General features: G+C 37.4%; 2 protein-coding genes, 2 long non-coding RNA genes and 2 pseudogenes across 6 annotated transcripts in view; 5 read left to right on the top strand and 1 right to left on the bottom strand.

Moving 5' to 3' along the window:
* The first annotated feature begins 64,391 nt into the window (after positions 1-64,391).
* LOC147503132 (uncharacterized) lies at positions 64,392-65,224 on the top strand. Its single transcript, XR_015220638.1, has 3 exons — positions 64,392-64,450; positions 64,614-64,682; positions 65,207-65,224. It is a non-coding gene; the product is annotated as an uncharacterized LOC147503132 (long non-coding RNA).
* Positions 65,225-95,282: 30,058 nt separating this feature from the next.
* LOC147503131 (protein FAR-RED IMPAIRED RESPONSE 1-like) lies at positions 95,283-96,035 on the top strand. Its single transcript, XM_086604720.1, has one exon. It carries the CDS (start codon positions 95,283-95,285, stop codon positions 96,033-96,035), a length of 753 nt encoding a protein of 250 aa, XP_086460846.1.
* An 86-nt stretch (positions 96,036-96,121) lies between these two features.
* Positions 96,122-98,488, top strand: LOC147503130 (protein FAR1-RELATED SEQUENCE 5-like; annotated as a pseudogene).
* A 1,720-nt stretch (positions 98,489-100,208) lies between these two features.
* LOC147503128 (pentatricopeptide repeat-containing protein At2g15690, mitochondrial pseudogene) lies at positions 100,209-116,943 on the bottom strand (annotated as a pseudogene). The gene is made up of 3 exons (XR_015221913.1): positions 116,166-116,943; positions 114,832-114,969; positions 100,209-102,026 (listed from the first exon to the last, which is right to left on the bottom strand). The product of XR_015221913.1 is annotated as a pentatricopeptide repeat-containing protein At2g15690, mitochondrial pseudogene (transcript).
* LOC147503129 (uncharacterized) lies at positions 108,241-108,702 on the top strand. The gene has a single exon (XM_086604719.1). It carries the CDS (start codon positions 108,241-108,243, stop codon positions 108,700-108,702), a length of 462 nt encoding a protein of 153 aa, XP_086460845.1.
* Positions 116,944-139,784: 22,841 nt separating the features above from the next.
* LOC147503127 (uncharacterized) overlaps positions 139,785-144,179 on the top strand; it is a 16,769-nt gene continuing 12,374 nt past the window's right edge. The window contains exons 1-6 of one of the 2 annotated variants that reach the window (XR_015220123.1): positions 139,785-139,978; positions 140,274-140,413; positions 140,497-140,571; positions 140,698-140,778; positions 141,272-141,338; positions 141,430-141,927. This is a non-coding gene — a long non-coding RNA (uncharacterized LOC147503127). Of the gene's footprint in view, positions 139,979-140,273; positions 140,414-140,496; positions 140,572-140,697; positions 140,779-141,271; positions 141,339-141,429; positions 141,928-144,179 lie in introns of those variants that run through there. The other variant, XR_015220122.1, reaches the window with a different exon arrangement.

Raw genomic sequence — 144,179 nt, 5'->3', positions numbered from 1 at the left:
GCCCTCCCTATGGAGTGTGTGGCTGTAAGTACCGAATCATAAGTCCACGGTTAACATAATTCACGTTCTCCACTTTTGCATGTTTTCTCGATTTTTGAGTCATGTTCCTCTAAGGGGTGAATTATGTATTTAATGTTTTTTGTTTTTCTTATAATAAACTAATAAATAAATAAATAAATAAATAAAATAAATAATAATAAAAAATTCTTAATCATAGAAATAGCAATCCAACAAGTCTTGGGAATCTGACTTTAAACGACCCGCGTTAGAACATTACCAAAAAAAAAAAAAAAAATGCACGGTTTCCTTCTTTTTAGTCAATCCCGCCGGTTATCAAGGTAAACAAACCTTAAACACCAAAATAAAATAAAATAAAAAAAATAGAGAGAGAGAAGAAAACCTAACTACACCCACACCAAGATAATCAAATCCAACTAAAATCTTATTTAAACCATTACCACCACCAACCTAACTCCGAAAAACCGCCACCAATTCAAGTAACCACCGCCACCACCGTTGTTTTAGTTGTTTTTCTTCAAACTCGCCTCCCCACAGTCTACAAAACCATTAGTTGTCTCGAAACTTCAATGGCACTACACGACGAAGAATTTTGCGAGCACGCTTTTGCTTCCGACATAACTTCGCGCCATTTTACGGCGGAGATGATTAGGAGGCATTGAACAGACTGTGGTATTTTCGATCTGAGGAGTTCTATCACTATGATTTGGTAGAACAATTTTATAAGAAGCTTAGAATTGGAGGGGATAGGATTTTCATAAAGGTAGCAGGAACGAGGAGGGAAGTAACGAGGCGGTTGTTGTTGGTGAACAGTTAGGAATTACGCTTTGAAAGCAACACAGTATCGACAATTCGGGAATCGATTATCTTTGGAGTTCCGCTTTGATGAAGGATACCGTCGTGGAGGGTGAATACAATCCGACATCTCATTCGTCCGCCAATCAACCATGAGAACCAATCAACTGGGTAGCAGCTCGGTGGATTGGTAGGAACGCCCTCGGGGAAAGACAAAGTCGCTGATATCGTTACGCCCGCAATGTTTGCCGACGTTCTGGATTTTGCAAACATTTAAAGTATAATTTCTGCATCCTCGATTTAATGTTTAATGTGATTCGAGGGTGGGGAAGAGTTTGGCCTCTTCCCGTGATTGATCACTAAGATCATGCTCTCCTTTAGAGTTTGTCGCAAGATCTGCTCCTATTAAGATCAAATTGCATTCTAATGCAAGTATCTATTCGGATTGCATCCAAGAGACTTGGCCGTTGTCTGAAGAAAAAATGGTTGAGTCGGAGGATGAAAGGGAGGATATGACATGTCGGATGACGATGCATTAGATAAATGTAGTTCTAATTTAGAACGATGCAAGTATTGCAAACCGCCTTGCGTTAGCGTTTATGGTATTTGTGAAGATATCCGAGATAGACAGATTGTAGTTTGAAAGAAGCAAACAAACCTTCAGACGAGACTTGAAATGCTCGAAGGGGTTCAGGACGATATCTTGTCTAACATGGAGACTATCCACCAGCATCAACAAGCCCGGTATCGATTACTCGATTGAGATGGAAGCCACGCTTGTTCGAATAGAGATGCTACGACGCGATGCCACCCGTGGAGGACTCTGTTTCAGCCCGAGTCCGAGTGCATTGAGCGTCGTCGCCGGGCGACAGATGGTTCAAGCCATTCTCCATGCCGGGACCAATCTCCATCTCCCGGACCCATCTTCATCACATGGCTAGGTGTTCACCATCGGTTGTGTTATTTGTTATTTCATGGTTTTGATTGTTTTATTAGTTGGATTTTAATTAAGTAGTTAAATTTAAATATTAATGTGTTTGTTTAATGTTGTTTGGATTTAAATTTTATTTTTAATATAATTGGTTAATTTCGAAAGTCTTGCTTGTTTTATCATTAATCCCACCTTCCGACTTGTTTGGGGTGGTAATATTTATACCGAGCATAATTCGTTATATATGATCATCCGCGGTAAAGTAGTCTTGAAGGAAAGGTTGATAATTTGGCGATGCATCGGCATATCTATGATTTGTGTGGTGGTAGCATGAAATGTAGGAGAGTTTAGAAGTTACTATTCTAAATCCATTATGAAAGATACCAGGATTTTTAGAAAATTACGAAAATGGTTTGTTTCCGTTTTCGAGTTTTGAATTTTTCTATTTCCGGAAATTGCCTTAAACCAATTTGGGAACTTGCCGATTCGTTTTGGAAGCTCAAAACCTATTTAAACTCCCTTCATTCTACACTAACAAACCACACTACACCCCACCATCATCCCGCACCTTTCACTCCAAGCTTTTCCTTCTTTTTCCTCCAAATTTCTGTTTCAGCACTTACGAGCGCGCCTACGCCTCGTCAGAGCACGCCTGCACCCTGTACAATTTCACAAAGTTTAGTCAGAGCGTGACCCGCGCCCAAACACTGTAATAGCAAAAACCCACGAGCGCGACCGCGCCCTATACGAGCGCACCCGCGCCCTGCCTTCTGTCAACGCGGAAAATTCCAATTTTCAGAGGGTCATTCCAGGATTTTTTTTGGAACTGTTCAAAGAGTAGTTGAGATGACATCCCCTATAGTCATACCTGAACAGTCTTTCGAAGACGTGTTGGGCACCGAGACCTATGGACATTGGTTCCGGCCACGGGATCCCGCAGATTAGGATGGCGCCATCTCATGGTAAGTGATGACGATTCATATTCACCACGACTTCATCGCTTATTTCTCGATTAACGTTAAATTCTATTGTAATCGGGATGGAGAACAAGAATTCTCCGTCAGAAGTCGATGACACGACACATCAATTCAATAAAAATGTGGTCGCTTTAGTTTCGTGGATTACCAATACCTGATCCCCGTTCACACATGGGCATATATGACCGATAATGCATATCTTTATGATTATACATATTTCCATGAGTATTATGGGGGAGGGGTATTTCGAGTAATGGACCACGGGCGATATAGCATTGCCCTTGGTAGCCTTTTCCTAAACGTAGGCACCACCATGTTATTCATCCCGATGAATATTTTGGGGAATAATACCAGTTCATTTCGCAAAAGCGATCGCTGGTGACATTTTCCTCGCTTTAGCTGAGGGACGTCGCCGATATGACATTCCCCGAGTTTTAGTCACTAGTCTTAAGAGAGCCCAAACCATGAGGCATAAGTATCTTCTTATGCCTGTGTTGGTAAGCCGCATGCGTAGTTGTTTACCTGTATTCTATGCACAATTCACAGATTGGAAAAGGGTTGAAGTCATGAGACCCACCAATTGGGTGGTTCGCTCATTGCGAATAATGACTTGGCCGGGATGGCAGGTGCAGCCTCATTTGGTCGCCTCGTACATCCCATCAGACATAATAACACTTAACAGGTTATCATTAGTAGATGATAAATGGCGGCAAGCTTGGCAAATTATAATGGACTGGCAGGATGCGAAGGAATCTCATCTCTTTAATGAGGAGGAGGACGTTTAAGCGGGAGATAAGGTAAGTTTTTAGTTTTGTTATTATTGCGCTTATGTCCCAAGCATATTTAATTTGTTAACCCCATAATGGGTGGAACTCTTATAGAGTTCGTCGATTTTTATTTCCTATATTAGTATGTTCTAACCTTGTTTTGCGGATGTCCCGCAATTTCCGCTTGGCGTTTCTATGGTATTGTTCTACCCTCTTTATTTAAATGCTTTGAGGACAAAGCATGCTTCTTGTTTGGGGGGGCATAGAAACACATGTAATTAAGGCATCTGTTAGGATATAGATATGTATAATATGCATTTGTTTTCAAGTTAAAAATTTCAGAAATATAAATAAATAAGTTTATGCAATACACTTAGGAATATTGGTATTGTTTTCCTTCTCTATGTGCTTAACAATCTAGAAGTCTCACGTAGCTTTTGCATCAGAATAATTGTTAGCAACTTAGGTTAATATGTAGGTAATAATCTTTGCATCTATCTATAAATATATTACATGAGTATCTATGATTGTTAGCAGTAAGTTTATGAAATCTAGGCTAGAGTACTTATTCTACAAATCCTGTGACAATATAGCCTAAAGCCTTATATGAGTTAAACATTTGAGAAATGACACAAGGGAGAAGTAAAATCCGGATAGAGAAATCACACGTCCACTTGCTTGATCACTATGCCATATCCTAAGTGAGAATTTAGGCCCTCTTTGGATCGATATAGCCAGAAATTCAAACCTATGAATTATTTTCCGCTAGTAAGCCCCTCGAGCCTTTCTTTAGCCTTCCATAAACCACAATTCCTTTACCTGTTACAAAAACAAACAAAATAAAAATTCAACTTACCCAATCTAGAATAAGTCCGAGAATAGAATGAGTAAAGAAAGAAGAAGAGAAAACCCGTGTAAACAAAAATTAGTAGTTGCTTGAGGAAAAGAAAAGAAGTTTCCATCCAAGAAAAAAAAAAAAATAATAATAAAAAATAGAAATAAATAAAAACTCCAAAAATAGAATAAAAGGAGTCAAAAAGCCAAAGAAAAGAAAAGAAAAAATATGGCTAAGAATGGAAACAAAGTATAGAAGCAAAAAGAAAATAACAAGGTTTTCTCTAAGTTACATAATATAAATACTCTATTATCTCGGACTTGTCCTTTTGAATATCCATTTCCTTCCTTCTTAAACCATCTCCTAATCCCATGACACCTAATAAAGACCTCTAGCTCAATTAGGAATAGGTTAGTGTGATAGTAAGTGGGCAGATGTGTTTGATCGACTCTGGCTTCCTTGTTGTCATTGAGATTGTAAGGTAAAAGTGTGCCCACTGCACTTTGGAGTAGCTTAAACTTGAGAGGAAAAATCGAGAGTGGTTTTTCGTCTTGACAATTATGTGAGGACCTACTTAAGGACGCTATTCCGAGTTTTCAGAAACGAACCTGCTAGGCATTTCATAGTATTACTCATAGTATATATATTTGTATCATAGATGATTGATTATTATGCATATATTAGTTTAGGTTTTTAACTTGGTTATTCTTATTTAGTTGCTAGTGAGATGTATAGATAGTTTGGACATGAATGAGGAAATAATAGTTTTATTTCTTAGTCGTTGTAGTATAGTTGAAGTTTGTGAGTACCTTCACTGGAAAACTCTCACGAGGCTATAACTCGTCCACTAGGGAATTCCTAGTGGTTTAAGGCCTTGTTGCATATGGTCAATGCAATCGCACTCAGTAAACGGCGAGTAGATAGAACTCCATTTTTGGTCACTAATTCTAATTTCTCATCTTTGCTTGAGGACAAAAGCAAAATGCTGTTTGGGGTGGTTTGATAAGAGCCCAAAACTGTAGTTTTAACCTCAGAATGATCATACTTTTAGACCAATTATGAGAGTAATAATTAAGAGTTAATCGATTACGTGTTTTATGCATTTCAAAAGTAAAAGTCCATTATGTCTTGAGAAATGTGCCATTTTAGCGAGGTAAAGGAGCAAAGGTCGGTTGCTAAGGAGTTCTGTGATTAAAGACCAAGATTCAAGAAGACAAAGCCTCTGTAAAGCCCGGTCAAAAGATGAAGAGTCAAAGTCCACGCGGGCAGAAATAGTGCACAAAGTCAACAGAACTTCCGAAGACCATATCTTTGGACTCAGACCTCGGAATTGGGCCTACCTTATGTCAAAAAGACCGGCTCGGAAAGAGCTTTCCATTGGTCTAAACCTTGATCCAACCAGAGGAGCAAAAGTGGACAAAAAGTCTGTTGAAACCAATTGCAGCTGAAGAGGCCTTTTTGGACTGAAAGTATTGGGTTTTGGGCCTGATTCTCTGGCCCAAAACATAGCTCCAAGCCCATGCACGATTTTTTGGATCTGAAAGTATAAAAACCAAAGATTAGCTCTTTGTTAATGGTAGCTAGTTAGACCTAAAACAATATAGATAATTCTAGATCTAGTTTTCAGTAGATTAATTAAGTTTTAGTTCCATTTTCAATTCTTGTTTTAGATTAAGTCTTTGAATCATTGTTCTTGATTGAGTAGATAAATAAAATAGTTATTTTGTCAATTTCAATTTTTGTCATCTCGATTTATAGATCTAGTTTTAATTCTTGTTGATTATCATTTCGTAGTTTAAGTAGATTGAAACATTGTTAGTTAATTTAGTTAAGTTAGAATTTTAATATGATGTGTAGTTATAATTCAATGGGAAATGATTGTTTGGTGACTCAAGGCTAAAACCTCCATTAGAGGGGTTGATGAAGCCTTGATGAAAACTTAGTGGTATAGTGTAGAAGCATTGTAGAATCTATTCCAATCTAGAAGGTCGTGATTCGCCATGAGAATGGGTGGACGACCTCACATGCTAGTTAGTATTCGGTAGAAATGCCAAGAACACTAGGGATTAGAACTCGAATTTCTTGCCGTAAGAACGTAAGAATCGAGATACAAGAATCTATGCTAGGTTATTAAGTTGGATTCGAGGTGGATTCAATTCCCCTCTAATCCTTTATCTAGATTCAAAAACAATCATATTTCCATAGCATTCGTAGTTAAATTCAACATAATCAAATTCATATAGGTATCGTAGTATAACACCCTTCGTAAAACTCTCAATAGACTTAAGACCGACTAATTAGACTAGAAAGCATTACATGCTAGAGCACTAGGAGTGGAACGAATTTGTTACTCCACTCTATTTCGATAGAATTGAGAGTAGAAACTTTGATAAACATATAGACACTTAAATTAGTTTTAGTTTACTTACGTTTTGAGTTCATCATTCATTTCGTAGGTAAATTATATCAATTTTATGATTTATCAGTTATTCTTACAAGTAGACTACAATTAGGCAATCGAGCGAGTGTCGATGCCCTCTTGGACGAAACATCGTTAACAATTAACTCTACTTAAGGTTGTTCCTATGTTTATGCTATTAATATCTTCTTTCCTTTTATGTAAGCTCGGGCACCCATTCAATGTATTACCGAGAGCAACATCAAGGAGTACTTCCTAATAGGGCGGCCATTCAATGAATCACCACTTAAGGCAAACACAAAGAATACTTCCCCTAGGCAGCCACTCCCTGAGCTACTCCTTCGAAGGCAACACAAAGAATACTTCCCTAACTCTAAAGAATTATACTACTAGAAAAAAAAATAAAGAACACTAGCATGATATTAGTATTGCAAAACATAAACCTTATTCTATACTTCCATCCCCTGGTGTGGGCAATGGAACTAATAACTAAAAACATAAAGAACTAACCTGATTGAAGAACACTATGAACCAGAAGAATCATTAAACCTTAAGCATCGGCTTCATCTCCTCCCTTGAAGGAGACGATTAGCCTTCCATAAAGAAGGAAGAACACAAAGAACGAGAAGAAGAAGAGTCGAAGAATATAAGACTAGAAAGACTAACTTATTAAGACTCGGCTAGTTAAAACCGAATCTTTTATTATTAATCTCACTCTGCCTCAAGTTCTGGAGACAAGAGTATAAGTGAATTGGCAAATTACATGAGGAACTTAGGTCCTCTATTTATAGGGGTTACAATGAGTTCTAGAACCATTCCAAACCGCCATTTGTTTCCTAATACAAATCAACTTCTTTTAGAGTTTAACTTCGTCTCCAAACTAAGAAGGAATTGGCTACAGTGTTATTTCATGAGTCTCAGACGCGAGCAATGGGTCTGGACGCGCGATCCATGCGTCCCAGACGTGAAAGTCTATTTTGCCTCTTTTCCTCTATCCTTCTATCCTCTTTTGCGGGCTTTGGTCCAAGCAACGAATCCTTTGGCCTTGGGTTTCCAAATAGGCTTTAAAATAGGTCCAAGTCACATCTTTAACAGCTTCAATTCCTTGGCTTTCTCCATGATTGTCCACGGGCTTCCCATGTGATCTTTAATGCTCCGAATTGCTCCGTTTTACCCCTTTTTCTCTAATATTCCACAAAACTCTCTTTTTCACCTGTAGAATCATAAAACATAATTTACAAACACTATTATTCCACTAAGATGGCTAAACAAGTGGCACAATCGAGGTTTAAATTGTACTTTTTGAGCACTTATCACAACTCCCAGCTAGCCTTTTGCTAGTCTCTTAGCAAATAAGATAAAAAATTAGATAAGTGACAAAATCACATCCTAATAACAAAAATAAAATCCTAACTCACTTTCGCAGGCATCGCGATTGCATTTACCATATGTAACACGGCTTTAAACCCTTAAGTTCCCTAAAAAGGACAAGTTATAGTCTCGTGAGGGTTTTTAGGTGATATCCCCACAAAATCAATCAATAGTATGTTCAAAAATGATAGTATTTTTTAGTGAGAGAAATTCCTTATCCACTTAGTGCTTACTCCAACAGACGGTCTCCATTACTAGCTACATTGTTGCAAAGGCTCATAGATTATGATGGAAGATAGTAAAAATTGACAAAATTCTCAATCAAGGCTTATGTGTGTACTTAGTCAATCTCCTATACTCTCCTATCCAAGAAATGGAATCCCTAGTTTACCTTTAGACAGATAATCTCGATTTTCAATCCTCACCGGTCATACTTTCAGAAAAAAATCTCTCAGAAGATGGTATACTATTTTACCTCATGTATGTGGGGAAAAGAATAATGAATACGAACATCCTACATACTACCTTGAAAAACAGACTTCTAGATGACAGTAGTCTCATGGAAAGAATGTCAATCACATATGAAGTGTCGGGTCCTTCACTTTAGCATCATTTCACCTATTCTAGACTTCGTACCATACTATAGTGATAAGTCATGGGTTGTAACTTGGCTTGGGTATTGGTTTATGAAGGAAAGGTAAAAAGGATTCAAAGGTTGTTTCTAAAAAACACTAAGGGTTTTGCTTCATTCTTTGAAAGATTTCTTCAAATTTTGTATTGCAGAGAAATTTTTTCCTTTGTCTTAGCTTTTCCATCCATTTTGTTCAACTTATTCTTTTTTTTTTAACTCAGTGGTATATCCTTGATTAGTACTAGATATGCTTGTTTTCCACTAGCTTCTTTTACTTAGAACAGAATGATGGTTTTCATTGTATCTCTCTGATATTTCCTTGTAATCTTCCTTTTGTGCTCTTTCTTCCTCCTTGTTCCCCTCGTATTCTCAGAAACATATGGGTATGGCTGATAAAGGTTTTTGGCTATATTCCTTGTCCGGAGTTGGGTAAAGGGTAAAGGGTTTTATGAAAGAAAATGGCTTATTGTAAGGCTCAAAAAGGTTTAACATGATGGTCCTACTAGGTGGGATAAATGCTGAATGGGTTAACTACTTGACTTATCAGTATGATACTCTGTTTCGAATAGACTACAAGACCTAATGGCTATCTCCCCAGTTGATGTCACTTCGTGATTAACCAAATCAACAAATAATGACACTATATTACAATGCATAAAGAACTGCAAGATGTTGAGTCACTAAGACTCGGATTTTTCGTAAGAACTCTCCAAAGAATGGGTATAAAGCTCAAGTCTCACGGGCTAAGTCTAAAATTCTACTTCTAGTTTACTAGGGGTTTAAATATCTTTTCTAACAAAAGTACACAAAACTAACCAAGTACTATGGTGGTGCCTTGATAAAAAATTCTATCAACAATAACTATGTCCAAGCATAATAAATAGTCTAAGCGGTAATGAAATCAATAATATCAACTATCTATCAAACTTAACACTAAGCAGTATAGAATATATATCCCAGACTCGTCATTAAAATTTATTTTTCTCATGCTACTGATATAGAAACAAAAATATTTTTGTTTTTGAAAACTAATTTTCGAAATTCGTTTCTTAAGTACACCCTCCCCCTACGTATGTATGCATTGACCTCAATGTATAAAGAAGTAAATGAAATGGATGAGAAAAAAGTAGGATATTACCATTGATGCCGAATATCAATATAATTAGTTCAAGAAACAAATTTTTAGGTCTTTTTACGTCAGATTCTCAAGACTTTTGAGTCCGTTATAGTCAGATCCTCAAGACTTTTGAGTCCTTTATAGTCAGATCCTCAAGACTAGTATTTCCACCCATTAGGTTTCACTTTGTAGGAATTCTTCTGATCTCTCTACAACATGTTTACTTCCTATAGACATTTTATACTTGGTCTACTAGAGTTATGAGACTTTGACTCCAGCGCTTGCATCTCTTCTCAGTAAAGGATAAAGTTATGAAAATCTGAGGGCCCGGCTATTAGTGGCAGTTATACTAATGAGATCCTGAGGAGTCAAGCTTACGATGCTTGGCTTCCTCATGCAAAAACCTTAAACTAGACAGAGTAATAGGTTCAGCAAGACATAGAATGTAATCTTTAAGGTCTGCAGGTAACTTACCCCAATTTTCCACTTCAACAGTGGTCTGATAAACCAGATCCTTAAGAAAAACGGCCTCCACGTCTCCAGTAGGTAACTCCAGAAAAGGTTTTAGTCGATGAACGTTGACTTTGAAACGAGTCCTTCTCTTTATGTCTTCTACTTCAATAGCTCCAAAAGGTATGACATGTCTTACTACAAACGGTCCCATCCATCGAAATCTCAACTTTCCAGGGAAGATTTCTAGACGAGAGTTGTAGACCAAAACCTTCTGTCCAGGTTCAAATTCTCTCTTCAGGATTCTTCTGTCATGTAATGCTTTACTCTTATCCTTGTAAATCCTTGACTTATCATAAGCATCACTTCTCAATTACTATAATTCACTGATCTGAAGCTTCCTCCTTTCTCCTGCTTGAACTAGGCTGAAATTCATCTCTTTCACTGCCCAGTAGGCTTTATGTTCTAACTCAACAGGCAGATGACACACCTTTCCATATACCTGTAGGAACCGTTCTTTCAGAATGTAAATTTCTACAAACCATGACACCCACGCGCAGCGGAATTAATGGTGTTCACAATTTTGATTGGAAAACATACATGTAGATCAGCTGTGATAACTCTGAGAATCCAGAATCAGGAACCTCTTGATTTTCTATTGTATTCTTATGCACAGAGTGGACGTTATGTGGGCAATGATCTTCCAACCTCTTCTTTAACCTTAGAACCGAATTAGATCTGTTTTTGCTTAAGTAATGTCTGAGAAAAAACGGCTAGAGAAAGAGGTTTCTTTTTATAGGCTACAACAGGCACCATGAAGAGAAATTATGGTTGGGCCTCCTGACCGGGTTGGGCTTCCCATGTTCGCCCAGAACATACAGTCCAAGTCCGTCAACAAATGATTTATTCCACTAAAGGTCATTGTTGCACTACCGCCCTAATCCCAAATTACGTGTCAGCATTTATGGGCTCCATATTATATGCTCATTGATCTCCCCATGTTTAAGATATCAAATGCCCATTGATTAAGTCAAGTTACTGACAACTACATTAATCAACTTCTTATGTCCTTGAGTAGTACCACTCAACCTCATTGTCATGTCAGTTCAAATCCACCTGCAGGGTTTACATGACAATCCTTATGAGCTACTCAAGGGGACATCATCAGCCCGACTTCTTGTGGGACACGGATTCCTTCTACAATCAACAGCACACCTTACGTACAATGTCATTACCCAATCTATCGAGTTTGTTGATTCACAAATGAATCTCACTCATTGATGATTTAAAGCAATGTACAATGCACGTAAGTGCCCGTTATTATATCCGGATTAAGAGGACAAGCATCCATAATAACAAAGGCGTTTGTTCTCTTATATAGTCAGTATAAAGAGAAACAACCTCACTTGGTCCTGTTCAATACACACAAAGTGTACTAGTGTAATCCTATAGTCAAGATAGACTAATACCATATTATACAACAACCGTACCAATGGTTTGTCCAAATCCATATAGGTTGTGAACGTTTACTTATACTTTATAAGGTATAGATGATATGATCTTCTGTGTGTCACCACACACCATATCATCTGTAACATAAAGTATTAGACACATACATATAACTAATAACATATATAATATGCATAACATTTGCCCATATGATTTTCATTCAAAATATAAAGAATTAGAGTTATTACAAAAGTAATGCTTTTAGTATAGAACCCTATCAATACCAAGTGATAGGGCGACATCTCTATGGGTGTTTTGAATGATGTTTTGTATGCCCATAGTGCATCTTGGAGTCTAAGAGACCAGTCTTTCCTAGAAGGATTAACTGTTTTCTCCAGAATACTCTTGATTTGCCTATTCAAAACTTCTACTTGACCATTAGTCTGAGGATGATATGGTAAAGCTAGCTTGTGAATTACTCCATACTTTGCCATAAGATTCCAAAATATATGATTACAGAAGTGAGAACCATTATCACTTATGATGGCTCTCGGTGTTCCAAATCTTGGTAGAATGTTCTTCTTCAGAAAGTCCACGATGACTTTATGATCGGCGGTCTTTGTAGGAACTGCTTCAATCCACTTTCAAACATAGTCCACAGCCAGTAGAATGTAGGTGTAACCAAAAAAATGGCGGAAATGGTCCCATGAAATCTATACATCAAAGATTTCTGAGATAAGGATCGATTGTTGAGGCCACTCAAACCTTTTCGAGGTCTTACCCAAAAATGGCATCTTGGACATGCTTTGCAATAAACATTTGCATCTTTAAAAAGAGTAGGCCAATAGAATCTAGCTTATAATACTTTATCTGCAGTACGTTGCGGGCCAAAGTGTCCTCCGCAAGGCTGATCGTGACAAAATGATAGAATGGATTCATGTTCCGATTTTGGGATGCATCTTCAAATAATCTGATCCAACCACTTCTTGAATAAGTATGGATCATCCCAAAAATCATATCTGGCCTTTGAGTAGAATAAATGTTTTTCTTGCTTGCTCCAATGCGATGGTACCTTGTCGGTCACAAGATAATTTGTGATGTGGTCGTACCATGGTACTTCTGATATACCGAACAATTGTTCATTAGGAAAAGTCTCACAGATTTGTAAGTTGTCTTCTGCATTCTCCACTAGCAATCTAGAAAGGTGATCAGCAACGACATTCTCTGTTCTTTTCTTATCACGTATCTCCAAATCAAATTCTTATAAAAGTAGTATCCATCGGATCAACCTAAGCTTGGCATCCTGCTTAGATAGTAAATGACGCAAGGCAGCATGCTCAGTATAGACAATCACCTTTGAACCTATCAGATATTGTCAGAATTTGTCAAGAGAATAGATGATGGCTAAGAGTTCCTTCTCAGTGGTAGAATAATTAATCTGAGCTCCATTTAGAGTTTTGCTAGCATAATAGATTGCGTATGGCACTTTCATGTCTCTTTGTCCTAGAACGGCTCCTTTAGCATAATCAGACGCATCACACATGATATTAAATGGCTGGCTCCAATCGGGCACACGAATGATTGGTACTGAAGTGAGTGCTTCTTTTAACTTCATAAAAGCTTCGACACATGAGGTATCAAAATCAAAGACAATATCTTTCTCTAACAGATGTGATAGCGGTCTTCCAATTCTGCTGAAATCCTTGATAAATCGATGGTAGAATCTCGCGTGATCTAGATGGCACGGATATCTTTTACAATTCTCGGTTTGGGTAGATTATTTATAATATCAATCTTCACTCGATCTTCTAGAATTCTTTCCTTTGAAACTTGGTGACACTTTTCCCAGTTTATAACTAAGTTGGTATCGCAACAACGTTTAAGGACTAAGGAGAGATGGTGTAGGCAATTCTCAAAAGGTGATCCAAAAACTGAAAAATCGTCCATAAAAACTTCCATGTATTTTTCCACCATGTCGCCAAAAATACTCATCATGCATCGCTGAAAAGTGGCCGGTGCATTGCATAGACCAAAAGGCATACGATAGTAGGCGAATGTTCCGAATGGACATGTGAATGTGGTCTTCTCTTGGTCCTCAGGGTGAATATGGATTTGAAAATATCCTGAGTAACCATCAAGAAAGAAGTAGTAAGCTTGTCCAGCTAATCTTTCTAACATCTGATCGATGAATGGCAATGGGAAATGATCTTTCCTTGATGCGCTATTCAGTTTCCTGTAATCAATGCAAACTCTTCATCTAGTCTGAATCCTGGTTAGAATCAACTCATTGTTCTTATTCTTGATCACTGTGGTTCCAGACTTCTTAGGCATAACTTGAACTGGACTAACCCATTGACTATCAGAAATAGGGTAGATAATGTCGGTGTCAAGGAGTTTGACGACCTCTTCTCTAACTACTTCCTTCATCTTCGAATTAAGCCTCCTCTGTGGTTTCTTAGAAGTCTTGGAATCCTCTTCCAAATGAATCCTATATTGAACTATCATAGGGTTGATCCCCTTGATATCATCAATTGTCCAACCTATAGCTGACTTGTATTCCTTTAAAAGTTCTACTAACCTGGATTCCTGCTCCGCAATCAAATCTGATGCAATGACTATTGGATCGATTCCCAAATCTCCCAAGAAAACATACTTGAGTGTAGACGGCAAAAGTTTCAATTCTAGCTTAGGCGACTCCTTCTTAAGCTCTTTAGATGGTCCATCAGGCATAGGCGATTCAAATTTTTCTTTGAACTTGCTGTCATCCATGACTGGTGGTGAATCCAAAATTGCATTGATTGCCTCGACATTAAGTTCCTCACAATCTAAGTCTATCAGAGCTTTCAACAACTCATCAGTAGGATATGAATGAGTCAAATAATCCTGTGCTAACGCTTTAATTATGCATACCTCGTTCACAACACACACCTCCTGTGGTTGCTGTAATGTATGGAAAACATTGGTCTCGACTCTCATATTACCAAAGTATAACGTCATATTATCGTTTCCACAGTTGATGAGTGCATTTGCAGTGGCCAAGAATGGTCTGCCTAGAATGATTGGTATATGCCTACCAGATGTAGGTTCTGTGTCAAGTACTATGAAATCAACCGGATAATAGAAATCTTCGATCTTGACTATGACATCTTCAATGATTCCTTTAGGTATCTTTACTGATCTATCTGCAAACTGTAAAGTAACATCTGTCGGTTTAAGATCCTTCAAGCCTAACTTCTCATAGACGAAATATGGTAGAAGATTCACACTGGCACCCAAATCTAATAAAGCTTGCTCCTCCAAAGAATCTCCAATTCTGCATGTAACAGTTGGACTTCCAGGATCTTTCAGTTTCACAACCGCTAGATTATGTAGGTACAATGAACATCTATGAGTGATAAAAGCTTCTTCCGGAATGTTGGTCTTCTTTTTCACTAGATCTTTCACGAATTTGGCATACGAGGGAATTTGCTTGATGGCGGTCAGAAATGTGATATTAATATGTAAATTCTAAAATACATCTCAAATCTCCTTGTACTGGTCATCCTTTCTGGTATTCACTAGTTTCGAAGGAAATGGTGTTGGCAGATTCTTCAATATCGGTTCTCTTCATTCAACTTCGGTTGGCTCGGTAATAGATAGTGGAGTCACAGGTGGAGTCACTCATGATGGCTTATTCTTACTTACTTCCATAGTAGTTCCTTCAACTTCTTTTGCAACAGTTTCTTCAGCAGGTGGCACAACACTAGATATATCTAGAATGTTAGAACTGCGTGGGATGGTGGGGACATAAGTTACCTTAGGCTCCCCAAAATATTTTCCTAGTTCATAGACAATCTTGTTATCAACTTTCTTGCCTGACCTCAGAGTGGTGACAGAATTAACTTGGTCATGAGTAATCTCCAGGTTATCCACCTGCAAGACACCTCTTCCTTTCAGATTTGGCTCCGGCTGGCTTAGTAATGCTCCTTTTGATCTCTCTGTAAAGGCGGCAGCGATTTGCCCTATCTGGCCTTGAATGACACTAAAGTTACTCTCCAACTTCTGGGTTCTTTGATTTGTTTGTTTCAGCTCATTGACAATGATGGTGATAGCTTCTTCCAAATATGGGATAACTGCTTTGCTCGACTGAGGCGTAGGGGCAATATATCCACTTATAAGATCTGGTACTAACTCTCTGTTTTTGTTAGCTTGGTATTGCTGGTTCTGGTAAGATTGTTGATTTATGTATGGTTGCTGGCAGTTTTGGAACTGATACTAGTTATTCTGGAACTGATTTGACTGATTTTGGAATCCTGGAGGAAAATTCCTCTGATTTTTATTTTGTGGCTTCCAATAATTCTATCCCTGATTGAACTGGGTATTTCTTCCTAAAGAGTTGATACTACAGGCCTCTGCATTAGTATCCAGATAGTACGAACACTCTTTAGTGGTGTGGCCTTCATCAGAACATAGCTCACAAATGGCATAACAAGGCTTGGGTGGCTGAGGTTTAGGTTGGAAATTGTTTGGTTTTGGAGGATTCATGGAGAACTGATCAAACTTCTTGTTTAGAGTTTCAAGTCCTGTTAATAGGCTTGCCATAATTGATAGCATCGCTTGATTTGGGTCTTCTTGAATTTGGTTGCCAAATTGTTTCGGCACCCCCTCCACTCTAGCTACATTGTCATTGCTAGTACTCCATTGTTGAGTGTCTTCAGCTAAATTCTCGAGAAAGTTGTAGGCTTCCTCTCCATCCAATGATGTAAACTTACCTTGATGCATTGACTATATCATCTGCTTGTTCATAGTAGAAAGTCCTCGAAATAAAAAATGAGCCAGTGTGCTCTTATCATAACCATGATGTGGACATGAGACTAGCAGATTATTAAATTTCTCCCAGCTTTGATAATATTCTTCAGTCACCTTCCCTTTGAAATTGCTGATGGCTTGCTGCATGGCATCAGATGTCTTTCCGGGGGTAGGTAGAACTTGTTCATAAACTTTGTTCTCAACTTCTCCCAGTTGTTGATTGAATTGATCGGCTGTGCAGTTAACCATTCGGATGCTTTACCTTCGAATGAGAGTGGAAAAAGAATTAACTTAATACACTCATCCCTGATATTCTAGTTCTTGAAAGTTTTAAGGACTGATAGAAATTTGTTCATGTGGACATAAGGCTGAACATTGTTTGAACCATTGAACTTTGGAAGCATAGAGATTACTGATGCTCTAAGTTCAAACTGGTTAGCTTCTGCCTTTGGAAAAACAATGCTGCTGGGTGGGTCTCCAATGATTAGCGAATAGAAATCACTCAGCTTCTTCTTCTGTTGTGCTTGCATGGGTGGGATAGCTTTCAGAATTATTGGTGTCCATAACACCTCCATCATTGCGTGTGGCCATTGTATCAATCTTCTCTAGTATTATTGTGAGTCGGTTGTTAAACCTTGTCTACTGTTGTGTTCTTACCGGACGATGATATGGACGATGGGGCATACACTAGAAAATGCTATGCGAAAATGACGAAAAACTATCCTACAATGCTTAAATAATATGCAACTATTCTAAATTATACTAAAATGTAAAACTATTTTCCTTCAACTGGGTTGGGCTTTGCAGCTAGTATCTCGCCTGTCATCTAAAGCTGTCTCTTCTAGGATTATGGTGAATCACTTGGATTTCTTAAGTACCACGGCCCACATACGATAGTCCGTTTGTCAAGATTCAAACAAGAAACACTAGAGTTTGATGTTTCGCTGTGTTGGCTTACAACTTCAATTGTTGAAAAGGTCCTAAATGCAATTATACTAGAAAACAATAAAACTAACTATGATGCAACTATACTAAGAATGAAGATTCGACTAACCTGGATGGTAGATCTTATCTTCGAGATGTCCTTCAAGCTTCTCTCTTTCTCAAAAGGATGGATGATGCGGCTAAAATTACCTCAAGATCTAAACTTCTAATCTTGAAAGAAAACGTTAAACATAAACAACTTAAAATGGCAGCGGCGCCATTTGACACGCTTCTAGGGCTACAATTAATTATGTCCCTAGCAGCGGCGCCATTTGACACGCACTTATTTTTGTGTTTATGAGATGGTACATGGATGATGTAGATAGATGATGGTCGTTGAACAAATAGAAGTGTATCAAAACCTAATTATCCCTCAATAAGTAAAGGATGAGTAGGGTATCGTTCCACTTTTAAGTGTATGTTATGTGAAGGACAGGACTGGAAAGGGGGTTTGAGGGATTAAAAACTATGATTGTAGAGATTTTAGATTATAATACTAAACTAAACTAAATTAACTAAGTTAACTATTGAGAATTTATAAGAGAAGGAATTCAAGATATTAGAATCCACCAATACTTTTGATCTATGCTCTTCTGCTTCATGGTTGTTCTTACAAGTAGACTACAATTAGGCAATCGAGCGAGTGCCGATGCCCTCTTGGATGAAACATCGTTAACAATTAACTCTACTTAAGGTTGTTCCTCTGTTTATGCTATTAATATCTTCTTTCCTTTTATGTAAGCTCGGGCAGCCATTCAATGTATTACCGAGAGCAACATCAAGGAGTACTTCCTAATAGGGCGGTCATTCAATGAATCACCACTTAAGGCAAACACAAAGAATACTTCCCCTAGGCAGCCACTCCCTGAGCTACCCCTTCTAAGGCAACACAAAGAATACTTCCCTAACTCTAAAGAATTATACTACTAGAAGAAAAATAAAGAACACTAGCATGATATTAGTATTGCAAAACATAACCCTATTCTATACTTCCATCCCCTGGTATGGGCAATGGAACTAATAACTAAAAACATAAAGAACTAACATAATTGAAGAACACCATGAACCAGAAGAATCATTAAACCTTAAGCGCCGGCTTTATCTCCTCCCTTGAAGGAGAAGATTAGCCTTCCATAAAGAAAGAAGACACACGAAGAACGAGGAGAAGAAGAGTCGAAGAACATAAGACTAGAAAGACTAACTTATTAAGACTCAGCTAGTTAAAACCGAATCTTTTATTATTAATCTCTCTCTGCATCAAGTTCCGGAGACAAGAGTATAAGTGAATTAGCAAATTACATGAGGCACTTAGGTCCTCTATTATAGGGGTATAATGAGTTCTAGAAGCATTCCAAATTGCCATTTGTTTCCTAATATAAATCAACTTCTTTCAGAGTCCAACTTCGTCTACAAAACTAAGAAGGAATTGGCTACAATGTCGTTTCATGCATCTGGATACATGATCCATGCGTCTCAGATGCCAGCAATGCGTCTGGATGCGCGGTACATGCGTCCCAGACACGGAAGTCTATTTTGCCTCTTTTACTCTATCCTTCTATCCTCTTTTGCAGGCTTTGGTCAAAGCAACGAATACTTTGGCCTTCGGCTTCCAAATAGGCTTTAAAATAGGTCCAAGTCGCATCTTTAATAGATTCAATTCCTTAGCCTTCTCCATGATTGTCCACGGGCTTCCCATGTGATATTTAATGCTCCGAATTGCTCCGTTTTACCCCTTTTTCTCTAATATTCTACAAAACTCTCTTTTCCACCTGTAGAATCATAAAACATAACTTACAAACACTATTAGTCTACTAAGATGGCTAAACAAGAGGCATAATCGAGGGTTAAATTGTACATTTTGAGAACTTATCACCGTTCTGCACTGGTTTTGTCCCTTTGGAATTTTCGGCTCTAGTCAAGCTTTGTTGGGCTTCACTAGGGCTGAGTGGGAAGACTTCAAGTATGCATAGTATTCTCGTACTTTGATGCATGTTTTATCATCATATTCATGTTAACTGCAGAAACCTATAAAAGTACAAAAATATAATTATTTCATGGTTATTAAACACATAATTAACCAAAATGCTATGTCTCTTGGGGTTTAGTATTACAGTTTTAGGTGCTTATCAACCATCAGTGCTTGCTGCTGCACCATCGTCAAGAACTCTTGTTTCACTCTCAAGAACGAATTGTGTGGTTAGATTAGCTAGAATGGTTGAAGGCTGAACAGAACAGTGACCTGAAGTTGGAACTGGCAAAAAAGGAAGTTAAATGGGAGGCATGTCATCATCGGTGTCTTCTTCAGAAGATGAGGAGGTATCAGGCATAAGTTCATCCTAGATAGCTGAGATACTGGATAACAACAACCACAACCTAAGTCTATTGAGATAACAACCACTACTATCAAGCAATGACCAAAGCAAACTAGAAAAACAAACCACAACACAAGATATACGTGGTTAGGCTTAATTTGTGCCTACATCCACAAAGAATTAATCATTTAATAAGTATGAGGAAAGAAGATTACAATCACTCCTCAAGTCTCTCACTCTTACTAGATCTCTCTTCTCTTTACAAGATATGTCTCTTTGTAAAGGTTTACTCTCAATTTTGCTTGCCTCTCAAAATTGGGTTTCTCTCTGTTTTCTCTCTTTACAAGCTCTCTCTTTGTAAAGGTTTACTATCTTGAGTGACTCTCTCTCAAGATTTTATTCTCTCACCTTTGGTGGCTCTCTTATTATTTCAACCCTAAACAATGCTGTTTATATACTATACAAAGTTGCATGGTCGAAATTTCTGTTTTGCCAAAATATCGACAAAAAATCAAGCTCCTCATCTTCTTCCTCACACTCTCATGGTGAGGGATAAAGCTCAACATAAAGCCCAACAAACCCCTATTCCTCTTCCTCGTTTTATTATTCAAACAAGGTACTAATAAAATATTCTGAGGTTTAATATCAAGATGAGCAACCCATTCTCATGAATATAATTTAGTTCACGTAGAATCGACTTAATGTAACGCCTAATCACCAATTCAGACAATGTCGCATTGTTCGAATTCTTGATAACTTTAGCTAAGGTTCCTCCAGAAGCATACTCTAATAATAGATTATAAACCATATCACCAATATTCTCATCCGTAAACTCTTTGCCGTAACAACGTAGGATGTACTAACATTGTTCAAGTTCTCTATGTATCTATCTTTCTTTCCGTAATGTACAAGAGTCAGATATCTCTGTAGACTTCACAGCCATTCGCACCTTCCCCACTAGTGGTCCAAGTCCATATCTTATGAGCCTCCCTTCCTCTAAAGCGGTCGAATATGGGAGTGGAAAGGATATTAATACGTTTATAAGGTAGGATCTCCTCTCCTTTTCTCCTATCCTTTCCCTTTCCTTTTGTCTATCCGTCTCAAGAGCATTGGAACAATTCATCCCAGGCAGAGATCCCCCACTCTAAGGGTGGTTTACGACTCGCGTTGTGGTACTCAAGGGGCCTGGAGACAGTTTATAGTACGTGCTTCCGGCGAGTTCAGAACAAAAGAAAGGGAGAGAGGAAGAAATCAATCCATCCAACTCACTTTACCCAATCCTATTTGTAGGTTACAGGAAAGGTAAGAAAAACCTTTCAGTAGGACCCTCTGAAGGTTAGGTAGGTATTAAGCCCTTCCAATCTTTTGTTTATTGGAATTGGGTTGGCTGGATCGTTTACATACCCCAGTGGATTTGTGTTTTTTTAAAGAAGTAAGTAACAACATGATTATGAATGAATGGGAAAAGGCCTCGAGATATCTTTGGAAAGCCCCCCAATAAGCAACGTATTGGGGACAAGAAAAGCCGCCAAGGCTAACACTAAAACCATTTTCTTACTGTGTAGAGTTCATCTTTAGCGCTGTTCTTTTAGGTGTAGTTCCGTCAAGGGAGTAAACTCCTCTCTAGCAAGTTCAAGTTTGTCACCGGTGTGTTAGTATAGTTGTTAGTGGTGCTGTTGCTACTAGCCGTATTGATATTGCTTACACATGTATACAATAAAACCATGGAAAAAAGAACAAAAATAAAATCCATATATGAATGCCTATATATGTTTACCTGACAATTTATGGATAAAAGCATAGTGTTCATAATCATTTTGGTTTGTAATAGTTTGGGCAACTTAATTGTGACATAGATCGTCACATGAATGCCTCACTTTCCCCTATCTGTTAAATTGCGCATTGACTGGGAGAATGAGAACAACTCAAGTATTCTCATCACAAATGTTTCACATAAACGTGGTAGCTTAAGGATCCTCTTTGGAACTATTTCATACACATTATTAGCTTAAGTTTATTACAGTATAATAAGACATGAAGATACATTGAGGTGACCAACTCAGATTTTATTGTAGTTCAGATGATTAACATATACAATTGTAGTTTAGCTGAATATTATTATTCTTTTTGAAAGTAACTTACACATTTTTAGAATATTAATTATAGATGTCCAACTCAGATTACCATTAACAGTATGTATTCTTCAAAGCCTTCTGTCACTCTCTCATCTTGAGCTTCTCCCCCATTTGGGTTGCTACTCTTTGGGTCACTTTCATTATTGGCATCATGTTCAAGTAAATGCCCTTACTTCTCTACTGTTTTAATCGAAGGGTTGAGAGTGCATGACTTTTCTTTATGTATATATAATAGCAGTCCCTTTCTAAACTCATTGAGGTTGTCCACGTCAGTTGGGGTATTAAGTCCCAGGGTTATTACAAAAAGTTAGGGCAAAAAAATGGAAACAATAAATCAGCATAAAAAAGTGGAAACAAAACCTACAAGTTAAAGAATTCATGGCTAAAACCCACATCACTCTTTCCAAAACCCACACAACACTTAATCTTCCTCTCCCCTCCTATCCCATGAAGATTAATTTTGATGGATAGAAACAATCCAAAGTATTTCAATTCTCTCGGTTTCGAAAACCCAATACATGATAAGTTATCAGGTGTGCTTTCTCTTATCCATCTTCTACATCACCATGTTTTGGTTATTCTAATGCATAAATTTTTTGGTTCTCTTTTACATTACAAGTGAATAGAAAGATGCCTATTGCGTGAGCTTACTAATTGGGTCCTTCTTAAACTCGGATTCACATACTTTAGGATCATAGTAGAAAAACAAGTAGTGCCCATTCAAAATTCCATTAGCTACCCCGTGTATAACTTAGAACATGGTGATATGATTGAATTGGAATAACTTATTCCAGAGGTTGTGCCGAAAAGAAATTTTAATGTGTATGGACTGAATTTTGTTAACCGAGAGTAGTTTGGTTAATCTAGAATCAGTGACATAAATTTACGTCACCTATAACCCCTAGCCTTCCAAGCTAACGATGTGGGTTCGATTCCCACTGCCCACTCCATATTATGATAACATCAGTATGTGTATGTTGGGTTTTGTTTTTGCTTTTTGCTTTTGCTTTTTAGAATTCTAAAGTGTTCTTCCCACTTTTCTGTGATAGCTTATTCACGGAGCTTAAGGTCAAGTTGTTCACTATCTAAAGTTTATGCAACTGTTCTTTGCACCTTGCTTATTGCATTGAAGTAGGTTATGTGAATGGTATTCTTCTTTATATATGTGTGTGTGTGTGTGTGTGTGTGTGTATAAGGTCTACAAGGGAGCTACTTCCATCTGGAGTTGGATGATTAATGATTTAAAGCCACAAGCATTACTATGCATAATAGAAGCAAGATTAGCAAGTGAAGTTAATGTAGTGAGTATGGGAATTGGTCAATGTGTTTATACACTTAGAGCTATGGAATTCAGTCATGATTTTTTGCAAGGATAATCTCAAGTCTCAACGTTGTGGCTATCATCACAAGAAAATCATGATCAGCTCGTTTCAAAATATATGACCTCACAGAAAGACGCTTAATAGGACTATAACTTTTAGGTTTTGATCTGGTTATCCAGGATCGAATCTGTTCTCAGCGGATCTGGTTTGGGTAATCCTACTTATATTAATATTTGTTCTCCCACGATGCTCATAGGGAGCCACGTCAACTCAATTTTTAAAAAAGTCCCTACTTAAAACATAATTAATATGTAGCATACCTATTTAACCTTATTATTGGTGTATTTTGAAATTTTAAAAAATCGTTTTGGTCTTTTTACATGCTTTTGAAATAAGAAAACCAAATACACGCCCTTATTTGAACTATACGCCAAGGGTAATTGAGTAATTAACTACGAAAAACATAAATAAAACCCGAACTCCCTTCGTGAAACACTCAAAACTCTCTCACAAAAATAACTCTTCATCGAACTTGCCCTAAGTCCAAGTCTTTTCAAGGTTGAAGCTTCTCTCTTCAGTACGTAGCAACTATCTTCTCTTTTAATCACAAATCATCTAATTACCAAAAAATTCAATTCATGCCAAAGGTTTTCCAGCAAACATGTTTTAAGTAGAGCTCCTCAGGTGCATCTGAGGTATTTGAAGTATCTTTTTCAAAATTTGGCCGATTATGTTTGATTCTTACAGGAGTTGTAAAAGGTTTTAATGAAATTCAAAATTGAAACCCAAACCCCATGCCAATTCCAGATTCCTAAAAACCCAACACGGTACCGTCTTGAACAATCAGTTGTGAATAGAATCGCAGCAGGTGAAGTGATTCAAAAACTAATTTCGACTGTCAAAGAATTCACCGAGAATAGTCTCTAGATGCTTCTTATTTTTCTATGGATAGATTTCTTCATTATGGGTTCAAATTTGTTGTTGAAAACGTTCGATTGGTCGATCACTTCAGCCTAATTCATTGTAGGTTTATTTATTTCTTTATAAATTTTAATCAATCTTGAAATAGGTTTTGAAATTGAACTATTTATTTCCAGATGCTCCATATATTTTTTGTTATGTATTAATATGATAATATATTGGTTTAAGTGTTGCTTACATAGTAAAAACATGTCAGGGGACAGTCTTATCTTATTATAATGTTATAGATTCATATATAGTGTTGTGTGGTTGATTTGATATTCTCGAGCCCATCCCCATGGAAATTATGGAATTTCTTGAAGCTTTGCAAGAACATAAGTCTGAAGCATGTGTGGAAAAAGATTGGGCAGTTCAAAATGAATGCAGGTGGTTTCTTGGCTTTAATGAAGCCATGCTTACCAATTTTGTCCATCATAGCCATTGTTTTCTAAACAAACCTATGTCATTGAAAATGATTGTGCTTGAATGAGCTCATTGGATGTGGTCAAGTTTGACGTGAAGGTAAGCATTCTTCTTATTTATTTTACCATTCATTTTACCACATATTATTGAACCATTGATTTTGAATTTAGGTGGGCAGAAGAATGCAATTGGAGTTCTGTAGCAGTTCTCGGGTGCCAAGGAAGTAGAATTTTGGAATAAGGTTTAGTCAAGACATTTATTATAATACAACAGTTGTTGTTACATTGTTGTTGTTGTTTTTGCTGTTGTTGTATAACTTTTTATGTAGGTTGAGACGGATCGAATTAGTAGTGAAATATAGAAGAAAAAGGAATTAGAGCAAGAAAAGCAGAGAAAGATTATTATTTTCATTTGTTCTCTACCGATTTTTATGTTTATAGGAGTAAGACCTTTTTGTGTTGATTGCATTTGTGTTTGTTATGGCGTTCAGCTTGCCTCTACAAATAATTTGGGTTCATATCATTTACCTCAAACTATTGGCGGTGCTTTAGATTTAGTGATTTTCGTATCGGGTTAAAACTGGATTAAGAAAATTCTAACGTGTGATTTAGAATGTGTATGTGGTAGATATTCTCTTTGGTATATGTATGCCAATACATGGGTCAAATACTCAATAAAATCATTTGTCTGATTTCCTTTTCAGAATATGGTGACACATTGCATATTATGGAGCTACAAGGATTGGATGAGCATAAAAATGAGAATTAAAAGTATTCGCATATCAGTATATTGGAGTTATTCAACTAATTTTTTATTTTATTTTTGCATCGCTAGAGCATAAATATTTATTTCAATAGCATTCTCTCTTCATTGAAGGTAGAGAGGAACTCAATATAATGGATGTTTACTGAGATAGAGCTTAAATATTTATTACAATGACATTTTCTCTTCATTGAAGGTAGATGAACTCAATGCTTTTGTATGTTGCTTAGCATTTTATTCATTGAAGGTAGAGGAACTCAATAGCTCAAGTGGTCAAAGTGTTAAATTTTGATGGTGATACGATGAAGGTAATTATATATGATGCATTTTGTATTTCCTTCACTGCTCGGCATGCACCACTCGTGATCTATCTCATGATTTAATAGGTTGTGTACACTGTGGTTAGAGCATCTATGCTCCCATTTTTCAAGCTCAAGAAGGTTTTATGTCAAGGTGTATGTATACACTGTGTTTAAAATGCAATAGTATTTTTCACTGCTGCTATATAAATTTTGAGTGGCTTTAGTAGTTTTTCTCCTATTTTTCATTATTGAAACATATATATTCTAAAGTGACAAACACAACTTTGGAAATTTTATGTTGACACGTAAGTTGTGTACGTGTTACAGACATTGTTTACCATGGAGCTGAAATTGTTTAGAACTCTTTAGAAAGTTTGCTTTGTTCATAGATTTTGAAGTTTAAGTTTTTACTTGAAGTCTAAGTACTTTATATGTGGTGTTATGTTGTGTAGCTTCTTGAACCAATTGTGCATTGTCAATAATAATCTTATTAAGAATCAAAAAGTTGTCTTATAAAGGACATACTATGGTTTCTAACACACGTCGTCATGGCTCCATAAATAGATGGTAGCGAGAAAAAACTTAGATAGAGTTGTTCTTATTTTCGAGATATACACAATTGTACGTATATGTTTTTTGTAATAAGGTGATAAATGAGAATGCAAGTAAAAATGGGAATATATAGATGGGGACCAAGTACACATGAATTGTAAGTAATTAATATAATCTGTCATGAAGCGATGAATTCATTTGAAAAGATGCTCCAAACTGCACGTAGAGTATGAAATCATGCATCATATGAGATGGGGTTTAGCATGGGATTGATGTGGTATGTTAAAATTCTCTAAAACTGTATGTACTAATGTAATCACATAGTAGTGCAAGAACTTATGTACGTGTTATTGTTATTGAAACATTCCCACTTGTCATTCACCCAAGAGAGTACCAAATTTAGCTTTTGAAATTCCAAGAAATATAGTTAAACTCGAAGTATGCAATATGTTGGTTATATATATATATATATATACACACACACATATATAGCTTAGATTTTTGTATAGACTTTTGAATTGGTGTGGCATATTGAGCTTCTTTTAACATTGCAGGACGAGTACTCTCAACAACATAATTTGGCACAAATACAAAATCGACATGTACACAATATGCATGTTTGTTATATATATAAGCACATAGTTTAGATTTTTTGTATAGACTTTTGAATTCGTGTGGTATATTGACCGGCCTTTTTTTGGCATTGCAGGACGAGTGGTAGAATAGACTCTACTCCTCTAGGGATGCAAAGATCAGTGGCTGATCACATGACCACTTTCAAGGTGCACAACAGATATGTTCATGTTGCACAACGAACTACAACTATTTATGGTCGTACACGTACTGAACAATGAAGGATCGATCACCGCAGAAAACAATTGTGTGGTATACCATAGAGAGTGATTAGACTATGCAGATGGCTTTTTTGTATGAATAAGAAAAAAAAATGTACACTTGAACCAGTTTTTGGAGTATGTGAGATTTTTGGACTACTAATGAGATTATTTAGTTATGTAAATGTACTGCTCTCTATGTGAAATGTGAAAGAGAAATATAAAGTCGAACGTGCGGAATTTTGTTGCATTTTTATGTCTACTGATATTTTTGTGTATCTACTGATATGTTAAATGGCAATGGCTGTTCATTTTTGTGTTTCCAATGATCATCTTCTTTTTACTTCATCTTCAAGCTTTTTAGTCTTCTTTTAACTTTATGTTCTTTTCAAGATAAGTTAGAAGTCTGCAACCACTCTTCAGCAGCAAATATCTCCTCTTTCACCAAGCTGCAAGCATCACAACCCTTACCTTATCTTTTGTTTCATGGTTGGGATTGCATCATACAATCACTACGTGAGGTTCTTTGGCTAGCTATGAATAAATAATAGTAAAATAAAAAGCCATTGATATAAGATCATGTTAAGTTCTTACTGACGCCCACGTCTTAAAAGTTATAACTTATGTAATTTCCGTTCGCTGAGAAACTTTGAATACAATGGTTTGCTAACATTGTTAAATAACATGTGAGAACTTTCTTACTCTTAAAATTGTTCGTCAATAACATTCATTTTTCTCCATTGTTATGTTAACAAGTTTGGGATTAATTTGAAAGGATTCGAACTTATAACCTTCAGTTCATTATATTTGTAACTTCATAATGTTATTGTTTCAGCAAAAACTATCGCTATGAACTATATATATTATACAAATGGGCTTAAACACATCCACCAAAATTAAAAGTCTGAAAATTAACAGGCCTACACATAATGGGTTTAAGAATAGCAAGCCCGACCACACGTCGGGCTGCATGGCTAGTTTGTTGAGAAATGTGACAAAACCCTATAATCTGAGTACCCATTGGGTTTGGGTTTCATTGTTTCAAATATGATAAACCCTGCATAAATGAAGAAGAAGGAGGATTCCCCGCACAATTGAATGCAACTTCAATGAAGAGAGACCACCACTCTATTGATAAGATCATCACAACCTAATCTCCACCACCACCACTCTTCATAAGATCCAAATCTGTCATTGTAGTGGTTGGTCTTAATCTACTTAATATGACCAGTTTGAAGTTCCGAAATACAAGACGTGTATTTTGTTTTTGTGAAAGGTAGGAAACTCTTGAACTTGTATGTCCAGCTTGGGGTTTGGTTTCGGTCTGAGGTTCGGTATTTTGAACCTTTAAAAATGGTTTGGATCAGTCCGGGTTTGGAGAGTGTGAACAAAGTAGCAACCAAAAGGGAGCGAGCGTCAAAGCGGCTACCTTCAAAATTTCCCACTATACAAAGCGCCTCCAGAGTGTGGGTGTATAGATAAATTTAACTAAATAATTTTTTTACATATATTAATTTATTATTTTATTTACTTTTCAAGTTAGAATTCAATTAAAAAAAATTAATAAAGCTTTATTGGAAATACAAAAGGGCAATTAAATGACTTTGGAAGTTTAGACACTTGGCTACCTTAGATGGTGGGGCTAAAAAAGTGGGCATTATCACCACATGGTCCTTGTGGGGGACTAATATATACAGCCAATATATATTATACACATGTCCAGCACAACTCATTAGAAAATTATATCTGGACCTCATCCAGGTCGCTCATATCAAGACCTCATCCAAGTCTACCCCAGCTAAGTCGCTCATATCAATATGCCAGTCAGGTCACTCATATCAAGACCTCAGCTAGGTTGCTCATATAAATACCTCAGCCAGGTCTCGTAATGCTCAGAGAAGGAAAGACAATCGTTACAGCAATTTTGTAACAGCAGTCATGCACTCATTTATCCTCCATTTAAACTCATTCAAGTCCCACATTAAAAGGGATTGACCAAATGCCATGTGCTATAAATCACAAGGGATGGACCAAAGGAAATAGGGAGAGAGCTTGATGCTCACATTCTTTCTACCTCCAATTCAATCACTCAATTTCAATATGAACTACATTTGATCGACTTGATTCCAGTTCACCAGAGAACTGGATACGTAGGCTGTTCGATCCTTTGAACTCATTCATAATATCACCAATCTCATCTATCCCTTATCCTCATAAGTTGATCAGGTTAAACACAAAATGAAACTTTACACTGGTGACACGCGCTCCTTTTTGTGTGTATGAGATGGTATATGGAATGTGTAGATGGATGATGGATGATGGTCATTGAACAAAAGAAGAAGCGTATCAAAACCTAATTATCTATCAATGAGTGAAGAATGAGTAGGATATCGTTCTACTTTTAAGTGTATTTTTTATGAAGGACATGACTGGAAATGGGGTTTGAGGGATTAAAAACTATGATTATAGATATTGTGAATTGCTTAACTAAACTAAACTAAACTATTAAGAATTTATAAGATAGGGAATTAAAGAGATTAGAATCCACCGCTACCTTTGATTTGTGACCTTCTGTTTCATGGTTGTTCTCATGAGTAGACTAAAATTAGGCAACCGAGAGAGTGTTGATGCCCTTTTAGACGAAACATCGTTAACGAATAACTCTACATAAGATTGTTTCTATGTTTATGCTATTAATATCTTCTTTCCTTTTATGTAAGCTCGGGCAGCCATTCAATGTATTATCGAGAGCAATATCAAGGAGTACTTCTTAATAGGGCGGTCATTCAATGAATCACCACTTAAGGCAAACACAAAGAATACTTCCCCTAGGCAGCCACTCCCTGAGCCACCCCTTCACGGGCAACACAAAGAATACTTCCCTAACTCTAAAGAACTACACTACAAGAAGAAAAGTAAAGAACACTAGCATGATATTAATATTGTAAAACATAAACCCTATTCTATACTTCCATTCCCTGCTGTGGGCAATGGAGCTAATAACTAAAAACATAAAGAACTAACCTGATTGGTGAGCACCATGAACCAAAAGAATCAAACCCTAGGCACCGGCTTTATCTTCTCCTTCAAAAGAGAAGATTAGCCTTCCATGAAAAAGGAAGAACATGAAGAACGAGAAGAAGAAGAGTCGAAGAACATAAGACTAGAAAGACTAATTTATTAAGACTCGACTAGTTAAAATTGAATCTTTTATTATTAATCTCTCTCTGCCTCAAGTTCTGGAGACAAGAATGTAAGTGAATTGGCGATTTTCATGAGGCACTTAGGTCTTCTATTTATAGGGGTTACAATGAGTTCCAAAAACATCCCAAACCGTGGCTTGTTTCCTATTACAAATCAACTTCTTTCAGAGTCCAACTATGTTTCCAAAACAGTAAAAGAGTTGGGCTACAATGTCGGTTCATGTGTCTAGACACGGGCCTTGCATCCCAGACACAAGAGGTGCGTCGGGACGCAAGAGTCTTATTTTCCTCTTTTGCTCCATCCTTCTTTCTTGCGGGCTTTGGTCAAAGCAACGAATCCTTTTGCCTCGGGCATCTAAATAGGCTTTAAAACAGGCCCAAGTCACATCTTTCATAGCTTCAATTCCTTGGCCTTCTCCATGATTGTCCACGGGCTTCCCATGTAATCCTTAATGCTCCAAATTGCTCCATTTTACCCCTTTTTCTCGAATATTCTACAAAACTCTCTTTTCCACCCGTAGAATCATAAAACATGACTTACAAGCACTGTTAGTCCACTAAGATGACTAAACAAGAGGTATAATCGAGGGTTAAAATGCACTTTTTGAGCACTTATCAACTGGTACCATCTGTCGGTCCGATTTCTTGAAAAATCTAGACTTTCTTCTTTGATTTTCCAAGCCTACAAAGCATGGATGAAAAGCCGTGAATGGATTACTCAAAATTATGACAAGAAGATCAAGTGATTATAATGATATGACAAGAAGATAATTTCATCAAATACAAACTTCGAAAGCCTATGGAAGATGCATATACTAGCTAGGTCAATCCAATTATGAATAGGGGGCTTCATGCGTTATCTTGCTACGACTTGGCAACTAAGTCTGGCAATACGAGCTAATTGCTAATGACCAGACATGGACTATGAAGCATGGTTTTAGTGATGATCGAAGATTATCAACACTAGCTTCTGGCATACGAGCACACGAAAACTTAAGTTGTTTGATTATATCATCAAATAAGTCTTTCACTGTCCTTGTTACTGATGAGTGATTATTACTCTAGTTCGGATCCATAGCTAACTACGCAGTTCTCATCTCAAGTTTTAGTTCTCATGATAATCTCTAAACTCATTTTTAACCAGTGTAAAATATATATCATTCTTTCAATGCATTTCTTTAATTGCCAGATTCCCATGTGACATACCATATGTAGCGATTTTTGTCAATGCTCTCATGGACAAATCTTGAACAGGCACATTAACTTGATTACAACCATTTCTAAATATATCAATCTTGCTTTAATGTAGAGTTACTTGATTTTAGCCATCTCAATTTAAGTGTGACGACAACACAAGAGTTGCTTGATTTTAGCCATCTTAATTTAATTGCGACCCAAGAGTTGCTTGATATTAGCCACCCCAATTTCAATTACTATTTATAACTGTTGCTTATCACATTCAAGTCCAATTTTCAACATAGGAATGAGACTTGTGGAAAAGGTAAAATCAGATCACACAGGGGCGGAACCAGGATTTTTATCCAAAGAGGCAGAGTTTGGGTCAACAAAAAAACTTATAACAAATCACATATATTAATTCTATAATTCTAAATTAATTAAATAAGTTTTCACAGACATTGATAATAGTAAACAAAATAAGCTTGTAACTCAAAAACATTCAACATATTATAAGCATACCAAGAATCATAAATAGCCATGTCTAAATGCAAAATGAAGGCCGACAAAAAAACATCAAGTTTTAACTTCAAACTCAAAAGAATTTTCCTTTACGAGACTTGACGTCAAAGTCTACAATCAATGAATCAGTGCTAAATTTTCTTGCAATCTCCTTTTCAATATACACTGTCATACTATCTGTAAGAAATTCATTCCCCATCTTGTTCCGAAGCCTAGTTTTAACCAATTTCATTGCAGAAAATGCTCTTTCTGTTGTTGTTGTAGAAACCGGAAGAGTCAACACAAGACGAAGTAGTCGATCTACTAGATGGTAAATTTTTTACCCCCGTCTTCACAAGTCCTCACAAAGTTCTACAATTGTTGCCATGTATTGTAATTCAGCACATTGATTTACATCTAAGATATAATGTTGCAATTAATATCTTAGATGAATTTTTTCCTGACTTGAAAAATCTTGCGGATAGAACTTCTCCACCAGAGTAAAAATATCATCGACCTTAAACGATTTATAACCATCTCTTGGGTCCAGGGCTGAACTAAGAAGAAAAAGCTCCAATGTGTGCTCATTGAATTTGATGTTTAACTCATGTAATTGAGAGTCTACTGCTATATAGAAAATGTCAATTTGATAATGGTGTTCAATAGTGATATGTTCTTGCTTCTTTCGGCCCCTACCAATAACATAATTGATGCTCATATCCGAAACATCAATATCATGTCAGTTGCAAAAGCATGTAACATTTTCAAGTAATGTACTCCATCTGCTATCTCTCAACTCTTGGATAAGAAATTTCATAGTTTTAACAAGTTGTAAGGCGTTTAGAATATCTTGAGACTGACTTTGTAGTGCTTGGCAAAGATTATCAGTAATTCCCATAATATCCCGAGTAAGATGCAAGATAAAGATGAACTCAAAGGATGTCATGACATTCTATAATTTTATTTGCTTAAGCAATTTGTAATTCATCGTGATGTTTGCAAGAAGTGCCAACTATATTGACAGCAGAAAGTAGCTTAGTGAAAAAATGGTAGACTAGCTTCACTTCTTTGGCTGTAGCAACTAGTATTAGTTGCAAGCGGTAGGATAAGTAATGAACAATATAGGCATATGGCTAGTCCTTAAGAATCAAGCCTTGTAAACCATTCCATTCCCCACGCATGTTGCTTGCTCTATCATAACCTTGTTGTAGGGGATTTTCTGAGTATCCTCTAATCCTCCTCTGTGCCTTGTGATTTAGAACTTTTTCTTGATGGAGAAGGGATGAGATAATTAAGTATTCAGGGTTGAACCGCCTGGCGGCTGCCTATGTATCTCCTTGTTTATTTAGAAGAACCAAACCATTTTTTTATTTTTTTTTGTTTTGGTAAGCCTGTTTTAAATGAGATCAGTAACTCTTTGATGCTGGCGGGATTCGAGTCCCAGACCTCTGGTATCATCACCCAAAGGTTTTACCGACTTTGCTAGTCGGCACCTGCACCAAACCATATTTTGCGTAGTTCCTAAGAGCTAATTCCTATGGTTTATATAGGAAGAGCCTTGAGAGTCCTAGGGTTAGGGTTACCCTTACCGCTTGTGAGTTCCCTTCTATCTTTAGACTCAACCTTCTTATTAGGAATCCTCTCCTTATGGAAGTCTGAATCTGGACCATATCTTATTAGAGGTAGGTTTCCTTGTTGGTCATAATATCCCATCGTATATGGAAAGATTAAATCTAAAAGGTAACTTTCAAAGATGTCATTCTGATTCCTTCCTTATCATCAAAAATTGCTGATAAGAGCCCAAAACTGTAGTTTTAACCCCTTAATAATATTACATTTAGACCAATTATGTCTATAATAAATAAGAGTTAGTACTGTTTACGTGCTTTTGTGTATTTCAGGTATTGGAGTCAAATATGTGAAGAAATATGTCACTTTTGCAAGAGAAAGGAGAAAAGGTTGGTTACTAAGAAGTTATATGATTAAAGCCCAAGTTTCAAGGAGAAAAAACCTTTTTAAAGCCTAGTCAAAGCTGAAAAGTCAAAGTCAACACGGGCAGAAATAAACCATAAAAGTCAACAGAACTTCTGCAGGCCGTATCTTTGGACTTATACCTCAGAATTGGGCCTACTATATGTCAAAACGACCGGCTCAGAATTAGTTTTCTAATGGTCTAAGCCTTAATCCAATGGAAGAAGAAAATGTAGATAAAAAGGCTGTTGTAGTAATGTCTAATAGAGAAACCCTTTTTTGACTTAAGTAATTAAGTTTTGGGCTTGATTTAATGGCCCACACATAGCTCCAAAACCCATGTATGAAATTGTGAACCTAGCCCTCTCCTATATAAAGAGGACTAAGGCAAAACTCTCAGAATCTCACCCCTTAGTTAATTAATCCCATAGAACCCATTAGATAATAAATTAGTTTTTCTTCTTTAGTTTTAAACCCTAGTTAATATTTTATTAGCCTAGTCATCATTAATTCAAGTCAAGTTATCTTTAATAAAGTAGTTCTTCATTATGTCTTCTTCTACATATTATTATGTTTATGATAGTCTCATGATTCATAGCTAAACCTCCATTAGAGGGGTTTGATTAAAGCTTTGATGAAGACTTGATGTGTTAGTATAGAATAGTTGTAGTAAGATATTCCACTCTAGAAGGTAGTTAATTCACCATGAGAATGGATTTCAATTGCCTCACATGCTAATTATTAGTTGGTAGAGATGTCATGAATAACTAGGGATAAAAAGAACTATCATTTATGTGAAAACATAAAGATTAGGGTTGCAACAAAATCTACACCTAGCATATTAAGAATAAATCAAGGTGGAATCAAATCCCCCTAATCTCTTCTTCTCATTCACATCTTTTCATTAAATTGCCATAGTATAATTTAGCATATCTTAATTAATTATTTTCATCATATTAGTATAATTAAACCATTGCTTTCATTTATATTGTAGAATTGTTTAAGTTAGGGAAATTATTACGTTTAAGCGACTAGGAGTGGAAAGAATTCCGACTCCCGTTATTGCATGATAATTGAGAGTAGAACTTTGATAAAAATGAGTGTTAATTCAGGTTTTTACTTCTTCTGAGTTTAATTAGTTAAGTAGGAGTAAAAGCTTGTTTTCAAATGGCGCTGCTGGCATCTTACTTGTGTTTAGATTAGTTTCCCTTCATGTTTTCAATTCTACCAATATCCCATTTCACCCATCCACCCGATTGTGTTGGTTCTAACTGTGGTTTCTTTTTTTTTTTTGACACAATACTCCGAGCGTGCCCGCCCTCTCGTTACTGGAATTTTTTTTCAAACAGTACCTTGAGCGCGCCCGTGCCCTTTTGTACTCTATATTTGAGCGCGCCCGTACCCCTTCTGAAGAAAGCCTGATTCACAGGTTAGTCACAGGCTCTCTTTGTGTTCAAGTTATTTTTACTATTCAGTGTTCCGAACTTCTTCAATACACTAAGATCGCATATCGAAGACGCTATTCATACGCATAGCAATGAGGCATTCATGTACTCCTTCTTTCACTCCTCATCTCTTATGTCAGAGGAGTTTTAATTCTAGTATATCAGGTTGTTGTTTGACTGCTGCTAGTGTTTTTTTTTTCATATTGGCCTTAGCCTTGCATGAGATTAAGCCGTCTAATGTTATCTATCGTAAACGTCAACGCACACGCCTATTTAGAATATCACACACTACACCTGCATCAATGGCTAAAGAAACAGAGACTCCTCTCTCTTATTTTTACAAAGCCGTAAACAATAGCCCTAAGTCATGCATCATTCTTACAGACCCAGTGGGGGATTTTCAAATTCCCCCAAATATATTTAATTTGTTACCGGTTTTTCTTGGGTTAGACCACGAAAAGCCTTATCAACATATGCATAGGATAGAATAAGTTCTTACCACATTTCATCATCTTACCGTAGGTTCGGAACAAATGAAACTGAGGGTATTTCCTTTCACCCTAGCCGATAAGGTGATAACTGCCCAAACGCCTAATTTTGTGGACTCATGGGCCAAACTTGTTCAATTGTTCATGGAACAGTTTTACCCACCACTGAAGACAGATGAAATGCTTCAAAAGATTCATTTCTTCCACCAGAATCCTCATGAATCCTTTTCAGAGGCCTGGAATTGTTTCACTGATCTTCTTATTGAATGCCCGCATCATAACCTTGCGAAAGACACGCTTGTTCGTGCCTTTTTCAAAAGGCTTTTACATCATCATAAAGAGGTTCTTAATATAATGATTGGGGGTAGTTTCCTTAGTAAGGGAGCCTCAGAGGCTTATAGGTTTTTAAAAGATCAATCTAAGCGTAATAATAACTAGGGGGTAATGACATCCCCGCTCAGCTAATTCTTCTTCCACAGCCAAGGCTACCAGTATGTTTGAGGTTAAAACTGATCCTGAGCTTAGAACTCTAATCGAATCTCTCACAAAAAAGGTAGAATCCATTTCTGTACAACATAAGCCTACTCCTGCTATGAACGTCAACTATATTCCATGTAATTTATGTTTAAGTCCTAAGCATCCTGGCTCCTATTGTCCTCTTGTCTATAAACAACTATCACAACCATCCGCAAAGCCGAACAATGTTTGCTCCATTAATAACCAACCTAACACACCTTGGAGACAAAATCCCAACTTCAGTTGGCGAAATTATCAACAAGTTACACCTCCGGGGTTTAATAATCAAAATGTTAGGCCAGCAAACAATTACAACCAAGCGCCACCAAGACAAGGACAAGGTAATTATAATAATAATAATAGAGGTATTATCCCAGTTAATAACAACTATCAGAACCCACCCGTTAATAATCAATGTGAGATAGTTCCTGTCACACCACTTGTGGCCACTACACCTTCACAACCGAATCGTTTCGAAGCCTACATGCAAGCTAACCAAAAAATTTTACAATCCATACAACAGTTAACCCAAGAGAAAGCCCAACCGAAAGGTGTGTTTCCAGGTCAAGCTATACCAAATCCTAAAACGCTAAACACAGCCTTTGAAGTAACCGATAATACTAGTAATCATAATTTTAATATAGATGAGTTAAATGTCATCACCACTCTCCGTTCTGGAAAAGTGGTTAATAACGCCGTAACTATGCCCATTAATACACCACCAGTTGTCGTTGAAAATGAAAAATTATAAGCTACCGATATAGAAATTGAAGATCCTACTCCTGTAGAGGTACCAGTGAAACCACAACCCAAGAGGAAAGCAGGCAAGGTTAAAACTTCTATTGATACATATGCTAAATATAGATAGAAACCACCATTTCCCCAGAGACTAGCCATGTTAAACAAGGATACAAATTTTGGCGAGATTAGGAAAGTTTTTAAAAATCTAACGATAAACCTACCTTTTCTTGAAGCTATTAAAAAATTACCACAACATGCTAATTTTCTAAAAGAGTTGTGCACTACTAGGCAGAAAACAAACATTCCAAAAGAGGCTTTTTAATTGAACAATTTTCCACTCTATCTGAATATAATGGAATCGTTAAGTACAAGGACCCTGGTCGTCCTACTATACAATGCACCTTAGGGGATACCCACACGATGACTATGCTATTAGACCTGGGGGCGAGTGTTAAGTTACTCTCTTATTATCTATATAAACAAATAGGTCTACAAGAGATGCAACCAACTAAAATGACGTTGCAATTAGCTAATCGTTCTATTAAGTATCCTAAGGGTGTGGTTGAAAATGTGCTGGTTAAAGTTCAAGATTTTTACTACCCAGACGACTTCGTTATTCTCGACACAGAAGTCACTAACAACTCTGTTCTTATCATATTAGGGCGTCCTTTCTTGGCAACTGCCAATGCACTCATAAAATGCCGTGATGGTTCGATGTCCATGTCCTTTGGCCATCTTTCTGTTAAGGTAAATGTTTTCAAAATGATGCAACAGTTACCCGATATGACTATTGATAGAGAAGTTAGCATGATCGAGAGCTTAGCTCAAGATTATTTCAATAACATGTTTCCAGATAATCAGATGCACCAATTCCTTTCCTTCAGAAGTTCTGACTTCGACGACGACTCCTATGTAAAGGAAGTCAACGCCCTGTTCGAGTCTACTCCTATCTTAGATCCTTCTGTAGCTCCATCTTACGAGTTTGAAGACCTCTTACCTAAACAAGTCTACACTACTCAAGACGAGGACCCTCTGGAAACCTTTTTATCCATTCCTCCCACCCCTGTGCTTACACCTCTTCTTGTTGAGTTGAAATATATCTAGCTTGATCTAGATGGTAGTCATCCAGTGATCATATCTTCTCAGTTATCTGCTAATGAAAAGACACGTTTGATTAGGGTGATTAAGGAACATTGTTCCGCGATCGATCAGTCCCTAGATGACATTAAGGGGATTGACCCTAGTGTATGCATGCATCGCATACATTTGGAGGATAATACGAAGACTTCATGCGAACCTCAGTGTCGCTTGAACCCTGCAATGAAAGAGGTGGTCAGGGAAGAAGTCTTATGGTTACTCGATGTGGGTATCATATATCCCATCTCTAATAGCGAATGGGTAAGCCCAATTCACGTAGTTCCTAAAAAAATCAGGGGTTACCATTGTGCTTAATGCTGCGGGTGAATATGTTTCCACACGAGTTCCTGTGAAATGGAGGATCTGTATTGACTACAAACGCTTAAACACCATGACACGGAAGGATCACTTTCATTTACCTTTTATAGATCATATGCTCAAACGTCTAGCTGGTCATGCTTATTATTGTTTTTTAGGTGGCTACTCTGGCTATTTTCAGATCATTATCGATCCTGACAACCAAGACAAAACTATCTTCACATGTCGTTTTAGAACATATGCCTATAAAAGAATGCCTTTCGGCCTTTGTAATGCTCCTGGTACCTTCTAGCAGTGTATGCTTCATATCTTTAGTGACATGGTGGAGTGCTTCATGGAAGTTTTCATGGATAATTTTTCTATCTATGGAGACTCTTTTAGTGAATGCCTGTCTAACTTTTCCAAGGTGTTGACACGGTGTGAGGAGAAGAATCTGGTTTTAAATTGGGAAAAATATCATTTTAGGGTAAAAAGAGGAATAGTGCTAAGTCATATTGTATCTAGTGACGACAGAGAAGTAGATAAGGCCAAATTAGATAAAATAACATCTTTACCTATACCACGGACTATCCGTGACATTAAAGCCTTTTTAGGCCATGCAGGTTTTTATAGGTGTTTTTATCAAGGATATTTCAAAAATAGCTAGGCCTTTAACTAATCTTCTTTTAAAAGATGTCATCTTTGATTTTAATTATGATTGCAAACAGGGTTTTGAAACTTTAAAAGTCCCTTGCACATCTGCACTAATTATACAGCGTCCCGATTGGTCTAAACCTTTCGAGCTTATGTGTGACGCTAGTGATTATGCTGTTGGTGTCGTGTTAGGCCAGAAACTAGATGATAAGTCCACTTTTATTTATTATGCTAGTAAGACTTTAAATGTTGCTCAAAGGAATTACATTACTATGGAAAAAGAATTTTTAGCTGTGGTTTATGCTTTAGATAAGTTCCATCCTTATTTGGTTGGTTCAAAACCTTAGTCTACACTGACCATGCAGCTCTTAGATACCTTCTCGCCAAGAAGAATGCTAAACAGAGATTGATCCGATGGATTCTTCTCCTGCAAGAGTTTACCCTAGAAATTAAGGATAAACAAGGGGTCGAAAATGTAGTTGCTGATCACTTATCTAGACTAACCAATGATAGTGATAGTGATTCTGAGTCCACACCTGATTCTTTTTCTGATGAGCATCTTTATTCTATATTTTCTGCACCTTGGTATGCCGATATTGTGAATTATTTAGCTTCTGATATTATTTATGATATTTGGTCAAAAAATGAACGTAAATTTTTTTTGGCTAGAGTTAAACTATACTACTGGGATGAGCCTTACCTTTTTAATTATTGTGCGGATCAGATTATTCGTCGTTGTATTCCCCAGTGGGAATATAATGAGGTTTTATCTTTCTGCCATAACAAAGAGTGTGGTGGCCATTTTAGTGGTATGAAAACGGTAGCTAAAGTTATTCAATGTGGTTTTTATTGGCCTACTCTTTTTAAAGATGTCCAAGTTCACTACAAGACGTGTGTTCGTTGCCAATAATTTGGGCATATCACTAAACGTAATATGATGCCTTTAAATCCCATTATGGTAGTAGAAATTTTTGATGTATGGGGCATTGGTTTCATGGGTCCTTTTCCTGTTTTCCACGGTTTTATTTATATTCTTGTTATCGTGGACTACGTTTCCAAATGGATAGAGGTCATGGCTTGCCATAGCAATGAAAATAAGACAGTTGTGTTTTTTGTTAAGGAATACATTTTCTGTCATTTTGGCATCCCTAAATCCATCATCAGTGATGGAAGAATGCATTTTTGCAATAGAGTTGTTGGTTCTTTAGTTAAAAAGTATGGAGTTACCCATAAGGTGGCTACTCCTTATCATCCATAGACTAGTGGCCAAGTAGAAGTCTCTAATAGGGAAATTAAAAAAATATTAGAAACAATAGTCAATCCTGATCGGAAAGATTGGTCTAAGCATCTAACAAATGCCTTATGGGCATATCGAACAACTTTTAAAACTCCTATAAGAATGTCTCCCTTTAGACTTGTGTTTGGAAAACCTTGTCACTTGCCCATTGAATTAGAGCACCGTGCTATGTGAGCTATAAAAAGCCTGAACTTCAATATTGATGAGGTAGGTGTCAAGCGCAAATTACAATTAAATGAGCTTGAAGAAATCAGTAGCGATTCTTATGATCTCGCGAAAGATTATAAAGCTAACATGAAACATGTTCATGATAAAAAAATTTCGCATAAGGAGTTTGTGGTTGGTCAAAAGGTTTTAATTTACAACTCCCGTTTGCATATTTTCCCAGGAAAATTAAAAACCCGTTGGTCTGGTCCCTTTTTGGCTACTGAAGTCACCCCTTACGGGGCAATCACCTTGGTCAATCCCAAAGACAACAGTACCTTTCAAGTTAATGGCCAACGTTTAAAATATTTTCATGAGTTAATGTCCCCAGATGTAGAGGATATCCTTTTACAGGACCCTGTCTATGAGGACTGATCTTTGATGTTTTGTGTACTTCCTTTCATTTTCATATATTGGTAAGTGCACCATTAAGGTAACCGGGCCCTCCCTTTGGAGTGTGTGGCTGTAAGTACCGGATCCTAAGTCCACGTTTAACGTAATTCATGTTTTCCACTCTTGCATGTTTTCTCTGTTTTTGAGTCATGTTTCTCTATGGAATGATTTATGTGGTTATTGTTTTATTGTTTTCCTTTATATTAAACCTTATTCATAAAAAATAAAAATAAAATATAGTAAAACCCTATAAACAGTAATCTAGCAAGTCTCGGGAATTTGACTTTAAAAGACCTACATTTTAAAACAAATTTTCTAAACCCTGTTTTCAAAAATTTGTTTGGGGGTGGGGTGTTTGGTTTTTCCATTTTTGATCGCTCAACTTCCTATTCATGTCGTTTAGTCGTACTTTGATTCAGGTTGACACTATCTACGAATTTAGATTTCTTTTGATCATATAACTTATGTCATTCACGTATTCCGGGGCATTTCCATTTTCTTATATGTCAACCATGGTTAGATTTGAGTTTTTTTTATAGATCATTGGATTGTACTTTCTGTGGTGATCGTTTTCATAGCCCATTCGCCAAAATCGGGCTGTTAACGAATCTGGAATTTTAGTTTTAAATTTTACAAGGCATAGGACAGGATGGGCATTACAGGATTTGTTTTGGGCTTGGGCCCAAACGAATTAAACCCTACGCCGCACATGACCCCCTTTTAAAAACCAAACGTAATTTTTCTTCTTCTCTTTCTTGCCTCCATACTCAAGAACAAGCCTGAACCCGGAAAACCATGAGCGCGCACGCCTTCGTTCCTAGACCAACTTGAGCGCGCCCGCACCCTAACCTCCACACAAACCCTATCCAAATTTCAATCGAGTGCTTTGCTCACTCTCCCCCACCTTACATTCACCCCAATTTCCAATTCCAAAACTCAATGGCTCCTCAAACCCCAAAGATTCTTCCAGAACAAGTTTTTAATCAAACACAATTTTCACCTTTTTTCGGTACTGAAATGGTTATTAGGAAGTGGGAAAGGTTGTGGTATTCTACGAAAGATTTTTATCACACTGATTTGGTGTATGATTTTTATAAGAAGAGGGAGATTGATGGGAGTAGGATTTTTGTTAAGGTGAATGGTAGTCGGAAGGAATTGACTACAACCGTGTTGTCTTAGATTACTGGCATTGACCAAAGACCTATCGTAGTCACAATGCAGGAATCTCAACTTGGTGGAATCGGTCCTTTGATGATGAAGACTATCTTGGAAGGAATTTACAATCCGAACTCGCACTGTGTTCGTCAGACGTCTTTGAGAAGAAACCAGCTGGCTGTGGCTCAGTGGGTTGGTAGGAATGTTATTGCCACCACAAAAGCCAGTGACATCAATTTGAGTTGTTCCAGACGTTCTTCCGGACCCTTCGAGCGGGGAGGTATGGGTTTTGCATCTTTGAATTTTTGTTAAATGAGATTAAGGCAGTTGGTAAATTAACCGCAACATTCCCTACATTGATTACGAAGGTTATGTTGTATTGGGGATGTGTTCCGAAGACTAGTTAGGTTAAGTTGAAGTTGCATGAAAATGTATGTATTTATCTGGAGTGTATTCAAAGGGATTGGCATTTGCCTGAGGTTAGGGGTGCTGAGATGGTATCGGATGAGGATGATGAGGAAGACACATCATGTCTTGATACAGATGCTTTGGAAAGGGCTACTATGGATATAGCCCGCGTCTCATTACTTCATCATGGCCTACGAACTCTCCATAACGAGTATGAGACGATTCATACATGCCAACGTTCTCTGAGTGACTTCTGTGAGGCTATTAAGACTAGGCAAGGTACTATTGTTCGTAGCCAAGCAAACTTCCAGTCTAACATGGAGACTCTTGTCCAAAGTAATAATGCGCGTTGGGAAGCCATGGATGTTTTTATGGAGCAACAGCGCATGTTTCAAGTAGAAGTTCTACGACGCCTACCACCTCATGAGGGTTCTTCTTCTGTAGACTCTGGAAGGCATGAGCATCGTAGACGTAGGACGGATGGTTCTGGCCCATCCTCATCTCGTGGCTAGTTCGTTGATTGTATTATTGTTATTTTAGGAAATTTCCCTGTTTTTGTTAGAATAATTTTTTATTTCCAGTTGTTGAGTTAAGTTGTTAATTTTGGATTATGTATTTGGTTGTTATTTGAATTTCAAGTTAGTTTAAATTTTGTTCAAGCATGCTATCTATTTTTCATGAATCCCACCTTCCCGACTTGTTTGGGAGTGGTATTATTTGTTTAGCATTGTATTTTACCCTATCCACCTGTATTTGGAATTTAAATTGCAAGGTTTTGAGAATATGGTTTGTGTGAGCATGTTGCTAATATGGTGTAGCTAGAATTAGCTACTCTTGGTTTATGCAGCCTCAAGGATTAGAAATTTGGATGATTGATATTTTTAATTCCAGCCTAAAAGCTATAGGTTTGATTTTATAGCCTATTTCTATTTTGGTTTTAGAAGCCTTTTCTTATTCCATCTCTTTCCGTATCAATTAGGGAACCTTGAGGACCTTAGATTAAGAAACTTGGGTTATATAAATACATGGGATGCTCTAAACTTCACACAACACCTCTCAAATTCACCTCTCACTTCATACAACATACAAGACTTTCGGGCGCATGCCCTCTCTGTTGCTTTTATAACAGGCGCACTGCGCCAAGGACTGAACGATAGAGTTAGAGTTGGCCGCCAGCCCTCTTCCATAGACCATTCTGAGCACGCCCGCACCCTTACCTCAACAAGACCTCCAGTTTTTAAATTTTTTGGGGTTTTCCAAACTCACTTCAAGGAGTTCAGTAGTGTATTTGTTGCTATGAAATCTCTTCAAATCATACCGGAGCAGTCCTTTGAAGAATTGCTCGAGAGTAACACTTATAGATACTGATTTTGCGACACGATTATGCAATCAGGATGGCAGACTCTACTGGTAAGTGCCAATGACTCTTATTCTCCTACACTTACTTTTTATTTCTATGATAATTGTAAGTTCTTTTCACTACACCATAACAGTTTATTTGTAACGGATATACATCCGTTACAAAAATTATTAGTAACGGTTATCTTGAGTCGACACAAAAGCGTGACAAATATTTGTAACGTTTATTATCCGTTACAAAATTTACTAACAGTTATAAAGTGTCACTGAAATTAATTTCAATAACGGATACGTAGCCGTTAGAATTTATTAGTAACGGTTACAAAATTTCTTTATCCTCTTTCAGTAACGGATATAAGTGTCACTTTGATTTTCTGTTGCTAACGGTTCTTTATCCGTTACTAAAGAAAATTTATTGTATAAAAAAAATATTGTTACTAACGGTTTTCTATCCGTTACTAATGAATTTTAATTGTATAAAAAAAATTATGTTGCTAACAGTTCTATATCCGTTACTAACAAATTTTCATTGTATAAAAAAAATATGGGCCACCTGTACTGGTGCACGTACCTGCACCTTTTTTTACTCCACATGATACTCTTAGAGAAATGAGAAAAGGAAGTTACATAAAATGTAATTGATACTTCCAATGGTTATATATAAATGTAAATGCAATGAAACCATCAACACATAAAATAATGCTGGAGCATAGCAAAAACATTAACTGCTCCTACATCAGAAAGACCAAACAACAATACGCACTTTGTTGAAACCATGTCGCTCCTCAATTACAAATGTTGAGTATAGGGAAAATGGCAAGTCAGTGATCTGCCAAGTAGATTAAAGACAACATTAACATCAGTGGATTGAAATGCATTGTCTATGAAGGGATGGAAGTGAAGGTATTTAACTACTTTTCAATCAAAGTATATCTCAAAACTCATAAAACATCAGTGCTAGAATCTACGGGCTATATACCACTCTTAAGTGTTTGTTGCCCAATGCCAAACATGAAGATAAGTTGCATATCGTCACCAAAAAGAAGCAAATTAATTAAAACAAGGGTTAACTAGTATTACCCCCCACTAGATGAGCCAATTAGGATGAGTCACTCTCCCCCACCTTACATTCACCCCAATTTCCAATTCCAAAACTCAATGGCTCCTCAAACCCCAAAGATTCTTCCGGAACAAGTTTTTAATCAAACACAATTTTCACCTTTTTTCGGTACTGAAATGGTTATTAGGAAGTGGGAAAGGTTGTGGTATTCTACGGAAGATTTTTATCACACTGATTTGGTGTATGATTTTTATAAGAAGAGGGAGATTGATGGGCGTAGGATTTTTGTTAAGGTGAATGGTAGTCGGAAGGAATTGACTACAACCGTGTTGTCTTAGATTACTGGCATTGACCAAAGACCCATCGTAGTCACAATGCAGGAATCTCAGCTTGGTGGAATCGATCCTTTGATGATGAAGACTATCTTGGAAGGAATTTACAATCCGAACTCGCACTGTGTTCGTCAGACGTCTTTGAGAAGAAACCAGCTGGCTGTGGCTCAGTGGGTTGGTAGGAATGTTATTGCCACCATGAAAGCCAGTGACATCAATTTGAGTTGTCTGCACGTTCTCTAGACCCTTCAGAACAGGAGGTATGGGTTTTGCATCTTTGAATTTTTGTTAAATGAGATTAAGGCAGTTGGTAAATTAACCGCAGCCTTCCCTACATTGATTACGAAGGTTATGTTGTATTGGGGATGTGTTCCGAAGACTAGTTAGGTTAAGTTGAAGTTGCATGAAAATGTATGTATTTATCTGGAGTGTATTCAAAGGGATTGGCATTTGCCTAAGGTTAGGGGTGCTGAGATGGTATCGGATGAGGATGATGAGGAAGACACATCATGTTTTGATGCAGATGCTTTGGAAAGGGCTACTATGCATATAGCCCGCGTCTCATTACTTCATCATGGCCAATGAACTGTCCATAACGAGTATGAGATGATTCATACAGGCTAACGTTCTCTGAGTGACTTCTGTGAGGCTATTAAGACTAGGCAAGGTACTATTGTCCGTAGCCAAGCAAACTTCCAGTCTAACATGGAGACTCTTGTCCAAAGTAATAATGGGCGTTGGGAAGCCATGGATGTTTTTATGGAGCAACAACGCAAGTTTCAAGTAGAAGTTCTACGACGCCTACCACCTCATGGGGTTCTTCTTCTGTAGACTCTAGAAGGCATGAGCGTTGTAGACGTAGGACGGATGGTTCTGGCCCATCCTCATCTCCTGGCTAGTTCGTTGATTGTATTATTGTTATTTTAGGAAATTTCCCTGTTTTTGTTAGAATAATTTTTTATTTCCAGTTGTTGAGTTAAGTTGTTAATTTTGGATTATGTATTTGGTTGTTATTTGAATTTCAAGTTAGTTTAAATTTTGTTCAAGCATGCTATCTATTTTTCATGAATCCCACCTTCCCGACTTGTTTGGGGGTGGTATTATTTGTTTAGCATTGTATTTTACCCTATCCACCTTTATTTGGAATTTAAATTGCAAGGTTTTGAGAATATGGTTTGTGTGAGCATGTTGCTAATATGGTGTAGCTAGAATTAGCTACTCTTGGTTTATGCAGCCTCAAGGATTAGAAATTTGGATGATTGCTATTTTTAATTCCAGCCTAAAAGCTATAGGTTTGATTTTAGAGCCTATTTCTATTTTGGTTTTAGAAGCCTTTTCTTAGTCCATCTCTTTCCGTATCAATTAGGGAACCTTGAGGACCTTAGATTAAGAAACTTGGGTTATATAAATACATGGGATGCTCTAAACTTCACACAACACCTCTCAAATTCACCTCTCACTTCATACCACATACAGCACTTGGAGCGCACATGCCCTCTCTGTTGCCTTATAACAGAGCGCACCTGTGCCCAAGGATCTGGAACGCAGAGTTAGAGTTGAGCGCGCACGCCCTCTTCCATAGACCATTCTGAGCGCACCCGCGCCCTTACCTCAACAAGACCTCCAGTTTTTAAATTTTTTGGGGTTTTCCGAACTCACTTCAAGGAGTTCAGTAGTTTATTTGTTGCTATGAAATCTCTTCAAATCATACCGGAGCAGTCCTTTGAAGAATTGCTCGAGAGTGACACTTATAGATACTGATTTTGCGACACGATTATGCAGTCAGGATGGCAAACTCTACTGGTAAGTGCCGATGACTCTTATTCTCCTACACTTACTTTTTATTTCTATGATAATTGTAAGTTCTTTTCACTACACCATAACAGTTTATTTGTAACGGATATACATCCGTTACAAAAAATATTAGTAACGGTTATCTTGAGTCGACACAAAAGCGTGACAAATATTTGTAACGTTTATTATCCGTTACAAAATTTACTAACAGTTATAAAGTGTCACTGAAATTAATTTCAATAACGGATAATGTAGCCGTTAGAATTTATTAGTAACGGTTACAAAATTTCTTTATCCTCTTTTCAAGAACGGATATAAGCGTCACTTTGATTTTTCATTTGCTAACGGTTCTTTATCCGTTACTAAAGAAATTTTATTGTATAAAAAAATATTGTTACTAACGGTTTTCTATCCGTTACTAATGAATTTTAATTGTATAAAAAAATTATGTTGCTAACAGTTCTATATCCGTTACTAACAAATTTTCATTGTATAAAAAAATATGGGCCACAATCGCTGGTGCGATACACGCACCTTTTTACTCCACATGATACTCTTAGAGAAATGAGAAAAGGAAGTTACATAAAATGTAATTGATACTTCCAATGGTTATATATAAATGTAAATGCAATGAAACCATCAACACATAAAATAATGCTGGAGCATAGCAAAACATTAACCGCTCCCCGTGATCGGAAAGACCAAAACAACAATACGCACTTTGTTGAAACCATGTCGCCCTCAATTACAAATGTTGAGTATAGGGAAAATGGCAAGTCAGTGATCTGCCAAGTAGATTAAAAACAACATTAACATCAGTGGATTGAAATGCATTGTCTATGAAGGGATGGAAGTGAAGGTATTTAACTACTTTTCAATCAAAGTATATCTCAAAACTCATAAAACATCAGTGCTAGAATCTACGGGCTATATACCACTCTTAAGTGTTTGTTGCCCAATGCCAAACATGAAGATAAGTTGCATATCGTCACCAAAAAGAAGCAAATTAATTAAAACAAGGGTTAACTACACTACTACAAAAATGCACATTAGCCACGGTAGGTTATTTGGTATATACCACTGTTCCCATAATAATAGTGGTTTATACTCATTCACCACGGTACAAAACACTTTCTTAGTTTTGGAACAAACAAATACCACTGATTTTGTGAAACGGTAGTATATAATACTCTATATACCACGGTACTATCAAATATAACATAATATTTTTTTTGTATTCGTATACCCCACTGTTTTCGTGAAAACGGTGGTTTATATTTTGGGCAAAATTATAGCTACTGTGGCGAGTTCTGGAAGAAAAAATAAATAAAAGGGGAAGGAAAGACTCTCGCTAGAACTTTCTATCTCTTCATAATTTCTGCCACCATGGTTCACGATTTAAGAGAAATCAGTAGACCAACTACAAGTTTGCTGTCTTTGCGTGTAAATATTTCAGTAGATGTAAAGAACCCATTACCCAATTTCTCTTTAAAACAAGAATCAAAGGTAAAAACTTAATCTTTTTCAGAAATTAAACAATGGGTCTGTCTCATTTCTTCGAATTCTTTTACTTTTAATGGTTTCTTGCCAGAAATCTTGATTTTTTTATGAAATTTTGTTCATCTTGTAATTGGGAAAGATAGAAGTTGGTTACAAGATGTCGGAATCAAGAGAAAGATTGATTAGAAGCCAAGATTCAATGCCTGGTTTTGGGTTTGGTTAGCATAACAATATCTGGGTTTGGGTTTTTTTTTTCCGTGTTACACTTCTCTGCTCACATGATCACATCACATTCAAAGGTGCCCTGTTAGAAAAAACCCTTCAATTTTCAATTTATTAGTAGATAATGATAAACTAAGAGAAAACCTCTTTAATTTACTGTAGGCAGATGACCTACTTCACACTGCTTGTGGGACACCAAATTATGTTGCTCCAGAGGTATTTTTCTGGTTCTATGCTGCTTAATCATGAATTGGTTTTCACTATTGCATCTTATGACAGTTTGTATTTTTCCTGGGTGTTTTTCTTATATTAGGTTCTTAATGATAAAGGTTATGATGGAACAACAGAGGATATATGGTCCTATGGAGTGATTCTTTTTGTTCTTATGGCTGGCTACTTGCCTTTGCCTTTTGACGTCAAATCTAATATCTCTGATCAGAAAGGTGACTACTTAAATATGCTTTCCTTCCCATCTCAATATTAATATTTGATCAGAGAAGTGATGCATGATCTAGTTCACTGAAACTGCAGATCAACAAGGCTGATTTTATGTGTCCTTCATGGTTTTCGATCAAATGCAAAGAACCTAATTAAGTTTATCCTTGACCCCAATCCTCTCTCCATCAGAAGTTGTCTCCACTCTCGAGAAAGCTTCCTCCATGCTAGTGGTTTTATAGTTAAATTTTTGTCCCCAATCCCAATCTTTGAGCTTGTTATGTACTGAAATCAGCATCCTAGATTTAATGTGCTTGGCTTTTCTATAATGTTACACCTTTTTATGTTCCCCAGAGAATTACAATCCCTAACATACTAGAAAATGAATGGTTTAAGAAAGGGTACATACCACCAGACTTTGAACAAGGAGAAGACGTAAGCCTCGATGATGTTGTTGATGTATTTAACGACTCAAAGGTATGATCATTAATTCATATCTTCAGCATTCCAAATTTCTGATGAATTGAGCCCTTATGCTCAGTTTTTTTTTTTATTATTATTATTATTTCCCAGCTCAGTGGTGTTAATGTAACTTTAAGAGTATGATTCTGTTCACCAGCCACTGGTCAAAACAACTAGCAACATGACTGTTTCCCTTAGCAATTTATTGAGTTTGTGCTGGTGAAAAAAGAAAGACTTGTAATGTATCTCGTCCTTTCTTTTCGAAGACGAAACCTTTAAAAATGGTTGAAGAGTGAACTTGTTATTGGGATCTTTAATTTTAATGTGGCACTCCATTTTGTAGGAATATCTTGTAACTGAAAAGAAAGAAAATCCCGTATCAATGAATGCATTTGAGTTTATTTCTAGATCACAATGCTTCGATCTTGGAAGCTTATTTGAGAAACAAGAGGTTTTATCATTAGGTTACAAAAGATTCCCTGTTATGTGAATTTATTCATTTCTAGTTGCAATGTTGGAGTGTTGAACCTAATTTCTAGTTAATATACCTTGCCTTTTGCTTACCAAACTTGTTAGTACTTACGGTTAATCTAAGAAGCCATTGATACCCTAAATTACTTCATGTGATTTGAAATTGTTGTTCAATTTAGCATTATTTGCTTCTAGTAACTTGATGTAGCAGGTGTGTCCTGCTTACTACCTCCCTTTTATTCTAACAGTATAGAGAAACAAATATTTTCCCTTTGATTTGTATCTTTGTGACCTGCAACTGCAAGGTATTTTATTTTATTATGAAACTTGCAAATTAGGGTGAGTGGGGAAAGGACTTATCTCCTAAAATTTTCATTTTTCGGACTGACTAATGAATGCTCCTTTGTAATCTTGGGTAGTATAGGTTGAGGTATGCCTAACCTCATATGTTGTTGTCATTGCCTTTACTTGCCTATATAACAACGACAAGGAAGGACCAGGTTGTGTTTGACAGGTAAACACCCTATGTATTTTTCGGATGTATATATTCTTCCGCTAAATGGAGAAACTGACTTCTAGGTTTCCTTAAATGCTGGATTGAAGAGAATATCGGATTTATAATTCTAGGTTTCCTTAGTTTGATTCATAATTCTGAAAAACAAATTAAAGACTATCGGATTTATCTCAATTACAAGCCCATACTTATAATCTAGGATTTCTTGGGAACCAAGAGTCCAACACCTAGAAAGCAGACGTACTCTTACAAAGCTAATTAATCAATTTGGAGCTGAATGGATCCACATGTAATTTCTTTCAACCGCCACTCTATATCGTTATCCTAGAACCTCCAGGACACACTATACTAGGTTTTTAACAATGGGTATCGGTTGGTGGATGCTGATAAAAACATATTTAACCTATAGTTTCCCTACATTTACTCCAAATCAACTAAAGGAATCGCTTCAAGAACATTTGAACACTTGTATAAAGAGAAAAGAGAAAGTACCTGATCCAGAATCCCTCGCTTAGCGACTTCACCCCAGAACACAAGCAAAGCAAGAGCAGTAGCACCGCAAAGATCGACACAAGAATCATTGAGCACAAGGTTATCCGAAAACATGGCAGCTGAAACGCGTTAATGAACTGCCCGATACCCATTGTTAAAAACCTAGTATAGTGTATGTTCCTTCAAAGGATTTTATTCAAGGTTAGTTATTTTTGTTTAGCTATCATGAATGGAGAAACCGACTTCCCGGTTTCCTTAAATCTTTGGATTGAAGAGAATATATACGAGGAGTTACATGTGGTGGTCTGGCGGCTATAGGGTTTACACCTCTAATTTTCAATTCCTTGTATCTTGAATTAATAATTGGATAGCTAGACCACCTGCTGGAACCAAGCAAGAACTGTTTTTGATATCTGAATTGAGAGTTGTGCTCAGAAAGGCCGCAATAGGCCGTTGTCAGGCCACAATGAGTCTATCACCAAGCCATTTGTCAGGCCGCTACATGCCATGTTAGGTCACTGCAGGCTTTCATCGGGCTACCACAAGCCGCAATGAGCTTTGATATATCCGTGCCTATTTTATTAACTTATTGTTTTATTTCCCGCGTAATTAATTGGTTGTTAGAATAGTAGTGAGATAAGTATATTAATGACATGCCATTATCATAGGTTCTCTTAAGCTAAATACTTCTTTTGTCTACTTCTTTTTTGTCTAGGTTGAATAATAATATATATGGTGCGTTTACTTTCGAGAATTCGGGAAAAATCGAATAAGTAGAAGTGAAGTGACATACTAGGTAGAATACCGATTCAAAGTTGAGAATCGGTGAGGGGCGTTACATGGTTAGAACGAGTGAGGAACCTATACTGCCTTCCCTCATCGGAAACGGCTTAATCCATCCCCATAGATCCTTACCCGAATAGGGGAACTATGATTGGCTTGATCCCTAAATGGGTGCGTAGGGCGACCACCCTCACTCACCGCTTCAAAGGAAAACCCTCACCCCTTGTAGTAAGAAAATCGGTTGTTCAAGTTATTTTATTTCTAGTTAATTCTAGTACAATTCATTTCACTACAAGAAAAATGACTTTTGGCCACAGGTACAGATGAGCTTTAGCCACGGTCATAGGCTGTTGCATAATAACCACGGGCGTTAGCCGTGGCTAAAACTTTTGACAGGTGTGGCCAAAGTTCTGTGCGGTTTAAGTTTAATTGGGTTTTTGGCCACGGCCCAAAAATTCTAAAACCGCTACTCCCCTCTCTCCGTTTAATTCTAAGTTTAATTCTAAGTTTAATTCTAAAATTCTAAGTTTAATTCGAGGTTTATCGAAAATTAAAAAAACAAAAACAAAACAAATACTCTCTGTCTCCTCCGTTTTCTTCCCTCCTCTCCTCTCACGGGCAAGTGACAAACACATCACTCCCTCTCTCTCGGGTAACCCTTTCTCTATTTTTTTTCTTCTTTTCTCGCTAATCTCACTTGGAACATCCCTAAATCATTATCTTTTCGAGAAAAACTTCATCTTTAATCACTAGGTAATTGTTTTTCGTTTTTTCCCTCATGTCTTTATCCCCTCTCACAATTCTTGCTTTTTAAGAGTTAGTGTTTTCCAATTTCGATGAAAAAGTAGTGTTGTAAGGTTTGTTTTGTTAAAATTTAGTTTAAATGAAATAATATCACTCATGGTTTATGATATTTGTTGTGAACAGGTCCGGATTATTGTTTTTTTGCATTTACATCAGGTGAGTTTTTCTCCCATCTCTGGGTTGGTGTTAACTTGAAATGAGTTTTTTCTAGAAAAGTTGAAATTTGTTTTGTTTTACTTATCTTGGTTATAGATACTGTTAGTATTGTTTCTATCACCAATGGGGTTGTGTTATTGTTATATGTTAGTCCTGATTCTAAGTTAAAATGGGTTTGTGTTGGTCGTTTGAGTTTTTTAGGTATAACTAAGTTCAATAAAATCACATTTGTTTGGTATATGACTTACTAGATGATAGATATTTGCTACTTGTTGACGTGATGTACTTGCATTATGTTCTCTATTTATTATATCCACATGCGCCTAAGGTGCGTTTCAGAATGTTAATTGCGAAGTTGTAGTGTTGATTAGCTAAGTGTTGGGAATTTTTATGGAATTCAAATCAATGTTTTTTAAGGTCAAATATACCCATTTGTTATTTATTTTAGAAGAAATAATTTAATATATTTAATAATTTATTATATTGTATGTGAGAGTGTCTCACATACAAATTCATCATGATTCTAAGCACCTTAAGAATCCATTTGTCGATACCAAGATTAGTAACTTGGATGCTATTATTGTTATTGATACTTCTTCTAAACCAAAGCCTAATGTTCGCGGTAGTCTCAAGAAGTAATTGTTTTAATATTGAGTTTGTTGTTGAAGTGTGTGGTAGTTGGTAGAAGTGAGTAGGAGAACCCTTCCTTGCTTCTTTTTATTTTTATGCTCCTACTCTATATTATACTAAATGCAAGTTAAGATATTGCTACTGGGTTAACTAAAATACGCTGCTAATATGGGCGGTATAATTATATTTCTTCTAGATAACATCCTACTTGGTTGCATATGATATCATCTTTGTTGTTACTGTTCTTTATCTAGTTTCAATTTATTTTTTTAAGTGAGAATGTAGTTTGTTTTTTTTCAGGTGCATGCCCTCAATCGATCCATTTTTTTGTGTGATTCCAATTTATTTGAATTTATGGGTGCAACTAGGATAGATTGATTGTTGGATGTAGTACTTGTGCTATTTTAGTCTCTCCCAACGTGGAGTTCGTTATTTACTTATGTGGTGGTCTATTATGTGTATGGTTTACCTGCCATTGTATTTTCAGCTCTAACTATTTTTATTTATTAAGTATTGCAAGAACTACAGTATGGAGGGTTTGGGGTAATAGATAAAAGTTGGATTGATTTACCAAAAAGAGGACGATCGTTTTATTCATGGTGTTAATCAATTTGTACAATTTGCAAGGGATAACTGTCACCACAAGGATGTGATCCCATGTCCATGTGATAATCAGTAGAAATAGGGTCGAAAGCACTAACCCATGAGGTGGTCACATTGCATTGTTACCAAAAGGGCTTCTACAAACAGTATACATTTTGGAAAATGCATGGAGAAATAAGTCAGCCACCAAGTGTGGCATTTGAAAGGGGTGGAAGGTCAAATTCCACTAATTTTGAGGTGGGAGGGGACTTCCCCTTTTTTGAGGAGAATGTTGCATTCAGTACCGTCGTAGAAGAACTTGACGGTGATAACTTGGATGCTGTTATTGAACAATGTTCAACAGATGGTGCTCGAGGAATAGTTGAGGAAGATCCTATAGTTGAGGAAGAGCCTGACACAATTGAGTCCAATAATTTTCGTGAGGCTTTGAGTCCCTTATATCCTGATTGTGAGGACTTCACAGTTTTGAAATTTGTTGTCAAGTTGTTTCGGTTAAAGGTTACACATGGGTGGACAGACAAGAGTTTTATGGGACTCCTCGAATTACTTCATGTGGCTTTTCCACGTGACAACAAGACTCCGGAGAATACTTATAGGGCAGAAAAATTAATAAAAGAGTTGGGCCTTAAATATGAGAAAATTGATGCTTGCCCGAATGATTGCATGCTATTTTGGAGAGATGATGATTGGAGGGATACTTGTACTACGTGTGGAGCGTCGAGGTACAAATATGCTGATATCGAACAAAGGAAGAAACATATTAGGATTCCAAAGAAAGATACTCCGATACTTTCCAATTACGGCGAGGTTAAAAAGGTTGTATAGTGTACCATGGGTGGCAAAGGAGATGTGTTGGCACTCGGAAAATCGATTGAAAGGTGGAGAGATGGGGCATCCAGTTGACTCATCTAATTGGAAACTAATTGATCGGAAGTATAAAGACTTTTCAGCTGAAGCTCGTAATGTTCGATTAGGACTAGCGACAGATGGTTTCAATCCTTTTGGAACTTGTGGCACATTATACAGCTCTTGGCCTGTAATGTGTGTTGCCTATAACCTTCCTCCGTGGCTTTGCATGAAACCCAAATTTACCATGCTCTCTTTACTCATCGAAGGGCCACGACAACCAGGAAAGGATATCGACATATATTTACAGCCTCTTGTTCGTGAATTGCAATCTTTGTGGAATACCGGGGTGACTGTGAAGGATGCAAATAGAGGCAAGATGTTCAATATGCGCGCAGTTTTGTTATGGACTATCCATGACTTTCCTGCGTTAGGTAACATATCTGGTTGTAGAACCCATGGCAAATATGCTTGTCCTATTTGTGGTCCAAATACCTCCTCATTGAGACTCCAACATAGCCAAAAATTTGCTTACATGGATAGTAGACGATTCTTGCCCTCGTCGGATGCTAGTAGGATGGACACTAGATCAAGCACCTTTAACAAAACTGAAGAGCTTAGAGAACCGCCTTTGAGATTGACCGGACTGCAAGTTGAACAAATGACACAGAATCTGAAAGTGCAATGGGGTAAGGGCAAAGAGAAGGAAAAGGGGAATGGAAAAAAGAAAAAAAAGCGAAGGGCAGTAGAAAACAAAAAGAGGACAACGGGGATGGGACATGTTTTTTCAAACAATCGATATTATTTAGGCTTCCATATTGGGCAGAGCTTCTTATCCATCACAACTTGGACGTTATGCACATTGAAAAAAATGTTTGTGAACTCCCCGATTGCTATGATGTTGAACACAAAAGGAAAAACAAAAGATAACGCCAATGCATAAAAGATTTGCAACTTCTTGGGATTAAAAGGAAGTATTGGTTGAGTGATCAAAATGGTAAGAAGGTTATGAAGCCTGGGGTGTTTTGGCTTCGAAAGGAGGGAGAGAAAGTTGTTCCTTACGAGCTTAAGAGATCTCAAAGTACTGTTGGGTTTAGTAGTAACCTGGAAGAATATTGTCCAAGGCGGTGCGAAGGATTTGAGTGGAATGAAGTCTCATGATTATCACATTTTGATGCAACATTTGCTTCCAATGCTGATCCAACATGCATATCGAGATAGGAAGGAAGTCCGACATGTGATCTTGAGTATTTGCACATTTTTTCGTGCGTTATGTTCGAGGAGACTTAATGTTGACACTTTACATGCACTTGAGAGGGGTATGGTCAGGACTTTATGTGAGCTTGAAAAAATTTGTCCTCCATCGGTATTTGTAATAATGATGCATCTACCTATTCACTTAGCGTATGAGGCTCGTATGTGTGGACCAGTATTCTATCGTTGGATGTATTTGTTTGAGAGGTAATTCTAACTAATAAGATAGTTTACTTAGCTTCATGGTTGGTTTGTGTTAAGTTATTATGTTATAAAATTCTTAATTTTGTGAAGGATGATGAAGGTCTACAAGGATTATGTTACAAACAAGGCACGTCCTGAAGGTTGTATCGCGGAGCGATACTTGAAAGAGGAAACCATGAACTATTGCACTGGTTACAAAGGAGGAAATAAGTCTTCTCCAGAAGCTTGAGCGAAAGTCTAGTGGTGAAGAGGTAATACCATCAGATGTGTTTGATAGTGAATTTGATGGGGCTGATGAAGTTGGCCCAGTTGGTTTGGGTCATACTTATCATTTGGTAGGTGTTGAATATGAGCAAGCACGCAATTGGGTACTGAAAAGCCATCCAAGATATGATTGGTGGTACACGTATGTATTTCTAAATTTTAAAAGTTGAAATTATAACTTCTATATACTTAAACAGACTATTGCTTTAACTAATACATATATTTATAAACGTAATATCTTATTTAGGGAGTACACCACAGATTTGGAAGCTCGTAGGCAGTGTGCAGGGAGGAAGGCAGGCCAATATAGGGTGTCCATGGACGACGAGTTCATTCCTTGGTTGAGAAGACAGCCTGAGTTTGAAGACATAGAGGAAGATTCTTTCAAAAATATAGTGGCGGGACCAGTGAGCTGTGCCATGGCGTACAAGAAGTATTGTGTCAATGGTTTCCTCTTTATTACAAAAGACTATCAGGAGAATAAAAGGAACCAAAATAGTGGTGTTTGCACAAAGTGTCCAACTACATTCCGGGCTAGCGCGAAGGATAAGAACCCAGTAGAAGATGTTGCAGAATATTACGGTGTTCTTACGAATATCATTCAGTTGAAGTATCGAGATGGGTACCAACCTGTTTTGTTCAAGTGTGAATGGGTTAAACTTAGACATGGTGTGAAGCTAGATGTGGAAGCGAACCTTAAATTGGTAAATTTGTCAAATCAAATTAGTTCGGATAATATGAGTGACGAACCATTCATTCTTGCAGATAAAGCTTCTTAGGTTTTCTACTCTAAAGATCCAAAAGATCCCGACTGGCATGTGGTTTTAGAAGTCCCAAGAAAGGTGTATTGTGATCAAGATGAAACATGTCTTCTATCTGATGACCCAATTGAAGTTGATCCTTTTTATGCGGAGCCTAGTAACTTTGAACCATCCATAGATGATCTGATTTTTAACGATCCAGACGATATGTTTGTGGTTGTTGAAGACACTAGGAGGAAGAAAAGACAAAAAAGGAATTAGTTCACTTTAACTAAATGCTTATATGCATTAACTATGTTTGAATTTTGAATCTATGTTTAAAATTTGAAACCTGTGTTTGATTTTTCAGGTTACATAATTATAAATGGATATCATGTTTTCTGATTTGTTTTGATAGATTAAATGTTATGCAATATCTATGTTTTGATACATCATGTTTTAGATACTTGAAAAATGCATGTTTTGAATATCAAGAGTTTATGGGACTTGTTACAATATGTATAGCAGCCTTCATGGGAACTCCATCTCAAAACAACTTGAACTTGTCCGAAAGTGACTCAGAGGATGACATGGAGCAGACTAATTATGGTAAGAATTTTGAATTTTGTTTAGTTATGTGTTTTACTGGTTACCCCGCACCACCCCTGCTCCAGCTATCCTAGCCTCTGCATTGCATCATTTATTGCTGCAGGAGATAAAGCTTCAGGTGGTTATACCTAGGTCGCTACTTAGGTCGCTACTTATGCCCGTACGTACTACCCAGGTGGTTATACCTATAGTGACTAACTGCCTTTCACGACAGATACAGCTGATCCACGTTAGAGCGAGCGGCAGATTGAACAGACCCTTATTTCTAGTCATAGCCCCCCAACAGTGAGTTGTCATTGATCCACCAATAGCACAACGAAAGCAGTTCGGAGCTGCGCGATTCGTTCAAAGATAAGAAGATGAAGTAGCAGTTTGAGATCCCTTCTATCTTCATCCGCTTTTCTCCATAGTCTTTCATTCCTCTTACCCGACTATGAACCGGGCTTTCTTTGCACCAGCAACCCTTTCACTAGCACCACAAATGGCAGGGAAGTTTCTTCGATTTATTAGCCATTTATCAAAAGTGAGAAGGTGAAATGTCTTCCACCTAATAAAAGAAAGTCGCCGGGTGATATAGATATATAGAAATAGATCGGCAAATCCAGCCCGGATCGATTCTGTGTCTCATTATCGTTTTAGACATTCGTAAAGGCTATGTGGCTTCACACTCATTCAGTTATTGCTTTTGAAGGATTTCTTGTTTACCGATATATGAATGCATGTGGAATTAGATTATTGACTTGGTTCTTAGATTGTAATTCATTTTTCTTTGATCTTAATATTTTCTTTAGTTATTACAGAATTGTGATCCTGAACTTTAATGTATACTAATTGACAAGTTTACTATGCACTTACAGATAGGACTCAATCTACTCCAGAATCATCCAATGCTCCTAAGGAGACTAGAGGTAAGGCAAAAGGAATGTCGGATACGCCAAATACAAAGAAAAAAGTTTGGTTAACATTGGACCATCTTGAACAACCATGTCACCCTTTAGCAGAGGTAAGTAGGTTTTCCTCTGAATGTGGTGTACTTGTACGGCGTGACGTCCGGATATGCTATGATACTTTTCCAACCGCGTTGAAACATACGTTAGTAGACGTCTTTGAAACATTGGAAACCAGCTTCGGGTTTGTGGGACGTCCTAGCATCAATACGATATACACTAAAAAAGTCATTGGTGAGGCATGGAGGCGTCATCATAAGAGCACCTTGTATAAAAACTTAGTCAAGGGAAAATCTCCTGCTGTTGTTAAACAAGGTCCAGCTCCAGAAGGTGTCAATCTTGAAGATTGGCGGGTTTTTGTTGATATCTGCAACACTGAAAAATTCCAGGTTATCTAGTCATTAGGGTATGCAAATTAGGATGTCAGTAGTGCATTAAATGTTTGTGCTATATTGTAGGTAAAATGAAATGTGTTTGGATACGTGGTTGGCAAAGATAGCAGGGTCGATGTCGGGCTATGGGTCCGAGGGTTAACAAAACAAAGAATGAAAAGCATGGAGCCTGTTTTGGATCAAAACTATCACTTGGCAGAAGAAAACTCCAAGCTATGGAAGGAGACTCAAACAAACCAAAAGAATTTTGCTATGCAATTAGAAGAGATTAGGTCAACGATGTTGAGGCAACAAGAACCATCCACGACCAACTCTTTTGGAACTTCCAATAGTATACCTCGCTCCAGTAATGCAACCTCAGTATGCGATTGTCTCTTTTAATGCTTTACTTAAGCCTTTGTAAGTTGTTTGATCTTTTTATATCCAACACCTTTGTTTTTCAGCCGGAAACCTCAAAGATTGGCAAAGAAGTTAACTTACTTGGTGGTTGGCCTCTTGACATTGTGGCAACTGGATGTATTAAAGAAGTTGACCCCACCTACAAGTTCCATGAAAGGTGCTTGGGAGAGAGATCTTACTTAGTTTACGTTGATGAAGTACATGCACAAGATGTTGCTCTACCATACCCTCATGATGCATGGTGTAAGAATCTAGGAGAGAGTTGCCCAGGAAATGTTATATGGCCCAAGTCATGTGTTGAGTTTATGTCATCTACATCGCGGTCTTGAATAAGTTTACTATCTTTTTTGTGTTTATGATACATGCCTATGGGCATGTTTGACTATGTTATCTCTTTTGCTATTTTGAAACTCGTTTCTATGTTTATGTCCAAGTCCAAGCTACTACCAAACTGGTATCATTTTTTTTTATTCAATGTAATACTTGTCTTATTTTGCTAATATCAATGTATTGAATGTTTGCTTTCTCTGTTTTGCTAACCCATTTTTAACTCCACCAATGCAAGTAAACTTTACGTTTGCATTTGCATTGCCGGTCCCAAGCCCGGAAAAAGGAAGAGGGAGAAGTGGTGTATAATATATTTCTCTTTGTATTTAATTCTGTTTATTTTTCTCTGGGCTGCAGGGAAGAGCTACCAAGAGGTACAAGGGCAACCAATATCACTGTTATCCCTTCGCTAATGGCAGGTCCATCTATCACTCCTAATGTCCCCTCATGTTGGTGGTCTTTATCTTCCTATGATTGGTGCTCTTCCTGATGCTCTGCTTATTCTTGGTCAGTGTCTCACTTTTCATTTTGATTTGCTCATTTTTTTAAATTGTAGTAGGTAAGAATGAAAGTACTAGTGTGATTTTGCATTGTAGCAGAAATTTGAAAACTTGGATTAGTCGATGGTTGGTTGTTTAAGGTGGGATTTGATCGATTTCACAACGATTTACTGATGTCAATTGAGAAATATCATTGATCTCTGTTATTGATGCAAAAGGGATAATGTTTTAATGTTTTAAAGCCGCGTGACTAAAAAGTCGCACCTGATGAGTTGTTCCCTGGTGGAACATCGTTACTACAAGAGTATACGATGCTCCGCGCGTGGATGAAGCAATGGCTTAAGCACGTGTTGTGGTACTCAAAGATCGCATTGTCGCCTAGTGTCACCATAGATTAACTCTTTGGGGGCGCCGGTGGTTAACCACGAATCGAAGGTGACTAGGACCGACGCAAAGTTAGTTCGATTTGGTCTCCTTTGGAAGTGTTACGACATGGTCGTCTCCTTAGGTTTACACCCAAGAGTGCCAATCTTGGGTCCGACTCCACAAGTGATTGTGGGTGGCTCTTTTGTGGTCTGGATGGTACATGCTTCTTGGTCCGGTCGAGGGACTAATCCAACCTCGGCCGGAGGTCGTGGCGTGGTGGCTTATGCTCCCGCCTCGACCACGTAACCATCAAGTATCGGACTATAAGGCCAATATGAAGAATATACGCCGGTAATCTTTTTTGAATGCAGGAAAGAGAATAATTTAAGACTGCCCCTCTTGTCTCTAGTGTAGATCGACTTTTTTGAATGTTAGGTAGGAGGTCCTGTTAATAGATCGACTTTTTTCTGTTTAATCTCGTATCTTACAAATTTTTTTGTTGCATCTCTTACTCCTTATTCTTGAAGCATATCTCTTTTGTTTTTCTAACCAAGTTATGTAATCTTGATGTGATTGGGTTTCCAGTGCTTGGAGGAGAGGTTGCGAGGATTGATCAATAATTTAGTAAGAGTATCAAAACAGGTCAGTTACATGTAATGATTTCACTGTCTTGGACAATTTATATATCTTTTTTACTGGTTAAAATAAACTACTTGTTTCTTCACTTTTAAATTTGTAGAGAGTTGATCTGAGAGGTCAAGACATCGAACTATTATCACCTCGGATGTTAGACGATCAAATTTTAGTCATGAATCGGAAGGCCAAGGAGGATTGGGAGAAAAAACCGAGGAAACCTGAAAAGATCCGGAAAGTTAATGAAGTAAGTATCTAGTTCGGACAAATTTGGGTTATGAAGTTCCTTTATGTTTCTAATTTCGTTTATGGAAGTTCCTTTATGTTTTTAATTCCATGAACCCGCACCCTTGAATCCATGTTGAAGGAGTGCTCCCTAAAAAGTATGCCGATCTTCAAAAGGCCATCCACACCTATTTAGGTTGGTATTCATTTATTATTTATGTCAACTTATTTAATATTCCTTCTTTCTTTATTACATCATATCATATCATATTTTTGCATGTCTTCTGAGGGCAGCATTACCAAGGAAACCACTTCAACCGACCACGAATCAAGCAACATCTTCACCGAAATGCAAGGTACATACATTCTTACCAATATATTTTTTAAACCTTCTCATTTTATATTTAAATTAACCGGTAATTTGTCTTCTCGCAATTTCTGCTTCACTTAGTTCTTCCGATGAACCCCCATCCCAAATACGGATGGGTCACACTCAATCCCAGATACTACCCGAGGATGATCTTTGCTAAACCGATTGGAAAGTCTTTGGAGCTATTACAACTGCTTTAGCTAGTGCGGACACACATTACAAGGGGATCAGTGGAGCTTGTCTTACACCCACTTAGACTTGCATTTGAAACCAAGAATTTAAAACTCCGGAGCCTGCCCTTGATTGTCTTCATGTACGTTTTTCATCTCTTTCAATCTGAAACTTGGACTTTGTGTCATTCTTCTTTCGAAGAAATCTTTTGGCTACCTTAGTCCGATGCGATTCTTTGAATGACTGTGATCTACGTAAACTCATTGCTTATGATCATTTAGAAGGTGATCCCGGATTTGGATGGTGCTAAAAATGCTTCACTATTTACGGACATTCTGAACATGGTTTGTGGTTGTGTTGATAATTCTTCGTCAGATAGGTACGTTGGAGATTTCCCAGTAATTTTCACAACATTTCTAGCTTGTACATGCTTCTTACTTTTGCTGACTGAATTTGTATTTGCAGGTATAATTTTACAAGTCTTTGAAGGTGCTTCTATCTAACTGTAACATCACACAAGTTCAGAGGTATATTCGAGGGGTTGAACGAGAAGTTGCTTTCATTTTTTGTTAATTTTGGAAAATTAAACTCTTGTCTTGTACATTCTAACTATTAACACAGTCATTGTGATTGTGTGTTTCATTTTAAAAACTTCATTAAGCATTGGTGAAATTACAATCACGAAAAATATGTCGTATACTTCCCACATATTTTCCACATATGATGCATATATTAGGCCAGATTTTTGCCTCTTCCGTTTCGTATCCATAGTAAGAGTTCTACCCAACAACAGGGTCCATATGAAGAAGTTGATTTCAGAAGTGAATTCTAGTATTACTGAGACAACAAATACAGATTCAGTTGCAAACTTGCAATTGAGTGCTGTAATTTGCAGGTGAAGAGAACACTGCATGTCTAGTTATGTTCATAGTGGACTGTGTATTTGGTCATTCTGGGTAGTTTGTAATTCTATTTATGGAATTAGGTCAACTCATGGTAACAGTTAGTATGTAATCAATAACAATACGAAGATACACTCTACTTGAGCCGATAAAGATATGAGTCTCCCGTGTTATGTAAGTAAGGCGGAAACCGTGGGTCCCGTGTGATCAAGTTATATTGAAGTCTGTGCCCATATAGAGCCTTACTCTGTTGGGTTGAATTTAGCCAAATTAATGTGGTTGATTGCAATTTGACGGAGCTGGATACAAGTATGGACGAGTGTTATCGGAATGTAGGCAAGATAACTTATCAAATCCAATCCATTTACTTAGGAATATCTCCTTGTCTTCTGAGTAATCAGGATTCTCCTCCACCATCCGGTAGACATGCGCATACTGAGTTAACGGAAGGTGGTGGCTCAAACTCAAATGATGAAATTTCGTTGGATCGACCATAATGGGAAAGGAATCATTTTGGGGATGCACTTTCCATTAACGGGATAAAGATACCACTATTGCTTCGTTGAAGAACTTCGAGAATCCGGGCCGGTGGTGCCGATATTAAGGTGCTTCCATATTCTCTTTAGTTTTAGATTGTCCAGTTATTTTTTCCAAGCTTATTTATGCAGTTTTTGTGGTTATTAGATGATGGTAAAAGTTACATTACCGTGTGTACCATTCGGGGATTAGAAGTCGTTCTTGACAAAGCTATGCATCTTGAGGATGGAAAAAAGATACCACGGTATGCAAGAGGTGCTATTGCCTAAGTTTGTTACGGTCTATTACTTTATTTTTTTCATGGGTGGGCTCTCCTTATTGAGGTGTTTCTAAAAAGCAAGTCTTTTTACTTTTCGGAGGAATTGACTTTGGATAGCATGAGTATTGGGCAACGTGATGCTTTACTACTATTTCGCACCCTTTGCAAGGTTGGCTTTCACAAATCATCCTGTTCTGTACACCTGAAGGGTGTATTTTTAAAATTTCTTACTACTTGACTCATCATTTTCATTATTCTATGCTCATTATTTTGGTTTTTCTATGGCATTCAAAGCCTTCAGTGTGGAATAACAAGTACTCTACAATTCACAGATGGGCATGAAGGAAGAGAATGATGAAGTTACGACCAAGACTAGGCTTTTATCTCTTGAGCTTTTACAGGTTAGTCCTATGGCCTTCTATGGCCTTCACTATTATCATGTGCATATCATTGCCTCTTTGGTTGATTTTTTATGTGGGAAGCTTCGATTCCTCTTCTAACAGGAGGGTGAATTTTCTTAAGAATTTTTTTCACCATTACGTTGTGCTTTAGACCTTATTCGGGAGAAAGGATGTGAAAAAAAATACTATATTCACCACTCATTTGTTGGCCAAACAATTATCACATAATCATTTTGCAAAGAACAAAAAATCAAGTGTCTTCTGTTGTTTGATGTTGTGAGTGAAGTTGCTTCTTCTTTGTGGTATGTATCATTAAAAGAATGCATTGAAAGCAGCAGAGTTTCAAAGATCAAGGATATAAGCTTTATAGATTTTGCTTTAGGATCTGCACAAGGCCTAGGATCTTGAAGCATATGTCCTATGGATTTAGCTACCACACTGGTTCTCTTTCTTGTGGAAGTGTTTGGTTCTTTATGAATGCATGATAAGGTTGGTATATGATTAAAATATATATTTTTTTGCAGAGTTTATTGGAAGGGTTAGTCATTCTTTACACGAAGAATTTTCATTTCATTGACTTCAAGAAAAGCGTATCTTTCTTATGCCTTGTTACATTAAATGCGTTTCTCAATCCTCAGTTATATTCCAGGTAACCTTCATGTTTCAGTTTTGCCTTCTTTCTATTTTCTATGCTTGATGCTTTGCGATTTATTCCAATGGTACTAATTAGATTTTTCACAATATGCAACTGGAATCTTCATTGTGCTTCTGCTACGTTTTAGGGAAAGCCTTAAAGTAAGTATGCATTGTTTCAGGAGCTCTTGTGGGTCTACTGAGACCTGGTACGATGAGCGTGTTTGGGACACTTCTTGTCATATGGGGCCTTGTCAAGGAAGGGCTTCTTGGGAAACCTGTGAATCTGAGATCCCCGCAAAAGCATGTTGATTGTGCTAGTATGTGCTTTCATTTGTATAAAGTATGATGTCAATAAAATTGTTAAAAAGTAGTCCGCTCGACCTTTGGTGAAACCCCCGCAAAGATTCTTGTGGGTTTGATTGAAATAATAGAATTTTTTGTATGACCTGCAGGTGTGACGAAATTGTATGAATTGTATGGTGCCGGAATCAATTTTTTTATCCAATTCAATACATTCGCCACGGCCATAAACTGTGGCTAAACATTAGATACTGATCCAATAAAGACATTTGCCACGCCTAGACCTGTGGCTAAATTATAGATCCATTCCACAAAATGCGAGGGCACGGGTCGTGTGAGCATTAGCCACGGTTTTAGTGCTGTGGCAAGCAGAAAAATTCACCACGGCCCATGTAGCGGTTTATAACTGTGGCATAAAATGAAGCTTTACCCACGGTCTTTAGCCGTGGCCAAAGATTAGCCACAGGCGCATTGGCAACGGTCGTGCAACGGCTTATAACCGTGGCAAAAGGTCTTTAGCCACGGCCAATGACCGTGGCAAATGCTCAGTATTCTTGTAGTGTTTGCCTACGTGTTAAGCATGATAGAAATCTTGTGAGTATGAATTATATTGAATGCTAATGTTTTTCTTGAGAGTATGTTAATCAATACACTTACGAGGATTTAATAAGGAAATGGTAAGTGGTATTAAGCAGCTAAAGGTATGTGTTAACCTCATCTTTTGTTTCAATTTCATTTTAAGTGGATTATTATATATTGACTACGTATCCAACGCTGAGCATTGGAGTATCTTCACAGGTGCTCCCATAAGACAAGAAAAGGCGTACGGGTAAATTAAGAACAATTTAACGTGAAGCGCACTCGGATTGGCTAAGGTGGTTCTTTTAGCTCTTTCTTGTTTATAAATTTATTCATTTAAGTTGTTTTGTAATAATTTAGTATTTCTTTATTGTCTTTAATAATGAATCCATATTAGGATGCATCCATTAGTTAGAAAGTATGACATGGATTAGCGTCAATTGGGAAAGACCGATCTGGGGTATGAGATTTGTTTCGGGCACCGCAGCTACTTGATTTAACTGGCATTTGTCGAGATGGTTAAGTAGCGGTGCCATTTAATCAATATCTTTAGTAGTTAGGTTTATGGTTGAGGTTTTAATATAATAAATGGAAGTGTATTATTTAATTTTCAGGTTAGGATAGGTTGTAGATTTATGAAAGGTTAGAAATACAGAGGAGACTCTACAGAATTTTTATTTTATTTTATTTTTTTTTAGAACGCGATGTTCAGAGGGGGTTTTATATTTTAGTTATAGTTTGGACTCGTGTGAATTAAACCCGCTCACGTCTTGGTTTATTAGATTGTTGAATATTCAGATTGAGCTCTTTTACCTGAATATTCAATTGTCTGAAAAACCGGTGCGCTACAGTTTGTAACAAACCTTGCTCACTTAGGACTAATAACTTTGGCTGATTTATATTGTTTAGGAATACGTTTGTATTTTAATTTCTTTTGTCGGCAGCTTTGTTGGTTGTTCGTGAACATTTGGATGTGGACAAAATGGTTATGGTAAATTATTGTTTACTTCTATTTTGGTGACCTATTTACTTTATTTTGTTTAAACTAATGTTGCATTGGGTTGGTATGTTTTTCAGGTGGCTCAAGTTCAACTCACTGGAGCATACTCTTTCAGTTGTCAGGTGTTGGATAACCTACATCATAAAGATTAGTTTATATATACATGTCCTAGTGTTGCTCATAATTCTTACCCAATCAAAGACCATGACTTTGCTAGAAGCTTATAACTACTTCAGTCGCTTAAGTATTTAACTCATAGCTGATTGGTCATTGGTAGTGTGTTAGTTCCCTGATTTATGGTGGTATTTCTAGTTCAGTTTTTTTTGTACCAAGGAGATATTCATTTTCTTTGTGTTTTCATTTTTCAGCACTTCCACAATTTACAAGTGTCTTTACAAGTAAGTTCCCCATCATATTTGACAAGTGTTGTTTTTTTTATTACTTGTCTTCCTTTCTCTTGCATATATATTTGAGAAATTTCATAAAAAAACATTCTATATGGCCATTATGTACTGAAGGTGAGGTTTGTACTGGGCATGGTTACTTAGAGCTCCTTAAGATTGATAAGCGACTACACCTTAGTTGTTTCGTTCTTACTTTTCAGTTAGATATATGCTTGGAGAACACTACTTAGAGTTTTGAACTCTCTAAATTAATGTAAAAGCAATCAAGATTCCTTACTCACGATCTTCGTTTAGTAGAGTTTGAATAAAGATTGAACTAACCTAAAGCTTAGAACAACTAAAAATTAGATTTACAATAAAGGGAACTAAGGAGTAAGGATATAATTATAAATGTTAGATTTTTCCTTCCTATACAAACATTAATAAAAACATTAAAATGAAAACATGCACTTAATACGAAATGGAAATTTGAAAGAGAAGTTGGAGAGTTAATCCTCCTCATGTGAAACTATCATTAGTGTTGATTTGAAATAGGTTTTGATTCTTCCTAAACTCATAGACAAGTCCCTAACGGAAAAATAGATTTGATCCCTAGCATGCATGGCTCACTAAAGAGCTCATACATGCTAGCAAGTGAAACCAAACAATGACTTATCTCTAAGCTCATTGCTTGATTTCTAACTAAACTCTACACCAACTACCATTTTGGGGTAGGATGTAGAGTTAGTTGTTCTTCCTAAACCTACCAAACCAACAATTGGTTTACCCTCACATGAGTTAGACTAACTCCCCAAAAGGGAAGTTAGCTCATGATCCTTGGGACAAAGACTTATGAACTAATAAAACACAAAAAAAAGAGAGAGAGAGAAGAAAAATCCACAACCAAACTCACTTCTATTTTTTCTTAGAAGAACAAGTGTTCCTCCATTAAAACTATTACAAGCTTTTTTAATAAAAAACCAAAACTAACTTCTCATTTTCACTAAGGAACTAAAATAATGTCATGTGAGGAAAATAAGTCAAGGGAGTAATTGGAGTGTCCCCACATTTGTCTAATTTCTTCTCCATTTGAGAGAAATCTCATTTCCTCCCGTGAATTATCAAACCACATTGATTCATTTTTTATCTACCACATTAAAACAAAGTGACACCTTGCCTTTTTTTTCACTATTAACACCTAATCTAATTTATTACATGCAAGGTGTCAACTTTGCACCAATAATTTGTTATCTTTGTCTTGACATGCTCCATGATTGATGACTCATCAATCTTGTGGCCCCGCATAGTGGGTCCATGTGCGATCGAGTGGCGATCCGGTATTTTTGGGCAGTTTTACAACTTCCCCTATCGTAGAGTTCATCATACGATTATGCGAGCAGCTCTCTTGTCGCATTCGAGTCTGGTTCGAGAGGTAGGAGCTTTGGAAGTTTGATGCTTCTCGTGGATTTGGGAGAATTCATATATCGCCGTTCCTCGTGCTTTATTGCAGGTTTAACCAATATTTCCATGTTTCTTGCAAAACACGCAAAAGTATGAAAACATATTTATTTCATGATTATTAAACACATAATGAACCAAATTTATATGTCTCAATGGGGTTTCATAATACACTTTTGGGTGCTTATCACACTACCCCCAAACAACACTTTGCTTGTCCTCAAGCAAAGAAGAGACACTAAAATAGATAAGTGGCCAAAATGTGTAGTCCTAAACTAATTCTCGTTTAGCGAGTCGCGATTGCATTGACCATATGCAACAAGGCCTTAAACCACTAGGAATTCCCTAGTGGACGAGTTATAACCTCGTGAGAGTTTTCGAGAAAAGATACTCACAAACTTCATTTATACTTCTGGCGACTTCGGTGTGAAACTTGTTTCCTAAATTAATCTCGGATATCCATACATCTCCTTAGCAGGGAGCGAGGATTTATTTCTTTGAAACTCAAGTTAATATGTATTCAATAATTAAAACATCTACATATGATTATTCATGCGTGAACTTTTCATTGAAATATACTAGCGAGGGTTGTTTACGGATCCTTGGAGAGCATACCTAAATGGGGTTCTCCGCAGGTATGTGTTGAAACACATATTCACTCAAAAATTTTTCCACTCGAGGTTTTGTTAACTCCGATTAATGCGGTGGGCACGTTTTCCTTATCTCAATGCAAGTCGGAGGGCCGATGTCGATCAATCCGTCTACTACTTATTATCACACCACCCTACTCCTAATTGAGCTAGAGGTCTTTATTAGGTATTGTGGGGCTTAGGTGATAGTGTACAAGAAAATGGAAATGGATAATCAAAATTCTCAGTATGAGAGAATAGGGTCTTCATATATTTACACTAGAGAAATCCTTGTTTCCTTTCCTTCTTCTAAGCGAGTTTTTCCAACCTTGTTCTTAAGCCTCACGGATACTAAGGATTTTTTTTTTTTTTTTTTTTTTTATATATATAAGGCTTAAGAACATGATTCTATTTTCCTTTCTTGAAGCAAGGCCGACTTATATTTAGGACAAGTCTTTCTCTTTATTCTTCCACATTTCATCCTATTTCTCATACTCATCACTTAGGTAGGTTCTTTTATTTGGTTTAATAGATGGGTAAGGAATTTTTGTGGTGAAAGTGAAAGGTTTGATGAAAGGTTGATTGGAGTGACTAGCGGTAATATTTGTAACAGGTAAGAATTTTTAGCTATGTCGATCCAAAGAAGGCCTAAATTCGCCTAGGGTTGGTGGTGATCAAGTAAGTAGATCGTAATTTCCTCTAATCGGAAAAACTACTCCTCTGTGTCATCACACACAAATCACTCATATCAAGGCTTTTGGTTAGATTCTCACGGGATTTATAGTTTAAGTAACTAACCGTTGGTTCGAAACTTCTTGCTATGTACAATCAATGATACTCGGTACATGAATATTCATGAAAAGATGTATAAACTATTGCATCACGTATTATCTAAAGTTTCTTAAAACAAATCCTAATTAGGATACTAATGTGAGATTTCTAGACAATTTTCATCATTGAAAAGGAAACAAGACTTTGTCACTAAGTACAATTATTAATATGAAAATAAAAACTATATATAGGCTACAAGATGCCTAATTTTTGCTATAGGTTTAAAGCACCCCAAACGAGAATGATGCTTAGTCCTCGAAGGATCAATAATTAAAGAGAAAGAACACGACGAGAACCGTGAGCAAAATTAGGGCTAGATTCTTTGGAGCAGAGAGGTTGGAGATCATAATATATTATTGAGAAAGAACAAGAAAATGTTCAATAGCACACTAAACATAGCACATACACGATATAATAAACCATAGCGCATCTGAAACATGAAAAACAATAGCACACCAAAACAAAAGGTTTAGCTAGATATATGTACAATGGCAAACTCAAGTTTACCATCGGAGGGCGTGAAGGTCTGGCGTCCTCTTTAAGGAAATGCATTTCCTTAGCATCGCGCCAATAGATAATAGTCGCCAAATTTCTGCCCATTCTTTGTCTCGGATTCCCTCAAATTGGTCTTCATCTTTTAGTCCTTTGGGTAACATCGAACATGCCTCGGTATCGGCGGGGCGCTTCCATTAATGAAACCTTAATGGCGAATGATTACGTTACGTTTTTGGGCACATGGAATCCACCTTGACCCGATCATGAAAAGTAGCTGCAAGCGTGGGAAATGTGTCTTCATGATTCGACAAGCGGTGGTTGGTAAAAGTATATACTTATCTGAAAAAGTCGCGAGCTCGTTTGTTTTGGAGACAACACAACCTAAAATGTTAAATAAAGCATGACGAGCACGAGCTAGTAGTGCTGAATACAATAAAAAGCGACCTCATTGGCGGTAGAAAAATGCCAATCTCCCATAATGTTCGAGGAGTACAAATAACATTGCAGTCCCATGTTCATGGTCATGCTTGCTAATGGAATGGTGATGTTGCGCCATGGTACATGGCCATCTCCTTCTCGTTTGATCTCAAGACCATCACCATAAGATTAAATGAAATGCTTGCCCGAAAAGAGCGGTAAAATTATGATAGATGTAATGCCAAGATCGGCGAGGTTAAGTGATATGGAAGGTCAAAGTTAGAGCAAGTTGTTGTTTGAAAAAAGATATGAGGTGTGTCACCAACTTCGGATTGTGAATCCGTCTAAGTAGAAACCATGTGCATGGTTGAATCTTTGGTGTGTCATCCATATTAGCATAAAAGTATGCAGCCAAACTAGGAGAATAAGTTTGGTCGGGTTGAAGAATTAGGGAAGACCACCCAATGTTTGTGATGTAATCATGGAAGAGATGGCCATAGGCATTGGAATCCATCATAGATTGAAAGGATTGCTTTCGGGAATGAGTTTGGGAGGGACCATGGATGATGAAGATGCAATGTTTGATGAAGATGCCATGGTGGATGAAGTAAAAGAAATGGGTAGCGATATCGGCAATTTGGATGGAAAAATGAGTATGTAAGAAAATAGACCCTCTGTAGCACATGTTAAAATTATATTAGTCACAATGGAAATGATGACAATCTACTAAGCATTTCATACAAAATAAAACAAAAGATAAGATAAAATACATAGATACGACGGAAAAAGCGTAATAACATATATGATTATATACTTATTGACTTAGTAATATCATGGATTCGATATTGATCTAGGAGATGCATATTTTTGCATTTGTTTAGGTCATCTATTTGTTGGCGAGTGCATCTGAATGTCCCCCCTTGGGAGAGAGTCTGAGTTTGATTTTCCATTAGGAGAGCATGATTTTGCAAGAATTGAGAATGATTTTCCAAGATCTCCTTCTGTTCAACATCATGCGTTGCTTGGCGATCTTGGAAATCTGAAGAGTTGTGATGATGATATTACGACGGCGTGTAGTTCCCTCAAACCACGATGAAGAAGTTTAATGCCTTCCATGGGATTAATAATATTGACATGGCATTTTTTTCATCAAATAAATGGTCGAATTTGAGCTTGAGGTGTTACGCTCATCTATCGAGTATCGGGGGTCCAAAACCAGCGGAGTAGTCTGTTTGAAGTACCTTTATATATGCTCTTTGAAGGGGTGTCTCACGGAGATATTATTGGATAACCCCAACGCATCATAATCTGCGTAACCAAAGTGGGTAGAGCTGGCGACCTTCTTGTTTTCTTGGTGATTACGTTCGAGGTGTTGGATCGGACAAAAATCATCTCTTTGAGTTTGCAAAATCAAAGTAGGTGAAGTTGAGGCTTTGTGACTTCAGTTTGGTGTGATGTACCTACCACATTATGTCCCAACCCGGTGGAGCACAACCGTTGATTCTGTTTCAAAAAGCGTTGAAGAACCATGTGATGTGTATGTTCGGCGTCGCCATGAGATCTGGTAGCTTCATGATAAAGTTTTTTGCGGAATCGAATGATGACTCTTGAACAAAGGGACTCTGGGTTTTATTGGGATTTGAAGTATGTGGGAGATCATTTCCTTATTCAATTCAATCGTTGTCCATAGGCATTGAAGTAGAATTTTCCATCTTCATAACCGCTAAATTGGTAGAACATCAAAACCAATTCTCGGGAATAACTAGCTGCTGAATGATATAGAAGAGGCGTCCATCCTCGGCGTATGATTTGGTGTCAAAATAAGGAGAAAACCGGCCTTCTTGAAGTTTTTAGGTAGTCTTTCTCTGCCGTTATTTTTCTTGGTTGAGCCATTCTTTGAGGAAGGATAGTGAAAATTGTATGAATAAGAATGGCTAAAAAAAGAGATTTATAGGCAATCTATGAGGCTATACCAATCTGGAGTCAAGTGTATTTAATGACCCATGTGATTATGAGCGGCATCATAGGGGATCCACAGTGAAGTCTTTGTCATGTCGGATATCCAAATACAATTAATGAGATGGTTTAATGTTTAGAAAATACGGAGGAAAGTTTCACGGGGTAGTTAAACTTACGTAATTTCAGAAATGATGATCATAACTTCGGTAATAGAATATGGATAGAATAATCAAAAGCTGCATGTGTGACAAGTGTTATGTGTACCTTGTAGCGTCTTGCGATTTTCTCTGAACACTATGTGTATCCATTAATTATTTGGTGAGTTTTGGATGGCCTTTCTTTGTTATGGTTTGTTTATTTATTTACTTATTATTATTTTTTTTTTTTTTTTTTTTTTTTTTTTTTTTTATTTTTTTATTTTTATTTTTATTTTTTTTTTTTTTATTTTATTTTTTTTATATTATATATATATATATATATATATATATATATATATATATATAGAAAAAGACAACTAATATACACAACTAATTAATCTGGAACTTCTCCATTTAATCGTAACCCATTTACAAATGTGTGAGAATTATTTAACACACCATACTAATATACAAAATGAAAAACAGAAAAAGGGAGGGTTACATAGATCTAGATGTTACGGATCAAGTTATGCATGAGTGACAAGAGAATAATGATAAACAACTGTTATCACGATTAATGTGATAGCCCATTAGCGTTGCTCCTTTTCCCATCGCTCTAGTTTATTCATTATTGTCAAGAAATTGAAAATTTGTGAAGAAGAAGTTGTGAAGATTGAGAGAAGGGAATGAGTGAAAGAGGAAAGGAGAGTTGTATTTATAACTTGGTTTCGACCGTTGGGCATGTGACCGTTTGGATCGATCCGTTGGGTTCGACCGTTGGGCTTTGAGAGTAGGCCCAATGAATCAAGGAGCAAAACTCATATTTTTGAAAGTACTATATTAAGCATAACATAAATAATTTCTCATTTAAACCGATGCGGAGATACAAAATTATGAGAAATCAACCGATATATAATAATTTAGCACTAAAAATAAAAATGCAATGCATTAGGGAAATAAATGACATAGTCATTTCTAAACCAAAAAAAATAAACGACTCTTGGGAATCCTCGGGTTAGCGAGAAGATGAACCGGTTTTCGTCTTGACCCACGACGAACTTAATTTGGTTTTTTGGCGGGAATGTGGCCTATATATAGTAACAAGCCCGATCTTGGAATTCTCTTTGATTAGCCATCATCATTCTCTGGAATTGGCCTTGGCGATTTCTCATTTCTTCTTTGGAATTCATGCGGGAAGTAATCATCTCTTCTGGCGAAGAAACATCCTGCGCATACTAGAATTCATGTTCCTCAAGGCATCCATAGGAGTATTGATTCGGTAGCGCATGGTATCTTTCAAAAAGCGATGCGGTGGTGAAGGAGGAGGAGGATGCGTTATCATGCTCAATGTCATCTCTAGCTCTTTTGGGTCCCCGATGGTCTAAAAAACACAAGTCTCAAAAATTCCAAAATTCTCGAAAGACCTTGTTTCAATGAAAGGAGTAGTGATTTGGAACCCTAAGTTAAGCATATAATTTGAGTAACAAGTAACAACAAGAGCTGACCTATTTTTGCGCGGTCGTAAGAATATGGCCAGGAAGTGGACCATACAGAAAGTGTGCTTCCTCTCTGTAGGATCCACGGCAGGTGCAAGAAAGTCTTGTTCACGTCGGGCGTCTTTGAAGTTCAATGGCGTTGTCGCCAACCATTAGTGGCGGCTAATTGGTTACGTCGGCGAATCTTTGGTACCGCCTTGATTCGAGCGAGTGTTGTACTCCCCCTCGAAGCGTGTCAAACATCAAATCCCCGTGGTCGGATACTCGACAATAACAGGTCGGGGCTATCGAGTTAATCGGAATCTGGCGGTATTGAAATCAACTCGGCGTGAGTTCGCGTTCCATCCCATCCGCCGTAATCAAAATTCGTCACCCGGAAACCTCCATTATTATAAAATTTCAACACCAATTCTTGAATATTGAGCTGGGATTGATGCAATAGATATCCCCTCTCTACTTTCAATTTCCTCATCAAAAATGGGTGAAACATCCGGAATTATAGAGATTTGTGAAATTTTCTCGATTTGTAATTTCGTCTTCGTGCTGCCATAGCGGTATAATTTAAATTTTGATGGTGCAAATAGCAAGAGGAGGTGGAGGAGGTGGTCTTTGGAGGAAGGGGTTGAGGTTGGTGGAGTTTGGCCAGCGTCTTGTGTGGTCGAATTCAATTCAATTTGGTATGCAGCCTTGAGTGGATGGTGAGGGGACCAAGATCCGTTTTTGTGGAAGAAGAAGTGAGGGGGTGGGCGTGGGTGCTTGTAGCGTGGGCTTTGTACCGGATCTTGGGTTTTGGGTCGGGTCAAAATTTTGGCCCAAGTACAAATGAATTACAGAAATTCCTCTTATGTCGAAAAGTTCGAAATTTCAAGCGTGTAAATTGATTCGTTTCAACTCGAATTTAGCGGATGAGATATCGAAGCGATCGGTATTAAAAATGCCATCCACTAGAATATGAAAAATCACATTCAAACATTTTTTTTTTTTTTTTTTTTTTTTTTTTTAACAATCTTTGGTTTTATTTATTTATCCTTTATATACAAATGTACAAGTCGAGAAAAGAGCGTGTCAACAACACCGGAAATCCAAATAAAACAACACATCACAAACACTTAACTTTCGGGCAACTTTCATGTCGGCTGCGGGTGAACCCAATCACCCGGTGTGGCTTATCCTTTATGTTTTGGGGGCCTAGGGTTTAGGGCGGTACCATCCTTGACCAATGTGCAATGGTCTAATAATAATATTACCCTTAGTACATATGGTATAGCCTCAAACCGCCCGAAAGCAGATCACATAGAAAAACTGAGCGGGGTTGGCACGGGGAATCCATTGCCCGTCTGAACTAGGAAATGTCCGATGGTGCATATCCGCGACTCTCTTTGGGCACCATCTTTGGTGCTAATAAAACAAAAGCGTGTATATACATGTTGAGTCTTTTAACGTCGGATCCTCAAGGCGAAATGTGAGTCTTTTAACGTCGGATCCTCAAAGGCGAATGTGAGTCTTTTAACGTCGGATCCTCAAGGCGAATGTGAGCGCCGGATTTCAAGGCGAATGTGAGTCTTTTAAAGATCCTCAAAGGCGAAACTGTGGGAGAAGCGGGACGGACGACGGCGAAGTTTATCTGTTGAGCTGGTGTCGGACAATAATATACCTTATACGGCTCATCTCGGATAAAAGATCAAGACACAGACGAGAAAGGAGTTTGGCGGTTCATACACCACCCCATCCTTTTAAAAACTCGTGGCTTTTCGAGCAAAAAGTACTACGACCATTACCAATTCGAGATGGGTGAGATTTGGACCAAATGATGAGTTGGAGTTAGCGAGGAAGAGAATAGAAAAGGGAGGAGAAAGAAGGAGTTGAAATTTTTGGTACCCATTGTTTTCACGGAGGCGCGTTTGCTTTCGATTATCGAAGACATTTATACTTTCGATTCTGAAGTAGTTTTTTCGTGGACTAAGGTTCGGCTTGCAACCACACACACACTCTAAGGAATTTTAGAAAGAAAATAGAAGAGGGCCGGCTACCCTAATGGCATACTTTTCTGTTTAAATACATGGAAAGAAGTACACCAGTGAATCTATTAGTGCGTGTAGATTTGGATCATTGAGAAGAGTCTCTTCGACATCACGGAAGCGCAACTCATGATAATGTTTAAAGTGGCCATTTACTTGGAATTCGCTACCATCATTTTCGTTTTTCTGAGAGATAGCCCCATAAGGGGGTGGCCGGTGAGAGCGATGAAAGGACGGACCATCGAGTTTTTAATTTTCACGGAAAAATGTGTAATCTTGAGTTGTACATCAAAACTTTTGACCGACTTTGAACTCTTTTCGCAATATGTGCTTGTCATGCACTCTTTTCATGTTGGCTTTATAGGATTTGAGAGATCATAGGCATCACTCGAATTTCCTCAAGCTCATTTAAGCTGCAATTTTCTTTTTAAGCTGCCATGTTAGTGTTATAATTGAGGCTTTTGATGGCCCATAGAGCCGCGGTGCTCAAGTTCAACGGCGGATGACAAGGTTTTCAAAAGCGAGGCGATCACGGAGACATCCCTATAGGTGTCTTAAAAGGCATTACTGTATGCCCACAAGGCATCGGATAATCGTAGAACCGATCTTTCCTAGATGGATTGACAGTTTTTTCCAAAATGGATTTTATTTCTCGATTAGAGACTTCTACTTGACCAACTGGTTTGAGGATGATCTGGAGTTGCCACTTTGTGCGTGACTCCATATTTCTTTACTAATGATTCAAAATTTTATTGCAGAAATGTTTTCCCCGTCACTAATTATAGCTTTTGGAACACCAAATCGAGAGAAAATATTTTCTTTTACAAACAAAAGCGACCGTTTTATGATCGTTAGCACGACATGCCAATGCCTCAATCCATTTTGACACATAGTCAACTGCTACAAGTATGTATAGGAAGCCATGAGAATTTGGAAATGGACCCATGAAGTCGATGCCCCATACATCAAAGATTTCCACAATTAGAATGGGATTTAAGGGCATCATATTACGTTGAGTAATGCGACCCTAATTGGCGGCGGCGATTGCATGCTTTGCAATGCTCATGTGCATCTCTAAGCGGTGTTGGCCAATAAAAACCACATTGTAGAACCTTGGCTGCAGTTTTCTTACCACTAAAATGACCACCACAAGATTGTTCATGGCGGAAGGATAACACATCGTTGTGTTCCCGGTCGGGGAATCTGTGGGCGGCGGATTAGTTGGTTTGAACAATACTTGAAGAGGTAGGGATCATCGAAATAGAATTTCCACGAGTGGATAAAAACTTTTCCGGTCATTCTGAGACCAAGATAAAGGAACTTCCTCGGTAACTAAGTAATTTACTATGTCGGCGTACCAAAGGGGCGAAAAAATAGAGTACAAGTGTTCATCACGGAAAGGAATCGCGAGATAGGTTCGATATCGGTATCAACATCAGCGACAAGTCTTGATAAAATGGTGCGCAACCACATTTTAGCTACCTTTTTATCTCTAATTTCGAGAGTAAACTCTTGCAAAAGGAGAATCCATCGGATCAACCTTTGTTTTGCATCTTTTTAAGCTAATAGATAGCGAAGTGCGCATGGTCGATGTAGACAATAGTTGGAGAACCCACTAGGTAAGGGCCGAAACTTATCTAACATATCTGGCGAGAAACTCTTTTCGGTGGTGGTATAGTTTCGTTGAGCTTCATTAAAGGGTTTTACTCGCATAGTAAATGACAACCGGCTTATCTTTCGGCGTTGCCCTAAAGTACAGCTCAATAGCATAGTCGCTCGCGTCACACATTAATTCAAAAGGTTTAGACCAATCGGTGGTTGAATTATGGGGGCGGTAGTTAATCGCGGTTTTAATACCTCAAAGGCTTGTTTTGAAACTGAAATAAAAAAGCGGCATCTTTAAGCGGGGAGATTGGTTAAAGGTCTAGCAACCTTTGAGAAATCTTGAATAAATCTCTATAGAAACCTGCGTGTCCTAAGAATCTTGTGAATGTCTCGAACTATTTTTGGTATAGGAAGTGAAGCAATTTTTTCTATCTTAGCTTTGTCGACTTGATTCCGTCCTTTGAAGCGATATGTCCTAAAACTATTCCTTTAGTAACCATGAAATGACATTTTTCCCAATTAAGAACAAGGTTTTTCTCTTCTGGCGTGTAAATACCTTTTCAAGATTTGATAAACGACTATCGAAAGAATCTCCATAAATTGAGAAGTCGTCCATGAATACCTCCATAAACCGTTCAACCATATCACTGAAAATATGAAGCATGCGGCGTTGGAAAGTACGGTGCATTGCAAAGGCCAAAAGGCATTCGTCTATATGCAAATGTACCAAATGGACAATTGAGCGTTGTCTTTTCTTGATCGGCCGGGGTCTATGACTATCTGAAAATAACGGAATAACCATCAAGAAAAGCGATAATAGGCATGACCGGCTAAGCGTTCGAGCATCGATCGATGAATGGAAGTGGAAAGTGATCTTTACAGTGGCGGCATTAAGTTTCGCGATAGTCGATGCATATTAAGCCATTTCTTGGGATCTGGCGGAAATGCATTCATCTTTATCATTTCGCACAAGCTGTAATGCGATTTCTTTGGAACTTCGTTAATGCAGGACTCACCCAAACACTATCGAGGAGATAGGGTAAATAATACCGCATCTAGTAATTTTAACACTTCCTCTCGGACCACATCTTTCATGGTAGGGTTTAAGCGCTGTGGTTCCGCGGCGTCTTTGCATTTTCTTCGGTGTATGCGATGGGTGCACACATTAGGTTCAATGCCTTTAATGTCATCGAGGGACCATCAATAGCGAGCGATGTTGTTGAATGACATTAATTAAGCGAGCTTCACGATCGTCGGTTAATTGTGAAGAAATAATAAGCGGGTGGCGACCATCGGCATCAAAAGGCATGCGTATTTTAATTCGAAGGAAGTGGTTTTAATTCGGGGGGGGAGTGGGTATTAAAGATTCTTGAGGAAGGTCATCATCCATGTAGTAAACAGATTGATGATCATCAAGTTACTTGACATCAACTGTTGTAGGGTCAAATAATGGTGCCGACTCTAATAACTCATTTACTTCTTGTGTATAATCATCGTCCTCAAACTTCGAATTAAGCTAAAGGAAAGAAATTGGTACACTTCATCTTGAGGAAAAGAGTTTGTAAAATACTCTTGCGGAATCTTCATCAACCCCATTAACCTCACCATCAATGTCGGGGCTCTCGGAAGTTGTTTCATCAACTTGAACACATTCACCTCGACCGAAAGATTTCGAAGGACATGGTCATGGAACCATCTCGACGGTTAATAAGAGCATTAGCGATTGGCGAGGAGCGGGCGTCCTAAGATGATTGGAATGGAATCACATGCAACTTCGTATCCAAAATAACAAAGTCTACGGGATAGAAGAAATCTTGGACTTTTACAAGGGCGTTTTCCACAATTCCTTTTGGATACTTTATGGAGCGATCGCTAATTGTAGAGTCATGGTGGTAGGTTTAAGTTCATGAAGACCTAGTTGTTTAAATAAATAATATGAAAGTAAGTTCACACTAGCTCCTAGGTCTAGTAGGCGATGGCCGTGTATTTGTCACCTAAGGTGCATGGAACCGTTGGTCTACCCGGGGTCCTTGTATTTTACTATACCATTGTGTTCGGTAATGGAAGCTGTTGATGAGGAAGCGGCTTGTTGAGGAACGTTAGTTCTTCTTTTTGTGGTGCACATATCTTTGAAATTTTGCATGTTTTGGTAATAATTTTAAGGCATCGAGAAAAGGTAAGTTTATTGTTAAATTTTGAAAAGTCTCTCGAATTTGACAAAATTGTCATCGGGTTTATTCTTTGCTAAAGCGTCGAGGAAAGCGGTGCCTTAGGAGGAATTTGGCAAAAGGGTCTACTTGCTTGTTTCCTACATTCGGAGGTGTTGACTCTGTTGAATCACGGGGAATCTTCCGTAGGTTCATTCTTAGAAATAGATTCCTTGGAACCCTCTGTTCTTTTGGTTGATCATCGGCATCACATTATCGATTGTCGACAGTTTTTTCAGATCGTAAAGTAGTGATTGCATGGACCTCACCTTGGGTGGGGGTGCTTGTACCGAGGGCATTGGTGAGTTCAAAGGTTTGTGTTTTTGGTTTAGGGTTTGGAAGCTGCTTGTGCAGGAAACACGCCTTCGACTCTTTTCTTGCCAATTCTTTGAAGTGATTGTTGGATAGGCGTTAAAATTTGAGATTTGTTGGTTCATGTAAGCCGGGGAAAGTCTCATTTGTCCTATCCGTAATGGTTGGCTTGAGGTTGTTACATGCAGGTAGTAGTTCTCGATTATTGCTTAGAAGTTGTTGATTATAGTTGGGATTTGGATTAGCTGGAACAAGGCTGCGGTTGGTCTGATAATTAGCATTAGAATTATTTTGAAATTGACCTTGTTGGTATTGTTGATTATTTCCTTGGCGGTATGGAATAAAATTATTGGTAGGTCGAACAGGTTGATTAGCGAAACCAGGAGGAGCCCCCATTTGTTGGTTATTTTGGCGCCAAGCGAAATTCGGATGTTGTCTCCACGGTGCATTGGGAATGTTGAATGCACATGCCTCCTCCGCTTGTTGAGTAGGGGAAACATATAACAAGGGACAATATGCATCAGGATGATCAGGACTAAGACAAAGGACACAAGGAGCGGTGTCAACGTTCATGACTGGTTTTGGTAGTTGATCGTTTACTTGAACTGCAAGGGCATCTACTTTTTTAGTTAGGGATTCTATCAAATTTTTTATTTCAGGATCGGGTTTTACCTCAAAAATAGATGTGGCTTTTGTAACAGTATCCTTTGATGATCTAGACGGCTCAGTGTTACCCCAGTGTGTACCTTTTTTCGCTTGTTTTTCAAGAAAAGTATAAGCCGGTAGCTCCTTTGTCCATGAAGCAACCTCCGTTCATTATATCAAGAGTTTCTTTTTGATGATCGAGGAGAGACCATTAAAGAATGAGCGAACAAGGACGACTTTTTCTAGTTGGTGGTGAGGACATTCTAACGAAGATCGATAAAAGCGACTCCATGCTTCCGTAAAAAGGATTCATGAGGATTTTGTGGAAGAATTGAATTTTTCGAAGCATTTCGGTTGTTTTCTTACGAGTGTAAAATTGAAGCATAAAAGCTTGAACTAGTTTATTCCATGTGTCTATGGATTGTGATTGTTGTCCTGCTAGCGGATTGATGCTTTTTCCGCTAAAGTGAATGGAAACAATCGAAGCAAGAGTTGTTCCTTAGAGGCTTTGGATGATGAAATGTTGTTGCCACTTGTTGAAGTCACGAAGATGATTATGCGGTTTTTCGTGCTCCAAACCATGATATATTGGTAACAAACTGAAAGGCGTTTGGTGGGATCTGAAAATCACCGACAATGTCCTCAAGTTTGATGCGGGAAGAAGGTCCTTCATGTAATGCGATATAGAAGTCGAGAGGGGCTTCTCTGGCAGTGGAGGATCGTCGGCCATAATGACTGAAGTTGATGGCGACGAAGGATTGTGATGAAGGTAATTAGCAGAAGAAGAACAATTTTTATTTGAGAACTTACGCAATTGCTTATCGTATTTTTTTCGACGATAGGTATGTTCAATTTCTTTAGTGGAACCAAACCTTAATCTCATGCAAGCATAAAATTAGATCTAACTTACAGAAGGAATTATGAGGACTCGAATTTTATTATTATCTTAAGCATTAGGGTTGAACAACATATGCCTAAGCTGCTGCTAACGTAGCAGTGAAGCTAGGAATACGTGTGCATAAACCAACAGCCAGGTCACAAGATAGATATGAGGGAGGATTTCCGTGCAAGCACGGTTCTAATTAAGTAACCTCAATCTTTCAAGTTTCCTAGACACCATTGGAATATGATTAAGATTTATGGAATTAAAATTTATGCAAAGGTGGTATTTTAAATTTAATTTTAATTTAATTTTTTAATTTTTAATTTTTAATTTTTTTTTTTAATTTTTTTTTTTTTTTTTTTTTTTTTTTTTTTTTTTTTTTTTTTTTTTTTTTTTTTTTTTTTTTTTTTTTTTTTTTTTTTTAAAGATTTATGCAAGGTTTAAAATACAAACATACAAATATGATCTACTCATACAATACTAGGTGCGCGTAGCATGTGAAGGTACTCTACTCACTCATGCATTATAGCTATACTGAATAGGCAAGCTTGTGTCATCGATAAATATTTCCCATAATGCGGGCAAATATACATCGAATAATCGTATATATGCGCTAATTTGTAAATCGATATTACGTAAATGTATATCAACAAGAATGCTTGGTAATTTGAATCACTCATATTATCTAAATACATTAGCATACTGAATCACGATTATACATCATGTGAGAATAGATGACAAAACTAAACATGCAAAGTTTTATACCTAAACTAAAAATCGACTCTTGTATTGCATAATAAATCGATTTCGACAATACTCATTGAGATTGGGAATGTCCTATAGAGAGCGGCTTTACCCCGTAGGTTTAGAAACAACTTACCCAACTAAGATTTTAACCCTCGTTGGAATGTTCTCCTCTTTCTTGACAAAATCGACATATTAGACAATACCGTGTACGTATACGTAGAGAAATATCAAACATTTAACAAGCAACATTTATACGTAGAAAGACATATACCCATGCAATACAGTTCCATTAATATGTAAATATACATTTATATGCAATTCATGTCCGTGTAATCATATATAAATATTTACCGGTATACAAATTTGATTCATGCATAATTCGAGGCTAAAGCTTAAATAATAATCCATAAATTTTTCCTAATACTATATACATGGCATACATGCAGAAAAACATAATAATAATAATATAAATAAATTACAATAATACTGAAAATTGGAACCTGTAGCTTCCCGCGTTTTCGCCCTCGAAACAAAAGTTTCAATTCGTCGACGCGATTAATCTCAAAGGATTATCGAATATTTCAGGTACAGGATCAGATATTTAGGCCGGGAAATGGATCAAGGTAGATCCGGAGATCTTTGGTGGTTGAGCGAGGAGCAAAAAAACTGAAGAAATTCACCCGCGGGGCTGGTCCCACTCAGCGACGCGACTCCACCACCAGCGCAAGACGCTTGTCGAATTGAGAATACTTTCAAATTTTCTCAGAAGTCTTATAATCTTCTGTAGTTTTGTTTCCCAGTCCTAACTTTGGGTACCTGTAAGTGGAACGAAAATTTTTTTGGCTTACAGGTCAATCGTGAGGCAAAAATAACAAAAAAAAACATAAACGAACGAAAATGAAAGGAATGAAGAGAATGGGGGTTCCCCCTTGATGCAACTTCCGATCTTTAGCACACGTTCTATGGCTTTAGAACAGCAGCGGCGCCATTTGATATATGCTTGGAGAACACTACTTAGAGTTTTGAACTCTCTAAATTGGTGAAAAAGCAATCAAGGTTCCTTACTCACGATCTTCGTTTTGTAGAGTTGGAATAAAGATTCGAACTAAACTAAAGCTTAGAACAACTACAAATTGGAATTTACAATAAAGGAACTAAAGAGTAAGGAGTAATTATTAATGCTAGATTTTTTTCCTTCCTACACAAACATTAATAAAAACATTAAAATGAAAATATGCACTTAATACCGAAATAGAAATTTGAAAGAGAAGTTGGAGAGTTAATCCTCCTCATGTGAACTACCATTAGTGTTGATTTGAAATAGGTTTTGATTCTTCCTAAACTCATAGACAAGTCCCTAACGGAAAAATAGATTTGATCCCTAGCATGCATGGCTCACTAAAGAGCTCATACATGCTAGCAAGTGAAACCAAACAATGACTTATCTCTAAGCTCATTGCTTGATTTCTAACTAAACTCTACACCAACTACCATTTTGGGGTAGGGATGTAGAGTTAGTTGTTCTTCCTAAACCTACCAAACCAACAATTGGTTTACCCTCACATGCGTTAGACTAACTCCCCAAAAGGGAAGTTAGCTCATGATCCTTGGGACAAGGACTTATGAACTAATAAAAACACAAAAGAGAAAGAGAGAGAGAGAGAGAGAGAAGAAAATCCACCACCAAACTCACTTCTATTATTTTCTAGAAGAACAAGTGTTCCTCCATTAAAACTATTACTTTTTTTTTTTTAATAAAAACACCAAAAACTTACTTCTCATTTTTCTTTTTTAATAAAACAAAAACTTACTTCTCATTTTCACTAAGGAACTAAAATAATGTCATGTGAGGAAAATAAGTCAAGGGAGTAATTGGAGTGTCCCCACATTTGTCTAATTTCTTCTCCATTTGAGAGAAATCTCATTTCCTCCCACGTGAATTATCAAACCACATTGATTCATTTTTATCTACCACATTAAAACAAAGTGACACCTTGCCTTTTTTTTCACTATTAACACCTAATCTAATTTATTACATGCAAGGTGTCAACTTTGCACCAATAATTTGTTATCTTTGTCTTGACATGCTCCATGATTGATGACTCATCCAATCTTGTGGCCCTGCATAGTGGGTCCATGTGCAGTCCAGTGGCAGTCCGGTATTTTGGGCAGTTTTACAACTTCCCGCCTATGCGTAGAGTTCATCGCCCTGATTGTCTGAGTAGCTCTCTTGTCGCATTCGGAGTCCTGGTTCGAGAGGTAGGAGCTTTGGAAGTTTGATGCTTCTACGTGGATTTGGGAGAATTCATATATACGCCGTTCCTCGTGCTTTATTGCAAGGTTTAATCAAATTTTCCATGTTTCTGCAAATACCTGCAAAAGTATGAAAACATATTTATTTCATGATTATTAAACACATAATGAACCAAATTTATATGTCTCAATGGGGTTTCATAATACACTTTTGGGTGCTTATCAAACGGCAATTCAACATCCTGCTCTTCCATTCTCTTCGTTATTGGACTGAAGTTTAAGCTTTTTTCTTTCTGGCTTTGTGGCTTTCTATCCAAATGCCCCCTAAGCACAACAATAAACTTGAGTGCATCGATCATGTCAAACATGGTGAGGCTCTGCGAGACACAAATCATCGTGTTTTAATATTTTCTCAAGTTTGTTTGAAATCAACATGTGTTTGAGAACTAATGTAAATAATACCATTGTGGACGCACTTAAGTTGCAAAATCTTCAAGCAGTCTTATTGTCATTTTGATTTTTTCCAACATGATATATCTTCTTACATTTTTCTTTCACACATTCATTTCATTCCTTATTATGTTTATTTTAATTGTGAATATATATTGCAGTTTGGTTATAAAAGGGATATGATAAAAGAAATGCTAGCAAGTTTCATTGTATATAAGCGTGTGCAGCAATGGAAACCAAATAGTTTGTAAGGAATATTGATACTACGCCACTTGAGAAGCATATATCATTGGAGTTGTTGTTAGGAAAGAGTGGTCGGGCATGATGTTCAAGGAAATTTTAAAAAATGAAGACTAAGCCATCTTAATCCCTGCTTGAATGGTTTGAAAGGAAGTGTTGGTCGATGAATCCTCTCTCTCTGAGTGAGAAAACCTCTTCGTTTTGATCAAAACTTGAATCATTCAAATATTTTGGAGTTAAAATTTTTTATACATAATAATTCAAAAAATTAAAAATATTTAAATATATAAATATATATATATATATATATATATATATATATATATATATATATATGGATTGATTTCTTTTATATTCATGTTCTCCATGGTGGGGAGATTATATCTACAAAAATTCAGCATTTAATCAACTTTTAAATCCATGATTTTGCTTAGATTAATTTACAATGTGGCTATAATGTCTTTATGTGCCTCTATCCTTCCCCATATATATATATATATATATATATATATATATATATATATATATATGGATTGTTTCTTTATATTCATCTCATTATCGAACTCAAAATCTAAATGCTTCTTTAGTATATAGATAGTATAGGTGGACAATTTCTTTCCTATGTGGCAATTTCCCAATACTTGGTTTTGTCACGTGGATCACTTAAATTTCAATTTGAGTGCAAGTGCAATTTTGAGACCGGAAGGCTATTGGTTGTTTCCTATTAAAAGTACAACTCTCTCATCTATTTCACTTCTTCTAAAACTTCTATAATCTCTACGTGTGAGTAAATATAGTAGAATCAATTAGTAATATTTTTGTTTGTTGTATAGTATAACGAACTCGAATATATTGAAGCACCACTGAGAAAGAGTTCGTATATGGAATTATAGAAGAAAGCTCCAATGGAAAAGTCTTAGACGGTGACCGCAAAAGAGGTTAGATCACCTGTTTATTCGATCTATTTTCAATTTATAGGACAAAGTTTAAGGTGTGTGATTTTGTTGTGGAGTTTCCACATTGTTAAACAGGGTGTTTAGAGTGCTTCGAGATAGAAAGACTCTTCTCTACTGTTAACCAGACCACTATGATAGATGAAACAAAAGGAACTGTCATCATGCCTGACACATAAAGTACGTCATTTTGAACGACAAAAGTGGAGAAAATAAAATAGAGCTAATCAAATATTTGCCTGAGGGATTAAGAAGGGACATCAATGATATCTATGCTTGGGTTTAATCAAGAAGGTGACACGAATTACTATGCTTTGATGCACTCAGTGTTTTCATTATAAAATTGTAGAGTATTGGTTTACTTCAGAGTTATATATATGTAGGTTGATGTTTTCATTATAGAATTGTAGAGTATTGGTTTACTTCAGAGTTATATATAGGTTGAATCATTAATTATTTGTAATTTTAACTAATGTAATCATTATGATTATGTGTATTTTTCATCAACCCATGACCTTAAACTCTATCACGTGGGTCACAACTAGCTAACAAGTTTTTTCTTTTTTTTGGTAATCTAGCTAGCAAGCTTATAATATGGCATTCATAATCTTTTGATGTCTAAAACAAGTAGTGTTTTATCACGTGTATGTCATTGAACCTTAAGGCGTTGTGCTAACATCATGCTTAATTTGAATTGAATGATATGTTTTTTTTAGGAATTTCATAACTCTATTTATCGGGATTGAATTGGAATTGGATGAAAGAGGACCCCCAAAAAAACACTTCATATATACCTTTGTTTTGAAGTGTGAGTGAGAGGTTTTTGGATAAGATGCTAACTTCAATTCTTTGGTGTGTATCATTAGTTAGTGCTCAAGGATCCAGTAGAACTATTTGGAATCTAGAACGGTCGAGAATATGTCTTAGCAAGGAGTATAGGTTTAGACTTTTAGAGAGTTATCCAGGTTATAGAGAAGAAAGGACATCGCCCATGGAGTTGCTACAATCTAACACAGTACCATAACACATAAAACACAATGGATTTATAGTTGCATTGGATTCAGAGGTTGCAGCTAAAAGGAGAGTCGCCTCTCCACCTACCTATTGAATCTCTACTCCCTAGAGCTTTTGATAATGAAACGACACAATAATTCTTAGACATGCACAAAAATTTGAATTATTACAATAATCTATAGTTAAAACTTTTTGGTACATAATAATTCAAAAATTAAAATTTATAGTGTAATATTCCATGACTGCATATATAATATTTTGATATGTAGTATATTTTTGTTGGGTCACTTCCTCTAACAGCCAATTACTCACAATGTGGCTGAGTTTCTCTTCCCATCCTGAATTAAAGAACCACTATAATAATTAGAGAATAGAGAGTACCTGAAGAAGCTTACTGAGAAGATTTGGAGGAGTGTCTAAAGAGAACAAAATGGGAAAAATAGAAGTTACCTTTAAGAGCGACAGACCTCACTTCTTGCTTAAGTGAACTGAAATAGATACTCAAGAGATAAGTTAAAAATATGATTGATTAACTACACCTGTAGAAATTAGAGAAACAAGTGGTGAAAGAGACACCACGTGTTAAGTAGACTAATAAAGACATTATGTGTTAAGTGGTGGAAAATTAGACTTTGGACCTCAAGAATCCCAAACGGACCAGGCCAACCTAAACCCTAATAAACCTTATTTCTGGACAGTTGTTGGGGACCTTTTGTTGCGCTAAAACGTGGGGGACCTTGGCGGCTACCTAGATAGCCTGCGCGCCCTAGAGATGCCCTGCCGGAACCGCAAAACGATTTAGCTTTTAATCCTAATTATAATAGCAAATTGTGTTGGCAGAACTGTTTGAATAAGATTCATGATTGGAAGACAACCTCTATCTGGAGAGAGTGCAATATCACTGCAGATGTGCTGTCCAAAAAAGGAGCTGCTCTGCCAATCAATGAAGCAATCATTACTGATGGAAAACCAACTTGGCTACACAGATATGAAGTACCTTTTCAGAGATTCTTTAGGTTCGTATGATTGTCGCTACACCATGTTTATGAATGGTAGTAGTTAGGATTATCTAGCTTGAATCTTAGTGGGGTGCAAGCTGTTGCTCCTACTAATCTTTTTGTACTTTTTTTTTTTCTCTTTTTTAATCGAATTTTAATCTTACCGAGCAAAAAAAAAAAAAAAAAATTGTGTTGGTCTACAATTATTCATTTATTAAAATTGATGCTTCACTGAGTTGACTTAGTGTTGATTGCGAGTTGACCATTTTCTAATGAACATCCATTTTAATTTTTTTAGGACCAAACGAAAATATTGTGATTAACAGTAGGACTAAATATTAAAAACTACAAGGATAAAATCAACACTTTTAAAATAAAAGCAATTTTAAAAGCTACTAAATTTACTTATTTGCTAAAGTCAACTGAAGATAGATACTCAAGAGATAGGTTAACCCATTTGCTATCTTAAAAAAATCAAAGCAAGAATACACGTGTGGAAATTAGAGATGCAAGTGGCTAAAGTGACAACACGTGTTAAGTATACTAATGGGCTAAGAATTAAAAAACAAAAAAAATTAAAAGACACCACAAATTTTGGACTAATTAATTGCTTTCTTTATCGAGTTTTCTTTCCATATCTTTGTTTAATCGATTTTGATGCATAAGCTCTACTATGTAAGATTTCAACAAAATTTTGTTTTGTACTTAATTTTATTTGACGATATAAGTATTATGAGGTTAAATACTAAAAAATGAATATTCTAAGGTTAGTTCTCTTTTGTAGTTTTTTGGAATAAGGGAAAAACAAACTTAGATTGAACCCTTAGATTAAAACCAATTGTGGCTTCTCATATATGAAAATTTTATTTTAATATGTCGTTTACAAGTATAAGTAGAAGCAAAGAGGTATAATTAATTGTTTTATTTAGTGGGTCTAAATGTTGCAGTAATTGGGGTTAGAAGCAGCAAATGATATAAGGAAATGTCAGTGGAATTCCTTCGTGCCAGTCTTCCCCACACTGATGACCAACAACGCAAGTTTTTACTTTTTAATGGATTTTGCTCACCGCTCTATGTTTGTAGCTTTGTTTAATAGCCATAAAAAATTATTGGCACTAGGAACTTTGATTAATTAATTTACTGTATAAGTTTCAATATAATTTGAAAGTCAGATTTTTTATACATAATAATAAAATAAAATAAAAATTATATAAAAATGGTCCCCGTTCGTTGAACGGGTCCAAAAATCTAGTGTTAAACGTATTTAATTGAGCTGATTTTTTGTGGAGGTGTTCTCTATCATGTGATGTATATCATCTCAAAAAATTAGCTCTCAATTCATTTTGTAAGTCCACTATTATGAGTGGAGTAACTTTAGAGTCATTATAAGATGGAGTTCATATAACCATCCCCTTTACATTTTTACCGCATTTTGCAATCAAATTGCACTGAACTATGAGTCTATGACACTTCTAATAAACTATCTCATTGTATGCAATCAAATTCCAAGATTTGGGGCAGCGAACTCATTGTGTATATCATATTATCTGAGGCGACATTTGTGTTCAGAGAATTTGAGATAGTTTAGGACTTCCCATATAGTCGGCAGGAACACAGCCTTAAACCGTGCCTTCAACCCTACTTTTCTTTCAGGCCTAACAATAAAACGAAAAAGAATAGAAACTCAAGCAGTACCAAGGAACTGGCTAGATTTGCCTAAAGATATTATGATTATCATCTTTTTGAAACTTGGAGCATTTGGAATTCTACATAATGCCCAAAGAGTCTGTTCTTCGTGGCGAACACTGGCCAAAGAGCCTCAGTTTTTTCGTTCTATAGTTCTTCGTTTTGTGACGCACTGACGGGCTACTTCAAAATTGATGATGCTTGTGTAGAATTTGCCAAGGAGGCCATGGATAGAAGCTGTGGACAATTGGTGGAATTCTGTTATGATGGTCCGAAACAACGCATGCTTTTACACTATGTTGCTGATCAACCAAACATGCTAAAACATCTTCTAATAAAATGTTGCACCTACATATATCTGATGATGCATTGATTAAAGCTGCTATAAATTTTCCTTTATTGGAAGTTCTTGAACTGAGAATATTTTATTTTTTGGGAGAGACGATCAAACAAGTACGTCGCTCTTGCTTGAAACTGAAGCATTTACAATTGACAGAAAAGAGGGTTTGGCAAAACACAGTAAAAAGCAACGAGACGGCATTTGCCATTGCAGAAAGCATGCCTCAACTACGCCGTCTTACTCTCTTCGACAACTATTAAACAGTTATTGTATACGTTTGGAATCGGAATTGATAAAGCAACGTGTAAAACTAACCAAAGAAGTAAGGCTTCCAAGTGATCCACTTTATCACTAGGAGTGTCAGAATTGGTGCTTTTCCAAGTGAGAGATGGCAACTACTTCTTTGGGTCAGATCATTTTATTTCTCAAGAAGATGACAAGGAAAAAAGACCTCATCTATTGCTTTTGGAAGTTTTTCTTGGGATTAACGGTTAATCTTAAATATAGTGCAAGGACGTTGTTCTCCTGAAAGTGTTTCAGTTCCTTTGGTGCAAGAACTTTTGATAACTGGTGTGAAGTTGGTATCTTTCCTGACTGACTTTTGCTAATTTTATTTCTCTTTTCTTGAAGTTTAATGCTATTGCAGTACAATCTTAGAGAGCAACAATGTATAAACCATTTTTGAATTTCAAACAAATTACTAACTGTAATTTGAAGAGTTTCTCTGGTGGGAGTGATGGGCAGGTATAGTGATAGATTATAGAATTTGTTATTGGAGTGATAGAAGTTGTAAGTTGTTTACAGTCAAATGTAAGAATATTCGTTGTTTGCCTCCATTTCTGTCACGCACATATAAATTTCTTGCACATATATATATAGCAGGGCATTAACTTAGAATTGTGTAAAAGATATTCTTAGCAGGGGATGAAAATAGAATTGTGTAACGAGATATTCTTAGCAGGGCATGAAATTAGAATTGTGGAAAGAGAGATTCTCAGTTGTTATTTGCTACACTATATGCAGTGAGATGTGTCAAGTGCATTGAAGGATGCAGGTTGCCATACCTAACGCATAGTTTGGTGTTGCTGAAAGATTAAGCTGTTTTGATGTCTGCTTCTTTTTAGTGAGCCATCCCAAATTACAGAGGTGAAAACCTGTGTTAAAATCTACCATAGTACGCTTTAAGACCTATTGAATCATATTTGTAAGGTGCAGAAGTAATTTGAATGGTATATAGGGAGGTAGGTCATGAGAAATATACATCTTCTCTGGAATCTTCGCATTTCAGTGAGGTAGGGACAAGATCTCCGGAACCACTAGCTAGGTATTCCCTGTTTTCACTGGCTCCAATGAACTGTTCGGGAGGCCATAAGCAGTTCCCACATCGTCTGAGGTAAAGTCGTCATCTATTAATCTTCCATCACTGGATCTCAATTACAGCCGCTCTTCAGAAGCAAGAGTCTATGCTGAGGAAAAAAAGGGGAAGGGGAATCCATAAAGGTTTTTGGCTTGGCATCAGCGATGGTGCGGTCATCAAAGCGAACCAAGTGTATCAAGAAAGCGGAAACAAGAACTCTTAATCACAGCCAGCATTTTCTGGTGGTAAGGCTTCTTTCAAAGGTAGAAGAGGTAGGAGTCGCACACCAAAGCAAATACCAAAGCATTTTCTGCATAGCATAGCGAGAAGGACGTGCTCAATAGGGCTACTAGAGCACTAGAGGTTGGAATGTAGGCGCTTCACCGTGAGGAAACGTGTCTCACAATTCCTGGTTTACCACGAGTGCATATTTATCTATAAATACTAATAAGAGCTTCGGTAGGTTTCTATTAGTTGAAGCTCGATCTGGTAAGCGATTCTGATGAATTCAGAGGCAGGTAAGTAGATTGGTTTCCAATGCTAGCATCTCGTGTGCAACTTACAGGATTTGAGTTTAATCTCCCTGGTTAACAATCGGGTTTTAATATCTCCCTTAACAATGGGTCCATTAAAACCCCCTCAAATCAAATCGTAACAACTCACAAAATCGCCCTCTTTTTTAGAAAATAGAAAACTAACAAAAATACCCCCACTTAAGTATTTAACAAATCCGTAAATCATTCTATTTTCTCTCTTTCTTCTCTCTAGCTTTTTATATCTAAAATATCTTCTCCTGCAAGTCTAAATTCACATAGTATAAGAGAATAAAGGGAACGAATTATCAACAAAAAATATGAAAACAACAACATAGAAAATGAAGAACTTGAACTACAATTTCGAAAAAGCTGAAAATCCAAACAAAAAAAAAATCAAACCTTTAAGTTATAGAAGAGATGGAGATGAAATTGAGAAGATGACTGCTCCAAAAACTACGCTGAACAAACCAAATCTAGTGAGAATCTTCAACCTTTAATCATATTTTCATAAATTTGTATGAAAAATTAAAATAAATTTTCTTATGTGAGTTAGTTTGTAAATATGAATTTACATTTGTTTAGTGATTTTACTCTGTATTTTTATAGTTTTCATAGTTTTGCAATTTTAAGTTTGGATTTATTATGCATTTTTATGTTTGTGTATGTAGTAGTTTTAGTATGCATTTTTATATTTTCATAGTAGTTTTTACTCTGTATTCGTAAATTTACGTAGTATTTTTACTCTGTTTTTTTATGTTTATGTAATGTGTGGTGGTAGTTTTACTCCGTATTCTTTTAAATTTGTGTAATAGTTTTATTATACATTCTTAAATTTGCATAGTAATTTTACTATGCATTTTCATGTTTGTATTGTAGTTTTACTCTGCAATCTTAGATTTGTATAGTACATATGGTAGTTTTACTCTGCATTCTTAAATTTGCATAATAGTTTTACTCTGCACTTTTAAATTTGCATGGTAATTTATTTATGTATTTTAAAGTTTGCATAGATAATTATCTTTGTTATTAATTGGTTTTCTCTCATTGTAATATAATGTAAACTAGCATAAGTCGTACAAGACCTTTAAAGCTTCTGCATTACCTACGCTTGGTCTTGTGGTAGATTTGATAAAAGGTTTAGAGCTGATCATATCTGAACAAAGAACATGGGATCCAAAAGAAGAATGCAAGAAATGATGAGTTGGTTTTTGTTTAATCAAGTCTTAGTGGATTTGTTAGATCTTTGATGTAATAACTACAATTATTAGAATTATGGATGTAAAAAGGCTGATTTGGCTTAATGTGTTGTTGATAGATGATGTAATGGGAATATGTTTTATCTTTTCAGTTGGTAAAACAGTTGGATTTGTTATGTTTAAGAAATATATATTGTGTAAAAATAATTTTGCATAGGTTATGATACGATCGATCTGTTTTCTCTATGAAAATATAACTTTTCATAGGTCAAGTTACTGTGTATGTAAATTTAAATTTATATAGATAAGTTCTGTCGGATATCAGTTGTAGTAATCTACTGTGTAAAAATACATTTTAACAGGTCGTATAACATTACATGAGTTCGTTCTGTTAGATGTTAGATTGGTCAATTTCAAAGAAAGGCTATGTGAAAACAATTTATCATGCATTCATGCATAATTTCTTATTTGTTTGCAGACTTGTAAACACACTCTTCTAAATTTAAATTTTCATAGATCAAGTTATTATGTAAATTTAGGTTTTTATAGCTCTAGTGACTATGTAAATATAGCTTTACATATGAGTTTTTCTACGACAACACACATTATGAACCGAATGACAAACACAATGACGTGGCTAGGGAAACTCACGTGCCTTGCTATAGTTTTTTTTTTTTTTTTTAGACTTTTAAGTCACGTAGTTTATGAAAACTGTTCAACTTCTCTTCTCTCTACTCTCCAGTACGTGAGAACAAAATGTCTTCTCTCTCTCTAGCTCTCACCATCTAAGTCGTTAGTTGTCGAACCCGTTTCTTCTTGCTTTTCTATGATCGATCAGAAATGGATAATGAACCTCTTTGCTTTGACTTGAATAGATATCATGAGGATGTTGAAGGAGATGCAATAGAGGATGTAGAATTTCAGAGGGAAAATGAAAGAGATGAAAATGATGAAGTTACTCAAGAGACCTTGAATAAACCAGAAGTGAGAATGACATTTGATACTATTGATGCTATATTGGAGTACTACCGAAAATACGGCAATGAAAAAAGATTTCCCGTGAAGATTAGGAGTTCAAGAAAAGATGATAATGGTGTAACAAGATATATTACTTTGACGTGTTGTCGAGAGGGCAAAGCAAGGAGTAGAGGTATGAATGTGTTCAAAATGCAACCCATATGCAATACTAACTGCAATGCTAAAATCTGTGATGTTCTGTGTCCTGATAGAAAATGGAAACTTAATACCATTTTTCTTGATCACAATCATGTGGTGAGCCCGGGAAAAGCACGATATTTTAAGCAAAACAGAGAAGTACCTCCATCGGCAAAAAGGCAACTTGTGTTACACGATCAATCAGGTATTCAAACAAGTAAAAGTTATTATTCACTTGTGAATGAAGCCGGTGGTTACGAGAATGTGCCTTATTTAATGAAAGATGCTTATAATATTGTTGAAAAAGAAAGATGCTTGAGACTTGGGTATGGGGATGCCGAAGCTGTCCAAAATTACTTTATCAAAATGCATGAAAACAATAGTAACTTCTTCTCTTCGATAGATTTTGGTGATGATGGTAGATTGAGAATTTATTAAAGGCGGATGCAAAGGAGCAGTATGCATATGAGGAGTTTGGTGATGCTATAACGTTTGACACAATATATTTGACAAACAAGTATGACATGCCATTTGCCCCTTTTGTTGGGGTGAATCACCATGGTCATTCAATATTGTTTGGATGTGGCTTGATTTCAAATGAGGATACAAAGACTTTTACTTGGTTATTTTCCAAGTGGCTTTCATGTATGAAAAGTCGTGCCCCAAATGCAATAATAACTGATCAAGATAGAGCCATGAAGAATGCTATTGAAATTGTCTTTCCAAAGACAACAAGACATAGATGGTTTTGTGGCACATTATGAAAAAAATTCCTGAGAAGTTGAAGGGGTATAAAGAATATCAGTCAATTAAGAGTTGTATGAAGTCTGTTGTTTATGAATCTTTAACTACCGCTGGGTTTGAAACGAGTTGGATTAAGTTCGTTGAGAAATTCAGCCTTGAGAAAAATGAGTGGTTGAGTGGTTTATTTACTGAGCGACATCGTTAGGTTCCTGTTTTTGTAAAGGATACATTTTGGGCGGGGATGTCTATCACTCAAAGAAGTGAGAGCATGAATGCGTTCTTCGATGGGTATGTTAACTCAAAGACTACTTTGAAGCAGTTTGTTGAACAGTACAAGAATGCTTTGCGAACAAAGGTGGAAAAGGAGAAGAAAGCTGACTCAGGTACTTTTAGAGCTTCTATTCTTTGTATAACTAAGTACAAGATTAAGGAACAATTCCAAAAATGTTACACCAATGAGAAATTTTTGGAGGTTTAGGATGAGATGAAGGGTAAGCTTTATTGTACTTTGTCACGCATTGAGGAAAATGGAGACATTGAGAGGTATGAAGTTAAAGAGGACTTGGTTGGAGTAAAACAGCAAGATGTCACTTTTCTTTGTTATGTTTAACCCCGTTGATTGTGGCGTTAAGTGCATTTGTCGCTTATTTGAATTTCAAAGGGATCTTATGCAGGCATTGTTTTAACAGATCTGATTTACAAAAAGTTTGAAATTGTGCAAAAAAATATATCATTAGCCGATGGAGAAAAGATGTGGATAGATGTCACACAAAGATTAAAATTCTTTACTCGTGTTGGGCTATGAATCACGAGAGTGGCGTCGTGATAGATTGTGTAATGCATTTTATAAGGGGTAGAGTTGGCTATAGAAAGTGAAGATACTACTCAAATGGCAATGGGTTAGATTGAATTGTTTATTAATGAGTTGAAGAACAATGCTGGAAAAAATGCAAATAGTCAACTAACTTCATCAACTAGGAGAGCTATTGATTGTAATAGCAAAGGAAGTGCTACCCTTCTTGATCCATTTCATGATTCATGCGTAGAAGGTCGACCATGAAGCAATAGGATTGTAGGAAGAACGGAGAAATATGTGTAGCAACAACATAAGAAACAAAACAGTAAAAAGGTGCGTAAACTAGTCAATTATGTTATACTTTTGTTCTATGTATTAATTTTGTATATTATGAGCTATGCTTCTTATTAGTTCATTTTATTTATAATTATTAAAACCGTAGGATGACGAAAATGCATCTCAGCTCCCTCATGGTTCAGAAGGCATTTCTAGCCATTTCAGTTCTTTGCATGTGAGTTTGATCACTTTAGTTCTATGTAAATTCAATTATTAAAAAAATTAAAGTAAGTCTGTTTTTAAGTGATGTTTTTGTATTTATTAATCTTCCAGGAGAAAGAAATCGAATCTCATATCCCTCATTGTTCACAAGATGTATCTAGTGTCTCGACACGATCAGTTATCTATCCAATTTGATGCTTCCAGAGGGATACCTAGCCAGTTTGTTGTCTCACATAATGATTTTCCAATGCCATCATCTATGATCAATCAAAATTATGTCGAGGTATCATTTGTTACTAATATGATTGTTTTGTTTTGTGTACTTCATTTAATCAATTTTATTTAGTAACAAGCAATGGCATTCTCACAATGTTGGAGGCTCATGATTACATATTTTGGAAGGGGTTTTTGAATGAGATGAATAATGATCCAAACTTATGAATTGATGAGTATTTTGAACCAAACCCAACACCATCACTGTTAAGAAGAATATTGAGCAAAAGAAGAACATGGGTGTGTTTGTACTAGTACTAGTACTGCTACTTCTTTTGGGTGGCCAGCTCTTTATGATTCTGTCTTATTTGGTGCTGTTTTTGGTTTGCTTTCTATGGCTGCTGCTCTTGCTCTTGCTCTTGCTATACCTGCTACTGTTGTAACTTGGATCACTGTTTTAGTACTACTTGCTTTTGTTAGTAAGCCTAGAAGAGCACTTGTTCTTGAAGGAAGGAAAATTACTAAAGATATTGTTGGGTTTGTGATCAAGATTGTTATTAAAGAGGGTAATATTGTTGCAGCTGTTTGTGTTGTGATCGGGTATTTTGTTCTTACTGGTAGAAAGAGTAGAGATGATTGATGGTGTTAGTTTGGCTTTAACTAATTTTAAAATTATCTTTCTTGTTAGATGTATGTTTCTTGTTAGATGGGTAAAGACTGATCATGTGGGGGGCACAGCACAAGTGTTGGTAAAAAAAAAGGGTGGGTTTGGAGTCAATCAAAAAACGAGGGGTAACCATTTAAGTGTTGGCTGGTGGTATCAATTAACCTTTTTTTACATATATGTCAAAAATTAAAAATAAATCGCAAAACATACCGACTTACTGGTGACTTAGTCAGGAGATATTGGAACAAGGATATCTGTAATTGCTCACTGCGAAGGGCTGCTGCCATAGTTCAGAGCACCTGCTACAAATAGCTCTAAACTTTGAACACTAAGAATAGTCAAGTGAGGAAAAATTCAAAAGAGTTAACTCATTGTAAAGAGGATTAACTCGACTTCAAGGACAAGACACAAGAAACCAAATACATGCCATCAATACTAATTTGGCATTTGTTTCAACTCTAATGATCTTAGTGGATTTGAACCACCATCTCTTGGGATATGTATTTGCGTGTGCCGCATATTAATCCCAAGCGCTTTGCCTGTTAAGCTAAAGATCCATTTAGCAATCATTATTTAAATCACATGTTCAATTCCAAGAATATCAGTGTAAATTGTCTCAAGTAGAAACATACACATAAGAACTGCCATCAACAAGCTTTTCAAAGAACTTTAGAAAAACTAGTAACAACATTTTCCACTTATTCCTTAGAATGATAAAATGAACAAGTTTTTAAAATTATGCACAATTAGTAGAAAGGAAATTCAAGTAGCAGTAGCTTAACAAGATACTCTATGAGCAGAATTGTTAACTCTCAACAGTAACAAATATAAAAGTAAGAACTTAAAGAGCATATGTAAAATACATCAAGATGGGCGTAATAACCTTCAAATTGAAGAGTTGAAAGGGGCGTTTAGCCTCCCAAGCGTACATGAGAAGATCATCACCATGACTGGGCTGCAAGAAGTTGTTATTAGAAAAGTATAATGCCTCGTTGACAGAGACGAAAGACTTGTAATGGAAGGCTGCTGTGGCGAGATATGCATTAAGCTCTTTAGCCATTGTTGTCGCTCACCATATGTATTCCATGCCCCCTCATCCATATCTAGCTACTGACTATGGTATACAACTTTCGTTGTTCACACATCACATGTGGATCGGTGGATTTCTCATAGTTGGTGCTGCTGCGCATGCAACCAGTTTTATAGTAAGAGACTATGATCCAACTACTCGATACAATGATCTCTTAGATCGTGTACCTAGACACCGCGACACAATCATATCACATCTGAACTGGGCATGCATTTTTCTAGGCTTTCACAGTTTTGGTTTGTATACAGATAGCCTACAATGACAATCAGATAACCTACAAAGAAGAGAGGATAGGAGGAAATCAGTCAAACAAAAACTCACATTAAATTAGATAATCGCCTAGCAGCTAGCCTTCATTGGACTAGGCAAGGTACCATTAGCTCCTCTCATCTCAACTCACATTAATCTACAACTGACACAAACAATTAATTAATACAGTAAAAGAAACCCCAATCAACTTTCAATTATCAATTTCAAACTTACAAATTCAAATTTACCTCAACTACAAGCCAAAGATCGAAATAAAATCACAAAATAAACCAAATTAATTGTGGATTAATTGTACCTGAACTACATATCAATGGGAAGTAACAAGGGGATAGCAAGGGCAATAAGTTTGTGAAGAAAGCATTATGTATCTCCTCCTAGGATCAGATTTACAATGACAAAATCACACCTGAACTATATGCTCTCACTAAATTAGTTCTTCAATCACTAGCAAATGCTTTGTCTATTACCAACTAATACCAAACCTGATTTCAAAAACACGCTGCACTAGTAATTGTATTGCACTTTTATACATGGAACCGCCAAAATAAGATAAATTCAGGTAACATAAACTCTTACCATCACATCTTGATGACAAAACCAACAAATCTTCACTAGTAATCACCACATGAGCATTTTCCATCCTTGAAATGATGGATACGTTTGTTATCCCTTACAATCAGCTCCCTACCAACAATCTTCACCATAATCTTAATCGAGTTGTGACAGTCACCACAAATACAGAGATTCTTAATAATCCTAAGAGGCGTTCTCGCTGGTGTACTGATCAAACCATAGGCAATGGCCAACCTCTCACTGTGGGTAGAGCAATGCTTGTTCTTTGGCTTCCTGATCAATGGCATGAAGTACATATCTAGTATCCGGCACATAACCTTGTTCCTTTGGTTTCTCCTCATTCTTGTAAGGAGGCAAGTGACAGTACTCGTTAACCCTGTTTTTCCCATCAAGCAAGCTTGTAGCAGACCGCTTTTTCGGAGGTGGTGTTGGTATCTTCTTTGGATTTGCCATAGAAGGGACAAGACCAACCATCAATTCCTCAGCTCTATCTTCAAGATCAATATCACCATGAACCCGAGCAACTTCTCAACATGCTCCTCCACTTCAGTAACATATCCACACTTACCAAGTACATCAACAATCCCAACATAATGTTCAACACTAGGACTAATCCCATACTCATTTTTCATCAAATCAAAATGTAAAATACACTCTTCAATAGCATCAGCACTCCCACAAGCCGCAAAAACCGCAAGAAAAGTCTTCTCATCGGTTTCAAACCCAACTTCCTCATCTCTTCAAACTACTGCAACCCATCATCGCCCAACCCGTTCGTCGCATACCCATTCATCATCCCAAGAATCAAGATCCCGGTCCAACATCCTCTCGAAAACTTGTTTCGCCTCATTCATACTCTCACATTTCCCATTTCAATCAACTTATTCAACAACACCAAATCCCCTCTCATTTGCAACTTAAACAACAAACTATGAACCTTTTTCCCCTCCTCTAAAAACTACAGATTCCCACAAACATTCAACAATTCATAAAACACATTAAAGTCCGCATTATAACCATTCCCTAATTCAATGTGCAATCACAATCTCAGGAGGTTGTTACTCTACACATCGATACAATTATCTACCCTGTCTGAAATCTTCGAGGATACTAAGAGCTTTTCCAAATAAGTAACAAAGGTTAGTTTCGAAGCTACACAAAACTCTCACTCACTGTGAGATAGTAATGCTTGTTCTTTTATTTCTTGATCAATGTCATTAAGTACATATCTAGTGTCTGGCACAAAACCCTGTTCTGTTGGTATCTCCTCATTCATGTAAGGAGCCAAGTGTCGGAACTCATTAACCCTGTTTTTCCCATCAAGAAATTATTTTCAGCCCACTTCTGAGGAGGAGGGGTTGGTATCTTCTCTAGACTTGCCTTGGCTCTATCTTCTTCTGAGGTGTTGGTATCTTCATTTGTATCTTCTTCAGAAGAGTCAAGTCCAACCATCAACTTACCGCGACCTCTGGCAGCATTCATCAATTCCTTAGCTCTATCTTCAAGATCAACAACACCATGAAGTGACGTATTTAAACCCCCTCAGTTTTGTTTTCCTGGGATCGGGACAGGAACAACCTAGAACAAAGAATAGTAGCTTAGTCATCCATTAACATTTGGGAAGAATGCATGCACATCCTCCGCAAAACATTGTTTAAATATTAACAGCTGTGCAGCATAACCTAATGTTAATTGCAAATATAACCAATCTAATATAGAAGAAACCAGCCTGCCTACCTTTCCGTGGCACTTTGCTAGCATCATTCAGCTTTGACAAACCATATTGAAATTCCCTCAGTTTTGCTTTCTTGGAGTCTTACTCTTTTCTAAAATTTGGGGAGAAATGGATGCATATGCTCTATTTAGCATTGTTTACCTATCAAATCTAAATCAAGAGCATGTGCAGCAGAACCTACTACTATTTGCAACATATAACCAAACTGATAAAGAGGAAACGAGCCTGCATACCTTTGCATAGAGAAACTGATGTAGAACATTAGTACGCTGCTGTCATGTTATGGGCGTGAGCCCCTTCGTTGAGACCAAGCCCATGGTTTGAGTCCATTAGTTAGTTTGACACATGTCGTGTTTCTATTGGTTTATGCTTTTTAGGTTTACTTTAAATAACGGGCTTGTAGTTAGGGTTTCGGTAGTTGTATTTATGTGTGTGATTTGTGATTGAGAGATTCAATAAAAGAGTGATTTTAGGTCTTCTTTTAATTGTGTTTCAATTAAAGTGTAGAATCTATTAAACTGAAGCTTCCGCCAGTAAGATCTATATTATTTGGTATCGGAGCAGATTAATTCCAGGGGTTACTATTCACGGTACTGTTCACTGAAAACACTGTTCATCGGACACTATTCACCCGGGTTACTGTTCACATCGATTTTTTTTTCTTGAAAAGTCAAATTTTTTTGTGTTATTATGGTGAATAACAAAACAACTCGAGGTCGTCCTCCATCCATGGATACTCGCATGTTTCGTTTAGAGGAAAACATGACACAAATGTTCCAGAACTTTACTGCAGTGATAGCCACAGTACAGAGAGGGACCCAACAACCGCCACCACCACAAAATAATGGTTCAGTGGTTTCAGATACTGATGATGCGTCCTTGCAGAGTGCTGGTACAGTCCCTCTTCTAAACCCTTTTGCGCCTATTGCTCTAGAGAATAATGGCGGGGAAAGAGTTGTTGGAGAGAATAACGACATTCAGGTTCATCCCCTAGGTGCAGTAGGTGATCATATACCACCTATTGTTGGAGATGGTCAAGGTGATGAAGGTGTTGGTGGAACCCCCTGTGCGTGTTCCACCTATAGTGCCACCACCAGTCCAACAACTACCTGTCGTGCGCCCCCAAGGGCCACAAGATCTGATTTTTCAGCCAAGGTTAAACCCTAATGGCCAAAATCGAGGGCTACCAATGCAAGAGGCAGCTAGAGGTGTGCGTCTTCCTCCACAATGGTGTGAGATTCCGCGTGTTAATCAAGTTCGAGGAAGAGGTCGTGGTTACCAACGTCCTGGGCAGCGTTGGGTTGATGGTGATAGGAATTTTTGGGAACAACCCATTCCTCGCAATACAAGGCAAGAGAATAGGGGTTGGTCTCCATCTCTTTCTTCTATTAACCGAAGTGGTCGTAGGCCAGACCGTGACCCTAATCGTCAGGCAGGTGATTTTGAAAGGTATGACCATTTTAATTATTTTGATGAAGATTATGGTATTCAGAATATTGATAATGGGATTGTTGATGTTAATCGTTTCCTCCGCATATTGGAGAGGAGTCAAGCGGGTGATATTAAAATCGATGTGCCTACTTTTGATGGTAAACTCGATCCTGATGAGTTTATTGATTGGCTTAATCAAATTGAAAAGGCCTTTGATTATAAAAACCTAGAGGATGGTAAGAAGGTTAAATTAGCAGCCACTAAGTTGAAAGGTTATGCTTTGGTGTGGTGGGATGAATTAAATTTGCGGAGGGTTAATCAAGGTTACAGGAGTGTTTGCACTTGGACTAGTATGCGCCGAGAGTTACCTGCGCATTTTGTTCCTAAACAGTACCAACAAGATTTGTTCATTCATCTACAGAATTTGAAACAACAGTTGTCTTCGATTCAAGAATATCTTGGCGGTTTCGGTTGTTGTGTACTTCGTCTTTGGGTTGGTTGAAACTGATGAACAGAGAGTGGGTCGTTATTTGAATGGCCTGCGCAAGTCAATTCGTGAAGCACTTATCATGTTTGAGATTGAGGACATGGTTACCGCGTTTAAATATGCATTGCGTGCTGAAAGAGTGCTTTCACCGATGTGACGACTTACGCACCTTATATTGGTTACGCAAGTGTAATTTACAAATTTGCTACTCACGTATTAAATTTCTTTGGGACATATAGTCTTTGCTAGAAAGTGCTTTGAATGTGGCGTTATGGGTCACATTGCTGCCGAGTGTCCTAAGAAGAAGAAGCGTCCTGTTTTATTAGCTGAAGGTGAAGATGAGGTCGAAGATATTGTTACCAAGTCACCTGATCTTGTCCTGGATTTCCAGCCTGAAGCTTTATCAGTGTTTCCAGCTTCAGACGCTCCACTGCTTTAGCTTGTGGACAAGCTTCTTCAACATGGGGAGAGTGATGTAGAACATTAGTACGTTAATGTCATGTTATAGGCGTGAGCCCCTAAGTTGAGTCCAAGCCCATGGTTTGAGTCCATTAGTTAGTTGGACACATGTCGTGTTTCTATTAGTTTATGCTTTTTAGGTTTACTTTAAATAACGGGCTTGTAGTTAGGGTTTCAGTAGTTGTATTTATGTGTGTGATTTGTGATTGAGAGATTCAATAAAAGAGTGATTTTAGGTTTTCTTTTAATTGTGTTTCAATTAAAGTGTAGAATCTATTAAACTGAAGCTTCCGCTAATAAGATCTACATTAGAAACACTTCAAATTCTGCCATCTCACTTTGGGCTACGCATTTTTCAGCTTCAACCTTCATCTTTTGAAAAGATATTGGGTCTTCCTAACCACCTCTTACTAACGATGTAAACCACATAGACATGTTTGAACTTCACATACAATAGTACTTAGTAGGGTGTTCAAAGTAACAACATTTGGGTAAAAATATCCATTACCTCGGTTCTTTACGCTCTATACAAATCCCCTTAAGCAGGGTGTTCAAGCAATCCGTTCAAACCCGGTTCAAAAAAAAAAAAAAAAAAAAAAAAAAAAAAACAAACAAACAAACAAACAAACAAACAAAAAACAAAACTCCCAAAAACAGCAAATTCCAAATCCACCTTACCAATATTGCAGTAAACAGTTAAATAAAGTGTTTAGTGTAATAATATTGGTTGTAGTCCAACAGAATAAACCACTTTGGACACATACAACACAACAGAATTATGCTACATCTGGACAAACACTCTTAGCAATTGAGTAAATGGGAAAGTGGATGGCAAGGGTTGCATCCGACTTAAACGGTGGAACAAACCCAAAACCACATACTTGGCTAGGCAATGAAACAAAGAAGAACACCCCCCACCCAAAAAAAAAAACGGCACACAAACACACTTGAAGAAGTTACGGAGAGATCTCAATTTCTTATACTTGACATCATTTCAAGACAGTTTTTAATTTCTACTAAAAAGAACAAAATAAAATTATAATGTCTGTAAGGAATAATAGAGAAAACAAAGTGTGAGGAATCTCATAGATGAAAAAATAAAGAAAGTAGTATGATATAAAAGCACTATTTTATTCCACCTAAAATAGGAAAATTAGAAACCTCAACAAACCTTTACAAGTCAATAATACAAAAATACCATTAGATGAATAGCCGTAAATGAAGGGGCTGATAACTATGTAATCAAGGCTAGCGTAGACCAATAAAACAAAATCATGTACCTCCGGCGTGAACTTGAATACGACAACCAATAACTCCAAATACCTTTACTTGAGGTCTTTGTGTTATTTGTCTTCAATACATAAGTATGCGTTGATTATATTTTTTTCACATAGGATAACACAAAAACTTATCATTTACACGTTGTTCCGGTCCCCCACAAATGTGGCCCAATAAAAGCCCATACTCAAAACCAGCCTACTTACCTACCTATAAGAAAGCCCATTCTCAGACCCAATTTGACCCTACCTACCACAATGAAAAATCTATATATTTGATATCCAATTAAACACGTGCAGTCGTTTGACCAATTCAAACAACTTCCACAATTTTGTCCACCTTCAAGATTCGTTCGCAAAACTTCTATCCATTTCAGTTCTCCAGCCAAATCTCCAACTTCATCCCACAATTGGAATATTGGAGAAGAAGGAAGTAACTAATCACCGATCCTACCTATAAAATCCAACCTTCGTCATTCTCCATAACTACGCCTCGAGACTTGATCCAAGCAATACAACATTTGGGTATGTAGGGAACTTCAAACCGAAGTCCAGTCTCATCTTTCTCCAACAACCATCTCTTTCACAATCTTCAAAAACTTCACTTTGACCCTCAACTGGTGTGTTTTGGCAAATCTTGTTGAAACATATTTGGTGCCGTCTGTGTCTGTGCTCCTACCCTCAACCACAAAAAAATTACGTCAATGGTTTTACAAAGAACAAACAATGGTGAAGGCTCCCCTCTTGCCGCTCAAGTTCAAAACTCAACTTCTGCAATTGGGAATTCACTTTCCAAGTTTGATGGTCCTCAACCGTCTGCGACTGAAAGAGTGGGTATTCATATTGCAGATCCAACAACTCAGGTCTACCGTCATCTCCGACAATTGGAGAACAAGAACAAAAATCTGAAGAAACAGATGCGTCAACTTCTCGAAGATGATTCAGGATCAACAACTCAAACATCTAAAAATCCAAAAAGTGTTCGGGATCGTTTGGACTCTGATGCATCTCTATCAAAGACTCCAAGCACAAACTCCCTTACCAAGATAAACCGTGTGAGTCGCTTACGAAAGGCTTCGCAAAAACATAATGTGCAACGCCAAAAGCCAACACTTTCCAATGTAATCGTGAGTAAATCCACAAACTCCTCTGCCGACCTTGACACCGACCACCCTATGAGGGATTGCCAACTCACGAAAGATCTCATGAAGAAAACAGGTTTAGCTTAACCCTACTAAGGGAGATCAGCCAAACATCCACATAGGTCGGCAAGGTAGACTCTCCAACCCATGAAGAATCAATAAAGGTCCTACTCCAAGTTCAAGGATGGGTAGGCAAGCCACTGCAAGTCCTCGTCGCAACAACAGTATGTGCCGATCTCAACAACACTATTCACCAAGTAGTTCTAGTTCACATCCTGATCACTCAAGTTGTAGTCCCAATCCAAAAGCTCATCGTCAACCAAAATATGTTGACCATGGTAGCCATGGAGTTGGAGACTCACTTGCAACAGGTCAAGAAAATCGTCGCGACAGTCCAGCATTCCATCTATATTCTCCCGATGTTTACCATAGGAGACGAAGGAACCGATCTCAACCATTGGCTTTGTCACCTTTAGCTGCATGGACAGCTCGACGAGAACTCACTCCACCTCTTCCGAGGAACTCATGGCCAAAACGTTCACAGTTCGGTCATAACTAACGCCGAGAGAATGTTCCATTTTCTGAACGACCCCTCCATGAGATGATAATGAAACCTGTTAATGAAAAGCAGTCCCGAGAAAACAAAATTCGAAATCTTGCTACCGAGGGTGGTATTGATTATCCTTTCTCTCTCTGAATCCAAATAGTCGTCTATCATAAGGACTTCAAACAGCTAGAATTCGAGAAGTATGATGAGATTGATGAAGATCCTTCGATGCATCTTGTCAATTACAGAAACAAGATGATCTTATAGACTTTCGACGATACTCTTCTTTGTAAGTTATTCCCGTCCACACTCATTGGAATTGAGTTGATGAGATGATTTAACATATGCTTCCAGAAAGATCCATTCATAATTTTACAAATCTTGCTTACAAGTTTGCCGAGTATTTTTGTCACAACTGGAAAGAACCGAAGAGTATTGATGCTTTCTTCAATATTAAACAACAAAAAGACAAAAATCTCAATAAGTTTGTTGTAAGATTTCAGAAAGCAGCTGTTGAGATTCCTAATGCATCTTATATTCTTGTCATTTTTGCTTTCAAGGAAGGCATTAATTATAATAGGAACGGTATTTACAACTCTATGGTAAAAGACGTCCCAACAACTCGTTATGAACTTTTTGCTCGAACTCAACAGTTTATTCAAATTTGTTGGGTTCTCAAGCGATAGGAAAGGTGGGTGTAGGATTGACACTAACATGAGGCTTTTTGATAAGTTTGTTGGTCGGTGTGAGTTGTTGGATATTCCTCTCAAAGGCGGTCAGTATACTTGGTCTGATAGGCATGACGACCCGACTTTATCTAAGCTTGATCGTTTTCTTGTGAACATAGATTGGGAGGAGAGTTGGCCTAGACTCTCCCAATCTATTGTCTCTAGTCCAGTTTCTGGCCATCATCCTATTATACTGGATAGCGAGTGCGGTTTACAAAGACCTTCTCCGTTTAGATTGGAATTAATGTGGTTTGACGATCCTGGATTTGAAGAGAATATCAAAGAATGGTGGACTTCATTTTCTTTCGAAGGCAGACCGAAGGTGATTTTTTCTAAAAAATTGAAAGATTTAAAAGAAAAAATTAAGGTGTGGAACAGGGAGATTTTTGGAAGGATGGACAAAAGGAAAGAGGAAGTTCTTGCTTATATTAGGGAGTTTGACCTCTAAGAAGAGGTTGATTCTCTTTCGGATAAGGAAAAGAACTTGAGGGAAGATCTTAGAGATGACTTTGTACGTTCTACAAGGAGAGAGGAAATCTTTTGGAGACAAAATGCTAAGATTAGAGTGACAATTGAAGATGAAAAATGTACAAAATTTTCCACCAAATGGCTAAGGCTAGGAATAGAGTGAACTACTTGGAAAGTTTATGGATTGAAGGCAGAGATGTGAGAGGGGAGGAAAACCTCAGAGATGGTATTGTGGATTTTTATACTAGACTATATTTTGAGTCTTCAGATGTTAGACCTTTCGTGGATGTCATACCTCTTGATGGTATCTCTGGATTGGACAAGGAGATGCTAGAAAACCCGTTTGGAGAGAAAGAGATTTGGGAGGCCATCGAGAATTTGGCAGGAGATAGTGCCCCCGGGCCTGATGGGTTTCCCATTGAGTTCTATAAGAGGTGTTGGGAGACCATTCGTGTTGATTTCATGAGTATGGTCGAGGATTTCTTTGACACCGGATTTTTAGCACACCATCTAAATAACACTTTCATTGCGTTAGTTCCCAAAGTGACTGATCGATGCCGACGATATAAGTGATTTGAGGCCTATAAGTCTGGTTGGGAGTGCCTACAAGATTATTTCCAAGTCTATGGTCCTAAGGCTTAAGAAGGTTCTGCACAAAATGATATCTCAAGAACAAGCAGCATTTATTCATGATAGGCAAATTCTAGACGGTATCCTTATTGCGAATGAGGCAATTGATGATAGACGGAGAAGTGATAGCTCTGGAGTCGTGTAAAATAGATTTAACCAAGGCTTATGACCATGTTAACTGGAAGTTTTTGGATTATATTTTGAGGAGGATGGGTTTTGGAGTGAAGTGGAGAAAATGGGTTCGGAAATGTATCTTTATAGTGTCTTTTTATGTACTTGTTAATGGTTCCCCAGCTAGCTTTTTTAAGAGTTCTAAAGGGATCAGGCAGGGAGATCCGATTTCCTCTTTTCTTTTTATCTTGGTTGTGGAAGTCTTAGGTAGGATGATTTCTAGAGCGAATTCCTTGGGGGTTCTTGATGGCTTTCGTGTTGAGCATGACAGGATTCGCATCTCTCACCTCCAGTTTGTTGATGATACTTTAGTTTTCTTGGGACCTGGGTGGATCAAATTAGATGGTTAAGAGGCATCCTTTGTTGTTTTGAGGTTGTGTAGGGGCTGCAGGTGAACTTGTCTAAGAGTAAGATTTATGGTGTAGGCAATGTTTCTGGTCTTGGTGATTTAGCTACGGTTTTGGGGTGTCAAGCTTATTCCTTCCCTTGTACTTACTTGGGGTTGGTGTATTGGTGTAGGTTGGAGTGTAGATATTTATCAAGGGGGTCCTCATTAAAAGCACCCTGGCTAGTCTCCCTGTCTATTTTCGTCATTCCCAAAAGTGTTGCTAATAGGATTGAAGAAATTATGAAGAACTTTCTTTGGGATGATTTGGACGAGCAACATCACTATCACTTGGTTAGGTGGGATCGAGTTGTGTTGTTTGGATAAAAAGAATGGGGGTTTAGGTTTTCGAGACATGAGTAGTTTTAATCAAGCTTTGTTGGGTTAGTGGTTGTGGGGATTTAGAGAGGAACGTCAAAGTTTGTGGAGAAGAGTGATTGTGTCTTACTTTGGGGAAACTCATTTCGGATGGGATAGTGGTTCGGTTTGTATCTCTTATGGTTGTAGGGTTTAGAGAGGAATCTTTAATGTTTTTCCTATGTTTCTGAAAAGTGTTCGGTATAAGTTAGGGCATGGTGACAAGATCTGTTTTGAGAAGATATTTGGTTAGAGGGAGGTTCACTTGCTAACGGTTATCCCTTGTTGTTTGGCTTGTCTAGCTTCAAAGGTAACTTAACATTTGCAACGCGGATGGGATAGTGGTTCGGTTCGTATCTCTTATGGTTGTGGATTGTCTTACAAATCTTTGCAATGCGGGCAAAAACTGCCCAATAACCGGGAGATAATTGTAAATGATGCAATCTCCATCGAGCTAATAACTCATAAACAGATTTTTGAAATGGAATATCACAATCAAGCCAAAAATGTGAAAACAATAAAATTATCTCGTCTTTTTCACTTTTGTTCAATATCTTTTCCAACATACTCAATAGATATATCATCACCAATATCACACGTGGGAACACTTTCTGCATCAATACCCTTCGCCACCCCATTCATTTTAAAATCACCCTTATCACCCCCCCAATATAAACTAAACTCTCTCCATAAAGCAAATAATTTCAAAAAACTAACAGTTAAAAAATAATAAGAAAAATAAAAAATAAAAAATGGAATAAGAAAATAGATTTAAGAATAAAATATCAAACCTTGACTACCTGTAAAGAAACGAAACAAGAATAAAATCTAACCTTTTAAATAAGAGCATCTAACAAAACCTTCGGTTTAAAATCTCAATCCCTTACCGCCACCAAAAGAACAAGTAAAAAATGTTTTGAACCTCTTTGCTAAACTCAAAGTTCTGTGAGTTTTATAGTCTGCAAATTCTAGCCCGCAAATTCTCCTTTTATATATATTCTAACTCAAGAACCGTAAACCAATAGGACTAGCTTTTCAATACTTACTAAGGGGTCATTTGTTTTTGCCTCTTATAAGACCTTGAGGTTATAGCTTATAAAATGTGGCCCAGTGATTTTGGACATTTTTTTAGTTTGTTTTTTGCCTCTTATAAGAGGCATTCTACTAGAAATGTCTTATAAGAGGCTCCAATTTTATAAGTCTTATAACTTGAAAAAGTCTTATGACTCAAACACCCCCGTCCATATACCCCTAGTCTCATTTCTCTCTTCTTCCCTTTTCATTATCTTCTTCTCCGAATAACTACATTGCCCTAGCCACCACCGGCTACCACCACCACCAAACTATTAAAACCACCACCACCGTGCTATTAAAACCATCACCACCACCACCGTGCTATTAAGACCAATATCATCACCTCCACTACCACCACCTCCACTATCACCACCACCACCACCACTATCACCACCACCACCATGCTATTAAGACATCCACTACTTCAACTACTAACACCACCACCGTGCTATTATGACAAATATCATCACCTCCACTACCACCACCACCGTGCTATTAAGGTAGTTTCCTAAAATCGATATTCTAATTATCAAAATTGATTTGAAATCGAAAATCAAACTATACGCTTCTTTTAAATTAATCTATTCAAGTTAAATGTGATGTAAAGTAGGGTTATATTTGTCAAATAACCATCTATAATATGTCATGTATTTGTTTTTTCTATTTTTACAAGTGCTTATAAGAGGAACTTAAAATGAAAAACAAACCACTTTATAAGACCATCTTATAAGACCCTCTTATAACTTAACCCAAAAAAACAAATAGCCCCTAACACTTGGTTTCCTAATTCGCTTCAACTTCGACTAGTTTATTTTCGATGGCCCTTATTATATTTGTTACCTTTTTATAGATCTTTTCATTCTAGCCGCTCCTAGTATGAACTTAGTTCCCAGTCCTATTAGTATTCTATTATTTAAACCCAACGAATGGATTAATAGTCCATCAATGGAATAGTAATTGCCAACCTACATTGAACCAAACCGATCAATGTACTTTGAGTTAATGTGCCGATTCTGTTTTGGTTCGATCTCAATAGTTCGGTGGTTTTTCTTCTCAATGTTGTACACACCTTTTTTATATTTGAGCTGAGTCGCTCATATTTTACTATCCTATTACTAACTTGATTAGTACCTCTATAAGCTACAAACTATTCTCACTTTGTATACTACTTCAAACCGATCATCTTCTTTTGACTGGCCATCTTTATACTTGATTCATTCTTCAAGACCCACATTTCTTTTTAATAACGGATCAATCAATTTCTGATCGACTTGGCGACCAAAGCGATCAGTTTGAACTTGCCGATCCAATTATATTCCTAAAAACGATTAACATGCCGATCTATTTGATTTAACTTGAAAATCATTTGTTTTGAACTTGCCACTCAATACTACTGCCCATTAATATCTTATTTGCTAGCCTTACCTTTTCTACCCAACCATCTTCTTTTAGTGTTCAGTTTGAACTTCCAAGTTCAAGCCGACCCTATTATAGAATGGTAGCTAATTAGATCACTCATTTTCTAACCGAGACATGTCTTTAACCGATCACATTAAACAAGCCTAGCAAATTGCTGATCCTGCTGCCTATTTGCTGATCAAATAAAAACAAGCTCACAAGTTACCACTCCAACACTTAACAATTTACTGATCATCCTAAACAAGCTTAAAAGATACCGCTCAAATCAATTAAAAGTTTGAATTTGCGGATTGAACTTGCTAATCCAATTTGAAACTAACCAATCAAAAAACCCAATTTGAAAGCACACGCAAATCTGTTGGCCACTTCGACCGAACTGTCTAGATTATCTTCACATACAAACTCATCAGTTCGCTAAAGATCAATCTTTCAGTCAAGATGCCGATAGGCCAATTTGCCAATCAAGTTGACTAATTCGAAACCCGATCTCAATTCCCCAGTTCTCAATAAAAATCTCAACGCAAATCGATCAATTTGCCGATAATATATGAGTTTGTATGAACTTTAAGTTAATATACCCGACCATCTCATTTTTGTGACCTGTTTAAATTTTGCCGATCAATGACAATTGCATATAAATTGATCACCCAACCGATTTTGGTAACCCAATTGACAAATTGTGATAACCCAATTTGCCGATAAGTTGGACTTCCCCAATCAGTTTCTTTGAACTTTACCTATCAGTTTACCAACCATCAGTTTAAGCTTGCCTATCCTTTCACTAACAAGCTCACTATCTAAAATCCTTATCTATTAGCCGATCCCTATGCATACTAAACTTGATAAACAAAAGTCCACTTCAATGATCCACTCCATCTCAATATTCTTTAGCCTCAATTCCTTAACTACTGGCCTGTTTTCTTTTGTATTATTGGCCAAAAATTGCCATGGCACTAACTAAGCTGCCGATCCTTTCACTTTTATTACCAACAATTTACCAAACTGCCATTTTATTAAATCAAACCTAGGACTTTTGCATACCACATTAATATCCAACCCCTCAAGATATTGCCTACCACGTCTATTTTACAGACCAATATATATTTTTTACAAACCTACCAAATACCAAAAAAAAAAAAAAAATACCTTCTTTGCCACACGGGCCTTGGCCATTGCCCATGTAACAAAATGAGAGCGATGTTCCGGCCCCACAAATGTGGCCCAATAAAAACCCGATACAATAAAGCTGATACTCATAGCCCATACTCAGAACCAGCCTACTTACCTACCTATAATAAAACCCATGCTCAGACCCAATTTGACCCTACCTACCACAATGGAAAATTTATAAAAGTTTGATATTCAATTAAACACGTGTCTTCAAGGTGAGAAAGCCATTTGACCAATTCAAACAACTTCCACAACTTTGTCCACCTTCAAGATTCGTTCGCAAAATTTCTATCCACTTCATATCGTGTGACAATTCTCCAGCCATTTTTCCAATTTCATCCCACGATTGGAATATTGGAGAACGAGGAAGTAACTAATCACCGATCCTACCTATAAAATCCAACCTTTGTCATTCTACAGAACTATGCCTCGAGACTTGATCCCAAGTAATACAACATTTGGGTACATATGCAACTTCAAACCGAAGTCCAGTCTCATCTTTTTCTAACAACCATTTCCTTCACAATCTTCAAAAACATCACTTCCGACCCTTAATTGGTGTGTTTTGTCAAATCTTGCTGAAACACCGCCAAGACATCATAATCAAAATAAATAATTGTTTACACTCATAAACTAGTTCACTCTTCAACAAGCAGGGCTGTGTTATTCACACATATAGATTGTAGTTCACCATATACATCTCAAACGCCAGCATACAATGACTACTGCATCCCGAATCTTTATCAAAAGGTTAATTAAATTGAATTATTTTTGTACAAAAGCGTAACATAAGACTTACACTTAGATCAAACAACAAACAAAATTTCTTTGAATGTTATTCCAAACCGTATGTTGATTGTCAACAATGTTGGATACAATATATGCTAAGTTTAAGGAACTCACCTGATCAATAAAATTGCTTATCAAATCCTCTTATGTTAAAGGTTGTTGAAGACTTTTTTGGCCATGAAACTTAGCTGCACTAAACGTCACGAGTCAACAACTTCCTCTTGGGCACCTGGACTTGCATGTAGACATTTTCTATAAGTACCAAAGCTCACTTAGTCACATGTCAATAAGGAAGAACAGTTAAAATGAGAAATGTGATTTTGCACTGAACAAACTGCTTAGACATGGGGACACAGAACAAATGAACTTTCACATCTAGTAACCAAATGCTACTTTAACTAACAGGGTGGTTATAAGAACTCCACTTAAAGTGACTCCAAAAAAACTTCACCACTCAAAACTATGAATTAGAACCTTATTATTTGTGGAAATGCTCTCCACACAATAGAAATCGTCTTTACAAAAAATCTAAGTTATACGGACACGCCATATTTTGAAAATAATCCGAGTCGGATACATATCCACGTGTCCGTATCGGACGCATATTGTATGTGGTAAACCTAAATTTCTGAAAATTCGCCTTGTCGGACAATTCATATCCGTGTCAGATACAGGGACACCTATCTGTGTCAATGTTTGGACAAGGAGTTTGGAGGCACCAATAACTTCAAGTACCTACTTAAGGTGAATACGCGTATTCGATTTATGAAAAGAAAAAAGAAATGATAAATACTTTCACATAGGAAACTACATACACACATAATTCAAAAAATAAAAATAAATAATAATTATTGCTATTGCGGGTACAGATAAAGAGAAGAACATAAAAAAGATAGCAACTTAAAGTAAAAAAATGTTTAGACTGATAAACTAGTTCACTCTTTCAACAAGAATAGAGTAAATCTCAAATGCGCACACATTTTAAGCAGCACCATAAAATGGATAAGGAACCATTGTTTCTCATGATATGCAATGCAAAATGACCTTCTATACACATAAGTAACCATGAAGAACTTAAAATTATTTCTTTAGCACAATTAATATAATATCATAAACAAGATCCGCCAGTATTACAAAACATCACATTCAACCTGTTCCAACCAAAGCACATCACGAAATAAGTGGGATGTACCCAGCAAAAAAAAAAAAAGTGGGATGTAAAATAATTTCTGAAGTCCACCAAATCCAACCAGGAGATACAAGAAGAATGCACTCAATTTAGAAAGGTAGTCAAACAGAAACAGGAAACAAGCAACTCACATAGATAACCATAAACAAGAGATGATGAGATGAAAATTGACAATGAAGAAGAGATAATACTAGTTAACCATAACCACACTATTTTAAGAAACAACTAGTTAGCCACATACTAAAATCTAGCACATCACCTTTAGCACAGCCTTTTGGCAGGCGCTTGAGAAGCATCTCCATTTCTTTAGAATTTGGTCCACCTTCCACAAACAAGTCCACTAGAAGAGAACTAGTTTTTGCATCTGGTGAGAAACCCTTGTCAAGCAAGATATTGAGAAGTTGCATTGCCTTGTGGGTATCATTTTTTTGGTCTAGGCATCGAATGTGAAAGAGCTTCTTTCGAATTCCCTTCTCTAAAACATCCACTAATCATTACGTTATATGTCCTAGTGTTAATAAGCTGCAAATCCCTGGCTGAGAGGGTACGAAAGATTTCCTTGGCCTCACTTATTTTACCATCTTTGCAGATGCCATTAATCAGAACATTAGCTTTCATTCCATTATTTTCCCATCACACGGAACAGTTCCATCTGAATCAACTTATCGAGTCCAAGTGTCCCTGATTTACAAAATGGGAGAAAGAGGAAGTAGTAGAACTAGTGTTGTAATGGAAAAGAGAAGGAAACCAACAAACCAACAACACACGCTGCTCTTCTCCACATCGCCATTTCAGTTAGCAGCAAAACCCTATTTTCAGAATCCAACAAGCGAAGGCCCTATTTTCTTTTGATTCCGAACGAAATTGTCGTTGTCTGAAATCGGAATTTTGTCAGGCGATGTTGAAATATCGGATTCCCGAGCCCAAAACGAATGTAATCCTCTAGTTCGTGCATAGGGTAATTCTACCTATTTCAGGTTTACAGTGTAACTTTATTTTACATTGCACGTGATTTCGAACGAAGTAACAAAAAATAATTGCTAATGTTAAAGTCGAACCCCCAAGAGCCCCACTTTTTTTTTTTTTTTCCAAGTACTCTAAGTTTGAAAAAAAAAAACAAAACTTTATATTTCTCATTCTCATCCGACACTTTTCCTCTATTTCTTTTCTTGTCATAAAGAAACAAAAAGGCAACGACCATGGCATTCCGTTGTCAAAGCTCCCTTTATTTCTTGTGCAGTTTTTAATCAAATAGCAAGCTCCTAATCCGAAAGACTTGAGGCTCTTTGATGAGTTTTCCCTAAGCAGAATAAGACTACAACTTTTTAAAAGACATTCTTAAATCAAGAAGTTTCTCATTGGTTTATTCAATTGAGAGTTTGGATTATAATTTTTCATGGCGGATTATATTTTTTCATGTTTGGTATTTACACTTCAAACACTTTAAAAGGAATTGGACAATAGAACTATAGAGACTTCTGTTGGAAAATGGGAACTATATGGCTACGGAAGCTTTGTTCCGTGGGAACCACTCTGTGGCGGCAGGAGCCTTTCATGGGAACCTCTTTGTGGTGAAAACTTCATGCCATGGGAATCCAGAAGCTTTGATGGGTGGCAGCAAGAGACTTCCGTGAGAAACCCTCTGTGGCAACAAGAGACTTCCGTGGGAATCCAAAAGATTTGATGGGTGGCAGCAAGAGACTTCCGTGAGAAACCCTCTGTGGCAGCAAGAGACTTCCGTAGGAACCCCTCTATTGCGGCAAGAGACTTCCGTGGGAATCCAGAAGCTTTGATGGGTGGTGACAAGAGACTTCTGTGAGAACCCCTCTGTGGCGACAAGAGACTTCCGTGGGAACCCCTCTGTTGCGGCAAGAGACTTTCGTGGGAATCCAGAAGCTTTGATCGGTGGCGGCAAGAGACTTCCGTGAAAACCCTTCTGTGGCGGCAAGAGGCTAACTCCATTTTCTAGGGTGTAGATACCGTGGCCCTTTTGTATGGTTCTCGATTGAAATCCAAATGTGGGTTAATTTAGTGATCTTGTTTACCCATTTACTAGGCCCATATTCGTTTTACACCATTTGGGGATGTGACATGAAAAGATATTCAACAACATTGAAATCACATCAAATGAGTCTTATGTCAGCTACCATCTTGGCCTAAGATATGATAAGCTATATCACTCATGAGAAATCCGGTCGTTGCATTAATGTAGTAGCCTAATTCATGATCTACAAGGTTACATGTCACATGGCCCAGATGCAAAATAAGAATGAGATGACAGGTAGCAGGATATAACAGATCCGCGGAACCCTAAAGTTACTGGGTACACAGAGCGATGATAAGCACCCAAAACTGTAGTTTTAACCCCTTAATAGTATTACGTTTAGGCTAATTATGTTTACAATAAATGAGAGTTAGTACTGTTTACATGTTTTTATGTATTTCAGGACTTGAAGCTGATTAGGTGACTAAAGACACTATTTTTGCATGGAAAACAAGTCAAAATGATTGCTGAGACAGTTTTATGTTTAAAGCCTAAGAATCAAAAAGAAAAAGTCTTTTCAAGCCCAGTCAAAGCTGAGAAGTCAAAGTCAATTCGGAAAGAAAAAGGATAAAAAAACCATTAGAACTTCAAAATGGCGTATCTTTAGACTTGAACCTTGGAATTGGGCCTACTTTATGTCAAAACGACCGGCTCAGAACCAACTTTCCAATGGATCTAGTCTTTTCCCAATCAGAGATGTAAAAGTGGATGAAAAGGGCACTGAAATAATTTCTAACATAATTGGCCCTTTTAGATTTAACCTAATGGACTTTGGGCTCATATTAGAGGCCCAAAGCCCCATTCCAATCCTATACACGAAAATATAACCCTAATCCTCTCCTATATAAAGAGGATTAAGGCTAAACTTGAGTTCTCCTTCTTCTCTCTCCCTCATTAGTTCAGATTAGTTTTAGTTTTTAGTTTTTAGTTAAGTAATTAGGGTTTAGTAGTGTAGCCTCCATTAGAACCTCTCAATAAAGCTTTAGTTATTAATTCAATTCTTGTCATTATATATTATTATATCTTTTTCTTCTTGCTTTATTTTAATTAATCTGATGACACAAGACTAAAACCTCCATTAGAGGTGGTTAATGAAGCCATGTGAGGATGATAGCTACTTAGGCACGCTACCTAAAAGTTTTAGAAATAGACATGCCATTGTATTTCATATCATAGTTCATTGTATAGTTGTTTATCTTAAGATGATTTGATTATTATACATATAGTAGTTTAAGTTTTAGAATGATCATCATTGTTTAAATACTAGTGAGATGTATAGATTCTGAGATAAAATTAGGGAACAATTACTTTTATTTCTTAATCGTTGTAATATAAATGAAGTTTGTGAGTACCTTCTCTAGAAAACTCTCACGAGGCTATAACTCGTCCACTAGGGAATTCTTAGTGGTTTAAGGCTTTATTGTATATGGTTAATGCAGTCGCACTCAGCGAAACGAGACTAGTTAAAAATACATTTTTGGCCACTTATTTTAATTTCACATATTTGTTTGAGGACAAGCAAAATACTATTTGGGGGTGGTTTGATAAGAGCTTAAAACTGTAGTTTAAACCCTTTAATATTATTTCTTATTTAGCCAATTATGTTATTAATAATATAGGTTTATCACTAATTACATGTTTTTGAGTATTGCAGGTTTTGAAATTGAATAAATATCAATTCGTTACTAATTAGGAGCTAAAGTGATTGCTAGGGAAGATCCATGAAGAAAGCACAAGTTTCATGGAGAAAAAGCCCTTAAAAAGCCCAAGTCAAAACTGTTAAATGAAAGTCAAACCGGATTTAAGAAAAGTCAACATAACTTTAAAAGGCCATATCTTTGGACTTAGGCCTCGTATTTGGGCCTATTTTATATCAAAATGACCAGCTCAGAAAGCCCTTTCCAATGGTCTAGGCCTTGACTCGAACAGGGTAGTATAAGTCAGTGAAAAAGTGCGCTACAGTAACACGACCAGAATTAGAAGTCTTGGATTCAACAAATTGGGTTATGGACTTGATTTATAGGGTCCATAACCTAGCCTAAAAGCCTATGCACGAAATTGTAAACCTAACCCTCTCCTATATAAAGAAGGTGAAGGCTAAACAAAGCTTGGCTACTCTCCTATCTAGTTTAGTTGTAAATTAAGGTTCTCTCTCTCTCTCCCATTAGTTATAATAATATATGCTTCCTTCTCCATTAGTTTAGAGTAATTAGGGTTTAATGTTCCTGCCTCCAACTCCATTACACTATTAGTTTTAGTAATATAAGTTTAGTTTAATTTAATTATGTATCATTATTATTATTTATTGTTAATGAACCCATTGAAACTAGGCTAAAAACTCTATTAGAGGAGTTTTATGAAGTTATGATTGTTCTTCATTAGTTTTCTTATTGTCTTATGTGCTTCAAGTTCATGTTCTATAGTTGTCTAGAGATAGAGATTATAAAAATTGAACTAGAGAAAGGAAACTCCACAAATTGGAGGAGAATATCTCTTATATTAATCATATCTTAGTACAGAGATTGCTAGGATTGGTTAGGGATCAATAAAAATTGTGACGTTTATTGTTTTACCTTGTGTAGATTAATAAAGGTTAAGATTAAAACATGATAAACTAGTTAGAATAATCATAGCTTCACATAGATGGATTAATTCTTCATCTATGTTCTTCCTATTCATTAAATTCACCTTTTAATTGCTTAGTTTAAATTAGTTTAATTTATAATTAGTTTATTGCATTATTAGTTTAATTAATTTATAATTAGTTTTAGTTAAATAAATCACAACACTACTCTCATTGTTCTCACCGTGATTTCTAGTGGAATTCTAAGTTCTTAACGATTAAGAGTGGAACGAGTCCTGACTCTCTATATTGCATAATGAATTGAGAGTAGGAATAATATTGATAAGAAAGTTGATCATTAGTTGTTTGTGTTCTTCTATAGATAATTAAGGATCAATTTTTACATTTATCAGCTCTCCTTTGCGAGTTCGCTGCGGGGGGTCTTGGTTAAGGTCTTGACCTTGGAGATGAAGTCTTCTACCAGCTTGGTTTTGGCGATCTCTCCCTTGATTTTGAGTAAAGCCCCAGCAGGCTTGTTGACTGAGATGATCTGATTGTAATTGTGGGTATCGAGCTGGTTGCTTCTGAGCTCCATCATGCCTCTGGGGCCAGGGAAGCGTAAAACCTGATGGAGTGCTGATGGCATTGTTTACATCTTGTGGATCCAACGACATCCTAAAATAGCAGTATATGACAAGTTGACATCTAAAACGTTGAAGCGCGTATTGATGTTGACCTTGTCTTCGTGCGACCCAACTGAGATAGGTAGAATGATGCGTTGAAGCCATAGAGGGGGGCAATTAGATCGATCATGACTGACCTGGGCATGTTCATCTTCTTAAGGGTCCGGTAGAATAGGATGTCGTAAGAACTGCCTGGGTCGATCAGGACGCGCTTAACAGTCCAGTCGCGATTTTAACGAGGACCACCAAGGTGTCATTGTGTGGGAGACACCTTGTTGAGGTCGGCCTCAGTGAAAGTGAGGTCTCCTGAGTTGCGGGCAGTTGCGTGTGGGACAGGAGCCACTTGTGAGGAGAACTGGTAGACTTCTTGGAAGGCGCCTACCCGTCTCCTTTTCTCCCTTGTGGAGGTGACAGAGTCGTCTTGGAAGGTGATCATGTTGATCGTTCTGTTGTTATCTCTATCAAATGAATGTTGGCGATGATCATGATGAGATCAGTCCATAGAGCGTCCTCGAGCACGGGAGCAATCTCGGTTGTGGTTGCATGGAGGAGTTCGGCTTCTCTCTCTGCGAGTCATGAGCTTGTGGCACAGGTCGTCATCGGCTATATCAGTATAGTGCTTGATATGGCCTGCCTCAATGAGGTCTTGGAGGTAGTGCTTGAGTTCGCGGCATTCGTTGGTCTCATGGCACTTTGCTTTGTGGAAAGCGCAATATACCTTTCCTAGTGTGTCTTCTGGCCATTTTATCTCAGGTCAGTAATAGGCGCTGTTTTTATTTTCTCCAATATGTAGCTTGGAGATCTTGTAAAGACCGCCGAACTTCGCTTCGTAATGCGTCCTAGTACCAAACTTCGTCGCTTGAGGTGCGGGTCACTTTTTAAGGATAGAGGCGTTAATGCGAGATTCTGCGACTTCCTCTTGTTCACCTTCGTGATCTAAAACTTCCTGTAGCTTTATATATTTGTACACGCTAGTGTACAAGTCTTCCAGTTTTTCAGGACGCTCCTTCATGAGCGACCTGTATAGCCAGGTGTTTTTCCGGATTGCCTTGGTGAATGCCAAGGTTGCAAAGGACTCTTGAAGGTCGCTTTCTATAGACAGCAAGTTTGTCTTGAATCGCCCTAAGAAGGAGCGGATTGACTCGTCTTTTTTCTGAGACAGCATGAAGAGTTAGTCGACTTCGATTTTCTTACGTCTGTTATGGACGTAATGTTTAGCGAACTGGTCGGTTAGCTTCTCGAAGCTATCGATAGAGTTTGGTTCCAGTGAGTAGAACCAGTCGAGGGCTCTTTCTTTCAAACTTGCAGGAAACAAGCAACATTTTAAATAGTCAAACTCTTGCGCACTATAGAGTGCGAGGCTCTGGATGTAGCAAGCTACGTGTTGACCGGGACACGTACTGCCATCATACATTGCAAAGCGTGGCTGAATGAAATCGTGCGGGGAAAGTTTACTGAGTACCTCTGGTGTGAATGGGGATGCTCAATAAGTTTTTAGTATCTTCTGGACGATCTGAGTGGCGTCCTTTTTCATAGTACTCTGGTGGGATTCGTTGGGGCAGCTCGTTAATTTGCTGGTTCACTTCGTTAATACCGTCCTCAGTGGTGACTTCGTTGGGGTTCTGGGTTGCCACTTGACTTTTGAGTGCGCGTTTTCCTGTCGTAAGAGGGTGATGCTATCGTTCATGGTTCCCATCTGGGCAGCTATGTTCTTCATTTGTTCTTGTAGGCTGTCCATGCTTCATGGGCATGAGATTTGTTTGAAGGTTTTTCTGGTTAAATGGTTGTGAACTCAAGAAATCGAGCCACAGATGGCGCCAATGTAAAAATTGTATTTGGTTAACCTTACTAATGCAGGCAATTCGAGGGAGATGGGTCGATTGATTGGGTTTGACCGAGTTCGTTAGGACGAACTGCATACGTATCAAGTTCTCTCTGCTTGGGGGAGACTTGAATCAGGTCAGACGTAGTTCCTCTTCTCTTTATATAGGCAAGATGCTCGTGCTTCCTCTTCTCCCGCGTTAGGTCAAGTTCAGGACTTAGGGCTCTTTAATTAGTCATGATGGAGAGGCGTGGTGAGTAATGGAGTGCGCACCTGGAGCTCCGGTCTTAATGATAACAGCTACGGCGTCCATTACTAGCCGTTGTCATGTGAACAAGCATGAACCTTTTGGAGGTCGCCTGACGGTCGAACTGGCAGGTCAGTCTCCCTGAAGAGATTAACCGCTTGGTTCAATGTGCTGAGAAGTGATCTGGACTTTTCGTGAAATAAGGTTGGATAGGCGCCACCAAGATAAGGATAAACCGAGTATAGGACTCTATCTATCGATATTAGATGAGTATAGGACTCTATCCTATCGGATATTAGATGAGTATAGGATTCTATCCTATCGGATATTAGATGAGTATATGACTCTATCCTATCGATATTAGATGAGTATAGGACTCATCCTATCGGATATTAGATGAGTATATAACTCTATCCTATCGATATTAGATGAGTATAGGACTCTATCTATCGGATATTAGATGAGTATATAACTCTATCTATCGATATTAGATGAGTATAGGACTCTATCCTATCCAATATTGAGGAGGTGGGAACCTCTCATAAATAGACCCCCACCTCTCATATATTAATAATCGAACAACAAGAAAAGCTCTCTCTCCTTTAATGGCGACCTCCAACATTTTCTAAAGTAGAAGCCCGGTAATTTGTGGAGATTCCATAGGTGGTATCTTCCTAGCCATTTAATGGAGTTCTTGGTTCTTGGTTAGTGAAAAAAAAAAGGTTGCTTCCGTTCGTGGTTGGAACTTGACTCAAGCAAAGTTAAGAAGAAGAAGATCTTGAGTGTGTCAAGAACATCTTCTCTCTGTAGATCAAAGCTTGGAACTTCAAATTGAAAGTTTGTGACCAAGGATGCGATCTTACATTTTCATTTGCGCTATTTTATGCATGTGGTATAGCGTAATTGTATATATCATAGGAATCATGCATGAGATATCGATAAAAATCAACATTGGCATCGAGCGAGGTTTTCCATGGTTTGCATGCTTTTGTTTTGCGGTTTTGATCTTGTGATCTACAATTTTTGAAAAAAATCGTTTTTTTTTCAAAATATTTTTAATTAATTTTTAAATAATTAGGTTGTTTAAAATTAATTAGATATTGCTTAATTTTTTTGTAAAATAAATTATTTATGGGAAATAATTAGTGAAAATTTTTTTTTTCTTTTTTCTTAGAAATTTTTACATGGAAATTTATTTTCTGAGATTATTTCTCTATAAATTTTAGGATTTTTTTTCACATGTATTTTTTCCACAATTAAAATTGACATTAGGATGTTTATTTTTACCATGGAGTAATTATTTGAATGGATTTTTACTATTGCATGAATATAAAATTGTTTGTTTTCTATCAGCGGTCATTATGAAAACTAAGGCACAATGCCTAAGTCACATAGACCGAAACTTGTAGGAAAAGCTGAACCCGGATCTTGGGAGGCGGGCTTCCAAGAAGCAGCGTTGCAAAGCAATATAGGAGAACTTTGAAGCCCTCTTGTCTTGAAATCGATAAGATAGAGAGGCAGAGCCACCATCACGAGAATATACACCAAAGAGCCCCAGTCCTATTCAAGATAGGAATGAGGCTCGACCACTTAAATCTCTCCTACATCGATTATGGGGCGATGCTAAGGAACCAAATCCATATGATGTGTCATCGGGGTTTATTTTCCCACCTCCGCGGGGAAGCGAGAGGAAGTGGCTAGTAATTTTGAATGGTGATAGTATTTGTGAGGATGAGGATGACTCCCACAGGCACCAGGGGAAGCTTCTATGTTCATGGTTGACTAGCTCTGTTTTGTTTACATTGTTTTTTTGAAAGATAGGAAACTCTTTTTTGTAGAAACAATTTTATGAAATGGAAATTTAAGTAGTAGATTTTTGCATATTCTATGTTATTGATAGTCAAATGCATTGATTTTATTTAATGGCTAGAATCATGCTAGTAGATTATCATGATCATCTCATATGTGAAAATGTGGATTACTTAGATTTAAATTTAAGAGATGATTCTTATTAAGTAGTATCTTATTTTTGGAATTCAAACTTGATAGAATGGCACCCGATGGAAAATCCCGTTTACGATGCTACGAAAAGGACTTGTTAAGCGATAAAAATTACGAACTTTGGTCTAGGAAAGTTAGGCTAATTGCAGCGGAGATAGGAAGGTCATTGATGTAATAAGCGAGACGATGAGAGAACCTACATTTGAAGGATTAACACAAGCTGCTTATCTTCTTTGTACTTAAAAGTACAATGAGTATACAAGCAAAGATAATGTTGCCGAATTGCCATACTTGGCACCATGAGGAATGACTTCATGATGCGGTATGATGGCCTTGGATCGGCAAAAGAGCTATGGGAAGCGATAAAAGCGGACCTTGGGGAGTACGACTCTTGCCACGGTGAGGAGGCTACAAATGAGCTTTGACAAATTTATCAAAGCTGCCCCATACCTCTATGACCAACATTGCGGTGATGAGAAACATGGTTCTTTGAGTTAGCCCAAGCGGGGCGAGTCTGTCAAATGAACAAACAAATTCAAAGCTGTCATTAGGTCTTTACCTAAAACTTGGGAACAATTTCGTCTTATCTTGCGCATGGCGATGATATCACAAACTTTGCAGGTGCAAAGGAAATGTGACTTGAGGAACAAAGGCTTCTCAATGAAAAGCTGTTGTTCAAAACTGAAGCAAATGTTGTCAACTCAAAAAGAGGAAGGCTCCTTGGAACAAGAAAAGTGGAAAAGGGAAAGGCAAAGGAAAAGGCCAAGCCTAACCCACGACAAAAGAAACCTAGGAAGTCGATAGACATGACTAGTGTTGAATGCTTCGTTGTCATCGGATGGGACACTATGCTGGGGCATGTCCTTCTCACGAGGTGAGTTTTACTTTAAATCTTGTCAATGTGATAAAATCTTGTCATCTTTGTCGATTCATCACAATATTGGATTGTAGATTCAACGGACGGACCACATAAGCGGGATAGGTCCCTATTTGAAGATTTCAGGAAACTTCCACAAGGAACTTCGGAGAGTCCACATGGGAAACCAAAGTGTTGTTAGCGATGTTTTGGGCACGAGGCACTTGTAGGTTGGATTTTGCGAGTGGGAGATCCATCCTTATTGAAGAAGTACTCTTTGTACCCTCAATTAGGAGAAATCTTTTATCGGTTTTGAAATTACTTCAAGAATCCTATGTGTTTAATTTTTTCCCGAGAACTTCGCTTGAGATATCTTTAAATAATAGGTTTGATAGGTCATGCTTATTTAATGAATTCTTTTATGACATTACACTTAGCACAAACTGAAGTTTTTATGTCTAAAATGGTTGGTTGCCAATTGTGGCATGCTAGACTAGGACATATTGGACCACAATAGGATAGACAGCTTAGCAAGGGGAGGGTTATTAGGTAACTTAACCTCTGTTAAAATGGAAACACTGTGAAAGTTGTCTTCTTTGGAAAAGCCACCAAGAAACCTTTTGGGAAAGCCCAAAGGGCAACTTATCCTTTACAACTTATTCACTCGGACATCGTGGACCAATGAATGTAACTTGACAAGGCATGGGGCTTTGTATTTCATTACCTTCACAGATGACTATACACGTTATGGGACCGTGTACTTGATGTCTCACAAAATCAGGCCTTGGACTATTTTAAAAAGTACAAGAACTTAGTTGAGAATCAACTTGATAGGACAATAAAGGCCTTAAGAACTGACCCATGGGCGTGAATATCTTTCGATGAGTTTAAGGAACTCTGTGAAAATAAGGGTATAGCTAGGCGACTAACTATTCCTTATACCCCGTGAGAATGGTGTCTCGAGAGAAGGAATAGAACCCTCTTTGGACATGGTTAGATCTATGATGGCTCGGGCTAACTTGCCTATCTCATTTTGGGGTGATGCATTGTTAGCGGCTTTGCGCACATACTTAACCTAGTTCCTTCAAAAGCTGTTGACAAAACACCACATGAACTATGGTGGTACAAGACAACCCGTTTTGAACTACCTTAGACCATGGGGGTGTGCGGCCTTTGTCACTTCTCAAAATCGAGAATTTGGAAAGTTGAGTGCTCACGGAAAGAAGTGTATCTTTATAAGATACGATTGAGACTTCTAAAGGGGTATGTCTTCCTAGGGGAGGATACTCGAGGGCATGTCACGAGAAATAGAAGCCGCGTAGCGCGTCGATTCTTAGAGGATCAATACCCGATGAGGGGTGAGGTTGATAAGGATATACAACTTTATGAAGTTGATAACCTTATAGCTGGCGATGAACAAAGCGAAGATGAAACTTTCATCAACCACGATTCTAGTAACAATGGCATTGGTCAAATGATTGATCAATCCCAACCTAAATAAGAGTGTTAGAGGCCATATCCCCAAGCGTCGGTTTGAAATTGAAGGGAGATAAATATGACCAATGCACTTACGAGAAATATCGATGAACCTAAAAAAGCGTTCAAGGAGGCTATTTACGGGTCAATACAAGTAAGTGGATGGAAGCTATGAAGGAAGAATTGGAGTCGATGAAAAAAAACAAAGTATGGGACTTAGTTGATCTACCTCCAAGCGGGGAGATCTATTGGGAACAAGTGGGTTCTCAAGATCAAGAAAAATGCGGAAGGGAACATAGACAAATTCAAAGCTAGGCTTGTTGCAAAAGGTTACACCCAAAAGAAGGAATAGACTATGAGGACACCTTCTCACCGGTAGTGAGATTTGCCTCCATCGTCTCCTCTTGTCAATGGTTGCCCATTTAGATTTAGAGCTTTACGGATGGATGTCAAAACTGTTTTTCTCAATGGAGAATTACAAGAGGAAATCTATATGGATCAACCCTTTGGTTTTCAATCAAGGGTCGGGGAACACAAAGTGTGTAAAGCTGAGCAGATCCATATATGGTTTAAAATAGGCCTCTACAGGCGGTGGAATCTGAGATTCCATGAAGCAATCTTCAAGACAAATTGAAATGGTAAATGAGGGACCATTGCGTATATGTCAAGACATCTAAAAATGGTTTTGTGATTCTATCTCTATATGTGGATGACATTTTGTTAGCGAGGTAACAATAAGGCATTGATAAATTCCACTAAGGAGTGGTTGTCATTAAACTTGAAATGAAGGACATGGGTGAAGCAAGTTATGTCTTAGGAGTTAAAATAACTTCGTGATCGGCCCAAGCGCTTGTTATCTTTGTCTCGGGGAGACATATATCAAGAAGGTTTTGGAAAGATTCAACATGGTGATTGTAAGCAAGTGGATCTCCCGGTAAGTCTAGGAGAGTCTTTGAGTTCTAAAATGTCTCCCAAGAATCCTTGAAACTTCGGGCTATGAAAAATGTACCATACTCAAAGCGATCGGAAGCCTTATGTATGCAATGTTGTGTACAAGGCCGGACATCTGCTATCAGAGTTGGGTTAGTATCAAGGTTCAAACAAATCACGGGTCGCTGCTTTGGAAGGAACATCAAGAAGATAATGAGGTATCTAAAAGGCACCGTGGACTACTCACTTGTCTACCAAGGGAAAGATCTTAAAAGGCTGATTGGGTACTCGATGCCGATTGGGTTTGGAGACCTTGATGAGGAAGTCAACCGGGATATACCTACATAATGAATGGAGGTGCTATATCTGGAGGCAGCAAAAACAAACTTCCATAGCACTTTCAACTATGGAAGTGAGTATATTGCATGTTGCTCTGCCACCACGGGAGGAGGCATGTGTGGCTCGACGATTCATCAAACACTTGTCGGTGTTCTCAAAATTTCTTGAACCGGTTCACATCACGGGTCGACGGCATGGGCTGCTCTTGCATATGCTAAAGATCAAAGTACCATGGAAGAACCAAGCATATAGAGTTAAAATACCACTACGTCACGACAAATGATCTTGAAAAAGAAAGTGGTTCTACAACATATATCCACTTGATCGGATGGTTTTGGATCCTTGACCAAACCTATTCAAAGGAACTCTTCCTTGCACATGTAAAAATGCTTGGGTTAAAGAGGATGTGATTATGTTAAGAACACTTTGATGGTTTAATGAATAAAAGTGCATTCTTTCGGATCGATTGCATTCTCATTATAATTGTTTATCATCTCATATGTATGTCGGTAGGGTTATTTGGTTCACTCACATGAGCAGTCACTTCCATTTTAAGCAGATTGGGAGTTTAGCTTGACAAGTCACTAAAACCTTATAGGAAGGGTGGACCTAGTGCGAGTCATGCCCCTTCTTATAATTGGATAAGAAGAAAAAGGGCTTCATAGGGAAGATTACGTCTAAACCTACAAGCGGTTGTTGCCAAGTGGGAGCATAGTATCCTTGGAATTGTCATTAGGGATGACAACACTTGCATGGTATGAGTGGACATACAGATATCTATTGTTGAGTAAACAAATTAGATACTCTTGCCATGACATGTTTTCACACAACATGTGTATAGTTGACCCACGAGAGCAAGAAAAGAAATATCCCTAAAATTCTTGCTATGTGAGCTCTATTGATATATTTTTTGTTTAAAACATATCGAATGGTACCCTCCTTGAACTTTTGACCTTGTCAAGAAAATAAGAGGACTACTCGTAACTTTGGTTTGCTCCCCACAAGCTCTTACTAAAAGGCATTTGGATGCATCTTGGGAAGTTGGTAGAACTCGGCGACAATGACTTGCGTGCAAAGGGTAAAAAGCTGAAGGTTTATCACACAATCCTTTGGGATTCTACTTGGCGGGACAATTGATGATAATTGTGAATCATGTGATCGTTTTTGACTTTATGGTGTGGACTCATAGGGATGAGTGCTATTTGTCAAAGTGATGAAACAAACAGATCTTGGGGTATACACACACTCTCTCGGATATTAGGTTTTGGATTCATCTTCTTTAAGATCACTTTCATGGTAGATCAGCGTGTCGTGCTTTTCATTGCGACTTGCTACTTCCACGAGATATCATGATCGTGTGCTAGGGTCACACGAACCATTTGCCGTGTGAGACACACAAATGGCTAAGCATTCTACTTAAATGCTTCTCTTAGAAACCTTCTTCGCCGTTGTGGGCGAGTGGGAGATGTTGGAAATAAGGTTGGATAGGCGCCCCACCAAGATAAGGATAAACCATCGAGTATAGGACTCTATCCTATCGATATTAGATGAGTATAGGACTCATCCTATCGGATATTAGATGAGTATAGGATTCTATCCTATCGGATATTAGATGAGTATATGACTCTATCCTATCGATATTAGATGAGTATAGGACTCTATCCTATCGGATATTAGATGAGTATATAACTCTATCCTATCGATATTAGATATATAGGATATCCTATCGGATATTAGATGAGTATATAACTCTATCCTATCGATATTAGATGAGTATAGGACTCTATCCTATCAATATTGAGGAGGTGGGAACCTCTATAAATAGACCCCACCTCTCACATATTAATAATCGAACAACAAGAAAAGCTCTCTCTCCTTTAATGGCGACCTCAACATTTTTCTAAAGTAGAAGCCGGTAATTTGTGGAGATTCCATAGGTGGTATCTTCCCTAGCCATTGTCAGTTCTTGGTTCTTGGTTAAAAAAAAAAAAAAGGTTGCTTCCGTTCGTGGTTGGAACTTGACTCGAAACAAAGTTAAGAAGAAGAAGATCTTGAGTGTGTCAAGAACATCTTCTCACGTAGATCAAAGCTTGGAACTTCAAATTGAAAATTTGTGACCAAAGGCACGATCTTTGTTTCATTTGCGCTATTTTATGCATGTGGTATAACGTAATTGTATATATCATAGGAATCATGCATGAGATATCGATAAAATCCAACATTGGCATCGAGCCAGTTTTCCATGGTTTGCATGCTTTTGTTTGCGGTTTTGATCTTGTGATCTACAATTTTTGAAAAAAATGCGTTTTTTTTCAAAATATTTTAATTAATTTTTAAATAATTAGGTTGTTTAAAATTAATTAGATATTGCTTAATTTTTTTTTGTAAAATAAATTATTTATGGGAAATAATTAGTGGAAAATTTTTTTCTTAGAAATTTTTACATGGAAATTTATTTCTGAGATTATTTCTCTATAAATTTTAGGATTTTTTTTCACATGTATTTTTCCACAATTAAAAATTGACATTAGGATGTTTATTTTTACCATGGAGTAATTATTTGAATCTGGATTTTTACTATTGCATGAATATAAAATTGTTTGGTTTTCTATCAACGATTAGGTCAGATGAAAACTAAGGCACAATGCCTAAGTCACACATAGACCGAAACTTGTAGGAAAAACCGAACCAGATCTTGGGAGGCGGCTTCCAAGAAACGCATGATCGCAAAGCAATATAGGAGAACTTTGAAGCCTCTTGTCTTGAAATCGATAAGATAGAGACAGAGCCACCATCACCAGAATATACACCAAAGAGCCCCAGTCCTATTCAAGATAGGAATGAGGCTCGACCACTTAAATCTCTCCTACATCGATTATGGGACGATGCTAAGGAACCAAATCCATATGATGTGTCATCAGGGTTTATTTTCCCACCTCACGGGGAAACAGAGGAAGTGGCTAGTAATTTTCGAATGGCTGATAGTGACTGTGAGGATGAGGATGACTCCCCTAGGCACCCAGGAAGCTTCTATGTTCATGGTTGACTAGCTCTGTTTTAGTTCTACATTGTTTTTGAAAGATAGGAAACTCTTTTTGTAGAAACAATTTTATGAAATGGAAATTTAAGTAGTAGATTTTTGCATATTCTATGTTATTGATAGTCAAATGCATTGATTTTATTTAATGGCTAGAATCATGCTAGTAGATTATCATGATCATCTCATATGTGAAAATGTGGATTACTTAGATTTAAATTTAAGAGATGATTCTTATTCGTAGTATCTTATTTTTGGAATTCAAACTTGATAGAATGGCACCCGATGGAAAATCCCCGTTCACGATGCTACGAAAAGGACTTGTTAAACGATAAAATTACGAACTTTGGTCCGGAAAGTTAGGCTAATTTCGCAGATAGGAAGGTCATTGATGTAATAACCGAGAGACGATGCGTGAACCACATTTGAAGGATTAACACAAGCTGCTTATACTGCTGTACTTAAAAAGTACAATGAGTATACAAGCAAAGATAATGTTGCCCGAATTGCCATACTTGGCACCATGAGGAATGACTTCATGATGCGGTATGATGGCCTTGGATCGGCAAAAGAGCTATGGGAAGCAGTAAAAGCGGACCTTGGGGGTACGACTACTGCACAGCTGAGGAGGCTACAAATGAGCTTTGACAAATTTATCAAGCTGCCCCATACCTCTATGACACAACATTGCACGGTGATGAGAAACATGGTTCTTTGAAGTTAGCCAAGCGGGGACAGGTCTGTCAAATGAACAAACAAATTCAAGCTGTCATTAGGTCTTTACCTAAAACTTGGGAACAATTTCGTCTTATCTTGACGCATGACGACAGTATCACAAACTTTGCACAGGTGCAAAGGAAATGTGAGCTTGAGGAACAAAGGCTTCTCAATGAAAAGCCTGTTGTTCAAACTGAAGCAAATGTTGTCAACTCAAAAAGAGGAAGGCTCCTTGGAACAAGAAAAGTGGAAAAGGGAAAGGCAAGGAAAAGGCCAAGCCTAACCCACTGACAAAAGAAACCTAGGAAGTCGATAGACATGACTAGTGTTGAATGCTTCGTTGTCATCGAGATAGGACACTATGCTAGGGCATGTCCTTCTCGAGAGGTGAGTTTTACTTTTAAAATCTTGTCAATGTGATAGAATATTGTCATGTTGTTCGATTCATCACAATATTGGATTGTAGATTCAGCAGCGACAGACCACATAAGCCGGGATAGGTCCCTATTTGAAGATTTCCGGAAACTTCCACAAGGAACTCGGAGAGTCCACATGGGAAACCAAAGTGTTGCTGATGTTTTGGGCACAGGCACTTGTAGGTTGGATTTTGCGAGTGGGAGATCCATCCTTATTGAAGAAGTACTCTTTGTACCCTCAATTAGGAGAAATCTTTTATCAGTTTTGAAATTACTTCAAGAATCCTATGTGTTTAATTTTTCCCAGAACTCGCTTGAGATATCTTTAAATAACAGTTTGATAGGTCATGCTTATTTAATGAATTCTTTTTATGACATTACACTTAGCACAAACTGAAGTTTTATGTCTAAAATGGTTGGTTGCCAATTGTGGCATGCTAGACTAGGACATATTGGACCACAATAGGATGAGACCGCTTAGCAAGGGAGGGTTATTAGGTAACTTAACCTCTGTTAAAATGGAAACTGTGAAAGTTGTCTTCTTTGGAAAAGCCACCAAGAAACCTTTTGGGAAAGCCCAAAGGGCAACTTATCCTTTACAACTTATTCACTCGGACATCGTGGACCAATGAATGTAACAAACAAGGCATGGGGCTTTGTATTTCATTACCTTCACAGGATGACTATACGTTATGGGACCGTGTACTTGATGTCTCACAAATCAGGGGCCTTGGACTATTTTAAAAGTACAAGAACTTAGTTGAGAATCAACTTGATAGGACAATAAAGGCCTTAAGAACCCATCGGGCGCGGAATGAATATCTTTCGATGAGTTTAGGGAACTCGTGAAAATAAGGGTATAGCTAGACAGCTAACTATTCCTTATACCCCTCGTGAGAATGGTGTCTCGAGAGAGAAGGAATAGAACCCTACCTTGGACATGGTTAGATCTATGATGGCTCAAGGGCTAACTTGCCTATCTCATTTTGGGGTGATGCATTGTTAACGGGCGCACATACTTAACCTAGTTCCTTCAAAACTGTTGACAAAACACCTATGAACTATGAATTTGGTAGACAACCCGTTTTGAACTACCTTAGACCATGGGGGTGTGTCGGCCTTTGTCACTTCTCAAAATCGAGAATTTGGAAAGTTGAGTGCTCTGGAAAGAAGTGTATCTTTATAAGATCTGATTGAGACTTCTAGGGGGGTATGTCTTCCTAGGGGAGGATACTCGAGGGCATGTCAGAAATAGAAGCACGTAGCGTCCGATTCTTAGAGGATCAATACCCAATGAGGGGTGAGGTTGATAAGGATATACAACTTTATGAAGTTGATAACCTTATAGCTGGCGATGAACAAAGGCGAAGATGAAACTTTCATCAACCACGATTCTAGTAACAATGGCATTGGTCAAATGATTGATCAATCCCCAACCTCGTAAGAGTGTTAGAGGCCATATCCCCAAAGCGTCGGTTTGAAATTGAAGGGGAGATAAATATGACCAATGCACTTACAGAAATATCTGATGAACCTAAAACGTTCAAGGAGGCTATTTCTGGGTCCAATACAAGTAAGTGGATGGAAGCTATGAAGGAAGAATTGGAGTCGATGAAGAAAAACAAAGTATGGGACTTAGTTGATCTACCTCAAAGCGGGGAGATCTATTGGGAACAAGTGGGTTCTCAAGATCAAGAAAAATGCGGAAGGAACATAGACAAATTCAAAGCTAGGCTTGTTGCAAAAGGTTACACCCAAAAAGAAGGAATAGACTATGAGGACACCTTCTCACCAGTAGTGAGATTTGCCTCCATAACGTCTCCTCTTGTCAATGGTTGCCCATTTAGATTTAGAGCTTTACCAGATGGATGTCAAAACTGTTTTTCTCAATGGAGAATTACAAGAGGAAATCTATATGGATCAACCCACTGGTTTTTCAATCAAGGGTCAGGAACACAAAGTGTGTAAACCTAACAGATCCATATATGGTTTAAAATAGGCCTCTAGGCGATTGGAATCGAGATTCCATGAAGCAATGCTTCAAGACAAATTCGAAATGGTAAATGAGGACCATTTAGTATATGTCAAGACATCTAAAAATGGTTTTGTGATTCTATCTCTATATGTGGATGACATTTTGTTAGCGGTAACAATAAGGCATTGATAAATTCCACTAAGGAGTGGTTGTCATTAAACTTGAAATGAGGGACATGGGTGAAGCAAGTTATGTCTTAGGAGTTAAAATAACTTCGTGATCGGCCCAAACGCTTTGTTATCTTTGTCTCGGGGAGACATATATCAAGAAGGTTTTGGAAAGATTCAACATGGTGATTGTAAGCAAGTGGATCTCGATAAGAGCCCAAAACTGTAGTTTTAACCCCTTAATAATCATACTGTTAGACCAATTATGTGAATAATAAGTAAGAGTTAACACGATTCACGCGTTTTTATGCATTTCAAAGTTACAAAGTCCATTATGTGCAGAAATGTACCACTTTAGCGAGATAAAGGAGCAAAAGTCAGCTGAGAACTTCCGAAAGCCGTATCTTTGGACTCAGACCTCGGAATTGGGCATACCTTATGTCAAAACGACCGACTCGGAAAGAGCTTTGCAATGGTCCAAGCCTTGACCCAATCAGAGGAGCAGAAGTGGACGAAAAGTCTGTGGAAGTCAACTGCAGCTGAAGAGGCCTTTTTGGACTGAAAGAATTGGGTTTTGGGCCTGATTCTCTGGCCCAACCCATGGCTCCAAGCCCATGCACGAATTTTGGATCTGAATGTATAAGAACAAAAGCTTAAGTCTTTGTTAATGGTAGATAGGGTAGATTAATTAGTAGAGAATTAGGGTTCATAGCTTAGAATAGAAAGTAGCCATTAAAATAGCTTCTAGATCTAGATTTAATTGTTTTCTTTAATTAGTTTCAAATCCCTTATTAGATTAAACCTTTGAATCTTGTTCTTCATTTGATTAGATCAATAAAGTAGTATTCTTTATCCATTTCGATTTTGTCAATTCCAATTCTAGATCTAATTTCAATTTATGTCCTTAGTTCAATTTAGTCATTAAATTAGATTTCATTATTGTTTAATTAAATAAATTTCAATGCTTTATATTATGTCTAGTTTTAATATAAATGGAAATGATTGCGGAATGATTCAAGGCTAAACCTCCATTAGAGGGGTTGTGAAGCCTTGATGAAAGCTTGATTCGATTATCGTAGAAGTAAATTCGTATTTTCTATTCCACTTTCTAGAAATGATTAGTTCACCATGAGAATGGGTTTAATTGTTCACATGCTAGTTATAATTGGTAGAAATGCCATGTATAATTAGGGATTAGGAATAACTAAATTGTTCTCATGGCGATTCAATTCGGATTACTTAACGATTAAATGGTTAGTGGATTAAGTTGAGTTAAGGTGGAATCAATCCCCCTCTAACTCCTTATCATAGAATCAACGTAGCATTCCCTTTAGTTGGTGATCGAGCGACTAGTTGCATCTTGTGGGTAGTTGCAAGTAGTATAATTTCCTTCTCAGTAAATCTCTCATAGACTTAAAAACGGCTAGTTAGATTAGAAAACATCCATGCTAGAGCACTAGGAGTGGAACGAACTCTATCTACTCCACTATACCTCAATTGGTTGAGAGTAGAATAAATCTTTGATAAACAAGAGAGCATTAAGTAAAAAGTTTAGTTTACTTACGTTGTGGATTCGTAGTTCATTTCGTAGGTAAAGACTACACATTTTACGTTTATCAATCTCCCAGTAAGTCTAGGAGAGTCTTTGAGTTCTAAAATGTCTCCCAAGAATCCTACTGAAACTCAGGCTATGAAAAATGTACCATACTCAAGCGCAGTCGGAAGCCTTATGTATGCAATGTTGTGTACAAGGCCAGACATCTGCTATGCAGTTGGGTTAGTATCAAGGTTCCAAACAAACTCGGGTCGCATTAATCGAAGGTCTGTCAAGAAGATAATGAGGTATCTAAAAGGCACCGTGGACTACTCACTTGTCTACCAAGGGAAAGATCTTAAGTGATTGGGTACTCCGATGCCCGATCGCGGAGACCTTGATGAGAGGAAGTCAACTTCGGGATATACCTATATAATGAATGGAGGTGCTATATCCCGGAGCAAAGAAGAAGCAAACTTCCATAGCACTTTCAACTATGGAAGCCGAAAGTATATTGCATGTTGTTGCCACACAGAGGTTGTGTGGCTCGACGATTCATCAAACACTTGTCGTTGTTCTCAAGAGTCTGCCGAACCGGTTCACATCCGGGATCGACAAAGATGGGCTGCTCTTGCATATGCTAAAGATCCAAAGTACCATGGAAGAACCAAGCATATAGAGTTAAAATACCACTCACGCACGACAAATGATATTGAAAAAAAGAAAGTGGTTCTACAACATATATCCACCGATCGGATGGTTCATGGATCCATCGACCAAACCTATTCCAAAGGAACTCTTCCTTGCACATGTAAAAATGCTTGGGTTAAAGAGGATGTGATTATGTTAAGAACACTTTGATGGTTTAATGAATAAAAGTGCATTCTTTCGGATCGATTGCATTCTCATTATAATCGCTTATCATCTCATATGTATATGTCGGTAGGGTTCGTTGGGTTCACTCACATGAACAATCACTTCCATTTTAAAATGTGGGAGTTTAGCTTGACAAGTCACTAAACCTTATAGGAAGGGTGGACCTAGTGCCGAGTCATGCCCCTTCTTATAATTGGATAAGAAGAAACAGGCTTCATAGGGAAGATTCTCGCCTAAACCTACAAACGGTTGTTGCCAAGTGGGAGCATAGTATCCTTGGAATTGTCATTAGGGATGACAACACTTGCATGGTATGAGTGGACATACAGATATCTATTGTTGAGTAAACAAATTAGATACTCTTGCCATGACATGTTTTCACACAACATGTGTATAGTTGACCACCGAGAGCAAGAAAAGAAATATCCCTAAAATTCTTGCTATGTGAGCTCTATTGATATATTTTTTGTTTAAAACATATCGAATGGTACCCTCCTTGAACTTTTGACCTTGTCAAGAAAATAAGAGGACTACTCGTAACTTTGGTTTGCTCCCCACAAGCTCTTACTAAAAATTTGGATGCATCTTTGGGAAGTTGGTAGAACTCGACGACAAATGACTTGCGTCTGAAAAGCGGTAAAAAGAACTGAAGGTTTATCACACAATCACTGGGATTCTACTTGGCCAGGACAATTGATGATAATTGTGAATCATGTGATACGTTTTTGACTTTATGGTGTGGACTCATAGGGATGAGTGCTATTTGTCAAAGTGATGAAACAAACAGATCTTGGGGTATACACACTCTCCGGGATATTAGGTTTTGGATTCATCTTCTTTAAGATCACTTTCATGGTAGATCACCGTGGTCGTGCTTTTCATTGCGACTTGCTACTTCACAGATATCATGATCGGTGTTAGGGTCACACGAACCATTTTTGCCGTGTGAGACACACAAATGGCTAAGCATTCTACTTAAATGCTTCTCTTAGAAACCTTCTTCGCCGTTGTGGGCGAGTGGGAGATGTTGGAAATAAGGTTGGATAGATTTCACCAAGATAAGGATAAACCATCGAGTATAGGACTCTATCCTATCTATCGATATTAGATGAGTATAGGACTCTATCCATCGGATATTAGATGAGTATAGGATTCTATCCTATCGATATTAGATGAGTATATGACTCTATCCTATCCGATATTAGATGAGTATAGGACCTATCCTATCGATATTAGATGAGTATATAACTCTATCCTATCGATATTAGATGAGTATAGGACTATCCTATCGGATATTAGATGAGTATATAACTCTATCCTATCGATATTAGATGAGTATAGGACTCTATCCTATCCAATATTGAGGAGGTGGGAACCTCTATAAATAGACCCCCACCTCTCACATATTAATAATCGAACAACAAGAAAAGCTCTCTCTCCTTTAATGGCAACCTCCAACATTTTCTAAAGTAGAAGCCCATGAATTTGTGGAGATTCCATAGGTGGTATCTTCCTAGCCATTGTCGGTTCTTGGTTCTTGGTTCGTGAAAAAAAAAAGGTTGCTTCCCGTTCGTGGTTGGAACTTGACTCAAGCAAAGTTAAGAAGAAGAAGATCTTGAGTGTGTCAAGAACATCTTCTCCTGTAGATCAAAGCTTGGAACTTCAAATTGAAAGTCGTGACCAAGGTACGATCTTTGTTTTTCGGCTTATTTATTTTATGCATGTGGTATAACGTAATTGTATATATCATAGGAATCATGCATGAGATATCGATAAAATCCTACATTTCTATCGAAGCTGTGCATCTGTTATCTTCCTTTTCCTTTTCGGTGAGATTTCATTTTAAGCTTTCAACAGGTGATGGAGGCCATTCATTATCGTGAATATGGAAAAATTTCCCCTGGAAATGCCTGCATGTAAGCATCAACCAGTTTTACATTCCGTGTTGTTCACTTGTTTTCTCTTATCAACTTTTCTCTTTTGTTTGATCAATTTTAATGGTAAGTGTGGACCTTAATACGATCAAAATAATTGTCTGTAATGCCTTTGGATCAGTTTCTCGATTTTTTATTATAAAATTGACCTCTTAGTCGGTGTTGGTCTCAACCTTGATTTATGTAGTCTGTTGCATGAATGATCATGCATCCAATAGCTTGCCTGTATTTTTGTAGCGTTTCTAACCTGTATATATTTAATGTTTGTACCTTATTGTTGCCGAAAATTTTATCCATTTACCTCTGCTAGCACCATCAAGTCTAGAAAGTGACCTCTATCTCTTCTAAATTCTGTTCGGACTTAGTGTTGTTTCATCCCACATACCTAAGTCGTGTATCCAGCTCCATCTTCCTTATGCAGCTATTTCTTTAATGATGGTTTAGTTTGCTTTTAGGTAATTAACATTATTTTAAGCAAACTTCAATACCAATGATCCCCTTCGACATCTTAATGTAAATCTAAATTGTGTTATCAGATTCTTATCTAGAGTATTCATGATTCATCCTATAGTTGTTTAATTTATTAGACGTTGTATCTAAAGTGAAAACATATATATTTGAGATTTGTTTCACTTGTAATGAACAATTAAATATACTATACCTGACGCCGTCTAGGACTCTAGGTTAAAAGATCTGGACTTTGGTACATGTCATGGTTGTTAAAACATACTGCTTAACTTCAAATTGCAGTGTAAGATATCAGCATAGGGCGTCTAGTTTTAAGGGACTCCAGTACCCAGTACATATGTGACGGTGACAACATTGGAGTTATATATTTCGCGGGAACGTCATATGGCGAACATCAGTGGGTGAACCCTGTTCTGGCAAAGGTAAACCCAACTCGTGCACTCCATATACCAATCTGACTGTTACAACCATTCTACGTTTAATTATCTCAGTTTTTATTTTGCAGAAAATATTTGTGACAGCTAGCAGCCCTGTTTCGAGGTATACCGACCCCAAGGCTTTAGTCTCGAGGACATACCAGGTGTGAAAGTTATTGTCAATGCACAAATTTGTTAGATCCAGATTTGAGATTCTTTTGCTAGCCCAAACGAAAAAAATGCATTTATTTTCTTTAAATAACAATCTTAATAAACTTGATAATCCGCAGGGCACCTCTTTTACTGGACCACGGGTTGAGGACGAAAAGAGTTGTACCTGGTGGATGGTTGACATTGGTCAAGATCATCAGGTTCTTCATCTTGATATAACAACTAATTAGACGTATCGTCTTCTTTTGATCTACATCTTTGCTAATGCTAGATTCATTACCCAAGTTCGTGATCATTGTGTGGCTTATCAATTATGTGATTGTAAAAAATTATCATAAACCCATCCAACCGTTTGCTCAGCGGCTTGCTGATAACCCATTTCACTCTATTTTGAGTCCTCTCCTCCTCTTCTCTCTTCCCTTGCAGCATGTTTTTTTTTTGATAATATATCCCTTGCAGCATGTGGTCTTGTATACATACAAGAAGCATGAAGCTGTTAAAATTTAACCAGACAAACAAAATTGAATGGGTCGTAAATGGCATTTGTGGCGATATCCAAATATTCTACCTTTCTTACCAAACTGGCAATTGTACCCGAAGTTCAACTTCTCTATGGATTGCACATATGTTCTGATCTTTGCATATAAGCTTTCTGAATGGATATATCTTCTTTCTGTTGCTAAATTGATACAGCTCATGTGCAACTATTACACATTGAGACAGATGGTTCTACTGCATATGTAAGATCATGTCTCTTCAGGTAAAAGATCGAACCTCCATCTCTTATCTAACTATGGAAACTATGGACAGATGAATAATGAATTGATGAAAAATGTCTGGGTTTGTTTCAGAGTTCTTTGGATGGTTAGGGCATCTCCAATGGAGAGTGTAAAGCGTATAATGTGTGAAATTTACACTCCTATTTTGAAAAAACTCCTTCCAATGGAGGGGGTAAACCGTATACAATAGCTATTAGTTGTTAAAATTTGGTGGAAATTCCCCTCTCATGTTATTAGCTAATAAGAAACACGGACGTAGCTTTAAATGTCGTTTGTGGGTTTTTTAAGTCCGGACGTCACTTCAACAGACGTGGGAAGTTAAAATATTTCATTTGCGACGGGCCATGACCGTCGCTACGTTTGTTTTCAAATTTTTGAAATACGGACGATAGTTGAAGTGACGTGCGATTCTCTATTTAAATTTTACTTTTGCAAACTTGCAACGGTTAACGTCTGTCGTTTTACTCTTATTTCCACACCACCATTGGAAGAGCCATGAGGTGTATCTTTATTACTTTAAAAATAAGAGTGTAAAATCCTAGTGGCGCCTACATGGAACCTATGTGGAGGTGGAGATTTACACTCTCCATTGGAGATGCCCTTATACATGGACTAGCTTGAGAACACACGATAATGATCAAATGATAAGTAAGCCGGGTCAGTTTGCATCGTGGCCTGTACGTGGTCCTGCTTCATTGCTTCCCTTATATTCTTTTGACAGGTCCTACAACGAGCAGCACAAACAAGTGGAATCTTTGTATTTGCTTCTTAAAATAAAAAGCCTCCGTGATCTGTTGTGACAGTTATTACGTCCTTTTCTAAAGATCATATACTGATACTGATTGTGCAATAAGCAGCGTCCGAGGCATGGAGTGTAACGAAGTTGTAAGTTGTAACATCTTCCTCGGCATACCCTTTGCTATGATAAGCATCATACAGAGTCAAAAGAATTCTGCGTTGAGATGTCGAGAGAGGAATTCGCCCACCATGCCGTAGAAGACTTAGGTACTTTCAGCGCAACCTCGCCAGATTAGTCTTGACTTCGAAGCGCCGCACCACCAAGTCTAATTTTGTGGGCTTTGCTTACAAGAATCGCTGAAATTTTTTTTTTATAAAAAACAAAATCAAGGTTTTGGAAAACCTGGACTAATGCAAGCAACCAACCAGAGAGAGAAAACCCAATCTTGAAAGCTATCAAGATTGAGAGAGATAACCTTTACAGAGATACAACCCTGTAAAGAGATAAGAGTGATCTAGTAAAGTGAGAGACTGAAAGGAGAGATCGTAATCTTCCTTCCCACTTTATATAAAGACGAGCTCTTGTGAAAGTAGGCACCATTGGCCGAACCACAATAAATCTTTGTGTTGTGGTTTGTTTTTACTGCTTTACATTATTATTTGTTGTTAATAGTTGTTTAGCGAGTTGGGCATGTTAGTATATGTTGTAGTTGATATTTGGAATTTGTCTGGAGTTGAATTGTATTTAAATACAAATTATCTGTGTAGTGGGGGAATTGATTGGTATTGGTATAAATCCCAACAAGTGGTATCGGAGCCTTGGTTAGATTAGCCTAGGGTGTTATCCAAATCTTGGTTGGAAGGTGTTTGACAAAACTCCTGAGAGAAGATTTGAGTTTAAATAACTTGTAGAGATGGACAAGTCCATGAACACTTACATGACGAGTCTGAATAGGAAGAACTACACCATCTGGAAAGCCAAAATGGAAGACTTGTTATACTGCAAGGACTTGGCACTACCCATTGAGAATGGGGGAGTAAAACTAGAAAAGATTGATGAGGTTGAGTGGAAAAAGCTTGACAGAAAAGCGATTGGATACATTCGACAGTGGATTGACGACAGTGTCTTTCACCATGTGTCCCAAGAGACTACAACCTTCAGTTTGAGGAAGAAACTCGAAGACTTTTATGAGAGGAAGTCGGGTGGAAACAAAGTGCTGGTCGTTAAGAAGTTTGCCAACATGAAGTACCAAGAAGGTTTTTCAATGTCTGAGCATCTTAACAAATTACAGAATACCATCAATCAGATGCATTTGATGAAGATTGATTTGGGAGACGAAGTTGAGGCTTTGTTTCTATTAGGCTCTCTACCCGAAAGTTGGGAGACATTAGCAGTCTCTCTAAACGGAGCAGCCAAGGATGAAATTGTTACCATGGAGATGGCTACCATGTCTTTGTTGAATGAGGAGACTAGAAGGAGTTCAAAAGGCAGCTCCTCTCACTCAGAGATCCTTTTCACAGAGAAACGGGGGAGAGGTAAAAGCATAAAACCATCTCGTTCTAGAGGTGATGACAAAAGTAAATCTAGGGGTGAAGCTAAAACTCCTAAGGCGTAGAGGCAATGTTACTATTGCAAACCCACCAGGCCACAAAGGGCCACTTCGGATATGAGTAAAACATAAAAAGAACACCGAAGAGGGATGAGAGGAATAAGCGCGGTACATGAAGACATGGTGCGAGGAACGGAAACACGAGGAAAAAGCGCAGAGATACTCTGCGCACTACTCGACGATCTAGTGGGAATCAGGTCGTCGGTTGTAGTGTGTGTTGTCTTAGTACGTCATGTCGGGATCTGAGTGGGTGATAGATCTGGGAGCATCCTATCATGTCATTAATCGCGGGGATTCTTCTTCACTACCTATAGCTGTGGTGAATATGGTGAAGTGAGGATGGGTAACAGTGGTGTCTCGAAGATTATAGGCATTGGAGATGTTCATGTAGAAACCAATGTCGGCTACACCTTGACACTCAAAGATGTAAGACATGTCCCTGACATACGGTTAAGCCTAATTTCGAATGGAAAA

This window comes from Coptis chinensis, chromosome 4, assembly GCF_015680905.1.
Source record: "Coptis chinensis isolate HL-2020 chromosome 4, ASM1568090v1, whole genome shotgun sequence".
Taxonomy (NCBI): Eukaryota; Viridiplantae; Streptophyta; class Magnoliopsida; order Ranunculales; family Ranunculaceae; genus Coptis; species Coptis chinensis.
Note: the sequence above shows the minus strand (reverse complement) of the source record. Positions and strands in the feature narration are given on the sequence as shown.

What these genes read in the sequence shown, in the direction of transcription:
- LOC147503131 (XM_086604720.1), top strand. Translation starts at nt 95,283, where the DNA reads ATGGATAATGAACCTCTTTGCTTTGACTTGAATAGATATCATGAGGAT.
- LOC147503129 (XM_086604719.1), top strand. Translation starts at nt 108,241, where the DNA reads ATGAGGCTTTTTGATAAGTTTGTTGGTCGGTGTGAGTTGTTGGATATT.